This window comes from Sitophilus oryzae, unplaced genomic scaffold, assembly GCF_002938485.1.
Source record: "Sitophilus oryzae breed Bouriz unplaced genomic scaffold, Soryzae_2.0 scaffold_2014_pilon_pilon, whole genome shotgun sequence".
Classification (NCBI taxonomy): domain Eukaryota; kingdom Metazoa; phylum Arthropoda; class Insecta; order Coleoptera; family Curculionidae; genus Sitophilus; species Sitophilus oryzae.
The window spans coordinates 1,143,771-1,287,949 of record NW_022146741.1 but is presented as its reverse complement, the minus strand read 5'-3'; the positions used below and the strand labels follow the sequence as shown (position 1 = coordinate 1,287,949).

Below are 144,179 nucleotides of genomic sequence, written 5' to 3'. Positions count from 1 at the left end.
ATTCAATATGATTATATTATGATGTTCAAATACCATTTTGTTATTCATAAAACAGCCTTTTTATTACTTCTGTCATACTGATCCATCAATAAATATTTCTTACGTGTTGCAGCAGACCAAGCAAAATTTATTATGGTCCTTTATATTTACTCATCCCTGATTCCATCCACTATAATGCTGATGAAGCGGGAGGTAGACGTTCGCTTTCGGTCATAGGCGTACTGAAAACTAAAATTTCTTATCCTCGTATTCAGAATTATAAATAGCAATAAAAGGATAAAGATATAAAACTTTATATCGATAAGTTTGTTGCACCAATATTAAAAATTGGTAGTAGAAATATTATTTCATAATATTATGACACATATCAAAAGTTATAATGTAATACTATAAAGTAGCAAAAGATTTGGTTAACACTTTTTGCTGCCAGGGCTAATTTGGACGGGGCCTACTTTGTTTACGCGGAATCTGAACAGCGGTCTCGAAGTCAATGACCGAGCAAGTGTTCGACTCTACTCATGATATCTGATCTCATCCGGCCTTGAACCGGCGTGAATGAGCGGTGTGTGTGTCAAAAATATACACTTTTGCCTTTATTGGACAACAGCACGATACAGAGTTTCGAACTGGTCACCCGTCTATCCACTAGTATCGCCTACGTCGCTTAACTTCGGTGTTCTAATGGGAAACCGGTGTTTCGACGTAAAGGACCGTTATTGCCCGTAATACTATAGTTACAACCGTTATAACACTAGTTATACCACCCCGCATAACCAGTATTATTATAAATAAGTAATTTATTTCACACCCCTAAAGTGTAGCACAATTAGAATCATAAAAACGATGCCACTTAACAGTTACATGTGTTTATAATGTTAATTTTAAAGGTCGTTTTACATAAAAAATTGTTTATCTGTTTTTATTTATGATACAAAACCCGCTTGACCCTTAAGTGATAAGTGGGTAGCCCACCCCTACATTTTTTTTATTTTTGAAAAAAAATTATTTTAATTTTTTTATTTGGCATTAAAAATACAAACAACCCTAAATTTTCACTGTTCTACCATCATCCCCTATTTCTTAACAGGGGTTGTTTTTTAAGATTTTTTGTTACCATCTCCGAAACGGCTTAACCGATTTTAATAAAATTTTATTTGTATATTCAGTATGTCTAAGAATAGGTTGTTATCTATTCTTATACCCTTAAGTGATAAGGGTAACCGAGAGGGTAGCCCACCCTCATTTTTTTATTTTTGGAAAAAAAATTATTTTTTTATTTGGCCTTAAAAAATATAAACAACTCTAAATTTTCACCGTTCTACCATCATCCCCTATTTTCTAATAGGGGTTGTTTTTCTGATACCATCTCCGAAACGGCTTGGCCGATTTTGATGACATTTTATTATGTATATTGAGTAGGTCTGAAAATAGTTTGTTATCTATTTTTTAAGGAACAGATTTACGTTCCGCGCGTTATGCGCAGGACAGCCATCCTGCTGAAACCACACTTCCTCAAAATTGATTGGCAAATTTCGAACTGCTGGAACAATTTGGTTTTGTAGCATATCCAAATATTTGGCAGCTGTTAACATACCATCAATAAAAAAAGGCCCAATAATATGATTTTGCAGCATGCCAGCACAAACATTTAGTTTTTGTGGATATTGTGTCCGCGGTGCCATACTAAGGTGCTTATTTTCTCAAGACCAATAACGTACTATCGAAGGATTGTGGTAGCCATGTAAGGGAGATGGGCTTTCACCTGAGAATAATATATTTTCCAAAAATAAATTATTCCGATCGGCTCTTTCTCTTACAGCCTCGCAAAACTCCAGACGTCTTTTACAATCTGCGGGAAAAATTTCTTGCGTGGTACTGATTTTGTAGAACTTATATCCATGCCTTTTTAAAACTCTGCGCACCGTTCGAGCATTGCAACCAACTTGTTCGGCTATATTTCGGCTTGAACAAGGTTCGCTTGTTTCGACCGCGGCACAAATATTAATTTCCTTGTCGGGAATCACCTTCTCTGCGCCTTCCTTATTGTCACAATTTCTGCACACCGTAATGCAGCCTGTTTGCTCAAATTTATGGACAATGTTGCGTAAGTTGTGGCACAAGGCACAGCGCGATCTTTGAAAGGTGAACACAAACGCCCAATGACCTCTTCCACACTAGACGAAATGTAAACCATTTAACGATATGCACCTTCTCTTCGGTCGTATAAATACCATTTTTGAAACACTTAACGTACATACCGAAACAGCTAGGCGAAAAGAACATGCAAAATAGTTTGATCTCAGGACTATTTCCTTTCAATTTTTCATCTACATAAAGGTGCGTATTCACTATCCGAACGAACGAATGCTACTATCCAACGAGCGAACGTCCAGCGTTGTTCGCGCGGTTCTATAATTTTCATTCGTTTGCGAACGTCTCTGATATACCGACTGAAAACGATGATGGAGCGAACTGAATGGCGAACGGCCGCATGCATTCGGTTTGCTGTCCAAATATACCGAATTTCATTCCTTGTTCTTTTCGGATAGTGAACATGAACCTTTAACATAAAGCACCGCTCCCTCCTCAATGCATTCTCCCACCATGCTTATGCTTTACCTTGCCCACACCCGTAAAAAAACCGGCAACATTGTATCGGTCGCACCGGCTTCTCGCCGGCCCCTTTTGATGCTGTCTCTCTGTCTGTCAACCGGTCATTTATATTATTCTCTGTCTTACACGTTAAAATCCTATACACAGTAATCAAATGACCAGGTCGGTATGTATATTCAGTAGGTCTGAGAATAGGTAGTTATACGTATATTTTTTATACCCTTAAGTGATAAGGGTAGTCCACCCCAATTTTTTTATTTTGTGAAAAAAAAAATATTTTTTTTATTTGGCATTAAAAAAATACAAACAACCCTAAATTTTCACTGTTCTACCTTCATCATCCCCTATTTTTAATAGGGGTTGCTTTTTTAAGTTTTTGTTACCATCTCCGAAACGGCTTGACCTGATTTTGATGAAATTTTTATATGTATATTCAGTACGTCTAAGAATAGGTTGTTATGTATTTTTATACCCTTATGTGGTTAGTAGCCGAGAGGGTAGCCCACCCTCATTTTTTAGTTTTTGACAATGAAAAAATGTTTTTATTTTTAGTTGGCATTAAAAAATACAAATAACCCTAAATTTTCACCGTTCCATCATCATCCCTTATCTTTTAATAGGGGTTGCTTTTTTAATTTTTGTTACTATCTCCGAAACGGCTGTGACCGATTTTGATAAAATTTTTATATGTATATTCTAGTAGGTCTGAAAATAGGTTATTGTTATATATTTTTATACCCTTAAGTGATATGGGTAGCCTTAATTCCCCCATTTTTTTATTTTTGAAAAAATATTTTAATTTTTTTATTTGGCATTAAAAATACAAACAACCCTACCCTTTCACTGTTCTACCATCATCCCTATTTTTTAATAGGGGATGTTTTAATGTTTTGTTACCATGTCCGAAACGGCTTGATCGATTTTGGATGAAATTTTATATGTATATTCAGTAGGTCTGAGAATACGTTGTTATCTATTTTTATACCCTTAAGATAAGGGTAGCCCACCTCCATTTTTTTATTTTTGAAAAAATTATTTTAATTTTTATTTGGCATTAAAAATACAAACAACCCTAAATTTTCACTGTTTCATCATCCCCTCTATTTTTAATAGGGTTGCTTTTTTTAAGTTTTTTGTTACCATCTCCGAAACGGCTTTTCTAACTGATTTTAAAAAAATTTATATGTATATTCAGTACGTCTAAGAATAGGTTATTATATATTCTTATAACATGATAAGGGTAGCCGAGAGTGGTAAAGCCCACCCTCATTTTTTTTTGAAAATATTTTTTTTATTTGGCCTTAAAAATACAAACAACTCTAAATTCACCGTTCTACTCATCATCCCCCCTATTTAATAGGTTGTTTTTTGTTACCATCTCCGAAACGGCTTGGCCGGATTTGATGACAAATGTTTATTATGTATATTGAGTAGGTCTGAAAATAGTTTGTTATTCATTTTTATACCCCTCTTAAGTGATAAGGGTAGCCCACCTCCATTTTTTTTTATTTTTTGAAGAAAAAATATTTTTAATTTTTTTATTTAAGCATTAAAAAATACAAACAACCCTAAATTTTCACTGTTCTACTCATCATCCCCTATTTTTTAATAGGGTTGCTTTTTAAGTTTTTTGTTACTATCTCCGAAACGGCTTGGACTGATTTTGATGAAATTTTATATGTATATTCAGTACGTCTAAGAATAGGTTGTTATGTATTTTATACCTCGTGGTTAGTAGCCGAGAGGGTAGCCCACCCTCATTTTTATTTTTTGAAAAGAAAAAAATGTTTTTATTTTTTAGTTGGCATTAAAAAATACAAATAACCCGAAATTTTTACCGTTCCATCATCATCCCCTTTTTTTAATAGGGGTTGTTTTTTTTTAAATTTTTTGTTACCATCTCCGAAACGGCTAGACCGATTGTGATAAAATTTTATATGTATATTCAGTAGGTCTGGTTTGGTTTGGTTTGGTCACAACCTATTCCCAGGTTATCTATTTTTTAAGAGTGGTCCACCCCAACTTTTTTTAGACAAAATTTTTTTTTAATTGTTTTATAGGGAGTGCTTATTTTTTAGGGGGTGCATGTCCAAAATTTTCTTCTGGGTACTCACTTTCATCACCTAAGGGACCTCTGTACAAAATTGCATATTCCTAGTCCTAGAACGGATTTTACATAAAAATTATACAAATTTTTACCTTATCCCTTTAAGGAATGAATTCCAAAAATCGCTCTAATTATTCAATTACGCTACATAATAAACCCCTGTGCAAATTCTCATATTCCTTGAACAGAATTTATTGTTGCAGAACGTTCAACCCCTCATTTCACACCCTTAGAGGGCGAATTTCCAGAAATTGCTTCTTAGTGCTAAATTACGTTACATAAGGAACGTCTGCAAAATTCATACTTCTAAAACCCATTTTAAGAAATTTTTGTACAAATTTTCATCCCTTATTTTTTAGGGGATGCATGCCTAAAATTCGCTTCTAGGTACTCACTTTCATCATTTAAGGGACCTCTGAACAGAATTTCATACTCCTAGTCCTAGAACGGATATTACATAAAAAATTATACAAATTTTCACCCCTAGTTTTACCCCCTTAAGGAATGAATTCCAAAAATCACTCTAATTATTCATTACGCTACATAAGGAACCTCTGTGCAAATTTTCATATTCCTTCAAGAGAATTGTTTCAGAACGTTCACCCTTCATTTCACACCCTTAGAGGGCGAATTTCCAAAATTGCTTCTTAGTGCTAAATTACGTTACATAAGTGAACGTCTGCAAAATTCATACTTCTAAAACCGATTTTAACAAATTTTTGTACAAATTTTCATCCCTTATTTTTAGGGGGGATGCATGCCTAAAATTCGCTTCTAGGTACTCACTTTCCTCATTTTAGGGACCTCTGAACAGAATTTCATACTCCTAGTTCTAGAACGGATTTTACATAAAAATTATACAAATTTTCACCCCTAGTTTTACCCCCTTAAGGAATGAATTCCAAAATCACTCTAATTATTCAATTACGCTACATAAGGTGAACCTCTATGCAAATTTTCATATTCCTTCAACAGAATTGTTTCAGAACGTTCACCCTCATTTCACACCCTGAGAGGGCGAATTTCCAAAAGTGCTACTTAGTGCTAAATTACGTTACATAAGGAACGTCTGTGCAGAATTTCATACTTCTAAAAACCGATTGTAACAAACTTTTGTACAAATTTTCATCCCTTATTTCTCGGGGATGAATGTCAAAATTAGCTTCTGTATACTCACTTTGTCACTTAAGGGAAACTCTGTACAAAATTTCATACTCCTAGAACTAACATTTTTGTACAAAATTTCACCCCCAGTTTCACTACCCTTAGGCTATACATTTCCAAAAATCGCTTATCAATGTTCAAATGCGCCACATCTGTGCAAAAGTTCATACTCCTAGTAGGTACAGATTTTTTTGTGGCTAATTACACCCCTTTATCTAATTACACCCCCTTATGGGTCGAATTTTAAAAAATTACTTAGTAGTGCTCATCTTAGAGAACGAATTAATATTCTCCGTATTTACTCCAGTTTCCTAATACTAGCACAGATAACACATAATCATACTAGTTAATTTTAACATTGAAAATGTTTGTTATCCTATATAAGGGAGCCCAAATCGAATTAAAATGCTACATTTGCCACACCATGACGTCATATATACAAGGGTATATGAAATCTCGGCGCAGCGGCGGCAGTCGGTCAGCGCGCGCAAAAACCATTACATCGCTAATTGTTTATTGATATATCTTTATTAGTTTAAAAGCAAAAAATATGGGGTTTGCTTTGATACCTTGTCAAGACATGAGCGAAACTTTTAAATTGTTTCTTTTTTTCATTTAGGCCTTCGTTTTTCGTTAAATGAAAGTTATATTAAAAAAAAATCTCTATTTTTAAACCAAATTTTCGCATGATTGAAATGATTATTCATGTTTAAAGTTTTTTTTTGGTCATAAGCGCTAATGGAAATGTTTTTTTGTAAATAATTATAAAAAATTACTCCCTACGAAGACTTTATTCTGTACTGGATCAAAAAATAAGTATTTGTTTTCTCTATACGGTGGTATTAATATATCGATTTTTGATGATAGTGCCTTTTTACCCTGTTTAATTTTGTACTACTTTCGGAATAAGGGTCCCCATATCATGTACTGTGATGTACTGTACTTCCATCCCTGAAAAATTCAGCTTGTGACACCGAAGTGAGAGGTAACGTCAAAATAAGCTTTAATCTACCTACATCATCATAGGTAGGTGTAGGTACTCTAGGTAAATTCTACCTAGACAGTAGCTGAACTAGCTGACAGTAGTAATTAATTTGTTATCCGATAAGTAGTTGTCATTATATAAGTTTAATCGTCTTATACCTCCTATAACGGTAGGTTTTGGATTTTTCCTGATTGGTTTGTTAAACAAAAATATACTGGGCATATAAATGTCTGTTACAGGTTAATTCGTTAAAGAAATATGTTACACACATATTATTTTAATAATAATAGTATAATAGTAATGGCTATATTATGTTATAACACATTATTGAATTAACAATTGAAAACAGTATTGAATGTACTTATTTTAACCAATGCATTGTTTTGTTTTTTTAATCTCACAAATAAGAAATATTTTATAGTTTTTATTATAAAAAACAGTGATTATACAATTTATTTACACCCCTTACACTGTTTTCTGTAAGGGGTGTAACCAGGAGTATATTTCGTAACCTTTTACGATATAAGAGGGCACAAAGTGTTTTATTACTTAATGCTTAAAATTTAATAATATATTTGTACATAAAATAAAATAGACTAGAAAGTCAATTAATTAATATTGACGTAATTACTAAATAAGTACAAGATTTTTTTTCTAATTATTTTAGTGTATTTTTAGTCACCGAATTATAAAGGAGAGATATCCAACCATTGCATTATTTTACTCACAAATAAATGTTTTATGGTTTTTATTATAAAACAACGATTAATTTATTATACACCCCTTAACCCAAACACTCCAAGGAGGATATTTCGTGACCCCGTATTTAAAGTGGACAAGGTTTATTAGTCAATGTTTTAATTACCCAGCGTCTTTAATAAAAATCTAATGTAATTTTTCATAGAAATGATCTGACATGAAAAGCAAATTTTATCAAAAAACTTTTTGATTATCTACAAGGAGTAAACCGCTGACAAATGTCTGTATACTAATGCCAAAGTAATGCCAAAAATACAAATTAAATACCAAATTTCTCATATAATGCCCCACTAATGCCAAGCTGATTCCAATATAATACCACTAATACCACGAATAATATGTAACACATTTGTTTCACGAATTAACCTGTAACAATACTGGTAGGTACGTGCACAGATTTTTTCCTAGGTAACTTAAAAGTCGTTAAAAAGTCTAATTATATTTAAAGAAGATATAATTCCAACAAATTACATTATAAGGCCAATAATGCACAAGTAATACCATTAAAATTTTAGCGTTTTTAACTTGTGTAACATATTTCTTTAACGAATTAACCTGTAACAATAGTGGTAGGTACGCGCACAGATTTTTTCGCTAGGTAACTTATTAAGTCGTTAAACAGGCCTATAAAAGCTATAACAACATAGGTAACTAATATTTATAATTTAATTCGAGTTTTAATCTCAAATAATAAATGTTTTTACTGGTGTATTTCTGAAGTGTTCATTATTAAAAGTAGATATTCTTCAAGTTATGCGAAGTAATAAGTAATGTTTCCGGTGAGACCGCGTATATGTCACCGGATTCTGGTTAGTATAAAGACTTTTTCTATAGAAAGAGTTTTTTCTATATTTTCCTTTCAAAATAAGACTAATTTCTTCTTATTCTTTTAAATATTACAGTGTTTCTTTTTCCTAAAATGTTATACTTAATTTTCGCTTAAAATTAAAAAATCACAAATGGAGGAAAATATACGTTATTGAATAAAGTTTATACAAATCACTTTACCATAACAAAAAAGTAAAAACATGTCATGGCGGAAGATATTCAGGTGGCATTTCACACATTTATCTATTAAAATCGAGATTAAAATAATAAACTTGCGTAACATGTTATACACGAGATAGAAAGTTTCAGAATCGATTAATACGCAATACGCTACGCAGTCAACTTATTCCTATGCGCAGATGAGCGTCTTCAAGACTCTTCCTTCGGCCAGGGTCACGACGCCGCCGAAGAGGAATCGGCCTACGTTTGGCTAAACAAGCTGGATACGGTGGAGTATGATATTGGCGAGTCTGAATATTTATAAAAATTTGCAAAGTAAAATATGTTGGTAAATAACATTATAAACCAGACAGTATAAAATTTTTATACAATGGTTTATTTAGTGACATCATAACGAAATATATCTTCCTCAATTATCCTTCAAAGAATAAAAAATAACCTATAAAGAGAGTATTAGTGCTCTTAATAAATAAAAAAAAGATGAAAAATAAAAAACATCTATGCTCAGTAGCTCTCTATAAAGAAGTAAAAAATCATTTAAATCATTGCATGAACGATTCGAGGTGTAACGCGAACGTAGTCGCGGGAAAAAGCTAGTAATTTATTAAATTATTTTATTTAACTGATTAATTTTCATTGAAAAGGAATTTTTGTAATTCGCCACTATATTAGTTAAAAACTAAGAAACTCATATCAAATTTAAGTTTTGCGATTTTGACTTATACTTTTTACAAAATCTGAACACATTTTAAAAGAAAAAAGTTTTTGATAATATTTGTGTAGATTGACTACAAGTTGTATAACATAAATTTCTACGACCGGTCTACCTAGTGGTCTGCAGCATCGCCTTGTGGTGCAAACGTGGGCCTGTTAATCTGTGACGTGACGCACAACAGCTAAGAAAAAACAGAAGCGTGGCTAAGAATTTAGTAATTTAAAAAAAGTCTTTTTAGATATTAAAAGGTTTGTGTTTAAATGGGGTTTGCCTTTAACAGGTAAAGTTATATCGTAAAGTGTAACTTTCCGTAAGAATTTTATCTGTCATTGATCATGATCTGTCATCATGTTAACCTGATGTTTGTGTATGTTATTTTGTTTTTTTCTGAGGTTTTTTTGCTTTGCTTGTTTTACGGATAGGTGCGATCGCATAATTATTATTGATAATGTTATATTTAATGTTACCATTACTACTTTTTCAGTGAATCTTTAAATCTGTTGTTTTTTGTTAAGTTTGTTATTTTAAACATATGTATGTAAATACACTCATATTAACACTAATCATATTTTTACGTTTTTATTCATCATTTTCAATGCCCCCCGGTTGCATCTTTGTAAAGGACTGTGAATTTTTATTGAATAGAAGTATTTTTTATTAGAAGGTACAAAAAATTAAAAATCTAAAATTTTATTTTCATAGCTACGTTTTTATAGCCTTAGGATGCCCTCTTATGTACTAACGAATACGAAATATATAATCAATACATATTTCTTTAAATATCGAGAAATAAAATATGTTTTGGCAACACCGTACGAAATATCGCCGCGCGTAGTCCTCAAAATTTAAAATATTAGCATTTTCAGGCTTCGATTATGTTCAAAAGCGCCACCGTGTGACAAATCACTAAAGCTTCCACACGAGATTTCTTAAAACTATAATATTCTTTGGTGATATTTACCTCCAACCCCTATTTCTTATACTCCTCTATCAGCTTCCTTGCCATATATTCAAGGTCGTCGTGATCTTGGGCTAGGACTATCTGGTCGTCCGCAAAAAATAGGGTGTCCTCATTTATTAGGGGGATTCCCATTCCTCTACACTTAAGCATCCATTTTTTTAGTGCTTGTTGCAGGTATATTTTGAATAGTATAGGACATAGGCAACATCCCTGCTTGAGGCCTTTTGTAATTTTTATGCTTTCTGACAATGAGTCTCGGTATTTTTATTCTAGCTGTGGTGTTCTGGTATAAGTTCTTAACTGCTTTAAGTAGGTTGACATTTATATTAGTTATTTCCAACGTTTCCCACAATTTATTTAATGGTATGCTGTCGTAAGCCTTTTGGAGGTCTATATATAGTAAGTGTACCTTTTTTTTCTCTAAGACCTGTGTTCCACAGTAGACCTTCCCGCTCTAAAACCCGCCTGTTCTTCTATTTCTATCTCTTTATATTCGTTTTCTATTTTATTCTTTGGTATCTTTCCATATATTGTACTTAATGTACTTGTCACTGCCAAGCCTCTATAGTTTGCACAGTCTTCTCGATTTCCTTTTTTAAAAATCTTCGTGATATTGTGGTGATATATGAGATTTTAAGATCTTTTGGTACTTCTGCGCCATCTATACACATCTGGAAGAGTTTTGTTATATGTCGGTACAGATTTTCCGTCCCATATTTTATCAGTTCTCCTGGTATGTCTCCCGGGTCTGCGGATTTACCATTTTTTAAATTTTTACATGTCTCCCTTACTTCTTTAGTTGTTATTCTGAGGTTAGTCCCTTACTTCTTTAGTTGTTATTCTGAACAACAACACGTACAAATATTTAATAAAGAAAAAGACCTTGATAGTATCGTCGATATTTTTAACAACGCAAAGTCAACACCTGAAGAAATTGAAAAAGCTGGAGAGACGTTTATACTGAAACTATACAAACTTCAATCATCTCAAGGGAGCCTTAGTGAGCAAAGATACGCTTGTTGAAACTAAGATACGCTTGTTAAATAACTTATTGAAAGTTAGTTGGTCGAGCAAACAGCACGGTACTTTTATCAAAATTGCCTCCCACATCTACTGCAGCTAGGCAACATTCCCGGAGAACATATCTTCAAGTACAAATATGGCAAGAACAACCTATAAAACTCGACCAGTGGGGCTGGAAGAAAATCAACAACACACTGTCACCTTTATATACAACCGAATCGCCCGCCCCTGCTTCAGTTTTGTCATTAATAACGTCCAACTGCAAACAATATTGTGTAAAAAGATGCAGTTGCATTAAAGCCGGCATGAAATGTACAACTATGTGCGGAACCTGTCGTGGGCAAAGTTGTTCGAATACTGAGCACATTCTAGAAACTATAGACGATGACAATATGTAGATGAAAGTATGAATGTTAGTTTAGTGGAATAGGCAATGTTTTTGTTTATATTATACAGTATTATATCTGTTGCGTGTATATTTAGCACGTTAAAATATCTTGGGAGACTATAGTTACTTTAATGTTAGTATAATTTGAAAGGCGACCTGTATTTTTTTTGTACTCCACTTTTCAAACGGTTATTGCTCGAAATGCAATACCTCAGTAATCTAATAAGTGCGAAAGCTGATCACACTAAATCTTACTGTGATGCCCTTAAAGCTGACCTTGAGTCCAGGTCTGCTGAACTTTCTTCGGAGATCGACATCTTAAATGAAAAAATCATTGCTCAGGGGGTTTCAACACAGACTGTCGTTGTGAGATAATAAGTATAGATAATAGCGGTTTAATGCAGGAGATTTTCGAGCGTCAGAAGCGCATGAACAACGTCATGCTGTACAATATGGAGCTATTGCCTGATATTCCTGAAGCTACACAGGTATCCAATATTCTGCAAACGGTGACCGGTAAGCAGGTGCAAGTTAACGATGTTGTTAAATTAGGAAGGCCCAATCGTAATGGTCGCAAGTCCAGCAAGCTTGTTTTGTCAAATCACACTGATGTGGCAAATGTATTAAAACTCCGCTCTAAGTTTATTTCCTCCAAAAGAATTTACGTTGAAGCTGACCTGAGTTCCGGTCAGAGGGAAGACCTGCAGAGAGTGAAGGATGATCTGGAGCGTCGTCGATCCAATGGTGAGGCAAACCTAGTGATAAAGTTCGAACGTGGTAAACCTTTTATTGCCTCAAAAAACTAAAGGATGTCGCCTCTAGGCACCTATCCCTCTGCTGTCAGAATGTAAGAGACTTACGTACTAAAACTGATCGTTTTTTCTCTTCTGTCAGTGTGTGCGGCTTCGACATTATCACTATTACCGAAACGTGGCTCCAATCTGATATTTTCGATGCCGAATTATTTCCTGAATCATTTATTGTGTTCAGATCTGACAGACAGCTGGATAGAGTGGCTACAACCCGTCGTGGTGGAGTCCTGGTGGCAGTCCGCAGCAAGATGGAGCCGGAACGTATTAATCTAGTCGACATAACTGATACTACGCCTGTGATTGACCTAGTAGGCTGTAAGATAACTGTAAGCTATTTTGTTTTTTATTTAATTGTAATTTACGCCCCTCCTACCACCAGCGTTAATGACCTTGAAACTGTTTGTGAGGCAATTGCCTCAATTAATTTATTTATGTCAGGCCGACTCGTCGTTGTTGGCGATTTCAATGTCCCGTCCTACCACTCTCAGGTGTCCAATAACAAGAGTAGAATTCTTACCACTCTGTGAAACATTAGGCCTCACTCAGCGCAACAGTGTGACTAATCACAACGATCGTCTTCTGGATTTGGTATTTGCAAACTTCGATACTGATGTTGTCAGAAGCCATGTACCGCTTTTGCCTGAGGACCTGTATCATCCCGCCCTCGATATATCGATTCGTACCACTTTGCCTCACTTAACCGATTTGCCGGTTATCAGGAATAGTGTTCCCCACCTTAACTTCAGGAAAGCCAATTTTCCCCTGATGTATAATTCCTTGCTCGAGGCTGACTGGTCTTCTGTTCTGCAGTGCGCGGATGTCAATGCTAGTTGCGACGAACTCTATAGGATTCTAAACACTATACTTTCTGAGTCAACTCCATTCAAGCGTCCCAGGCGCCGCAGATTTCCGGTATGGTACTCTAAATTGTTAATTACCACCATTTTTAAGAAAGAAAAGGCATACCGTGACTTTAAACTCTATCGTACTAATTATCATTTCCGCAAGTACAGCTCTCTCCGCCAATTAGTAAAATCTCAAGCTCGAGAAGCCTATAAAGCTTATGTGACCCGTACAGAGGCCAACATCGCCACTGATCTCTCGTCCTTCTGGTCCTTTATTAAGGCTAAACGTGGTCAATCATTGCTGTCAGCCACTATGTACGGCCCCCTTGGTGCTTCATTTCGGGGCCCAGAGGTAATTGTATCAGCGTTTGCAAACCTTTTCCAGAGTGCGTATAGGAATACAGCTCAAGCAGACGATGTTTTTCCTTCGTTGTCCTCCTCTGATCTTGTTGATGTCTCCCCAACAATAACCGCCGACGAAGTTATCACAGCGAGTAGATCCGTTAGGAACAAAATGACTGCGGGCCCGGATGGCATTCCCAGCTTCATTGTAAAAGATTGCGCGTTTGTTCTATGCCTTCCACTATGCCACATCTTTAATTTAATTCTGAAGAATGGTTGTTTTCCGGTTGCCTGGAAATCAGCTGAAGTTCTACCGGTTCATAAAAAGGATGACCTCCAGAGAGTTGACAATTATCGGCCTATTTCCATACTCTGTAATTTTTCCAAGTTGTTTGAAATTATCGTTTATAAGTCCTTGTTCTCGCAGTGTAGATCCAGAATATCTAATGACCAACATTGTTTCTATTCTAAAAGATCATGTATTACTAATCTCTGTGCCTTGTCACACTTTGTTAGTTCAGTTCTTGATGAAAGGGGTCAGGTTGATGTGGTGTATACTGACTTCAGCAAAGCATTTGATCAAATCGATCATCGGATCTTGCTAATGATGTTAAGTAGTCAATTCAATTTTTCTGATAGACTGACAACACTCATGTCCTCATATCTCATTGATCGTCTTCAGTTTGTTGAGGTCGAGGGTTACAGCTCGGACTCATTTACTCCAACTTCCGGAGTTCCCCAGGGGTCCAATCTCGGCCCACTACTATTCAATTTATTCATAAATGACCTCTTAACAAGCATTTCCAGCTTAAAACTGGCTTATGCCGATGATCTGAAGATCTACTGGCAGATTGACGGGCATGAGGACTGTCTTTTCTTGCAAAGCAATATTGATAGAATTAACCAGTGGTGTACTCAGAATCGATTGAACCTCAGCGTCTCGAAATGCTGTGTCATGTCATATCATAGAACCCAGGTTCCCGTGCAGTTTGTTTACAGTATTGCCAACAATATACTGTCTAGAAGGACAACGTTTAGGGATCTGGGTGTCGTATTTGACGACCGACTAACCTTTATAAGTCATATTGATCAAATTGTTGCGAGTTCGTCAAGACTTCTTGGCTTTATTATTCGTAACTGTAAACTCTTCGTAGGTTCTGAACCTCTCAAGCTGCTCTATTTTTCGTTGGTCAGGTCAAGGCTGGAGTATGGATCTTTGGTATGGTGTCCAATCTATGAGTGTCATGTTGAATCCCTTGAATCAGTACAGAGGCGTTTCTTAAAGCAACTGGTGTTCAGGGAGGAGGGGGTTTACCCTGTTAGAGGTGTGGATCACATTGAGCTGTTGTCTCGGTTCGATGTGCAACCACTTTCCTTGAGAAGGATCATTCACTCAGTAACTTTCCTGTGGAAACTGCTGAATGGTCTTATAGATTCCCCAACTCTTTTGGAAACGATACCATTCCGGGTGCCACGACCTGCCTCCAGAGCGAATACCACTTTTGCGCTTCCTCGAGCCAGAACTAACGTTAGGTTTCAGGATCCGATTTTCACCATGTGTAGCAACCTTAACTCTGTCTCCGTTGACTGTGATGTGTTTGACTGCTCTGTGGGTCATTTGGTCTCACTGGTGGGTGGGGGGCATTAATGGTTAACTATTGTTTATAATAGTAATTTATAATTAATGATTTGTTATTGTTGTTATTATTATGATTGATTAATTTAGGTTTAGTTTTCTCTTATTGTAATTTTTTTTTCTTGGTTTTTGTAAATTTGATATTTAATGTTTACTAACAACCTGTTGTTAAGATTGTATTTCCTGTAAGTGGGCTCTAATTGCCTGTTGGAAATAAACGCTATTATTATTATTATTATTATTATTATTATTATTTTTTTTTTAAATTTCGCAGTTTACTGGTTATGATACAGCGCAGATCGGCCAGCATGGCAAGATGCTGCGCTATGAGCCTAATCCAGAAAGTGCCTGACAATGTTGGTGGCGCCCAGCACAACAGACTTCTGCATTTTATGGTAAGTGTTATACGGTATCGATATTATTTTTAAATTTTCTTTTAATGTTTTAGGTATCAGACCCATCGTGGATAAGATCACGGGTACGATGAAGACCGATTCCATCCGCCACATAGCTTTAACTTCTCTACGGAGCTCAGCATACTTGGTAAGTTTCTCAGTGTATTTCTGTTTTAGGTTGTGGTTGTTCGGTACTGATATATCTATCAAAAACGCTTTTTTCTCTTGCTTTAGAATAACTGTTATATCTGGTCTGTTATGCTCCATGCGTTTGTCCGTGATTATATCTTTGTCCCAATATATTTTTGCTATATCGTTCTCAACCACCGGCACGGGGACATATTTATAATAAGGGTTTTCGTTCACAGGCTTTAGATTATATAGTTTGAGCAATTCAAGGTATACAATAGTTGCCACCCTATTATGCCTTTCAAGGTACTTCGTATGAGCCAGTACAGAGCATCCCGACAATATGTGCTCTACAGTTTCAGTACATTCATTGCAGCGCCTGCAGAGGTCGTTGGACATTTGTTCTCTTAAAATGTTTTCCTGTGATTTTTCGTATTGGTAACATTGTCCTGGATACTTAACATGAAACCCTCTGTCTCTGGATATATTGTACCATTCTTAAGCCAATATAGTGAGTCTGCTCTATTAACTTCTTCTCGTTGGAGGTCATTGTAAAATCTCCCGTGCAATTCTTTCTGTGCCCAATTTTTCAACTCGTCTTTGACATTTTGATATTCTGGTTGTATCGTTGTTGACTTTAAGTTTAAGGGAGTGTAGTTATCGTCAGTGTTTACGATAGCACGGTGTAGGTTTTCAGTATGGTTATGAAAGTAGGTTCTAAGATTTTTTATCTCAGTGGCACATACATTATGTATATTTAAAATACCTCGGCCACCCAAATGCCTAGGAAGCATGAACCGATGTTTTGATGCACGTGGATGATGCATTCTATGTTTCGTTAATTGTACTCGAACATTCCTATTAAGCTCTTCGAGATCAGTTTTAGACCATGCGATAATGCCAAAAGAATATGCAAGTATAGGAATTACATACGAGTTTATAGCCTTCACTAAGTTTTTGGAGTTTAATTTAGTTCTTAAAACGGCCTTCAGTCTTGCATGAAATTGGTTCGTAAGAGTTTGCTTCATCTTTTTGTGTTCCATCTTATTTGTCTGTAGAAATCCCAGATATTTATATGGGTCCCCGTTGGTCCCCATTGCTGAAATAATCATGCCGTCGAGCTCTACTTCAGGTGCATTTACAACTTTGCCTTTATGAACATTCACTATTTGACATTTGGAAAGACCAAATGTCATACCAATATCTTGACTAATACTATGGACAACTTTCAATAGATCTTGTAGCTGAGTGTTGTTAGAGGCATATATTTTCAAGTCGTCCATGTAAAACAAATGGTTTACTGTTTCAGTTACAGTAGATGCTTTTAATTTGTATCCATGTCCTGTTTCTTTTATGGCATTAGATAGAGGATTCAATGCTATACAGAACCATAAGGCACTCAACGAATCGCCCTGGAATATTCCCCTACGTATTTTAATATCTTCTGTCTCGACGGTTCCAGCGGAGGAGCGAATAACTAGCTTGGTGTGCCATTGTGTCATTGCGTGCTTCAAGAAGGTTGAAATATTTTCATTGATTCCGTAAATTTTAAGCACGTGCATTAACCAGGTATGAGGGACAGAGTCGAATGCCTTTTGGTAATCGATGTATGCCATGTTAAGATTTCTGTTTTTCTTTCTGGAGTGTTCTAGTACTACTGCGTCTATGGCCGCCTGTTCCTTGCATCCCCTTGCTCGCTTTCTGCATCCTTTCTGCTCTGGAGTTAAGATGTTGTTCTACTCAAGGTAAGTAAATATCTTGTTTGAAATAATAGCTGAAAGTATTTTGTATAAGGTTGGTAAGCAAGTAATAGGACGGTATATTGAGGGATCATCATAGTTTTCATTCTTCGGGAGAAGGTAGGTATATCCTCTGGCCATAAATTTTGGCATTGTTTCTGGTTTTTGAAGGATGTTGTTGAAACACGTTGCCATATATTCGTGTAGCGATGAAAACTTTTTAAACCAGAAATTATGTACCCCATCCAGTCCTGGAGCTCTCCAGTTTGCAAGTGTGCTAACGGTATCTCGAATGTCCTTTTCTGAAAAAGTTACTGGATTCATTTTCTTGTCTTCGTACTTCCTCGTCTCCTCCGCAATCCATGTTTGATGTTCGTTATGTTTTGTATCCTCACCCCATATACCAGTCCAGAATTGTTGTATAGCTTCAGGGGCGGGAGCATTTCGAGGCTCGGGCTTTTTACTTTTATCAAGATCCCTATAGAACTGTCTCTCACTTTGTCTGATGCGTTTGTTGCCTATTTTGCGCTTGTGGCTTTCCGTGTATCGCTTTAATCGTTTGGTTAATGCAGCTAATCGCTGCTTAAGACTGTCAAGGTAATCGCGAATGACACTATCTTTTTGGGCAGGATTGGAGTGCGAAATCTGGTAATAGATTGCTGGTGGTAGGCTTTGAAGTATTCGCGGTTTATTATTTCCCATTGACAATTGTTGTGTTTTGCCTATTTGCTTTCTGAGGTTCTCAATCTTCCGTTTAAGACGAATCTGCCAAGGCGGTTCTCTAATATCTTGGGACTTTTCAGCCCGGGTGTTACTAGTATATATTTTCTGTCCATTACCCTCAATGACTGCTCTTGCACCGCAGTAAACAAGGAGGTGAATATCTTCGAGAGAAGGATCTTGTTCTAACAGTTTTACTAGTTCTTGATTTACAGCTGAGATAACGTGGTTAACGTTTGGCTTGTACAGTAACGCAGGTATGCGCGGTCTTTGTAGTGGATTTGAGCCGCGATATTGGATTATGTTCTTCTGGATTAGTGTTCTGTATTGGTTGGTGTTGGTGTCCATACTGCCATTAGTACGACCATGTGGTGGGCCATCAGGTTCATAGTTATTGTCTGCTTCTTCATTTACGGTGTTTATCTCGCCCTGCCCATCTATATCGAGGTTATCCCGGTCAAAGGCACCCAGGTTAGACGGACCACTCTGTAAAAGCTCTCTACGGATACTCTGATTAATTACCAACTGAGGAAGTAAGTTCCAAGCAACAATAGCCCGTCTTTGGTCTGCTATTCTTTGTTCTGATAAATGCTTGTAATGGGGAAGAGCTGCCGTAAAGTCTTTATGCATTCTTTGCCTGTACATTGTCAGATCAGTTTCAAGAGATGTTACTCTAAAATATGATCGCATGACTTGTTTATTGGTATTATTATCCCATTTCATGCGCTTTTTTTGTTGGTTCTCTGCACGTGTGGGTCCAGCATTTTGCTGCACAACACAATCGACAGTGGAGGATCCCTGGTGTATATCGGTGTCCTCTGAAAGTTCGGCTGTAGTGTTTTGGTTGACAGGGGTCCGCCTGCTCAACACCCTGCCGCCGATGTCCCGCATGCTGTCCCGTCCAGCACCGGCTCCAGACGAGCCCTGGCGATCCCCAGGCAGCGGCTCTAACAATACTATTAATTTTTTATTTGTCTCCATATTAATGGGTTTTTCTTTTTGTTTCAGGAGGTCCTGTCCGGTAGAAAAACCGGATACTGGTAGAATAGTTAGGTAAGTAAGGATACCATCTGTGATGGAGTTAGGAGGATCGGTATGGTAGGAAAGGATAGTGATGGGGACGGAAGGACAGGGTGTTTAGATCAGCAGGAGTGCTGGCGTCACTGGCTGTACCGTACCCGCATCCGGTAGCATTTAACACTGCTGGCAACAGTGCCCAAATGGCCAGACATTTGACTCGGGTACGTGGGGACGTCGCCTCCCAAACAGCTGAAAAAAGTCCAGCTGCCCCTGCGTTTATTATTATTATAATTATTATTATTATTATAAATGCATTGGATAAATATAAATAATGAGTAGAATCTTTTTTGTAGCAAATTTTATAAGGAATATTTTTGGTAAGTATAAAATTTTTTATGGGACCAACGGGTTCTGAGAAAAAAGCGAAAAACCATCGAAGGGCGTATTGGGGGTGGTTTTTTGGGGTGAAGCTCACACTTTAGAGTTAAGAACTCTTTTGATTTTGAAAAGTCTCCTTTTGGTGCGTCTAATCTCAACATCAAAACTTTATAAATTTTTTCTTCTATTCGGCTATTTTAGGTCTAATATAAATATACTATAAGTATGGTCCTAGACAAGTCAGGTAGTACTCTTAACCCAGTGGCGTGTCTAGATTACAAGAAATGGGGAGCTGTGTTTTTTAAACATTTCACAGATAAAAATTGTGTTAATACATTCTTTACAGTAAAGTATTTCCAATATCAGTAGTCGTCCATAGATCTTATAAAACTCTAAAAAAAAACAATTTTATTTCTCAAAGTAAAACCTCTGAAGGCGGTTAAGGGGACAAATAACTCACAATCTTTAAGATGTTTATTTAAATTTAAAAGCTTCAAAAAGAGCAGGGGGGCGACATGTTTCTATTATTCTGATTTTAATTGTTTTAGCTTTCTGGGCCTGATGATGGGAATTGTTTAAGTCCCGAAACAACGGTGGGTCAAATTCGACGCTTTTAAATTGAAACACCCTTTTCTATAGGAGATAGACGAAAACTAATATCGGTGTTTGGAGCTTAATTTTCATTAAAAACATGATGGTGAATCAATATGTGTTACCGTTTCGGAGTTACGGGGTGTTTTTCAAAAATGTGCATTTTTAACAAATCGCTGTAACTTTTTTACTATGGAAAATTTTGTATTTCTATGAAAACATTTCCAAAGCACCTATTTACGTAGAATTTAATGGTTTAAGTATAAGTTTTTTAAAATTAATAATTTAAGAGTTATCAACAGAAAAATTGATTTTTTAGTTGGGACACCCTCTATATTTTTAATTAACTGAAAAGAATTTAAAATTACCTTTCCAAAAATATAGCACACTTGATATTTTGTTATAATCCCCTTCGAAATACAGAATTTTTAAAAGTTCGCCACTTTTAACTAGTAGGCTTTGGACCCCTTTTTGATGAAATGCCCTTAATGGAACTCGAAAACATATTTTTCCAGCAAGACGACGCACCGCCTCTGAACGCCGAAGTTATCAACAAATTTTTGCAGCCAGTTTCAAGAATAATTGAATAGCTAACCAAGATCCCAGCCGTTGGCCGTCGAGGCCGCCTGACTTAGTGTGCCCATGGATCTAATCCTATGGATATATTTGCGGAAGAATAAAGGTTCCTTATTCTTCCGTATAATCTAGACAAGAATTATAAATATTTAGCAGTTATGAGAGGGTATCTTTCACCCCCACTGCAGTGGCGGACTAAGCCTGTCGGGGGCCCGGGGCGGCGAAGCTAAATGTGGCCCCCGGTCTGTTTAGATAATGATATACTTCTAATGCACATTTTCTAAAAATTGAATGACGTATGTATAATGGTTGACAAAATTCAAGTATTTAACATGGTGTCCCAAGATGAGCCTGCGTTAGAAGTTTCTAGAGAATTACAATATCTAGATACGAGATTTTGTGCATATCATTGTTTCACAATGAGGTCTATCGATTAAAAATATTTTCAATAAAGCGGCACTTTCGGAAGTACCGGAAGTTGACAGCAACTTTCTTATTTTAAATGGGTGGCACCATTTTTTAATACATACTTAAATTCTCTGTAAAATTTTATGAATTTTGATATTAAACACTCTATACCTAACGTTAACCATTTTTGAGGAAAAAAAATTTAATTTTTGGGGGGAAAAACTGTCTGTCAAAAATATGTATATTTATAGCCTAAACGTCAAATTTAGTGATTGCCACAGCCACTGTACCATAAAGAGAAGACATGTGGCTATCTATGTCAAAAATTAAATTGTCCGAATATCATATAATAATGGTGGCAGCTGTCATGGAATTGAGCGATTAAAAAATTATCATAAATCATTTTTTTTCAAATGAAAATTCACTTTTTTATTTCACTGGTGAAAAGGCTTTTGTTACTTTCATTTTTAAAATTTGTTACTTTTTGACTATATGTACAGCTGGTTCCAAAAAAAAATGAATACGACTCTACACATTTTTTTTCGAATATTTGAGCAGTGTATATTTATGTGTTAAGTATTTTGACATGTTAAGGTGATTGTGATATTGTGTAAAACAACTTTGCTTCTGACCTTTGAATAAGAAGACTAAGGAAGGAGCATATAAAAAATCTTAGGTACACCGCGATGGGCCTCAAATATGGCCGACTTTAATTCCGGTTTATCAGTGTCGTTCTAATTTTATTTAAAAAATGTAAAACTATGATGTAGGGTAGACGTGGGGTAGACTCAATAATTTGTTGTTTTATTTTACGTTGTGAATAAATGTTGGTAGTTATTAAAATTGTTATAAAAATATATAATTCTAATAAAAATAGATAAGTTATAATAAGTATTTATTAACACAAACATCCGATACGCTACTGAAGCAGGTAAGTCAAATTAACGTATCTAAATTCTTTGACATCTAATCTTTGACAAGTAATAAATAAAAGCTAAAATGCAAGAAAAATATATAATTTAGTTAATTTAAGTGAATTTCATAAATTATCGGTTTACTACACGTATGTATATTATATAGTCACTTACTAGCGAAAAGTTGTTCCATTATTTCACTCAATTTTTGCCGAGATCTACCGCACGCTACACAACCAATATTTTAGAGTCTTTTTCGATAAATCGCGATAGTGTCACTGTTAATTTAAGTTCTGCCACAATTTCCATCTAGATTTACTACCTTTATACAACTATCAGTAGTAGAATAAATAATAAATAACATAAAATAAGCTCCGTAAAGACTGGCAAATCCACAAAATTTCAAATCAAATTCAAATGTGTCAAATGAATCGTCAAACAGAACTGTCAAGGATCCCCACCCTAGAGAGCTTTTATGGTGGCTTTTCCGCCCACCATGCATGAATACATGGATAGCATTATGCTCCTTCCTTAGTCTTCTTATTCAAAGCTTCTGACAAAGTGGCAAATAAATTTTTCAGAACGTCAGAATCATAGAATATACTGCCCGAAATAATAAAAATGTGTAAAGAGTCGTATTCATTTTTTTTGGAACCAGCTGTACATGTTCCTGTACCTAAAATAAATCGTTTTTAAGTTATTTAAGATTTAGCTTTAAAGCGTATATTTTTCGTGATTTTAACCTGTATGTTACCATGACAGTATATTATCGATCATCATTTCCAAGGTAACTTTGCGCTGTTTTTTTTTCGATCGTACGGTATATTATTAAAATATCAACTATTAGATATCACTAAAGAACGAAAATAACGAGATATATTTATATAAATATACACTTATTAAACTTTTAAGCAGCAGTAGTTATAATATAGGAAATTCAAATAATTAATTTTCTGATAGATGGAAATAAATTGTCTGTCTGTTTGACACTTAATGTCAAAGGAAGCTAGATAAAATCTAGAAAAATATACGTTTTCAAACTAAATCTTAAATAACTTAAAAACGATTTATTTTTGGTATAGGAGTATGTCTAGTTAAAACGTAACGAATTGGAAAACCTTTTCACTAGTGAAATATAAAAAGTGGGTTTCCATTTGGAAAAAAAAAATTATGGTAATTTTTTAATCGCTCAATTCCACGATAGCTACGCCCATTATTATATGACATTTGAACAATTTAATTTTTGAAACAGATAGCCACATGTCTTTTCTTTATGTCACAGGGGCTGTGATAATCACTTAATTTGACTTATAGGCTGTACAAATTTTTTTGACAAGTAGTTTTTTTCGTCCAAAAATTTTAAATATTTTTTTCTTAAAAATGCTTCCAGGGAAATACCGCGACAAAATATAACTTTGTAAATCCTCCAAGATCCGAGGGGCCCCTTCGCTATCTCAGGCCCGTGGCCCCCTTTATACTAAAGACTTCACTGCTCATCATCAGTAATGAAGCTAGAATACAAGTTATGCTGTGCATTAGTTGTAATTTAAAATGTTTATTCAGTAAAAATAAATAATAAAACTATTGAAAAATAACTTAAAAGCTAAAATAAATAAATTCAGTCTCAAAATATATAAAAAATAATAATTATTCGATATTTTAAACAAAGAAAATACCCCTTGATTTAATTTCCTAAATAGAAAATGCCATTGACCATTACTGGGGCCTGATAATTTATAATTAAGTAAATATCTGCTTCCATTTATACTGTTTATAGTTGGCGTATACGTATGGTTTGCATACTCCACCTACAAACTGCTTTATAACTACTGAATAAAAAATTACTTATTAAGATTCGGAGGCCCCCTAAAAGACGGGGCCCGTGGCGGACCGCCCCTTCCGCTCCCCTAGTCCGCCACTACCCCACTGAGTTAATGAATTTCGCGAGAAATATTCAAAAACTGCCCCGTCTGTCCATAACAAAAGACGGTCGATATGTCGAACACCTGTAGTAAAATCTCATGTCTTGGTTGGCTATTTATTTTTATTGTTATTAGATATAGTTTAAATGTGTTGATGTTGGTTAAATATATTTTAAATTGTTATAAAATTCTGCATCTCTCATAGCAAATATTATTTTGGTTTTAATTGATGCTCACAGCTAGAATTTTTTTGCATTACAGCCGGTGCCGTTCAAAGCCTACTTATTTAAAGCATGCGAATTTTTATATACTGTATATCTCGAAGAAGAATCGAGCAAAATACCAAGTGTGTTATATTTTTGGAAAGGTAATCTTAAATTCCTTTCAATAAATTAAAAATATACAGGGTATCCCATATAAAAAATCAAATTTTCTTTACACAGATATTAGTTTTCGTCTATAGAAATCTCCTATAGAAAAGGGTGTTTTCATTTAAAAGCGTCGAATTTGACCCACCCTGTACTGGGTTAGAGAACGTTTAATTTTATTTCTGTTACGGCATGAATTTTTCTACTTATTTCTTTCTAGAGCAGCTAGAGCGACATATTTGAGCTTGTGTAAAACGATATTGAACCTGAATACCAACCTGATAGCGGATTTTTGATGCGTTGACAAAATTAATAAAAATATGAAGTATTAGTGTATTTTGATGAAGCTATTTCGTGTTTCAAAAATGTTTTAAAACACTACTTGGAAACAGCTTCAGTGAGTTAGCAACATTAAAATATGTTTAGCATTGAAAAGTGAAACTTTAACCTCAGTTTTTAAAGCGTTTATCGCTTTTTTGTCACGTGGTCATTAGCGTAACTAGCAATTCATCCTGGGGGGCCTGGGGCTGAGCCCAGGGGGGCCTAGGTCTTTTGTTTTGTTTTTTAAATGAAGAATAATTTAAAAAACACGGTTTTTGGATAAAACGTTTATATGAATTTGTCTATCAGTAAATTTCATAAACTTATGTTATCAAACTGTGTTCCCGTAGATTACTTAAATACCTACAGATTTTCTAAAAAAAATAAAAATTAACACATTTTTTGAACACAACAAAATCATATTAACTAAACAAAACTAGAAAACGTCATTTTTAGTACATCACATGCAAATAAAAATTAATACATAGCCAAGAGTCATAATTCAAGATTTCTCTGGGGGGTGCCCAGCAGTACCTAGGGGGGGGCATCCCTGTAGTTACCCCTATACACGTGGTAACATCCCAATGTATATATCCGATGTAGAAGAGAATGTAGAATGAGTGGGGGGGGGGTTAATCATTTGCGACTTTAACACAGATTCTTCACAGATCTATTGCGTCTCCCTTCCTTGAGTTATAACTCATCATACATCAGGATTTTCCTGTTGTAGGGGGACATGGTTTTTCCCATCCCCCTCTGATAACAGATGTTCTGCCTCCGGGTGTATGTATGTTCGATAAATAATGTACTATTTTTTTGTCCATATTAGTATGATTTCCGGGCTAAAAAATTTAAATTTATTTCGTAAAAATGGCATACATGTACTGGTTGGAACTAAAAATGGATGCCGTCTGTATCTCAGAAACAGCTTATCGTACAACGCGGGGAAAAAATTCTAAAAGTAAATCGGTCAAGAAAAAAAAGAAAATCGCTTGAAATTATTTTCAAGTTTGGAAATTGTCCACCAGGGATCGTATTTGGTAATGAGAAAAGGGAATTTTCTTAAAAATATGCATATACATATGTAATTTTATGGCATTGAGTATTTTGTTCTATTTCATAAAATAAAGTGGTGGAAGAAGCTTAAATAGGTTCTATATTAAGGATAACTATGGGACCGAATTTAGCAAGTTAGCACTGATTTAAAAGAGCTTTTCTTCCTTAATAATTTGAAATATGTATATGTTTTTTGCACTAGTACAAAAACCCTTGAAAAAACACACTCGTAAAAAATTTGACTTTTAATACAGCAGATAGTGTGAAAATAGCTACATTTTGCACGATCGTAGAAAAAAAAAATAGGCGTGGTCGCATAACGATTCGTTATCTAAGGTTGTGAACCACGTGCCGCTACAATAAGATAATTATTATAAGAAAATATATAATAGTTAATAACTTTTATTGATTCAAATAAACAATGTTCGTATTTTTAATTTTTTTTATCTCCTTAGTTAATTGATAGAACGGGATAGAACGCATCATTAATAATTGAAAGAGTGTCGCTATAGATTTCTTCAGTGCTGTTTCCATTTATAATATTGTTAATAATTTCTTCAGCAGCAGAACTGATTAGGCTACTTATGACATCTTCGTATGTATTTATGAAACTAGCTACATTGTCGTTTAGGGCCTCGGTAATCAGTGCACTTAGTTCATCGTTGTTTAGTACTCCAGTTACGCTAAACTAAAATAAAAAAAGTTTTAGGAAACTGTTTTAATAAAATATTTTTATTGTAAACTTACTTTGGCATCATCGACAGTAAAACCAATTGTAACGTTCGAGAAACTAAGACCATTACTTATGTTTGCTTTTCCAGCAAAACTCACATTGGTGTTGGCGATTGTAGTGCTGTAAGAAATATATAGCATTTAAAATGAAATTTACCCAATGAAAATTAAAACTAATTTTGTTACAATTTATGTAATAACCTTTTTTATTCGAAAATTCAATAGTTTTAGCATACGAGAGCCACAAAGTGTACAGGGTGGGCCATTTTGGTTATTTCTATAGGGTATCTAGGAAACCGTGAGAGGTTCTTTTGGGGCACTTTTCTGTGTAGAATGCAGTGGCGTAGTCAGACTTTTTTCGAAAAAAATATTTTTTTTAGATATTAACTATACGTCTGTTATTTTAAATAGAACCTCCTGCATATTTTTAAATTTCCTGATTCAGCTTGGCATTGGCTTCTCGAAAATATAGAACACTCTATATTTATTTTCACTATAAACCTCAACATTTCAAATTTTTCTTAAAATATCCAGTTAGTAGTAGGCCGTGCCGAGTAACAAAGTAAACCGTTGTCATGGTGATCGGGACATACCTTTGATGGATGCGTGACATTTCATTTCAACAGATTGAAGTGTGTGTATTTTAAATAATCAAAAAAATGAGTCAGTTTGAAAATTTTGAGAAATATAATATGTTAGAATGTTATATTGAGTCTAACAAACATAAGCAAATGGCAGCTGATTTATATTTTAAGCGGTATTTTGAACGCGAGCAACCAAACCCAGCCATTTTCAAAAGGTCAGAAAAAAGTTTAATTCTAGCCATCTAGGTCACCTGATATCACTCCCTTGGACTTCTTTCTCTGGGGCTTTCTAAAAAACGAAATTTATCGAAATGTAAATGGAACATTAGAAGAGTTACAAGATAGTTTTGTTGTGGCTTTGCAAAGTGTAATTAACATACGCATTCGAAATGCTGTTAGCGGCGGCGTGCAGAGATTCAACTCCATCTAGATAAGGTGCCAACTCCGTCTAGATAATAATGGGCAGCAGTTTGAACATTTAATGTATCGAAGTAACCTGTTGAGTTTGTATTAAAATATGTTCTTTTGTTTCTGTTACACTTATTTTTTATTTGCTTCGTATTGTTCGAATTTATTTAATTGCTTAATACTAATACATGGATTAATTTGAAAGTAGATATTCGCTTGTTTCCTTTAATACTCGGCATGACCTACCACGAGGAAAGTCGACATCTTTAAATAAATTGGAATGTTAAAGTTAATAGTGAAAATAAATATATAGTGTTATATATTTTAGGGAAGTCCATGCCAAACTGAATCAGGAAATTTAAAAATATACAGGGGGTTGTATTAAAAACACATAAGTGTAGTTAATATCTAAAAAAAATATTTTGTTCGAAAAAAGTCTGACACGCCACTGCATTCTACACAGAAAAGTGCCTTTAGAATATTTAATTCATTTTTGCGTAGTTGTTGAAATAAACAAACTATCGAACATCTTCAAAAAGTATAAAATTTGAGAATCCCCCTGTAGCTTCGAAACCGATCAAGATAGCCACGATCCGTTTGCCCCACTGTGATTTTTTCAAAAAAAGAATCCGAGACTGCTGTATCAAAATTTGAATATTTCTCACGGTTTCCTAGATACCCTATAGAAACAACCAAAATGGTCCACCCCTGTAGGGGAGAATGCCCAACAGCGAGACAGGTCCAACAGTCAGACATTTAATCCCCTTCATTTAAAACGCGTCGAATCCAATTCCCCTTTCGAGAGTAAAACAGTACCTATATACCAACTATTTTGTATCAAATATAGAACCTGCAGTATATATGTCAACTGCACCCAATACAATTTCTGAAGCGAAAAATAATTTTTAACACGTGCGTTTTCTTCAGTCTGTAAGGCCAACACTTAGTTATTTTAATAAATCCATTAGTGGAGAGGTAAGTTTAGAATGGTTTTTTAGAATATACCTCTAAGTTTTTTTGTTCAAGTAGTTTTAGAATAAAATAAATTACAAAATGGCCGACTGGTGTTAATGTCCAGCAGTGAGACAAAATATATTTCCCAACAGTGAGACTGTCCGACAGACAGTGCACCCGTTAAGACTGGGACATAGGTACCTTTTGGGCACTCCTTGGCATTGTTGAACATGTCTATCATGTTATTGATTGTTATATAACAGAGTTTTTCTTTAAGTCGAAGTTACATTAACAACAAAAATCTATGAAACTCTTTTTATTTCGTTAGTTGATTAAGTTAATTATATTTTTAGCACTTGTGTTTATATTTTAAGTTCTTTAAGACAGCTCTACTTTGTTTTATGCTAAACGCAAATACTCTTAACTATTTTTAAGTAATTAATAAATAGTTATTTGTTTAAAACTTCCTCTGTCTTACTGTTAGACCTTAGGGCCCAACAATGAGACAAATGCAATAATAACAATATTGTTAATTTTAAGACATGTTTTTGTCTCAATGAGAGTAGTTAATTAAACATGTTTAGGAGAGAGTTGTTGCCTTTAAAATATACTAAAATCGTTTATTTTGATGAAAAAATAAAATATTTTTTACGGTCTTAAAAAAATGTGTCTCACACTGTTGGGCATTCTCCCCTACTTCAAAACACGGTTTAACCAAAAAAAACATGATTGGACTACAGTTGCCAGACTGATTTCGACATTCGTCATAATCGTTATATGTAATTTAATTTAATATGGTCCAGTAACTCACAGAGATATGGACTAGGTAACTCATTACTATTATAGGAGCTCTAGTGGTATTCAGATTTTATATGATAACGACTTCGAGTAAAATTTCAATATTAATTCTTCAAAATAAAAAAAAACTTCAATTAATTATAGTTATATAGAAAATGTCACTTATTCACAAAAATATTCCATAATTAACAATTGTTTAGCTTGCACTTTCAAATAAGATGGGTTGTTCTTTTGATAGTGCCTATTAGAATAGTAACTGAAATTGTTTCTTAAAAACATCGAAAATAGTCAATTCCATATAGAAACTTGAAGTACCATAAGATCGAAATAAAGTCGAAGTGAGTCTGTTTTGGTGTATTGTGGTGATTTAGTGTTTTATTTTGCTGCGTAACACCAAAGGTTCCAACACCCAACTGTAATATTTAATGAATATATTTTAAGCGATGATGTAAATACTTTTTTGTTTTTTACCTGATTTTACCAGCTCCATAAAATGGCACCAAACTGGCTAGTAGTACATTAATGTCGTATTCCGCCTCAAGAGTTATTTCTGGATTTATGAGGGTCATAGAAGTTTGCAGATTAAATATGTCAGATTTGATATATGTTGCCACCAAGTCTTTAATGCCATATAAATTAAGTTTAGATATTGAGATATTTCCACTAAAAAGAAAAAAAGAACCATTTTTATACTAATTAAGCTCTGAAAGCTTAACGGAATCCATGCCAATTCATTATTTTTGAAAAGAAATGTCCCCTCCCTCGACTTGGACCTACAGGGTCCGGCAATAGTGCGTCGGGCATCTGTAGCTTCTAGAACAAAAAACTTGGGAATTTGGTTTAAGTGTAAACCTAAAGTTTGTCACATTGTAAAATACAGGGGTATCGCAATGGGTCCTAGGCCTCCGATAACAATTGGATCAAAGGAGGTTTGGGATAAGACATGATCCCAAACCCCAGCAGTTAGTTCTACAGGGTGGCTCAAAAAAGTGTGAGTGGATCGGGTTAATCTTTTTTAAATGGAACACCCTGTATATTATTGCATTTTTGGATTCCTTTCAGATCATTTTATATAATCCTAAGATGTCAGTAAATATGTTTCGATAGTTTCAGAGATATTAATAAACAAATAAAAAATATTCATTTTCAGCCTTCTTAATTTTCAGCCTTCTTAAAAAAATATTAAAAATACAGGAACTGTTCTGAAATCAAAACTGTATTAGGTATTTACTTTAGATGGTCTGTACTTACTTTGCTATGAATATCGTAATCTTAAATCACACAGGATGTCCAAAAGTCTACGCCAAACTTTCTAAAATATAAAATAATTTTTCTTCGTTTTTTAAATAGAACGCCCTGTATATTATTTTTTTAATAAATGGAGAATTAAAACACGACCATTAGAGTATTTCAACATTTTTAATGGTTTCGCAGATATTCGCGGTTTTATATTTCATATGGCATTTTCCCATTTCTCTGGTATTTTACCGTTGAAAGAGCCATATGAAATAATACCGCAAGTATCTGCGAAACCGTTTAAAATTTTGAAATACTCTAAATACAAAAAATGTTCATTTTTCAATTCTCCATCTAATAAAAAAGTAATATACAGGGTGTTCGATTTAAAAAAATTAAGAAAAATTATTTTATATTTTAGAAAGTTTGGCAGAGAATTTTGAACACCCTGTACGATTTAAGATTACGATATTTATAGCAAAGTACAGACCATCTAAAGTAAATACATAATATAGTTTCGATTTCAGGACAGTTTTTGTATTTTTAATAATTTTTAAGAAAGGCTGAAAAATGCATATTTTTTATTTATTTATTAATATCTCTGAAGCTATCGAAATATATTTACTCACATCTTAGGATTATATAAAGTGATATGAAAGGAAGCCAAAAATGCAATAATATACAGAGTGTTCCGTTTAAAAAAGATTAACCCGATCCACTCAGTTCTGTAGAAGTTAAAATATTTTCCTGAAATACATCTTAGTACATACTGTTTGTTGGTAGTTTTTGTTAATTAAAGATGTGGACTGTATATTTGGTTTACTATTTATTTTAATATAAATACAATAATAAATCTAGTAATTATATCGAAGAAAAACTTAATTAGTCTAATCTCTTCAGACGACAGAGCTCATATATTCGGTCGTCTTCCCGGTCTTCCTGTCCGCGTGCCATATGGGGTTTAAGGCGCGGTTGTCAGATTTTAAATTAATATAAAGAAAAAAGAAAACTTGGAATTTTAGTAAAAGTTAAATATAGCACTTAACATACACCCGCCTTGAAAGCTTCCTTTCAACAAAAATCAGAAGAATACAAACTAAGTATAAGTAAGTAATTAAGTAGTATAAGTTGTATAAGGGTAAGCTAAATAAAGGTAAATAACTATAACTATACTTAAAATAAAAGGTATAAATAAAAATTAAATGTCTTTAGGTTGAGTCTATTGGTAAAGCACACACTTTACGCACAGGGCGTTGAATTTCACCGGCACATGTCTGGACATCTACCACTCGAACAATTTCGTCACTGCCTGGGTACAATCTGGTAATTCTCCCCAACTTCCACAACAATGGGAGGACCTTCTCGTCGTGGATCAAAACTAAAGTTCCGACTTTCAGTACTTTTGTACCACTGTGCTTCCATTTGGTGTGGACTTGTAGTTCTGATAAGTACTCCTTTCTCCATCGTTGCCAAAAATTTTGGACGATACTTTGTAGCCGTTGGTATTTGTCCATTCGAGTTTCAGAGATATGAGAAACGTCTGGATATGGAAGTGACGTCAAAGCTTTGCCAATTAAAAAATGTCCAGGAGTGAGTGCATTTAAATCGGTAGGATCGTGGGAAAGCGGAGTTAAAGGGCGAGAATTTAGGATACTCTCGATCTGGATAATTATTGTATTGAATTCTTCAAAATTTAATGAAGCGTTCCCGACTATACGTTTAAAATGAAATTTTGCACTCTTGATACCCGCCTCCCAGATGCCGCCAAAGTTAGGTGATCGAGCAGGAATGAATTGCCATTTTATCATATCCGATGAACGAGCGTCCGCAATGATATCTTTATTGTTACCCAGAAATTCGTATAGGTCTCTGATTTCACGCTTAGCGCCTACAAAGTTTGTAGCGTTATCCGACCATATACTAGCAGGTTTGCCGCGTCTCCCGATAAACCTATTTACAGATGCCAAAAACGCCCCAGTGGTTAAATCAGTGACCATTTCGAGGTGGATGGCTTTGGTACAGAGACAAATAAACAAACATAAATAAAGCTTTATTTCTTTTGCGCCGCGAGTTAGCCTATCTTTTATTAGAAATGGTCCGGCATAGTCAACTCCCACATTTGTAAAAATCGATGTTTCATTAATCCTTACGTCAGGCAAAACCATTATGTTTGGTTTTAGATCTGCAATTATAAAATCGAAAAATATAGCTTAAAACTCGGATTATTTTAGTTAAAGATGAAAATCGATTTAATAAATTTTGAATAAAAATTAAACTTTCATTCTCGATGAGAACATGGGATAAAATTACTTTTTGTTCGGGTATTTCGGAATTAATACTGACTTCTTTTACATCCCATTTTGAATTGTGCCGTTTAAGCCAGTCTGGTCCGTGCCACCAAAGGTCGGAATTTTCGTGTGTCGGAATCGAATCATGTGTTCTAACATGGTGCCATTCATTTATTTCGGTTAGAGCTTGAATTTCACTGACCCTGTTGGCAACGAACGTTTTCCACTTACCTGGCTCACCCTGTATCCAATTTAAGGTGACCATTGAATCGGTCCAAAAATATTTATTATTAAAACTAATTTTAAGCGATTCTTGAATTTTCCTTGCTAAGTGCGCTAAAGTGACTGCACTACATAATTCCAGTCTAGGAAGAGTTATGGTTATAATTGGCGCTACGCAGGACTTTGCACACAACAAATGCGACATATACTCCCGTTCTGAGACTTAACAACGAATATAAAAACACCCGCCATAAGCTTTCTCACTGGAATCGCAAAACCCATGAAGTTCAAAACTTATGCATGTTGATATCACAGCTTGACGTGGTATTTTAAGATTATTAATTTCCGTTAATTCGTTTTGAAATCTGAGCCAATCTGTTTTAAAAGTTTGAGGCAGTTCTTCATCCCATTCAACTTTCATTTTCCATAGCTCTTGCATAAATAATTTGGCAACTATATTAATCGGTTGTAATAAGCCTAGGGGATCATAGATTTGACAAATTACTGATAAGACTAATCTTTTGGTTATTGGTTTTCGGGTACTGAACTTGGAACTTGGAACAAAATATTGAATTAGATCAAGATTTGAGTTCCAAATAATTCCTAATGTTTCATTTGATTCACCTTCGTTTATTTTTAAAACAGCGACAGCCAAATTATTATCTACATCAAAACTATTTAAAAGTTGGGAATCATTACATAACCATTTCCGCAATGGAAATCCTGAATCGCCTAGAATTTTGGAAACTTCAGTTTGAATTTTTAAAATTTCTTGTTTTGTATTAGCGCCTGTTAATAAATCGTCTACAAAAAAATCATTCTTTATTATATGGCTAGCCCCTGGAAATTTCTGCGCGTTTTCGTTTGCTAGTTGAATTAAACAACGTATAGCTAGAAATGGTGCCGCTGTGAACCCATAAACTACACGGTTAATTTTAAAACACTTGACTTTTTCAGACGCATCATTTCTCCAAAATATTTTTTGGTATTCGCAAACCGATTCTCTTACTTTAATTTGCCGATACATCTTTGAGATGTCCGCGGAAATGACATACCGATATTGCCGAAACCTTAATAATATTGAAAATACATATAGGTATCATTTTGAAGGACTGGCCCTGTAAATTGGACGTCGTTTAAACTTACTCCGGAATCTGTTTTTTGCGAAGCATTAAACACAACTCTACATTTTGTGATCAAACTATTGTCTTTTATAACGGCGTGGTGCGGTAAGTAGTAACTGTTAGAGGGTATTTTAGGTTCAACATCTTGAATCGCCGTCATATTTTCAAATTCGTTCATAAATTTTATATATTCATGTTTCAAGGCTACGTTTTTATCTAACCTACGTTCAAGAGAATAAAACCGGCTGAGAGCGATATCACGTGACTTTCCTAGGGTCTCTAGTGACTTTTTGAATGGTATGCTAACTACAAACCTGCCTTCGCTATCACGCGTAACAGTATTTTCAAAATAATTCTCACAGTATTGTTCTTCTCGAGAAAAAATATTTTTAGGATTTACCTCTTCGATTTCCCAGAATTTACTAATTTTTGTCTCTAATAAGCCTAATCCCACATTTAAGCACGATACGGACATAAAATTTTCATTTTTACCGTCCGGTGTATACGTCATGTTTCCGCCTAACATCCAACCTAAACGCGTGTTTTGTAGAATAGGCATATTTGAACCGAGTTGTTTTTGCTCTGGAAGAAGTATAGAATAAAATACCGGTATACCCAGTAATATGTCAATGTCGCTTGAAATGTTGAATTTTGGATCTGCGAGACATAAATTTTGATTTAGAGGTATAATGTTTTTATTAAATGATTTTAGTGGAAGCCTATCGGTTATGTTGTGTATCACTAGAAAATTTGAGTCTTGACTATAGTCATTTAGTCGCGACATAATCGTAATATTAACTTGCCCCTCAATTTTTGTCATAGCCTGACCTACGCCCTTGACAACGTGGTTAATTTTTGTGGGTTTCAAATGTAATTTTTGACATAAAGCATTAGACATAAAATTGCTCATAGAACCGCCGTCCAGAAGAGCGCGACATTGTTCAACCCTGTCACCAATTTTTATTTTTATGAGTGCCTAAAACTTGCAATAAATCTGTAAAGGCGCCTGCAACCGTTGCGTTCCCCGCTTGTGTCGTTTCAGTGTTGCGCACGGTACCTTCTTCCGCGTCCCTCGCGCGCGTCTCCTCCGCGGCGACAATGGCGGCAGTTTTATTTTCATTTTGATTCAGTTGCACCCCGTAATTATTTATATGCAATAATGTGTGGTCTGGCTTATGACAAGTTGCGCATTTCCTTTGTTTACATTGCCAAGTAAAGTGATTTTTTCGCAAGCAATTAAGACATAATTTAATTTTCTTTGCTTCAGCAACTCTTCGTTCCGCTGACAGTTGTTCAAAAGACTGACAGTTATAAATCGCGTGATTTTCATTACAATAATAACAATTTAATTTGGTAGCTAATGTAGAATTTTGATCGGTGCTAGAATAACTCCGGCTGTTGATCGACTTAAAACTTACTTTTTCGGATCTATCTTTACTCATTTGAATTTTTTCTAATAATTCACACCTAGCTTTTAAAAACGCATTCATATCATCCATACTAGGTTATTTTGACCCCCTTGCACCTGAGCTTTATGTGCTTTAAACATCTCCCACTCTTTCCGGGTACTCGCATCAAATTTATTTGACATTAAGTAAATAATCAATCTATCCCAGTGTTCGGTACATTCGCCTAAAATTTTTAGTGCTCTCAGGTGCTTGGTAAAACTGTCAAAAAGACCTCTCAAATCGGAATGATTTTCTTTTGTTATATTTGGATACTCAAATAGTGATTTTAGGTGATTATGAATCATTAAATTTTTATTTTCGAACCGGTCAACGAGTAATTGCCATGCATCGTGATAATTATCGGCCGAAATTTCCATTTGCTCTAAAAGCTGATAGGCATCTTTATTTAATGCATTTTTTAAATGTATAAATTTTTCAATATCGGATATTTGCGGGTTACCGTGTACCAACGCTTTAAACGCGTCCCGAAATTGAAACCATCCAGTGTAGCTCGCATCGAACGTAGGCACTCGTATCGGTGGCAAATTTACCTTATTTTGAAATCTGGAGCCAAACAGATGGCTCTCTCGATCACTTGAGAGTAGGCCTCGCTCGCTGCGAACCCCACCGGCAGTGTTGCCGCTGTGCATTGAACCACTATCCGCCTTCTTGGCATCTTCAAATAATTGTATTAATGATTTAATTAAAAAAAAAGTCGGTTTCTAGCTCGTCCCCACCTGGGGTCGTCTGGGCGAATTCTATATTAAAAATCTGACATTCAATGTCTCTATACTGTTCGTATAAGGGTTCTAATTTTTCTAAACGCGAACATAAATTATGATATATTTTTTCATCAATTAATTCTTGTGTATTAATTTTATCTATATAATTTTTGTATTTAGTAAGAGTGCCTTTATGCCCCGCCCGTTGGCGTTTTAAACTTGCTAAAAGGGCTTTGTCAGCATCTGATAATTCTGACGATATTTTAAATTATTGAAATAAAAGAATTATGTATTATAGATACGATTACTTCGAAACAAATTAATTAAATTATACGTAACCGATTAATACAATATTAATAATAATATGGATAGGACTCACAGAATTCACAGGAAGCAATTGTTGCACAACTGCGCTGCTATTTCTCTGGCGATGCAGTCTGGCAATGGCGGACGGCTCTCTTCTCTGTTTCTGTTTTTCGTCTGGTTCTGCTTTTCTTCGTTCAAATCGGGCTCGAAATGACCATTATGTTTGTTGGTAGTTTTTGTTAATTAAAGATGTGGACTGTATATTTGGTTTACTATTTATTTTAATATAAATACAATAATAAATCTAGTAGTTATATCGAAGAAAAACTTAATTAGTCTAATCTCATCAGACGACAGAGCTCATATCATAGGCTCATATTATATTCGGTCGTCTTCCCGGTCTTCCTGTCCGCGTGTCATATGGGGTTTAAGGCGCGGTTGTCAGATTTTAATATAATATTGTCAAGAAAAATGGCGCATCCGCCAGAAATTAAAAATGTATTACTGGTTGCCTGCACAACCGCAACGTTTCCGCCAGAAATTAAAAGACTTTTTCAGGCGCCATCTTTTAGTCAAGTCGAGAAGTAAGGGAATCAGACAATGGAATTGTCTGGTATGAAGAAGTACGCTTTCCGAGAATTGGGGAAATTTCGAGAAGCAGTCAATAGAGTATATAAGCCGGAGCCATCGACAACTGAGAAAGTTTTTGAAATTTGAATATACCGCGTGGAAATTGAAAATCGGACAATTTGGTGAAGGAATCTTATAAATAGTTAGTTTGTTGTGTGTTATAAGTTAGTAATTGTGTATAAAGTGAGAAAAATAAATTCGTTAAGTATTTTATTGTGAGTTTAAATTAGTGGACCCACGGAATCCGTAACAATTGGTGTCGGAAGTGCGATTCAAGAGGATTTTAAGAAGAAATTAAGTGGATTGGAAGATTTTTAGACCCAATTAGAGTATTTTTATGGTTGGTACAAGAGAACAAGCGAAGAAAATGGAAGAAGTAAGCAAATTATTGGGCGATTTTATGGAGAATATGAGAAGAGAGAAGGCAGAAGAACAAGAGAGGCTGAGAAAAGAAAAAGCAGAAGAGCAAGAAAGACTCCGTAAAGAACGAGAAGAAGAGCGAGCCCGACTAGAAAAAGAGAAAGAAGAGGAACAAGACCATCTACAGAAAATACTTATGGAAAATCAAGAGAAAATGTTAGAAGGTTTAGAAGCCCGTCAAAAGAAAGAGAAACAGGAAGAACAGGACCGGCTTGAAAAAATTTTCCAAGATTTGAAAATTCAACGACAACAAGACAAAGAAGAAGAACAGGACCGGCTTGAGAAAATTTTAGGCAATTTAGAAATTCGTCAGAAGAATGAATGGAGGGAAATTTTAGAAGATATAGAAACGCGCCGCCAGAAAGAAAGACAAGAAGATCAGGACCGTTTAAGAAAACTTTAGAAAATCAAGAAATTCGACTTCAGAAAAGCTTGGGGGAACAGCAACAAGCAATGTTGGAAGAACGTTGCCAGGAACAGCAGAACCACTTCCAAGAAGCCGTAGAAGATCTGGAGGAGCGCCTTCAGCAGAAGATAGAAAAGTTGGAGATGGACCTACAGAAGACCAAGGTACAAGTAAGGACACCTGGCGTTCCGGGAACTGCGAACCTTAAAGCCCCGACCTACGATGGACAAACGACATGGACGATGTACCACCGCCAGTTTGAAGCAGCGGCTGCTGCCAATGGATGGACTGACCAGGAGAAAGCAGCGGCACTTGTCATCGCGCTGCGTGGCCCTGCCCTGGAACTCCTGCAAACTATTCCTGCAGCCCAACAGCAGGAATACCAAACTTTGGTCGCTGCACTGGACAGAAGATATGGCGACCAACATCGACGCCAACTTTACCAGGCCCAGATCAAGTCACGCCTGCAGAGATCCGGAGAGAGTCTGCAGGAATTTGAAGCAGACTTACGTCGGCTGGTACACCTAGCGTATCCTGAAGCACCGGAAGGATTTAGGGAGGAACTCGCTGCTCAGTGCTTTATCAGCGGACTGAGGGACAACGAATTACAGAGGGCGCTGCAAATATCCCGATTTTCTACCAGCAGCGAAGCACTGGTCAGGGCGCTGGAAATCGAAGCTGCATTTAGCGCCATCCCTAGACCGAAGATAAGATCGGTAACGGTTGAGGAACAGCCCGGAAGTTCTCACATACGTTTGGAGGAGATGTTTAGTAAACTATGTGAGTTACTAGTGAACAAGAGTAGCAACAACACCCAGACAGAGAGCTATAGAAGATCACAGGACATAAGGTGCTTTAGATGTGGCAGGAATGGCCACATCAAACGGGATTGCCGCGTTCAAATGCGATCCCGTTCACCATCCAGAGAACGTAGGCACCAGGAAAACTAAAATCAGTCAATACTAAGGGGCGAGTATTGACTGGGGAGAACAGAGCCCCCAGGATTTTTTCCATTAGGAGTCTGGGAAGAACCGCTGACAGTTTAGTGATCGACGGGAAGGTCAATGGTAGGAGAATCCGAATGACAGTGGACACTGGCGCTATGGTATCGTTGGTGCGGGCTAACTCAGTGCAAGGATTGAAGCTGATGCCTCTGGGAAGAAGAGTGTGTTTACGTACAGTTACGGGGGAAATGGCCGTTGTACGGGGAGAGGCTATCGTCGAACTGAAGTTAGGAAATTTGAAGTTTCAGCATAGCGTCTTAGTGGCAGATATTGAAGATGACTTCATCTTGGGCATGGATGTGATTCGTCAACATGGATTTTCGTTCGATCACCAGAGAAATATCTTAAATATTGGAAATGAAGAGTTCATGTTATCTCCAGACGAGGGACCAGGCAGAATGGATGTAAGATCAGCGGAAACTGTGGTGATACCTGGTAATACCGAGAAAATCGTATTCGGTAAAGTGGAGAAAATCGCTGGGTGCTGTGTTGGACTGGTACAAAGTAGCGACAACAAAAGGATAGGTACTTAGTAGGAAAATCATTGGTGAACACCGACAAGAATATACCGATCAGAATTGCGAATGTTTTCCCGAATTGTGTCAAGATCCAAAAGGTGACAAGATAGCCATCTGCGAACCTGTAAGAAGTGTCACCCGATGTGATGAAGTGTCGTCAGCTGTTACACAAAAGGCATCCCAAGAAACACTAAAACATCTAGAGCAGCCATGGGATCACCTAACATCTGAGGAGAAACAGAAGGCTAAGGAGTTCCTGCTAGCAAAGCATGGCAGTATTTTTTGAGAAGAACAACAGTGGAAGAACGGATTTTGTGAAGCACCGGATTAATACTGGTCATGCTCAGCCGATTCGACAACGTCTTAGAAGGGCCCCTTCCAAACAACAAGAAATGGAGACAATGGTAGATAAGATGCTAGAAGATGGAGTTATCGAAGAATCATCGAGTCCATGGTCATCTCCTGTTGTTTTGGTGACGAAGAAAGATGGTAGTACACGATTCTGCGTGGATTATAGGAAGCTCAATGACGTCACTAAGAAAGATAGCTACCCACTGCCACGTATAGATGACACATTAACAACTCTCGCAGGTTCGTGCTGGTTCTCCACTCTCGACTTAAAGAGTGGATACTGGCAAGTTGGTCTGGACGAGGACGATAAAGAAAAAGACGGCTTTTTTCTACAGGAAACGGACTATACCAATTCAAGGTCATGCCGTTTGGATTATGCAATGCTCCAGCCACTTTCGAACGTCTCATGGAGGTGGTGTTAAGAGGATTAACTTGGAAAACGTGCTTGGTTTACCTCCACGATGTATTGGTTATGGGAAGAACTTTTGAGGAGCATTTGCGAAATTTAGAAGAAGTCTTCGGACGCATACGGAATGTTCACCTGTACTTGAACCCGAAGAAGTGTAGCTTATTCCAGCGACAAGTGGAATTCTTGGGTCATGTAGTCTCGGCAGACGGAATTTACACCGACCAGAAGAAAATCGCTGCGATCAAGGATTGGCCTAAACCTCGCGACAAACATGAACTTAGAAGTTTTCTGGGTTTATGCACCTATTACAGAAGATTTGTCAAGGGATTTGCCAATATAGCTGCACCCTTACATAGACTTACAGGTGATGAAGTCGGCTACGAATGGAACACCGATTGTGATGTAGCCTTTGGAAGACTTAAGGCGGCTTTATGTTCAAGTCCTATTCTAGCCTACCCGCAACAACAAGGGAGGTATATCCTGGATACCGACGCCAGCAATATCGGCATAGGTGCAGTGCTATCACAAGTGCAAGATGGCGAAGAACGAGTGATAGAATATTACAGTCGAGTTCTATCCAAACCAGAAAGGAATTACTGCGTTACCCGGAAGGAGCTGCTAGCAATTGTGAAGGCAGTTGATCATTTTCATAAATATCTGTACGGCCAAGAATTTTTAATTAGGACAGATCATGCGGCTCTCAAGTGGCTTATGGAGATGAAACAACCTGAAGGTCAAATAGCACGATGGCTCGAGAAGCTCCAACAGTATCACTTTACCATCCAACATCGTGCTGGAAAAATGCATGGTAACGCAGACGGTTTATCCAGAAGACCCTGTCAAACCGATTGTAAGCACTGCTGTAAAACGGAACAACGTGAAGGCACTGTCATGATAAGGAGTTTTAAACTTGGAACCGATGAACAGTGGACGACGACACAATTGAGGAAAGATCAAATGGAAGATCCAGACATCGGAGCAATACTACGGCTCAAGGAAGGTAACGGCGAGAGACCACCGTGGCAGGATATTGCGGACAGAGGGCTCGTTTTCAAAGCTCTCTGGGCTCAGTGGAATTCACTGGTTATTGAGAATGGATTGTTAAAGCGCACATGGGAAAGTGCGGATGGCAGCACAGTAACAACTCAGTTACTGGTACCAAGGAAGAAAGTTACCCAGGTATTGGAAGAAATTCACGGTGGTAAAACTGGAGCCCATCTTGGGGTAAACAAGACCTTGAGCAAGCTGAGAGATCGCTTTTACTGGGTGGATTATTGCGAAGATGTCAAGAAATGGTGTCGACAATGTAAAATTTGTGCAGCCAGCCAAGGACCAAGCACTCGATCTAGGGGAAAAATGAAACAATATAACGTTGGACTGCCATTCGAAAGAATCGCTGTTGACATTGCAGGCCCATTCCCTGAAACGCACAAGGGCAACAAGTACGTTTTAGTGGCGATGGATTATTTCAGTAAATGGCCAGAAGTTTTTGCCATTCCAAACCAAGAAGCATCGACTGTAGCTGAAGTATGGTCAATAATGTCTTCAGTAGATTTGGAATTCCCTTAGAGCTTCACACTGACCAAGGAAGGAACTTCGAGTCAAGACTGTTCCAGAAGATGTGTGATCTGCTTGGTATTCACAAGACTAGGACAACAGCTTTACATCCGCAGTCTGATGGGATGGTCGAAAGATTCAATAAGACCATTGAAGAACACCTCTCGAAAATGGTGGCCGAACATCAAAGAGATTGGGATCAACACATACCGCTGTTCCTAATGGCGTATAGAAGTGCAGTTCACAACACCACCGGACTTTCACCATCGAAGATTTTATTTGGTCGAGAATTACGGTTGCCTTGTGACTTGGTGTTCGGATCACCAGACGACGGCACCACAAATGTAGAGGACTACGCGGATGAACTGAAGGAAAGGTTAATGGAAATTCATAAGGCCGTAAGAAGTAAGATTACGCTAGCCAGTGACCGGATGAAAGCTCGTTACGACCTCAGAGCCAATTCTACGGGATTTCAACAGGACGATATGGTATGGTTATATAACCCACAGCGCAAGAAAGGGAGGTCCCCAAAGTTAACTCCAGCATGGGAAGGTCCTTATACAGTCATCAAGAGGATAAATGATGTTGTGTACCGGATTCAACGCAGCCCTAGAAGTAAGATGAAAGTAGTTCATCTGGATCGATTGAAGAGATACCAGACAGGAACCTTGATCGGGACGATCAAATTTGAGAAGGGGGCAATGTCAAGAAAAATGGCGCATCCGCCAGAAATTAAAAATGTATTACTGGTTGCCTGCACAACCGCAACGTTTCCGCCAGAAATTAAAAGACTTTTTCAGGCGCCATCTTTTAGTCAAGTCGAGAAGTAAGGGAATCAGACAATGGAATTGTCTGGTATGAAGAAGTACGCTTTCCGAGAATTGGGGAAATTTCGAGAAGCAGTCAATAGAGTATATAAGCCGGAGCCATCGACAACTGAGAGAGTTTTTGAAATTTGAATATACCGCGTGGAAATTGAAAATCGGACAATTTGGTGAAGGAATCTTATAAATAGTTAGTTTGTTGTGTGTTATAAGTTAGTAATTGTGTATAAAGTGAGAAAATAAATTCGTTAAGTATTTTATCGTGAGTTTAAATTAGTGGACCCACGGAATCCGTAACAATATAAAGAAAAAAAGAAAACTTGGAATTTTAGTAAAAGTTAAATATAGCACTTAACACATACTTTAGGTTTGCACTTAAACAGAATTCCCAAGATCTTTATTCTAGGAGCTACAGATGCCCGACGCACTATTGCCGGACCCTGTATACTAGATAATAATATTTTTTTATAAAACCTTGTCTTAAATTATTAATACTTACTTTAAGGCGTCGGCTGATAGATTGACATTCAAAGATTCTATGTATATCGGGTCGCTCACTCTACCAAGGATAGTATTTAGGGTAGCGTTAATAAGAGCTTCAATTACTCCACCTAATCTGTCGCTGTCTTCATATTGTTCTAAAAACCAAGAAATAGGTACAGTTTTATTTATTAATCTATTATTTAATACAAGATCTTTCTAATTTCAAATAAAGTTGATATACAGGGTCGCTTTGATCTTTGATGTATTGAAACGGTCGATTATTAGGTGAAATATACGAGGCACCGCAAAAAGTTAAATACAAAAGTTAGAAGATTTTAAATCTATTAGCGAGTAATAAATTGAAGTATACAGGGTCGTTCATGAAGTCGTGGCACATCAAAGTTTCATTTTTTTAAATACAGGGTGAGTTTTCTACGATGTTCTCTATGGGTCTATCGGAAACTACTGGAGATAGAGAGTCGGTTAAATGGGGAAAGAATTGCAACTTTGTGGGGTCATAAATATGTGCCTTTCAGATTTTTGATAATGTTCATGGCTTACTAGATATTTCGAAAAAAAAAAACAAATTTTGGCTATTTTAAAAAAGTCCCTAATTTCATTATAATCTATTTTAGACAAAAAGTTTTCAGATAAAAGTTGAATAATAATCACATCCTTAATGAGACTGTGTTTTCCGTTTTTTTTTTCTAAAGCCTGTCGTTTTTGACATATGACACAAACTTATGTTTTTTTTTAAATGGAAACCATAGTTGGCCATGACTTCACAAAAAGCACCATTTTTAACCTTTTCAGCGATATAAGCTATAGTATGTTTTTTTTTCGAAAAATTACTGAGTTATAGCCAATTCTTATCTTTCTTGACTAATTTCACTTAGTTGGTATGGTATTCTTATTCTGTTATTTATTAAAACAGTTAAACTGTTTTATTAAACGGTTCTTTACAATTCACACTACACAAACTAAAACTTAAAAAAATAATATCACTACATATATTTTAAGGTCAGGTGATCGAGGGGGCCCATGTAATTTGTATGAGTCCACCTCTTCTTATCCCTGAGTTTGAATAATTATGATATAAATAATTTTTAACATTTCTTTATTTATGGTTAATGTCATAATGAAAGTCATGTTGGAACCACTCTATTCATGCGCAAGTCTCTATATTTAACTTTTCTAATATGTCTTGAAAACCGTTCTCTAAAAAGCGTATGTAACATATCCTCGAAAATGTATGACCAAAAAAAGTTGAACCAATAATCCTACATGCTTTTCTTCATTTGAAAAATTCATATTTACAATTTTTGGTTATTTTAATTTACAAAGTTTGGATGTGACAGTTTGATATTTCTGAGAGCAAAGACAATTGAACTAGTTTCCATGGCTAACTAAGTGAAATTGTTTAAAAATGATAAGAATTCGCTATAACTCAGTAATTTTTGGAATAAAACATATTATTGCTTATATCGCTGAAAAGCTTAAAAAATGGCGTTTTTTATGAAGTCATGGCCAACTATGGTTTCCATATAAAAAACATAAAGTTTGTGTCATATGTCAAAAATCACAGGCTTTAGAAAAAAAACACAATTTTATTAAGGATGTGAGATGTGATTACCTATAACTTTTATCTGAACAGTTTTTGTCTAAAATGTATTATAATGGAATTAGGGACCATTTTTAAAATAGCCAAAATTTGTTTTTTTCGAAATATCTAGTAAACCATGAACTTTTTCAAAAATCTGAAAGGCGCATATTTATGACCCCACAATACTGCAATTCTTTCCCCATTTAACCGACTCTCTCCGACTTTATCTCCAGTACTTTCCGAGATACCCATAGAGATCGAACATCGTAGAAAACTCACCCTGTATATATAATGTATATTACTACATATTTCAATTTTTCCTTCAATAATTCTAAGCAAAAATCGAAATACAGACAATGTACTTTAAACCAACCGTTTCCGAGTTATTGACTTTTGAAAATATCACTTAAACAATTCGATTTAATTAATTTCGATGTGTTTGGTTTGATTTAATGGTGCCATTCTGCCGAAATTGTGATACTGTTGTAATGGGTTTTTAAATTCCTATTAGCTACTAGTAAATTTAAGTATACAGAATCTCGGTCATAAAGTCGTGTCACATTAAACTGTATTTTTTTAAATGAAACCCCCTGTATATTATTGCATATTTCAATTGTTCCTTCAATTTTAAGCAATAATCGTAATACACAATGTACAGGGTGGGTCAAATTCGACGCTTTTAAACGGAAACACCCTTTTCTATAGGAGATAGACGAAAACTAATATCGGTGTCTGGAGCTCAATTTTTGTCAAAACCATGATGGTGAAAACCGCATATCGATATCTGTTACCGTTTCGGAGTTACGGGGTGTTTTTCAAACATATGTACTTTTAACAAATCGCTGTTACTTTTTTGCTATGGAAAATTCTGTATTTTTATGAAAACATTTCCAAAGCACCTTTTTAAGTAGAATTTAATGGTTTAAGTATAATTTTTTTAAAATTAATAATTTAAGAGTTATTAACAGAAAATTTGATTTTTTATATGGGACCCCTGTATATTTTTAATATATTGAAAATAATTTAAAATTACCTTTCCAAAAATATAACACAGTTGATATTTTGCTCGATTCCTCTTCGAGATATATAGTATATAAAAATTCGCCCGCTTTAAATGAGTAGGTTTTGAAAGGCACCGGCTGTAATGCAAAAAAATCTAGCTTTGAGCATCAATTAAAACGAAAATAATATTTGCTATGAGAGATTCAGAATTTTATAACTATTTAAAATATATTTAACCAACATCAACACACATTTAAACTATATCTAATAACAATAAAACTAAATAGCAAACCAAGACATGAGATTTTGCACAGGTGTTCGACATATCGACCGTCTTCTGTTATGGACAGACGGGGCAGTTTTTGAACATTTCACGCGGAATTCATTAACTCAGTGGGGGTGAAAGATACCCTCTCATAACTGTTAAGTATTTCTAATTCTTATCTAGATTATAAGGAAGAATAAGGAACCTTTATTTTTCCGCAAATATATCCATAGGATAGATCCATGGGCACTAAGTCAGGCGGCCTCGACTGCCAACGGCTCGAATCTTGGTTAGCTATTCAATTATTGTTGAAATTGGATGCAAAAATTTGCTGATAACTTCAGCGCTCAGAAGCGGTGCGTCGTCTTGCTGGAAAAATATGTTTTCGAGTTGCATTAAGGGCATATCATCAATAAGGGGTCCAAAGCCTACTAGTTAAAAGTGGCGAACTATTAAAAATTTTATATTTCGAAGGGGATTATAACAAAATATCAAGTGTGCTATATTTTTGGAAAGGTAATTTTAAATTCTTTTCAGTTAATTCAAAATATAGAGGGTGTCCCAAATAAAAAATCAATTTTTCTGTTGATAACTCCTAAATTAATTTTAAAAAAATTATACTCAAACCTTTAAATTCTACGTAAAAAGGTGCTTTGGAAATGTTTTCATAGAAATACAAAATTTTCCATAGCAAAAAAGTTACAGCGATTTGTTAAAAATGCACATTTTTGAAAAACACCCCGTAACTCCGAAACGGTAACAGATATTGACGTGCGGTTTTCACCATCATGTTTTTGATGAAAATTGAGCTCCAGACACCGATATTAGTTTTCGTCTATCTCCTATAGAAAAGGGTGTTTCCATTTAAAAGCGTCGAATTTGACCCACCCTGTACATAAATTGAAGAATTGAAGTGTTAAAAGAAAATTTTGTAAATTCTAGACTTGATATACTCTCATTTTATACATGTATAAATGCCAACTTGAGAACTAATGTCAAATATTATTAAGTATCACAGTTTCGGCAGAATGGCATCGTTAAATGAAACTGAACATATCGAAATTAATTAAATGAAATTGTTTAAGTGATATTTTCTAAAGTCAATATGTAACTCGGAAACGGTTGGTTTGAGGTACATTGTGTTTATTTCGATTTTTGCTTAGAATTGAAGGAAGAACCGAAATATGCAATAATATACAGGGGGTTCCATTTAAAAAAATGAGACTTTGATGTGCCACGACTTTATGATCGAGTCTGTATACTTAAATTTATTACCCGTTAATAGATATTTCTAAACCCTATAACTTTTATATTTAACTTTTTGCGGTACCTCCTATATTTTACCTAATAATCGACACCGTTTCCATACATAACAGCGACCCTGTATTTGAATATGGATAAGAAATGTGCCTGGAAGAAATATAAACCTCGAATTTTCGAAACACGGCAATTGAACATATTTAATTTTTTTTGTACCGCTTTTAATTTTGAATTTCCGATAAAATTCACATTATCTTGATGCTTTAAAAAATGTCAGTAATGTATTGTCACGTGTTATTTTAAGTGTTGATATTTTTATCTTAGTAAAGAATTAAATTTAGACGTATGTCATTAAATGCCGATTCGCAAGAAAAAATAAAATAGCGTAAACTATTCATGAAAATGAATAACTTGTCTTTAAAACAATTATAGCTCTATTTTAAAAATCGCACAGGCTCAACTGAAATCAGTTTCGGAAGAAATATTTGTTTATTTAATATTTGGAAGCCTTTCCAAATAGAAAGTCAGGAAAATGTTTCTGCGGAAATGCATAATTTTCAGTTTTTCAACTTTACAATAGCTGAAACCAGTTACATTTTTCTAAACTAAATACGCAAATAACTTGTGTACCTATTTGATGTTTTGTTGTTTTTTTATAAGTGATTTCAGCTAAAAGAATCATTCACGAAAGAAAATATAAACCTCGAATTTTCAAATCACGCAATTGAACATACGATAATTAATTTTTTATACCGCTTTTAATTTTGAATTTCCGATAAAATTCACACTATCTTCAAAGCTATCTTGATGTTTTAAAAAATGTCAGTAATGTGTTGTCACGTGTTATTTTAAGTGTTGATATTTTTATCTTAGTAAAGAATTAAATTTAGACGTATATCATTAAATGCCGATTCGTAAAAAATTAAAATAGTAAATATTTGTTTACTTAGTATTTGGAAGCCTTTCCAAATAGAAAGCCAGGAAAATCTTTCTACGGAAATGCATAATTTTCAGTTTTTCAACTTTACAATAGCTGCAACCAGTTACACTTTTCTAAACATAAATACGCAAAAAACTTGTGTACCTACTGGATGCTTTGTTGTTTTTTTTTTATAAGTGATTTCAGCTAAAAGAATCATTGACATTATCTTTTATACTAAAAAAATATTACTGAAATTTATTATCTAGACCATACATCTTTTCCGTTATTATAACAGCACTTTCAGATGGAGTGGATGGTTTTTGTGCTGCTTGTTTTTTCAAGATAGCCGTCAGAGGAAATCATCCGGACGGAGCATACGCGCCCATGTGAAATTGTTCATTAAACTCATGAAACTCTGGCGGACGCTCCGCTCCATCTAAAAGCGCTGTAAATGCCTTTTTATATGTTGAAGTAGACAGATAAATAAAGTATTAAGAATAATAATGTTAATTGATTTTGTTGCTTTACTTACCAATATTTCTCGTGAAAATGGAGCCAAAAAGGAAGCAGCTAATTAAAAGTGCACTAAATAAACGAGCCATTTTTTAAAATTCAAGTTTAATCAGACTAAACTACAAAGGTACAAAAATCAAAGTAAAGTAAAACGTAGTTTTTATACAATTAAGCTTGACAAAATTATTTGATAAGATGAAATGTATCGAAAATAAACACTTGAGATTAACAGAATTTTTTTCTATTATTGAAACTAATTTCATAATTTGTTCGATCCACCTTTCGAAAAACGTTTCTGTAATTAATAATTAATGCTATTAACTGATAGTATTAAAAATTACCAGGTGTGGAAGCTAATGAAAACGATAGCGTTATTTGCAGTTCAAGACAAAGCCACAGGTGTTGATCAGTAATCACAAAATGTGACTTTTGAGGGTAAATTACGGCGTCGATGACACCAAAACTAGAAATATGAACACAATTGCTGGAAACATATACAGGGTGTCCCAGGCTGAGCGTGCATTAGAAGTTTCTAGAGAACTACAATATCTTGATCGGAGATTTTTTGCACATTACTGTTTCAGAATGAGATCTATCGATTAAAAATATTTTCAATATGGCGGCACTTCCGGAAATACCGGAATTTGACAGCAACTTTCTTATTTTAAATGGATACCCCGATTTTTTGTTACATACTTAAATTCTCTGTAAAATTTCATGAATTTTGATATCAAACACTTTATATCTAACATTAACCGTTTTTGAGAAAAAAACTACCTGTCAAAAAAATCGGTATAACCTAAACGACAAATTTATTGAATACCACAGCCACTGTGGTATAAAGAGAAGACATGTGGCTATCTACTTCAAAATTTAAATTATTCGTTTGTCGTATAGTACTGACCGTAGCTGTGATGGAATTTAGTGTTGGGAAAATTCGAATTAAATAATACGACTAATTCGATAGTAAATTAAAACTAACTAATTCGAATTATCTTTTTCGATATATCGAGATAAAAATTAGTAGTATTTTATATTATATCTGTGGTAACCGAATTACAAATGAACATAAAACATAACCTCTTATGGACAAATACGAATATTAGTAATTAGTATAGTACTATTAGTAGTATTCTTTCGTTCTGAACGAACTGAAAATTTTCACTTAAACTGATTTATAAAGGGAATCGACAAAGAAAGGAACGGTCCGATATAGAAAAATCCAGAAATCATTGTTATTTCCTATACCACGTAGGAATAAATCAGTTTAAGTGAAAATTTTCATTTCGTTCAGAACGAAAGAATACTAGTATTATTTGGTTCATTTCCATCTCACCCAAACTTCACCGAACACTAAAATTAATTTTCTTCTTTTATCTAAATAATTATTGATTGCAACTGATAAAATAAAAAGAAATACAAACCGCACGTAAACAAGGACATACTTATATCGTTTTAGAAGAAGCTTTTATTTTAGATGAGCTTTTCAATAGGAATTGAAACAATCATAAACACGGCACTTTTAAATTTAAAACTTTAAATTATGGTTTTATTTATTAAACGGCTTCGGCACAGTTAATAGAATACATTGAATAAAGAATTTATTTTTTTATTTTTTATTCAGTGATAGAATATAGGTATGGCAATGGTTCAGAATTTGTTTAAAATAGCCCCTAGACGAGCACTAGCTGGGACGAATTTATTTTTAGGTTAAATTTATAATACTACTAAATAATTCGAATTATTAATTCGATTGTGAAATATGAATTATTACTAATTATTCGATGGTGAAAATAATTCGATTATTCCCATCACTAATGGAATTGAGCAATAATTAAAAAATTATCATAAATAATTTTTTTCAAATGGAAACTCCCTTTTTTTATTTCACCAGTGAAAAGGTTTTTCAATTCGTTACTTTTTGATTATACATATTTCTATACCTAAAACAAATCGTTTTTAAGTTATATAAGATTTAGTTTTAAAGCGTATTTTTTCTTGATTTTATCTAGCTTCTTTTGACATTAAGTGTCAAACCATCAGACAATTTATTTCCTTCTGTCAAAAAAGTAATTATTTCAATTTCATATATTATAAATACTGCTGGTAAAACTGTATAAAGTGTATTTATAAAAATATATCTCGTATTTTAATGATAGCTAATGGCAATATGACATGGCCAGATATAGTTTTACATCGCGTGACGTTTAAAGTCATAAGCTACTGGTTAAAAAAACAAAAAAATATACCCCTCTAAAACTAAATCTTAAATAACTTAAAAACGAGTTATTTTAGGTATAGGAACATGTATCATCAAAAATTAACGAATTAAAAAACCTTTTCAGTAGTGAAATAAAAAAAGTGGATTTCCATTTGAAAAAAATGATTTATGATAATTTATTAATCGCTCAATTTCATGACAGCTCCGGCCAATATTATAGGATATTCGAACTATTTAGTTTTTGAAATAGATAGCCACATGTTTTCTCTTTATGCCACAGTGGCTGTGGTAATCACTATATAAATTTGTTGTTTAGGCTATAACCCCCCCCATTTTTTGACAGGCTGATTTTTTCTTCCAAAAATTTTAAATATGTTTTTTTTTCTCAAAAACAGTTAATGTTAGGTATAGAGTGTTTGACATCAAAATTCATAAAATTTTACCGAGAATTTAAATATGTAATAAAAAATGGGGGCACCCATTTAAAATAAGAAAGTGGCTGTCAACTTCCGGTATTTCCGGAAGTGCCGCCATATTGAAAATATTTTTAATCGACAGATCTCGTTGTGAAACAGTGATGTGCAAAAAATCTCTGATCTAGATATTGTAGTTTTCTAGAAACTTCTAATGCACGTTCAGCCTGGGACACCCTGTTTACCTGGGCATACGAGGCTTTGGGCGAAGCTGAACATCGATAAAACTAAAGTAATGTGCACTCCCCAGGAAAATCACAACAATGTTATAAAAATCGGAGCGGAATTCAATTACCTCAGCAGTTTGCTTTCGGAAAAGGCCGATATCGACTCTGAAATTGAGCACAGAATTAGCAGCGCCTCAAGAGCATTCTGAAAATTAAAAGACAGGGTTTTCTACAATCAATGACTTGAGCACAAAAACGAAACTTGCAGTGTACCGAGCAATTATTATAATCCCCACCATGTTATATGGAAGCGAAGCCTGGGTACCGTACCGCCGGCACATGAAAGCTACAGAGACGCCTTAGACTAAACTGTTAAGAATCAAATGGTTCCACTATGTCCAGTGGCCGATACAGGGGGTGCCCATTGCCCCCTCTCCCGTAATGGCCATAAATTGGGTTAAATATTAGGCTTTTGGGTTGAATGCTTGGTTGATATTCTACATTACTTTTATTTAGGCCTCCCTGAAATAAATTCCTGTATACGCCCCTTACTATGTGTCAAATGTATACTTCCTTGAAAAAGTTAGTTGCGAGTGCGCTGAAGTCATGCTTACTAAATCCCGCTTAAGATGGGCTGGTCACGTATGCAGGATGCAAGAAAACCGCCTACCAAATCTCTTCTTTACGGCGAGCTTGTATATGGTAAGAGGAAACCCAGTGGACAACTCAAAATATTTTCCACGAAAATTTAATGCTGATAAGTATGCAGAATCAGTGGAAGGATGCAGCGCACAATAGAACGCATTGAAGGAGAATTGTGAACTCAGACGACAACCAAGAAGTAAAGAGTTTGTTATTTTACAAATATTACTTTTAAGTTGTGAACTGTTATTATACTTCTAAAAATAATGTTTGATTACCACAGCCACTATCTATTTCAAAAATTAAATTGTTCGAATGTCATATAATAATGGCCGTAGCCGTAGCTGTCATAGAATTGAGCGATTTAAAAATGATCATAAATCATTTTGTTCAAATGGAAATACTTTTTTTATTTCATTAGTGAAAAGGCTTTTCAATTCGTTACTTTTTAACTATACATGTTCCTATACCTAAAATAAATATTTTTGAGTTATTTAAGATTTAGTTTTAAAGGGTATATTTTTCTTGATTTTAACCAGTAACCTATTACTTTAAACGTCAAATGATGTAAAACAATAGATCTGGCCATAAGGGCCATGTCATATTGTAACGCTTTGTTCAAAAAGCAGTATCATTTTCGAGCCAACTTTTTGGCGCCGTTTTTTTCGATCATACGGAATATTATTAATATCACAGATTAGGTATCCTATAAGTATACAGATAAAAATCTTGTCCCTAATTCGTGGTACGAAACTTGTTTTTTTATGACGATGAGCAAACGAGTAAATTTTCTTGTGCGCAAAAATAAACTCCCGTTTAAACAGCGTACTCACTGGGCCGGCCACAAGGCCGGTCAGGCGCTGTGCACAATTTTAGAGGCCATAAGTGGGCGTGCTTGTGCGCAAACTAGTAACCTAACTAGTGCGCGACTCCGAAAATTGGAACCACGAAAAACAATGCTTTTGACAATAAGTTTATAATCTGCCTGTATAATCTGTGACAATATTAACTATATCACAATATCACTAAAGAGCGAAAATACGAGATATATGTTTATAAATACACTTTTTAAACTCTTAAGGCGAGCAGGTACTATAGGAAATTCAAATAATTCATTTTCTGACAGATGGAAATAAATTGTCTGACCGTTTGACACTTAATGTCAAAGGAAGCTAGATAAAATCAAGAAAAATATACGTTTTCAAACTCAATCTTAAATAATTTAAAGTGATTTATTTTAGGTATAGGAACATGTATAGTTAAAAAGTAACGAATTGAAAAACCGTTTCATTAGTGAAATAAAAAAGTGCCCATTTAAAATAAGAAAGTTGCGGCCAACTTCCGGTATTTCCGAAAGTGCCGCCATCTTGAAAATATTTGTAATCGATAGATCTTGTTGTAAAACAATGATGTGCAAAAAGTCTCCGATCTAGATATTGTGGTTCTTTAGAAACTTCTAATGCACGCTCAACCTGGGATACCCTGTATGTATCAAGTTATTACATTAAATAATATTAGTACGTTATTTCATTAAATGTTTATATTTTTATAATCAAAAAATTAAATAGGCATATACCGTACGATCGAAAAAAACCGGCGGCGGCGACCAGTTGGCTGGGAAATGACGATCCCATATACATTTCCCATATAAATTTACATATAAAATGACAGCGATCTTTATTTCATAGCCATCGCTGACGCCTTTTTTTCAGCCATACGGTACGCATTCCGTACATGTATACGGCACCTAGCAATCCCATTGGTCAGATTTGAATTTTAAACCAATTAAACTCCGAGTGCTATACGCGAGTATGGAATGTAAGACAGTGCCATTATGCACTTAAGGAATGTACCTTAGACATTACTATTAACGCTTTATTATAGAGCATTCCAACCAAAACCAAACCAACCCCATCAAATAGCTAACCTAACCAACGCAATCAACCCCACCAAATAACCATCTTTTAAATTATATTATTATAACAAATTTTTCGTGTACTCGCTATTTAAACCCGTGTATGTATTTGTTTAGTTGGCTGTTCTCCGATGGTGGCAGCACTGGCGGAGAATGCACCAAGCCTATATGAGTTCATTAAAAAGTTGCATACTAAGTTTTACTCTGCAATCTAATAGGAAACTTTTACTCATTATGTTTAAAATTTACGTGGGATTTCCTTTGCTCAGGTAGGCGATATTGGCACTGTATAATTGGAGGAATAAGAAACAGTATAGATATTGAGCTGTAGGAAATGATAAAGGCTATACAGGGTTGTTCGCCACATACGACATGGAGTATTGTAGCTAAACGATTATATTTTTACAAATTTCAAGTTTTGGGTTCGATGAAGGACTATTACAGGTACAATTTAAAAATAATTTTACAAGATACAGAGTGGCCCAAATAAGTAAAAAATATCAAAGTTGTATTTTTTTAAATGGAACACCCTGTATATTATTACATTTTTAGTTTCTACGATTAAAATAAAGGTAAATTTGATTAAGGTTTATTATACTTAAACCTTGGCGTTTTTGAAATATTTTCAATTTTGTGAAATTGCAGTAAAAATTTTAAAGCTTTATTTCTCCAAGGGTATCAATGTTTTTAATACTAAATATTTAATGAAGTTTATTTATTGATCATTTATTGTGTTGCAATAATAAAAATAATACTACCTTATACAGAGTGTCTAAAAATTTATTTTAAATAATTATTAGATTCAAACGGCAATAACTCCTTTAATTTAAATAGAACGCCCTGTATATTTTAGGAGAATCAGATGCACAATTTAATTGTCTATCAAATTGTGTTATACCATTTTTTACCTATCCCTTCAAGTTTTCGTAGAAAATGCATTTTCTTATAATTTAGACCTCATTTATCAATATATCCATGGAATATTGACATTTTAGATTGTTTTTAAAGCAACAAATGTACAAAATGTACAGGCTAGTAATATTATCGTTTTTAGCAAAACGATAATATTACTAGCCCATTTGTATGCAAAAAGAAAACTATTTAAATATTTATAAAAGAGTATACCATTAATTACATATAACACCATTATTTCCGCACATATACTAATTAATTACATACTTAATTGTGTTCGTTAATAAATTATTATAAATAAATGTGGATTTGAGTCGAAATCAATATAATAATAAGTTATCAAAATTAAAGTCTCTGTTGTTATAAATAAGTATTTATTAAAAAATGAAATGTCATTTTTAAGGTGTTTCTTTTTATCAGACTGTCTAATACCCATACAAAATTCAGTTTTTTAGTATTTGGAGCAATTATTATTAATCAACGCAAACAGTCAGTTAATGTAGTTTGAATACTGGAATCATATTAATTGGTCCCCTTTAACAAATATTTAAACATTTTTTTTTTATTTTTTAATAAAATAAACAAATTATATCGACAATTTTAGTATCTGTACTCTTTAAAAATTTGGTACATCTTTAAAAATAATCTAAAATGTCAATATTCCATGGGTATATTGATAAATAAGTTCTAAATTACAAGAAAATGCATTTTCTATGGAAACTTAAAGAGATAGGTAAAAAATGGTATAATATAATTTGATAGACAATTAAATTGTGCATCTGATTCTCGTAAAATATACAAGGTGTTCCGTTTAAATTAAACAAGTTATTGCCGTTTGAAGCTAATAATTATTTAAAATTAATTTTTAGGCACTCTGTATAAGGTAGTATTATTTTTATTATTGCAACAAAATAACTGATCAATAAATAAACTTCAGTAAATATTTAGTATTAAAAACTTTGATACCCTTGGAGAAATGAAGCCTTAAAATTTTTACTGCAATTTCACAACATTGAAAATATTTCAAAAACGGTAAGGTTTAAGTATAATAAACCTTAATCAAATTTACCTTTATTTTAATCGTAGAAACTAAAAATGTAATAATATACAGGGTGTTCCATTTAAAAAAATACAACTTTGATATTTTTTACTTATTTGGAACACTCTGTATCTTGTAAAATTATTTTTAAATTGTACCTCTAATAGTCCTTCATCGAACCCAAAACTTACAATTTGTAAAAATCTCATCGTTTAGCTACAATACTCCGTGTCGTATGTGGTGAACAACCCTGTATAGGGACAATACTAAAGCTTGATTTCCGCACCACCATTCTGCATGTTGTCATTTTATAGAATACCTAGGTTTTATAAAGAATGCCTTAATTTTATACTTAGCCGGCATATACAGTGTGTCCACGGATTGACTCCCAAAGAGGGAATTTTTTTTATTCGTGGGTTTATGAAAAAAAGTTATTCTTCATAAAAACTCCTGCTTGAGCTTAAACGACCAACAGGAATATTATTTTTACAAATGTATATACCGAGTGTTAAAAAGTCTAAAAAATATGGAAAACGCTAAGAACAAAGTACTTGTATATGTAAAAATACGATGAAAAGTTATTAATAAAAGTTCTAGCGATTGAAAAACTACACCACGTTACCAAATTTTATCTCACTACCTAAAACGTACAGGGATTGGTAAAAGATTCCTCTCCATATAAAATACCATTTACTCTAAATTAACTTAATTTCTTTTTGAATAACTTTTAAATCCTTGTTTACCTTTACGCAATTTCATTACTTCCCTTTTTAAATTAACCAATGGAGGCTATAAAATAAAAATCGTACACGATTAATTATTAAACTTTTTTTTTAGAAAACGAATGAAAAATAAAAAATATTGTTGCAAACAAATAATACATAATAAAGGCAGGTTGTAGCAGGTGTTATTCCAAAAAAATTAATTTAGAGTAAATGGTATTTTATATGGAGAGGAATCTTTTACCAATCCCTGTACATTTAGGTAGTGAGATAAAATTTGGTAACGTGGTGTAGTTTTTCAATCCCTAGAGCTATTATTAATAACTTTTCCTCGTATTTTTACATATACAAGTACTTATTTGTTCTAAGCGTTTTCCATATTTTTTAAAATTTTTAACACTCGGTATATACATTTGTTAAAATAATATGCCTGTTGGTCGTTTAAGCTCAAGCAGGAGTTTTTATGAAGAATAACTTTTTTTCATAAACCCACGAATAAAAAAGTTTTCCCTCTTTGGGTGTCAATCCGTGGGCACACTGTATATAATAAAATATCTATTTTAACTTTTTTGTCATCGAGTGGTCTTTCAAAAAAATCGGAAATGATGATTGTTTAGATTAGTTTTTTATTACTTGAACTTCAGTGACGACGATGCTTATCGTGTAGACTGGTCGCATTTTAAATTGATAACTAGATTTTGTTTACTTTATATTAATATTAAACATACTTATAGGTAGATATAAAAAACTTATTAATCATACCAAAAATTTATTAATTTTATATAATATGTAATATAATGCAAATATGATTTAATCGAATTTTTCGAAAAGTGTCTGGTTTTAATTTAAATCATTACAAGGTAATTTAAAGACTTCTTATCTTTAAAATAAATTTCTTTTTCCCTTTCTGGGATAGATATTTTTAAATCTCGAACGCATCATATAAGGCTACAGAGTGAACTTAAAGATGTTAAAATTCCATCTGTATCTATGTTAAAACCCCGTAAATAGGGAAAATACTGTGTCCTAGTCTATTACATTTATCACTTGCTAAATCGGTAGTTCATTACCTACATGGACGATGGTTCGAAATTTATTTACATTCAAGTACAGGGCGACCCAGGGTTCCGAAAAAGTTCTATATGGTATTTGATTTGTGATTACAGGGGGTTGGAACCTCTGGTGTTGTTACAACAGAAAAATAAAACACTAAATCAGACACTAAAGACTTTTATTTTTGCACTGGACGCGTGTTTCGCTAACCATGTTAGCATCATCAGCAGATGATTAAACACTTTGATCTTTTGAGCGAGCAAAAAAAATCACACGATCGCGCGAACACCAAATAACATTTGATTTAAAGCTAAGAAAATTATAATAAACTTGATACTGTACCTGATCTGTACCAATATCCTCTGGCTGTGTACTAAGAAGTAAATTTTCATGCATATTTTCATCGAAAGTTTTGCACCTTCTGAATAACGTTCTAGGTAAAGCATCTAGTTCAGAATTAGAATTATTAGAGTTAAGCAACTCGCATTTTCATTGGAGAACATTGTCATATTTATTTCAAATCAATAAGCAACGGGAATATTCGTATTATTTAACAAAATTACTGTAAATTACTATAAATACGAATTTTTGGTTAGGTTCAAAAAATGTTCTCTTCTTAAATAAATTTAAGCATTGACATTATTAGGCAGTTGCTATGGGCATTTGCATAAAAGTGAGTAATTTGGGTGGTATTCCACAACATTTGCAGGCTATTGAGGAAACAGAAAATGTATGTACAGATTACAGAAATAAATTGAAAATAATATTTATATTAAAACAAAGATTAAAACACTATTATATGTCACTTTTTCAAACATATCCTTCAAATCCTTCAATTTAATAGCTGTCGTTTAAAAAACGACGACAAAAAGAATATAAACAGAGTTTTAAAGCCTTTTAATCATCTGCTGATGATGCCAACACTAGCAAAACGCGCGTCCAGTGCAAAAATAAAGTGTTTTGATGTATTGTGGTGAATTAATGTTTTATTTTGATATCTATATTAGTTAACCCAAGCGAGAGGAACTTTTTTTGGGCTAGTCGGAATGGTTTCTTTTAAATTGATTTTCTGAGGTTCATTAGATGATTCTTTTTTGGTAGCTTTTTTTGATTTCTTCAATTTCGGAAATACTCCTTTTATCATCTTCACACCTATAATATAAAAAGAAACTTTAAAGAAAATATACATATTATGTAAAGATTTAATAGTTACTCTCTTGGTGATATTATGTTATTATTATGATATTATTGTTATAACTGAGAAAATAACAAATAAAAATTTTATTTTGTTTAATTTATGATTTTGGAATATACAAGTCTCAATATTCCATGGACATATATCAGAACTACTCCTTATTTTACAATCAATATAAGATAATTGAACTCTATAGGTATAAAAGTGCTTCGTTTCACCGTCAGAGGGCACAATCAAAAATGAATCCAGAAATTAAGTTTTACGTTTTACGCTTAATGTTTTTAAGTACCTTTATTATGTAGTTCATCAAATCTACTAACGTATATTCAAGAATAGGGGAATACACTTTTAACAGGGTGTTAATCAAAAAGTGACCGCAAATAGGAGTTGCCACGGTTCAAAGTCGTTCCTCCTTCGTGCTACATAGTGTATACAGGTCCAGCAACAGTGCGTCGAACATCAAACCAAACCAAACGTATAGTAGTATTCTAGGAAAATACTTGGAAATTATTTTACTTCCTACAGGGTAACTCAAAAAAGTATTAGTGGAACGGGATGATTTTTTTAAATGGAAGTATATTATTGCATTTTTGGCTTCCTTTTTGATCACTTTATATAGTCCTAAGATATAATTAAATATGTTTTGAGAGTTTCAGAAATATTAATAAATAATTAAAAAAAGGATGTACTTAAACAGCCGTTAAACGGTAGCCTACTAAAATGCCGTTAATAGATATTGTGACGTCATTCATGTCGGCGGAAAGTAATGCCTGGGCAATAAGCATTTTGCAAGAGCGCCTGTGGCTCGGTGGCTGAGGCTATCGCTTCGTGAGCGGTCCGTGGTTCAAATCTCACGCTGACCAAGACTTTTTTATATTTTTTTTTGCTTATAGCGTGATCTTATTGCATTGGTTTCACTCTTTTTGGACGGATTGGTTTAGTTATTTGGCGGGTTGGTTAGCGTGGTTATTTGGAGGGTGTTAATTCATTGGTTAGTTGGTTATTTATACTAATTTATTGGGGTTGGTTGGTTTATACTAATTTATATTTGTTTTTTATATTTTTTTTATCAGTGTCGACGTTAGTTGCGTTGGTTAAGTTGGTTATTTGGTGGGGTGGATAGCGTTGGTTAGTCCTTATAAAATTCCTATATTTCATAAAGCCGTCAAGTGCGTCACATCAACGACGTCATATCTATTAAGGGCATTTTAGTAAGCTACCGTTTAAAGGCAGTTTAAGTACAGCCTTAAAAAAATATACATTTTCAGCCCTTTTTTTAAATATTTAAAATACTAGAAATGTCCCGAAATCAAAATTATACTAGGTATTTACTAAAGTTGGTCTGTACTTACTTTGCTAAATATATCGCAATTTTAAACCATACAGGGTGTTCAAAATTCAATGCCAAACTTTCTAAAATATAATATGGTTTTCTTTCGTTTTTTTTTAAATGGATCGCATGTTACCGGACCCTTATAAAGTAGTAGGAAAGACTTTGAACCGTGAAACCCCTATTTGCGGATACTTTTTGATTGGCACCCTGTTAAAAACGTATTCCCCATTCATAAATATATGTAAAAATTAGATTTTGTTTAACTACATCATATACGTACTAATCCTAAAGGCGGATCTTAAATTAATGCGGCATCAGACAATTCTAAGAAGCACAAAGGTCTATGGAGGTGTGTATGTTTGGAGTAAGAAACCACCAGAATAAAGCAGATTAGAAAGAAGGCTCAAGTACCAGACATGATTGACATCAAAAGAATAATATGCAAGGAAGATAACCGTGATTAAAACATGTAAAACTGATGATGTGATGATGATATTGATGTTTATTCTGAATAATATTTTTAATCACAAAATGATAAATACCTAAATTTTGATTATGCGTTATCATTCGAAAAATCTTGGATCTTCTGTATTTTCTTTTAGCTGCCAACATTTTAACAAGATCTAAATGCTTGTCGTGGCCCGGATTCATTCCAACCATATTTAAATTTTCCGCTTTTCGTGTATCTATTACAGCTCGAAAAGCAGATAAGGCTCTTGATACGCCAACCTTATTAGAAAACAATTACTACTTATGGCTTTTTATAATTATCTACTTCCCACAAAAAATCTTTATGTTTCAAAAATATTGTTAAGTTTTGTTTGTATCTAAATATATTAAAAATAATAGAAAATATATGCATATATTTCATATCAATTATATTCAACTTTTAGTTACGTAAACGAGAGCGCGATTTTTAAATTCATTGTTGCCAACTAACTGGAATTTAAATTTCACGCGTCGGATTCAGGTGCTAGCTCTGCGGTAAAAAATGTCAAGTTGCCGCATTTATTTATTTATTTCCTGACATTGTCATTCGTTTCGACACTTTAGTTTTGTATTATGAGTTTTTGGTTTAAATAAATAGTATTGTGATACTTTAAGCTTAAAAATGTTTACTAGCAGAGCCTGTAATCGAACATTATTCTTTTTAGAACCTATTTTAGTGCGAAGTGTACAAGATAGCTTAACAGCCGTAAAAAACTTATCGCAACTTTATTAGAAAATTTTGAACTGGAAAGGGGTAGTAATGGCCCTTTATGTCTCTTAAGTGCTGTTAAAAAGGTGGGTTTTGTTGATGTAAATAATAACTGTTTATATATAAACTCACCGGCAAAACAAACCGGCCACTAAAAACTAGACCCAATTTCAAAGTTGAATATCTCGCGAACCACTCATTAGATTATGATGATTTTTCTTTTAAATTGTAAATTAATTCCTTTTTAACGGATGCTACGTCAGAAATGTTTACTCTGAATTTATTTTGAGCATATACAGGGCACAACAATAAGACGAAGTTTTTTGCCCGAACTTTGTAACACCCTGTAGGGTGCAGCAGCGGTAGTAGCTATTGCTAAATTAAATCACATTGTAACCTCATCTTTTGTGAGCATTTTGTTTTTTTAATCACCACATTATCTCTTTTTGTATTGGATATATGCTGTTTTAAAACGAACGTCTCGGAAAAATTCAGAATTCATCTCGGAAAAGGCAGAAAGTTTTATGTGTAACTAATCAAGGCGACATAGGCGAAAACGGATTTATGAGTATTTGGAATATGAGAAAAACGGTTGTCAATTTAAAAAATGCCATTATCTGTAACAAATGTTGCTCGTATTGTGGCTTTAATTGAGGATGGCCGAAGTCAACGTTATGTCTCCGATACCCTGGGTATATTTCGAACAACAGTCCAGGATGCCTGGAATCGGTATATGGAAACGGTAAATTTCACCAGAGTAGATACTAGATATTAGTCCCTTTAAATTTCTTTACCTTTTTTTTAATTTTCATATTTTAGGTAGTTTACGTCTACGTTCTGATGTTTGATTTGATTTTAAAGCTTTTTTCGAGGCGTTTGTTTTAAACCAGCGTATCTCCAATACAAACAGAGATAATGTCGTGATTAAAAAAATAAAATGCTCACAAAAGATGACGCTACAATGTGATTTGATTTAGCAATAGCTACTACAGCTGCTGCACCCTACAGGGTGTTACAAAATTTGGACAAAAAACTTCGTCTTATTGTTGTGCCCTGTATATGCTCAAAATAAATTTGGAATAAAAATTGCTGACGTAGCATCCGTTAAGAAGGAATTAATCTACAATTTAAAAAAGAATCATCAAAATCTAATGAGTGGTTCGCGAGAAATCCAACTTTGAAATTGGGACTAGTTTTTAGTGGCCGGTTTTTTTTTGCCGGTGAGTGTATATATTTATATAATTAATTTATTTTTGTTTCCTAAAATATTTTTCTTAAAAAAAATATATAAAAGTGTACAACGAGGTGCCGATGCCGGTCAAGCTTAATCACGTGACTAAAAGTTTATTTGGCATGAACTGTATAATAAATACCTATAAATGTTTAACAAACAATTTGATTTTTTTATCCGATATTTTCTCCTTGCTTTCTCCTAAATAGAACACTTAACATGAAACAAAATCAACTTCATTGTGGGTAATCCCATTTAGAATTTAACATTAAATTTGTGGGGTAGTAACAACATCAAGATAATACATACATAGCCTACTTAAATAAGTAAAATCAAATAAAAACCATTTTACCAATACAGAGTGTGTCTTAAATAAGTGCGAATATTTTTAGGGGTAGTATATTTCGAACCTAGAAATACGCCTATAAGTTTTTTTGCGAAAACAATTCTTTGATTTTTTACTTCTAATTTTTAGTTAAACTTTTTAAAAAAACTCAGGAAAGATCCAGTGGTTCTCAAAATTTAAGCAACTTGAATAAAGAGAAGATATGCTTCTTTTATCGAGATCTACCAGCCCTGAAAATATTTGCACTTATTTAAGACTCACCCTGTATAATATATATCTTACAATATATGTATCCTATTAGGATACTTACTAGTATTATTACTATTCTTCCAGAAAAATAGTATTTTTCTCATACCGTGCTGACAAGTGTTACTCTTGGGCTTGGGTCGGTGGAAGTATAGGGAACTTATTAAGTCGGAGTGAGAGAAATGCGACCGTGTGCTGTTGCGACGTTGCCGGTATGCCTTTCCCAATCAGGTAAAATCACGATCGCAAACCGCTTATTTTTAAACAACTTTTTTTTCGAGAAGATAACTAGATAAAATCTGGGCATCTAAAATGGGATTATAAGGATATCGTTAGGGTGTCCATTTTTTTATAATGATAAAACGTCAGTAATCCCGATAATTTAAAAACTCAACTTTTTAACACATAACACGCTATAACTTAAAAACCACTTTAGATATTGAAACTTTTTTTATTTTGAAGATCGGATCTTTTACAATATGTTTAAATAAGAAAAAATCGATAAGGTTGTTTTTTTCCATTCAAAAATTTTAAACAACTCATCCATTTACTGTTAGTGCATATAAAGATTTTCACATACTGTCTGCGAAGAAAATATAGCAGAAATGTTATGAAAGTTTTTGAAAAAACTACAATCAATTATTTTTAATTAGTGATGGGTTGTTATTTAACTATCTGTTATTTTATAACAATTATTTATAAATAACATAACGCAACCGTTACTACTTTTAAAAAATAACAGATATAAAATAACGACACGTAGAGATCGGCCGCTCGTGAAAGGAAAAACGAAGTCGGCGCTCTGCATCACCACGAAATTCTATGCTGTGCTATAGGAAAAATTACAACGACTCGTTAGTAAATCAACAAATTAAGTATCGCGAGACGTAATTAAATCGTGAAGCTGAACGCATGATGTACGATGTACACCTTTCCCTAAAACTTTAAGTACTGACAGAGGTACTGATTGGGTCGACCGGTGGACTGCGACAAATCTGCTATATCCCCTCTCACGTCTCTTAGCAATATGCGCAGTTTCTCGGTTTAGTTCGTACGTTTGGCAACGTGTTTACTGTTCTCTCTTTGTTCAGTATATTATAAACGCATTGTACTCTTGTTACATAGGGAAATCCCGACCCAAGACTAACCTTTGCCAGCCCTTAGTATCCTGCTTGTACTTACTTGGGAATGTCTGACAAGATGCTCAGTGATATCAGCTCCTAATAATTCTACATGAACATCCATACGGATTGGGATAATTTTATCTATAAACCAGAGCAGAACTATCGTCGATACCACTCCCCAGACGACAATGCATACTACAGTTAGGGCTTGAACGCCTAAAAGGTACCATCCTCCACCTAAATATTTTTTATAAATTACTATTGACAGGCATTCATCATGCGTTGTCCGTCGATGATTTTATGTAATTTTATTGGTTTCTTACAAAAATGGCATTTCATACTTTATGATTGTAGTGACGGAACGATGGAGGACGCATGACGGATGCATCATAGTATGTTTTTAAAATGTTACAGTGGGATAATATCAGTGGCGGCTTAATTATAAGGTCAAATGGTCAATGCCCCCCCAAAAAAATCAGAACAAAATTAGGAAAACCTATTTAAATTATACTTTTTGTAAATAACTTTTTTTCATTCTAAGATATTCTAAACTATTCCCAAAAACCACCAATTTGTCCAATTTTCGATTCAAAACGTTTTACTCATTTTCTCTACTGCTGGTCAAAATTTTATTTTGTCCTTCGTTCCCGCTATGCTTTCGCGCTATGCTATCTGCTATACGCCGCGGCTCGTAACGCCAACAAGGTAAGGTATACTACGTATAGAAAATATAACGGGTTAAGGTGCGATAGATATATTGGCCACTGACCGCGTCATTCATAAAAGGATTTCAGTTGTTGGAAAAATTTCGCCGTTTGGGCAGTTTGGGTGTTTATAAAACCTCATATTATAAAACAACAAACAACCTAGGTTTTTGTATCGTTTATCGCGTATAATGTTTGGTTTAGTCAATATAAAGCAATATTTAAATTTTTAATATCGAAAGAAATCCCATCTAGTTTGAGGTGTAGCGCGAAATTTGTGTAGGTAATAATTCATAATTTTCTGGTTATGGATAAATGATGAACTGTGGTTGACTGATTCTGGAATAGTTTATTTTAAAATAGACAACATGGTGTTTAGTTTGTGAAACCGTGCGGTTAAAATTCTTAAATTTCGAAAAACGTTTAGAGAAAGAACGCCGCATTGACTTAACATATAAAAAAAATGTGAAATAAAACTTTTAGAATTGTGTATGTGTATATATGCATTTATATTTTTGTGACATTATTATTTATGTGTATTTTAAATCCTACCCTTGAAAATTTGTGTAAAGAACATTGAGTGGATTTTTAGTGAAATGGCACTAGACCACCTGTTTAAAAACGTAAGGGAATGTAAGGGTAGGTTTCATTTTAACAGAATTTATATTTATTTTTAGATTTATTTTCCTTTAACTAAACGTACAAGTACCTTGTAGGAAACCAATTAAATTTGGGCGCGTCTTAAAAAAAATCGACGCAATATTTTTCGCAATATTTTCGCAATACGACGCAATTGCAGGTTACAGTCGCAGCGATTTAAAAATCGCAATAGCAGTTTCAATTGCTATTGGAGAATTGCAGTTTTGCTCATCTCTGTACAAATCGCAACAGAAAATGATGAAAACGCTCGATGTATTCGTCTCGGAGATTTAATGCGTAAAGAAAATACATGTAGCAGAAAATCTGGAACGGATAATAATATCAATGGTCAATCCTATGGCAGATAGACTAAATAAATTCGAAACGACTACTAAGAGAGCAGATAAAAAGACAAATGAAGCCGAGGTTGTCTGCGCCATCTAGATGTACCCTGTCTATGCAAGGAGAAACGTCTCTTAAAGGATTTTATTTGAAAAAGTGGTTACGAAATGGGAAAAATAGGGGTTTACTAAATAACCACAATGGCGCTAACAAATTATAAAGGATCGAACTCAACTTAGCGGTTATAAAGTGAAGTTAGTTAAAAAGAGAGGCAACACGCGCCTTCAGAAATCGCGTATTTTATCGTCTCTTTTCTCTTTCTATTTATTTCCTATTATAAACAATTTTGGCGCTTCTTTCTAATGTAGAACTTTTGTTACAGAAGCGCCATCTTAAGTGTTCCTTCTTTGATGACCACTTTTCAATACACAACGAAAATTATTATTCTTCTTACTTCTGCCCTCTATAAACCTGTCTCTTCCTTTTTTACATCAACTGAATATTAATCACTGAGAACAGAGAAGAATGGAAATGTCTTGGTGAAGGTCTATGTCTAGAATTCCGAATCTGTGGTGTATAGTGTATAATAACGATTATGAATCTTAAATTAATTAGTCGAATATTAATCTCAATTACCTTTTGTTAATCCATTTCTGCGAGCTGTAGTACCCAACGGATATGGGTCCTGAGCAAAAATTCCCACTGCAATTACTCCTAAAATTTGTAATGCTCCATTTTGACTGTATTTTGGAACTCTATAACTTACCCCAGATTCCCCCAACACCATGTACGGCACTAGCACCAACAGGATCGTCAATATGCATCTAAAGTAAATTTAATCATTGTTAATATTAACATGGTCGAGAGAATATTTAATTAAGAAATGTTTTTCATACTATGTTCCATAGTCTTTCTCGGCCAGCTTACATTGCTGGGACAGCTAGGATTCCAAGGAACGAGACAATTTGTATTAAAAATAATTTTTTGTAATACATTTTAAAATTATTTGGAGTTCTTCAGTGTGTCACAGAAAAATAAAATACCATCAAAAACATATGATATGATTTTAAACGAACTTTTTTACTTATGTTTATCTGGAGAATATGTTTGCGAAGTTTCCCGGTTACAATTCGGATCACCCTGTATATCTCGAAAACTTAATAAGTGATTTAAAAGTAGAAAATAGTTTTGAACATACAGGGTTGTTCACCACTTACGACACGGAGTATTGTAGCTAAACGATTAGATTTTTACAAATTGTAAGTTTTTGGTTCGTTGAAGGACTATCAGAGCTACAATTTAAAAATATTTTTACAAGATATAGGGTGTCCCAAATAAATAAAAAAATATCAAAGGTTTAATTTTTTTAAATGGAACGCCCTGTATATTATTACATTTTTATTTTCTACGATTAAAATAAAGATAAATTTGATTTAGGTTTATCATACTTAAACCTTACCGTTTTTGAAATATTTTCAATTTTGTGAAATTGCAATAAAAAAATAAAGGCATTTCTCCAAGGGTATCAAAGTTTTTAATACAAAATATTTACTGAAGTTTATTTATTGATCAGTTATTGTGTTGCAATAATAAAAATTATACTACCTTATACAGAGTGTCTAAAAAATTATTTTAAATAATTTCTAGCTTTAAACGGCAATAACTTATTTAGTTGAAATGGTATATTTTAGGAGAATCAGATGCACAATTTAATTGTCTATCAAAATGTATTATACTGTTGCGGACCCGTGTGGACTCGACCTAACCTAACTATATGCCCCGTCCTCAGATAACCTTAACATCGCATTAAAGAATAGACACCGTAATGATTCATTCGTTCCAGAAAAATCGAGTCACACTGGAATGGAGTAGTACACGAGAATATTCGAAACCTTCTCTATGCACCTAACGATCTATGGACTATTCTAGAGATCTTTAGCTGTCGGTATAAAAGCCGGCGGCTGGGGCCTAGAGAGGGCAGTTATATAAATAGACGAGTACAGTTGACGCGCTAAAATTCAAAAATAAATTCTTAGTTAATCGTTTGTAAATAGTTCTTTAAGTCTTTTATTGTTATTGTTTTTGTTAATTAGTGTTAAATAAATAGTGTTTAAATAAATTGTGACTTTCTATCCACACGGAACCGACGAAAAACGTAACAATACCATTTTTTTACCTATCCTTTCAAGTTTTCGTAGAAAATGCATTTTCTTATAATTTAACCTCATTTATCAATATACCCAACATACCCATAGAATATTGACATTTTAGATTGTTTTTAAAGCAACAAATGTACAAAATGTACAGGTGCTAAAAACAATAATATTACTAGCCCATTTGTATACAAAAAGAAAACTATTTAAATATTTATAAAAGAGTATACCATTAATTACATATAACACCATTATTTCCGCCCATATACTAATTAATTACATACTTAATTGTGTTCGTTAATAAATTATTATGATATTAATTTAAATCTTTATAAAACAGTATACCATTAATTAAATATACCGCCAGTATTTCCGCCCAAATATTAATTATTTACATAGGTACCTTATTGTGTTAGTTAATAAATTATTCTAAATAAATGTGAATTTGAATCAGAAATCAATATAATAATAAGTTATGAAAACGAACGTCTCTTTTGTTATAAATAAGGATTCGTCAAAAATGAAGTAAAATTTTTGTGGTGTTACATTTTACCACACATTAGACAGTGTGGTAAAAAGTAACACCACAAAAATTTTACTTCATTTTTACATATACAAAATTCAGTTTTTTAGTATTTGGAGCAATTATTATTAATCAACGCAAACAGTCAATTAATGTAGTTTGAATACTGGGATCATATTAATTGGTCCTCTTTAACAAATATTTAAACAGTTTTTTTAATGAAATAAACGAACTATATCGTTAATATGTTACGTCTTTAAAAATAATCTAATATGTCAATATTCCATGGGTATATTGATAAATGAGGTCTAAATTATAAGAAAATGCATTTTCTACAAACACTTGAAGAGATAGGTAAAAAATGGTAAAATACAATTTGATAGACAATTAAATTGTGCATCTGATTTTTATAAAATATAAAGAGTGTTTTATTTAAATTAAACAAGTTATTGCCGTTTAAACCTAGTAATTATTTAAAATAAATTTTAGACACGCTCGCGACACATATTTAAGGTAAAAAGTCGATCTTATATACAGAAAAGTTGGCCACCCTGCTATACAGGATAGGGCAACTGCCCAGCTATGTCAAAACATTGGTTCCAGATAGATCACCGAAATTAAACGACGCGACGTTAGAAGATGAGAGGGGATGGAAAGGCGAACATCCAGAAAATTTGTCGTTCTGTTTTTCCGTGGGAAGAGTGTAAAATCTATTGATACATCACTGCTCATTAACGCCTGTTCGAGGCTGGATAAAATCGGATATCTACTGAGTAAAAGTCGATTTAGACACTCGCCAAGTCGGTAGGTCATTGATAAGGATGTGGCCGCTGACCGCGGTTCGGATTTCGCGTAAACAAAGTGGGCCCCGACCAATTAGCCTTAGCAGCAAAAGGGAAAAGTTAACTTAAAATACTTTTTTTTTCATACAGAATAAATTTTAATTTAAGTAGCTTTTATTAAAATTTGCTCTTTATTTCTAGAATTTGTCAAATATATTAAATTAAACACAAATATATAATACATAAAACCTTATATTTGCCTGATACATTTATTAACTAAAACAGATCTTATTTTTGTTTCTAGAATAGAAAAAAAATAATATATAAGGCGTTAAAAAAACTAGACTCTGCTATATCTTAAGTATTTTTTTGAAACACTCTGTACAGCTCCAAATTAAAAAAAAAACATTGCACGTAAACTTACAATATGCTATTTTATTCCAATACAAATTGTCACTTTTTTGGCGAGTCCGGGTCTTCTGAGAAACTATGTCATTGTATATTCACCATGTCCCCCCCTTTAAGTAAAAGTAAAAACAACTTCAACCGCTAGACAGATAGCCCACAAGCTGACCCAGAGATAAACCACATATCAGAAAATAACCTTTAGTAAAATTCTTTTCATGTCAGTACTAAAGTCTTTGGATTTAATCTTAAAGGTATTTTTAATATTAAATCATATAGAATTTGACGATATTTTAGGCGTATTCTATTGAAATTATTATATTTACTGTCGAACTATAAAAATGTCATCAATTCAATCATCAAGTAATAGTAAACCTACTTAATAAGATCATAAAAAACACCGAATTCGCCTTTATTAACTATCAATATTCTAGAGGTATTTTTTGTATTTACCATATCAAACACTGGCATTGATCCACATACTAAAAATGCTCCTATAATTCCGATTAACAATGCTTCCCAACCTGAAAAGCGTTAAATTAAAAATAAAATATAAGGCCAGTATATGTTATTTAAATTTATATTATAAAAAATAAACAAAAGATGTTATCGTGGGGACTATAATAAAAAAGAAGAATGAAATTATTGGGCAGACCTACAGTAAGATTAGCCATGAAACATGGCTAAAATACGACTACCCGTAGACACTTAGTGTTTCTGCCTTCCGGCTTCATCAATACGGGAGGAATCAGCAACGATGAACTAGCGATCCTGAAAAAATCCTTTGCTTCCCTTTGCTTTGCTCCTTTGCTTCCCTTTTTCTTTTTTCAGGATCGCTAGTTCATCAAGTAATCTTACTGTAGGTCTGCCCAATAATTTCATTCTTCTTTTATAAAAAATATATATTCATGATGGATAGGGATTTTAAGTTTGAGCCGACTTATATTTCAATATAATAACATCTAAAAAAGTTAATAAAAAATATTTTGATTACAGGGTGATTGTTTTTTTTACTTAACAATTTCATTCAAACACAATAAACCAGATATAAATTTATAATAAAAAATATTTTAAAAATAAGAAATTATTTCCAATTTTATTTTTCTAAAATTATTGTTATTATTAGTTTATCCAATTTAATCAACAACTAATAACTTCAAAATATAATAATGTCCTTTTTAATATTTTTAGTATAAAATGCGAATCATAAAGTCATTGATTATGAAATATTGCATGATTAAAATTATACAGGGTGAGTCTTAAATAAGGGCAAATATTTTTAGGGATAGTATAATTCGACCCCAGAAACACACGTCTATGAGTTTTTATTCGCAAAAAAAAATGGAAATTTGGTATCTACTAATAACTTCAAAATAATATAATTATGTCCTTTTTAATATTTTACTATAAAATGTGAATCATAAATTCATTATTTATGAAATATTGCATGATTAAAGTTATACAGGGTGACTCTTAAATAAGGGCAAATATTTTTAGGGGCAGTATAATTCGACCCAAGAAACACGTCTATGAGTTTTTATTCGCAAAAAAATTAGAAAATTAGAATCAACTAATAATTTTAAAATAATAAAATAATGTATTTTAATATGTTTAGTATAAAATGTGAATTATAAATGAATTAATTATGAAATATCGCATGATTAAAATTATACAGAGTGAATCTTATATAAGGGCAAATATTTTTAGGGGTAATATAATTCGACCACAGAAACACGTTAAAGTTTTTATTCGCAAAATAAATTGGAAATTTGGAATCAACTAATAACTTCAAAATAATATAATAATTGTAGGCGTTTCCGGGTCAAAATAAAAAAATAAAATTAAGATTTAGGATGGCTTATATTGAAGAAAAATATTGCAGACAAAATAATTACAAAAAATTATTAAAAAAATTACTAAAGTGATTACGCCAAAAAAACGGTACCAAACGGTTCAAGACAATTTCTCAAACTGAACTTATAGGTATTTTGTTTAAAACATAAACAGTCTTGGGACCGCTGCCGCTGCTTATTCAACAATCTGGGCTCTTTGATACTTTTCTCCCAATGTAGATTGTGACAATTATTATCGCTTACCCGTTTAGACAATACATTTATTTTTTCTTGATGAAAAATACCAAATTGCCTACATAATGTCCTTTTTAATATTTTACTATAAAATGTGAAGCATAAATTCATTAATTATGAAATATCGCATGATTAAAATTATACAGGGTGAGTCTTAAATAAGGGCAAATATTTTTAGGGATAGTATAATTCGACCCCAGAAACACACGTCTATGAGTTTTTATTCGCAAAAAAATTGGAAATTTGGTATCAACTAATAACTTCAAAATAATACAATAATGTCCTTTTTAATATTTTACTATAAAATGTGAATCATAAATTCATTAATTATGAAATATCGCATGATTAAAATTATACAGGGTGACTCTTCAATAAGGGCAAATATTTTTAGGGGCAGTATAATTCAACCCCAGAAACACGTCTGAGTTTTTATTCGCAAAAAATAGAAAATTAGAATCAACTAATAACTTTAAAATAATAAAATGTATTTAAATATGTTTATTAGAAAATGCAAATCATAAATTAATTTTTTATGAAATATCGCATGATTAAAATTATACCGGGTGAGTTTTAAATAAGGGCAAATATTTTTCGGGGTAGTATAATTCGACCCCAGAAACACGGCTATGAGTTTTTATTTGCAAAAAAATTGGAAATTTGGAATCAACTAATAACTTCAAAATAATATAATAATGCCCTTTTTAATATTTTACTATAAAATGTGAATCATAAATTCATTAATTATGAAATATCGCATGATTGTTGAATGTAGAATGAGTAAGAGGGGGGGTTAATCACTGCGACCTTAAATATCTATTGTGTGCCCCCCTTCCTTGAGTCATCACACAGTCTATAACCCATCATACCCCTGTTGTAGAGGAGACAGGGTATTTCCCATCCTCCTCTGACAACAGTTCTTCCTCCGAGGGTACACACCCTTCTACGGTTGGAGTTTGGCCCTCCGTGCAGCCTTTCACAGTCGAGGAGCTTGCCTCCGGCTGAGGAACTCGTGAGATGGAGGCTGGAGAATCTGTCTCCATTTTCTCCACTTCTTTAACTTGGTTTATCCTTAGACCTGATACTGGTGTTGTCCCGTATCTATAATAGAGGATATGTCCCTCTTTCTCTGTTGTCTCCTGGGATTTGAGGTCGATTCCTATTGTGAGGACCTGACCATGACCCTCCTCCCTCGAGTTGATGACTCGCCAACTCGATGTCTTTACATCGCATGATTAAAATTTCAGCATTTGAGGGATTTAGAAGTTTGGATCCTCAGGTGCATAATCAAGTGTTGTCAAGAATTGTAGTGAAGTGAAGTGTGGTTAAGCGTAATGTTAAGGTGCAGTTTTAAGACTGGTAAAAGGAAAAAAGAAAGCTTTGCAATTATATTGATCTGCTATCGGGATATCCTATTTTAATGTATGGTAAGTTTTGTTTTATTTATTTTGTAGAATGTGAGAAGTAGGGCCACTGGCAATCATATCCACTTAGTGGTGTGGAATTTGGCAAGTAGTTTTTAAGTCTTTCTAGTCGATATGGCAACAGCGGCCGGGGGAAATTGTCGATTTCCCCCGGCGGCTCTCAAAATGTCACAATTTTTTTTAACTTTCAAAGTTAAATAACTCGGTTATTTTAAAAAAGGTAAAGAGAAAATGTGTTTCTTTTGGGCCAGATCTAGCACGCCTTAAAATATCTGTACTTATTTCTGGGATACCCTGTATATATAAAATTTATTTCGTTATATCTATTCAAATAAAGTCATAAAAAAATAAAAATGAAATCGCTAATATTCGTGTTTTTTTAAATATTCGGTAGTATTCGGAATTTTTAAACTTTTAATTTTGATCAACATCCAGTTACACAACTTTGCCTCCATTTAACCGATCTTGTATCTTTAGTTTAGTCTCCGAGATCGCAATGATGAGGTCGAATTTGGAACACCCTGTACATGGGACTTTTATGGCCGAATCTGAATTATTTTGTGTATTATTATATCGGTAGTAAACCATATTATACAACCTATGGCTTTAGTGCTTATTTTACCAACCTTTATACAAAAAACAGCCAGCTGTAATCGCTACTAATGATCCCAAAATGCCATTGATAATGTCCATCGCATCAATTCGACCTCCTAGTCTGATCATCGAATACAGTATACTTGCCGTACCACCGCCGAATGATGACATCATGGTCATTACAGCTGCTTGGGCGGCGTATTGCCATTTTGCCCCGCTGAGTCCATAGGTACTCCCGGAATTAAATGCCAACCAGCCCCACCAAAGAACAAATAAACCCATAACCGCATTTACAGGATTTCCTAGAAGACACACCTAATTTATAAAATCAACTTGGTATACGGGGTATCCTTGGCTAAACTTGCATTAGATGTATCTAGAGGGCCATAATCTTTAGATTAATTATTTTAAGCACAAGGTGTTCTGGTTAATATAATACAAATTATTTCTGTTTAACGGTAATCAATTATTTAGAATTAATTTTAGACACGTTGTTTAAGAAGCATAACAGTTAATAGCTTTAATAATAATGAATCAGGGTATCTCAGTGTATATTTGATTTTAAATACAATCTGTTAAATTCAAGTTAAATTAATATTTATTATTAAAATTTTAAATAATAAATATTAAAATTTATTACTTAAAATTTTAATAAGCAATAAGGAATTTCAAAAAGTGAAGTAAAACTTTAATCAAACATTTTTTTTAAATTTTAGTCGTGGAAACTAAAAATGCAATACAGTCAAAAGCAATATTTTGACAGACGACATCAAACAAATGACAGAAAATAGATACATTTTTTGCTTATGAATTAAAATGATGATACAACTGTCACCGTCGGGGTTCCTGTCGCTGGACTATCTGTACTATGTATATAGCTACTAGGGTATATACCTACTAGGGTATATAGGCGTCGTATATACAGGGTGTTTCTCAAAAGTGGCTCACTCCTATAACTTTTTTAGTTTTTCAGAGAAAAAAAAAGAGATTTGGTACGTTAGTATATTACATAAATTAGGATTGATTGATGTATTCAATTGTTTTCGATCACTTCCTGTTTCACCTGAAATGGCTACATCTCACCTGAAATGGCTGTACTTTTGATTTTTAAATAGCATCCTCTGTATTTTTTATTTTATTCAATAGAAAATGACACTGAATAGAATGACATATCATTCAACTTTTGACATTTTCGCATATGGTTTATTTGAAATTGGAACATGCGGTTCATAATGAAAATTTGAGTCGAAAAGTACGAAATGTGTATCAAATTTTTCGTAAAAAAATGCTTTTTCCAAATATGCTAATAATGAGTCACCCTCGTTCCATTTGAAAAAATTGAGATATGATCACATGATTAAAAAATACGATTTGAGCATCTTTTAACTGGTCAGGAAAATTTACGAAAAACATTAAACTTGATTAAAAATTAGTGTTTTTAACACACCCATGGCACCCTAGATATAAATTTAGTATACGATCTTTTTAAACAAAAATGTCAAAAGTTATCTATTCAGAGTGTCATTTTCTATCGAATAAAGTAAAAAATACCAAGGGTGCCATTTAAAAATTAAAAGTTCTAGTCATTTATATTAGACATCCGGTATAGGTGTCGAATACCCTAATGGTTTAGAATACCGAGAATACGATATGAGCTTTCAGTGTTGACATATATAACAGTTGACAAAATTGACAATTGATTAAACTAAAGTCGCTTAAAAGCGAGCCAGCATATTATATTCATATTAATTATTCTTTGAAAAATTAAGATTTTAATATAAAGACATTCTTTTCTGATCTAAAGAGGGGTACAGAGAATAATTTTTAACATTAAAGTTATTATAACGTTAAAGTATTCCTATGTAGATACAATTTTATATGACTGTATCATTTATATTATTTTACAATAATATAATAAATATACCTAGAGGTAATGGACCTCTTCCATTATCATATCGACCAAGCCGTGGACCCAACATCATTGCACTAGCTAAAGCAGCACTGCCTCCAAGTAGATGGACAGCACCCGAACCAGCAATGTCCACGGCTCCCATTTGTTTTAGAAATCCGTGTTCACCCCATAACCAACCGGCAGGAATGCAATAAATTGCCGTATTAAGAAAACTGCAAAATATAATATACGAGAATTTAATAATAAAACTCATATTTCGGGCTTGCATTGTTTTTATTGAATTTCTGTAGAGCAATGAAAGTCTGTCCAACGAGTCAGGAAAGATTTCCAACATAAACTAAAATTTGCCTGTGAATTAAAGTAACAGAGAGAACTCTTACTGCCAGGAATCCTCTCGTTGGACAGACTATAGCTATTACTGATCGATGTCATGCTGAAATTAACATTATGTGTGTAGTTAGTTAGTTACTAGGGGAGTATAAGGTGTATAATATACAGGGTGTCCCAGAAATACGTGCAAGTATTTTAAGGGGTGGTAGATCTCGATAAAAGAAACATATTTTCTCTTTATCGTTTTCAAATAAGTCCAAAATAACGGAGTTATTTTACTTTGAAAATTTCCAAAAAAAAATGATTTTTTGCTAAAATTTTGAGAACCACTGCATCTTTTCTGGATTTTCTTTTTTGTAAATTTAATCTAATACATATGTTGCCGTATTATCAAGTAATTATGTTTTTAAGCTAAAAACTAAAAAAAATCAAAAACTTTTTTCAACATTTTTTTTTCGCAATAAGACCTCATAGGCGTGTTTCTGGGGTTGAACTATGCTACAAGTTAAAATACTTGCACTTATTTCTGGGACACCCTGTATATACATATCGTCGGCTTTATGACGAAAAGGCGTATCTCGATTTTTGCTACTTTTCAGGAGAGCAATTTAAAGAAAAGCACTTACCTTATTTTGCCAATAAATGTAAAGTCTTTAATTTTTTCATAGTGTTTTTGTATTAACACTTAAACAGAGACATTGAGGAAACGTTCTGAAGATAAATTGAGCGTAAATTCTAATAAATAATTTATTTTTAGTTGTTTAATTAAGATAGGCCTTTTTGTTATAATAATAATCAATTTATTTCCAAACGAATAGTATACATACGCCCATGTAAAATAAATTTAAAAATGATGGTAAGTGTTCTTAATAAGGAAAAAATAATACAGTATTCACATTATGGAATACATACAAGAAAATACAATACATGCATACAAGAAAAAATCTGAAAATCACCAAAAAATCAGAAACAAATATTTTTAAATACTTTTATTCGCGTTGGATTAGATCAACTGAAAACAAAGACAATTTTCATTCCAGAAGCAAAAACAGTAATCAATTAAAATACTCTTATCTAGCTTATTTTAATAATATTGTTTTTTATACAAAAATACATTTTTTAACTAATACATTTTTAGTTAATTGAGGGCATTAATACAGTGCATTTAAACACACGGTCCATTTAATAAAAACGAAACTAAACAAAAACAAAACATGTTTCTTCATTCGTGCCTTTTTGATAGAAATAACTGTGGAGTAACAGTTTCTGTTTTCCCTGTTCAATGATAACAAATTCGATTTCCATTCTACGTGTTTATGCTGGATGATGGTAGGCACAATAAATAAAATTTTCCAAAAATTCCCAAAGGCCTGACAATGATAATGAGATAAAAATTATTGTATTTTTCAGGCAAGTTTTTGGTTCGCTAAAATGTTCTTAGGGAAATTATGATTTCGGGAAATTTTCCATTAGTTCAATTTTCGTTTCGTTGTTTTACTTTCGATCAATTTTCCTTCGACCATTTATTCTCGGACAATATTTTACATACCCGATACAGCTATGTGCAGAGACTAGCTCATTCTAACAATGGTTTTTGGCAAAAAACAGACTCAAAATCACACTGTAAAAGAGAGCTGCTGCCACGATAGAAGTTTTATTTTGTCCCAAGCAATTACGTAGAATGGTGTGATTTTCTCTCCATGCATTTTGATAACTCAAAACAAAAGGACCTATCTGAAATTCCATCTGTCTTGTAGTATAATAATTGGTATAACAATTGATATAACAAAGAGCCCTATCTCAACATACGTCTCTTCGTCATAAAGAAGAATTGTAGAATTTGAGATGGGGCAAATTTATAAACGAATATAAAATGAAAAAGGAGACAGTGTATTGAGATGCGCAAATTCGCTATATTAAAATATGACCCATTGGGCATGTCATGACACGTTGATATCTCAAAATCGCCAAAAATCGAGATACGCCTTTTCGTCATAAAGCCGACGATATGTTACGGTTAAAGTTCGATGTCCGGTTAATATCGACATTAACAGGTTAATGTTTGGGTTTGGTTTTGTTTTTGGTTGTTTTGTTGCGTGTTATTCTCGAAATTAACCGGGTAATGTGGATATTAACCGAATATCGGACCTTAACCGTAACATATATGTTCCTCGGAGGTGGACTTTTTTAGTGGGTAACATTCGACACCTATACTGTCTGGAGTTCGCCTCTATCATAATTAAGGTCCGACCGAGATCTCGATCTCGTTCTCGACATAAAAAGGCCGAGATTATTGGCCACGGCCGAGACTGCTGACGATCGTCAAATTAGCTTATTTTTTAGCGTATTGCTCCGCCTATCGCTGCGTGGATGAATGAAATACTCGTCCGAAGTCGAAAAAAAAAAAAAAAAAAAGAATGGATCATATTTGATCCATATATGATCTGATCAAATCACGAAGAGGATTTCTCGGACGGCTGAAGAACCGCCTTCATTTTTCTATGCGTAAACAATGAACGAAATGTTAAGATGCGTCCAGACTTGAGCATTTTAGCTCGAACGAACAGAACGAACCAAACGCGTAGAGCCGAATTCGCTAAGTCTGGACCTGTCCCCGAGCCGAATTCGGCGTCCAGACTTAGCGAATTCTGCTCTGCGCGTTCGGTTCGTTCTGTTCGTTCGGGCTAAAATGCTTAAGCCTAGACGCACCTTTAGACGTTAATATCTTATTAATGTAAGTTTTATAAATTTAACAGAATTGTGCTTTTATATGAATTACTCGTATATCCTACTAATAAGTAAAATTTGTGTGTCTAATTATTCACCTACATACAGAAGACTGAAACCAGCAGCTTATATCGTATGATCGAATCTTTGAATACGATCGAATAAAATCGGCGTCAGCGATGGCTATGAAATGACAATCGATGACATTTCCCATATAATTTTACATATAAAGTGACAGCGATCTTCATTTCATAGCCATCGCTTACGCCGTTTTTTTTTCTATCGTATTGTATTGTTTGGCCAGGATCTTTTGTTTCTTTATTATATTCCACCAAAGGTGGTATATCTATACACACATATAGAAGCTTTGTCTTGGTACATTTCTAGTCTGTACCACCAACAAGCGTCTCTAGCAAACAACTATTTAGAAAGAATATGATGAAACACTGCATAATTTGAAAGGATGCAATGAGGAAAAAAATACTTTTTTAGCCTATAACAAAGAGTAAAAAAGTAATTTTATTAGTATTAGAAATTTTATAGTATTAAATCCCATTAAAATCGTTTCTACAAGAAACGTTTTTATTACATTATTATCAGATGTTTTTTTCATATAATAAACTATTGAATAAATATTGCATCGTGTCTCGGTCTCAGTCTGGTTTTCGGCTGAGAATTTCTTATTCTCTCGATCTCGACCGAGACTAAAAATCCAGGTTCGGTTGGTCCTTAATGATAATCTCCTTCGAGATGGTGATGGGAACGAGCACCATTCGCCTATAAAAGGTTTTTTACCACCCACTCACAAAAAACAGCGTAGTTAATCTCGTAGCCTGGCATTCTGTGAGTCTTATAGTTAGTAGGTGACTGAGTCTTTTAGAAACCAAACCAAACCAAATCAATTGACAATTAGTCAGTTGATTAGACTGATGATCGTAATTTCATATATGTAAGTCTATGCATATATGTCTTATCTTCAGTATACAGGGTGTTCAATTTTATTTTTTCCTGTCGTTACTCTTTAGAAAATCGAAAAACTAATTGCGCATTCTCATAGCTATTTTATCATCAGGGTTACCTGTTTTTTATACACGGACATACATTTTTATTTCAGGTTTTGAAAAAATTCACTCTCCTGAGTACAATAATATGCAACATTTATTTTTTTTTGTTTTGTGCACTTTAACAACACAATTTTGTTAAACTAATATCAAGTCCGCTCATGGGGTTTTACATTATTTAATCTCATTACATTTATCGTAACAATATTGATGATTAAGTTAATTAATATTGAATAAGGAAAATCGAGCAACATGATAGATTTAAATAAGTAATATCCAGGTCAGCATTTTAAAAAGTTTAATAATTGAGTTTCAATTATCTGCTGATGATGCTGGCATGGTTAGCGAAATGCGCGTCCGTGCAAAAGTCTTTTATTGTACTGTCCCCATTATAACGTATGTTATAAGGACATTTTTCACGAAAACTTAAAGGGGATTAACATGCAGAATGAGTGGGAAGAAGCAGCTCACAATAGAACTCAATGGAGAAGAATTGTAAACTCAGTTAACAGCGACAACCAAAAAGTAAAGAGGCAACAAAGCAATGAGATTTTTGAATGTCAGGAGTGCGGTAGGCAGATAACATCACGTATCGGCTTTTCAGTTACAGAAAAGCTCATGAAAGAAAACGCCTTGCGTGACTATTTTCTAGTAATGGCAGAGTAATGGCAGTAGTAGTAGTAGTATTGTACTGTGGTGAATTAGTGTTTTATTTTGCTCTTGTAACAACTAAGATTCCAACCCCTAAGTGTAATTTTAAAAATAGTACTTTTTGTATTATGAATTTGAAGTGATCAGCGCAGGGGATTGTCTCGTTACTTCAGTCATTGAATCTTCGAGTTGAAGATTGTAGATCTTATAGCAACCGAAACGTTGGACTAATCTACTAAAACTAAACCAGTCGAGTTCCAAAATTAATTTAATATGTAATATTTAACTCCCAGTTTCAAGAAAACTGGGTAATGTTGTTACTGTGTCGGAACATAATAAATATATACCTAACTAACCTGAACAAGCAGTACGCTTTGAAACTGCAGCGTTCAGCCATTGCTCCGCTCACTATTGTAGTAGCCGTCGTCGCAAAAGATAACTGGAAAATAAATGCCGCATATATTGGTCCTTTTAAAGGGTCATTTACGCTTGGATCGATGAAGAAATCTCCCAAGGCAATAAATTTGTTGTTTAAAGGACTCCGTCCAAACGACATTGCAAATCCGAAGATCCAATACGTTAAACCTACGATTAAAATGAGCTGATAACGGGGTGTCAGTAAATAAGTGTGAATAATTCGGGAGATAATTGAGGGGTTTTTGAAAAATAAAGGGTGTTTTTTGTATACTTTTTTTCGATATTTCCTTACAATGTTATTTGCTTATACAGAGCGAATCTGAATTTGCACACACATATTCACCAGGAAAATCGTGTAATATCATGTATCATTGTTGTTAAAAATGTTAACAAGTACATAATAATAATGATTTTTCCTTGCTAAGTGCTCTATGTATTTGACATTTAGTATACTATTCAAAACTCTTCAAATTTAATATTACGAAATTGAAGTTACCTCCTAGTACAATATCCACCACATTTTTCATCATAATATTTACTTCGTTTTTGATTGAAACACATCCTGATTCCAACATACCAAAACCTGAAAAAAAGTTTTTTATTGACCATACTGTTTTTAATTATTTTTTTTTTATAAAATCAATCAAGTGTTTCAAGTCTACACTGCACTCATAAATGTTCGCTGCAAATTGCTGGAGAGACTTCTCTATAATTGACTAGCACCAACTATTTTAGAACAGATTCTTATTAGACAGGCCGGTTTCAGATCAAATCGAAGTGCTAGCGCTAACAACTCATGGAGAGGAGCTTTCAAGATAAGAAGTCCATCGCTGTGTTCATCGATCTAACATCAGCGTACTATACGGTATGGCGAAAGGAAATGATCTTAAAGTCATAAGGGTGATACCATGTAAGTTAAGTTAATTGCAAAACTACTAAATAGCACGCTGTCTAGCCAGATGTTCCAATAAGTTCACTTAAATAGAAATGTAAACAAACTATATAATTTAAATAACGAATTACCACAAGAATCGGTACTGGTCCCGCTCCTTTTCAATTTATACATTGCTGATCTACGGGAAACGAGAGCACGAAAGTCTATTTACGCTGATAACATAGTCCTAGTGACCCAATCGAATGATTTTAACAGCTCGCAAGCAGTGCTCACTCGTGATTTGCAAATGCTAGAAACGTTTCTACATACATGGAGGCTCAAGAGGAGGCTGCAATACAACCATCTCCCAAAATATCTTGGCGTGACACTGGATCGCTCCCTAACATATAAACAACATCTAACTAAAATTGCCTCCAAGTTGAAAACTAGAAACAACGTGCTTCACAAACTATCTGGAACAAGTTGCGGAGCAAACGCACCTTTGCTGAAAACTACTGCGCTTTCACTCGTATACTCGGTCGCAGAGTACTGCTGGCCTGTGTGGGCCAATAGTGCTCACATAAATGTTATTGATAGCCAGCTGAACGAAACTATGAGGCCTATATCAGGCACAGTGAAGTCCACACCGATACAATGGCTGCCTATCCTGTCAAATATGGAGCCCCCGGAAATACGTCGCCAAGCAGCACTAAAAAAAGAATGGTGAAAATGTTCTGCAGACCCTCACCATTACACAAAAATTGCCTAAATAACCAATAGAGGAGTGCTTCAAGCCCTTATGGGATACAAACCTCGGAATTCATTTACTGTGAACGAATTTTTATAAAACTTTTTGCATTGTATTTTTAATAAGACATATTACAAAGTTTACCCATTTAAATTCGTTGCTTTCACTTTAGTATTTAAATAAACACGCATATACAAATACATACATACAAGATGGCTCCGTGTTCCGAAAAAGTTCTGTATCAGTTAAGGTTGATTCTCACTATACCTTCCATATCAGCTCCCTTCCGTTTCCCTTCCGTTCACATAAAATATTATATCATGTAAATGAATAGGACAATGCACACTATCCGTTCCGTTTCCCTTCCGTTTCATATCCTTTCCTTCCATACACTTTTTTTTGGCGGACGGACTGAAGCGTATCAGAAACAGCATTGTCAACTTGTAACATTTGTACCAGCTCTGTTAAAATTTTGCTGATATTTATTTATTCTTTCACCCCTTAATTAAATCTATTACTTTTTTCAAAAGATAGAAATTTTTAAAATAAAACTTTCGTAATGATAAATTGTACAATAAAAAGTATGGAACTGATACGGAACGGAAGCTTACGTAGCGTCAATACGGATATGGAATGGATATGGAATGGAAACGGAAGGTATAGTGAGAACCAACCTTTAGTAGTATATCCGTTCCGTATTTTTTACTGTATTGACGAATTACTGAACCTTCAGTTCCGTATCAATTCCATACTTTTTATTTTACAATTTATATCATTACGAAAGTTTTATTTTAAAAATGTGTATATTTTGAAAAAAGGCAATAGATTTAATTAAGAGGTGAAAGAATAAGTAAAATATTAACAGAGCTGGTACAAATGTAAGAACTTGACCACGCTGTTTCCGATACGCTTCACTCCGTCCGACAAAAATATTTATGGGAAGAAAAAATATGGAACGGAAAGGAAACGGAACGGAAAGTGTGCATACTCCTATTTATTTACATGATATAATATTTTACGTAAACGGAAGGGAAACTGAAGGGAGCTGATACGGAAGGTATAGTAAGAATCAACCTTTAAATCGGCGAGACCAAGACTCGAACGAGTCGAGGAAAAATGTATCAATCGGCAACACAAATTCCAAACCGTACCGCAGAACATATCTGGAGAAACGCACAACTAATACCAGAGCTGCAAGCTCATAAAAAAATTTAGTCTTTTTTTGATTAAAATCATTTTAATTACTTAATTCACTAAGTCATTTGATTTTAAGTCATTTTTTAAAAGCTGACTTAAGACTTAAAATTTAGGTATTTTTCAAAATGATTTGTGATTTAAATCTTTATTCCGAAATAGAAAAAGATTTAAGCTATTTTTTGAAAAGATTTAAGCCATTGAAAAAAATTAAGTTTTTTTATAAAAGACTTAAGTCAGATTTAAGTCTTTTTATAAAAAGCTTAAGTCAGCTTTTTATATATTTTTATGGTAAATTTTTAACAGCAGCATTCCTTTTTAAACTGTTAGGCGCCAGCCAAGCAGCAGAATAAAAAAAACAATGTTCAATACCACTAGCAAATAAAACGTTAGTTTTTCGAAACCGGTTTTGATTATTTGTCGTATTATACGTGCGTAGTGAGTCTGTTATCTATCAAGTGAATCCCCGACTCCGTTATGTAGCCCGAAAGACGAACAAAATCAATTTATCTCGAATATATTGAAGAGTACTTAAAATCCTCCACCCCTTAGTTTGTGCCATCAATATATTACATAGTGATCAAAATACCCCTTTTTAATAGACATGTCAGTGGCGGCTCGAGATCCGTGGGACTGGGTAGGCGACAAGTTTTAGTTGCATCTGTTTGCCTCCTCTCCCCCCCCCCCTCTAAATTTACATAATACCGTAAACCGTAACCCAGTTTGTAAATATACGTTATCTCTGGGTTAAAAACATAGCACAAGAATATTTAGGACAAAACTATAGCAAAACTAGCAGCATTCAACGTAACGACATAATGATTGACATAATGTACAAGCAGGTATAATTTTTTTTATATCCTCAGATACTAATTTTTGTAAGTACTTTGATAAATAAGATAGATAATAGTATCATGGAGTACATCATAGGATTTTATTTTATTTTATTTATTTACGCAAACTTAAAAATTCGTAAGTATGTAGACAATTAAATTTACAAAGAAAAACAGATTCTCTTATTCATATACATATTTCGAGACTAATAAAAAAGGAAAGAATAATTATGTTTTACATATTAAATTGATGAGTGGACCTCTTAATAAAGAAAAGTTATTTATTATTATATCAGTAAAATCACTAGATTGTTGAAGGACTGTGAAAATATCTATTTAGAATGAAAGTAAGGCAAGTGGCGATAGACGTTTATGTTTCATAAAATTTCTACTGTAAATTTGAATGCATTTCAAACATGAAAAATGTCTCTCAACCCAAGTACTTGTAAATGGTCTAGTAACAATCAAAACAAACCATTTTCGACTCTCTGGAAATATATTTCCAGAATCATTCTTCTTAAATTATTTTATAATCGAAAATTTTCATATCTATTATTAATACCTGCAATTTATTCATTAATTTATGTTGGTCAATAACATTGCGGTAAAAGTTAAATCAGATATTATAAATGCTTTAGAAATTTGTTATGGTATTCTTTAAATTTCTGTGAATCAGCAATAGATAAATAAAAATAATTAAGACATTATCTGCAAACTTTATTTCTAAATGTATAACAATGTTATCTAATATTTCGTAAAATAAAATAAAATTCGCAAAGAAGTTTTTTGACTTCCCCGTTTTATTAATATATCGAATTGAAATAGCACACTTTTCTGTATGGTCTGCTTGGGCGGAATAAAACAACGAGCTTTTTATTTCGGATTCTATTAGTTCTGTGGCGTGTTTTGAAATACAACCGGTTATATCATTTTGAATAGTCTTGAACAAACCCGAAAAATGTTTCTAATCTGCTGTAAATGTTTTTTGAATCTCCATATAAAAGTTTTAAATACTATGTATAATAAATCATATAAAATATCGGGACGAAATATCCTTCTAACTTCTAAGCCTACCGAGCTCCCGCGACTTCATGCAAAGTGCAAAGGCGATCGGAGATTTCGCCTAAGCTCCACCCTAATACGATACAACTCAGACTTACGTCACGTCGGGTCGCTACCGCACGATAAGTTACAGGGCAGAATCATACAGAAGACTGCCGTACGTCGTGCATCGACACTGATAACAGGCAATATAGAGAAATCGCCGAACAAGGGCGTGGGCAATATGCACACGGTCAAAATTATTTTGTTTTCGTACGCCAACGGTAGTGATTATTTTAATATAGAAGACCACAAATATCAAATTCATATTGATTATTACAAAACACTAACGTGTATTAACAGTATTTTTGTGTATTGGCAAAATTAATAGTAAATCTCGTAGTAAATAATGGAATGTAATAAACCGCTTAAATTCTGACAAAATTGTAGGATAGGCGCCGCCTACCTTGCCTACCCTGACGAGCCGCCACTGAGACATGTATTCGATGACATCTAAACAACTGCAAGGGATACATATATATAATATAAAGTATTACAAAATTGGTTAAATTTTATTAAAAAAAACATATTTTTGTGTTAGTCTGAAAATTAATCGTTTTATTTTATGTAATATTAGTCTCATCTGTACCTACAATAAATTAATATTATGATACTTAGTAAGAAAATCACTAATCACTAAGCCAAACCAAACCAAACTTGAAGGTAATTATATTGATTTAGGTAATTTTACTAACATAACTTGCAGATCATCATGATTTAAGTTAAAAATATAGACTTAAGTCATAAAAACGACTTAAATAACGTTATATTGATTTAAGTCTTTACAAAAATGACTTGACTTGAAATAAAATGATTTAAGTCAAAGACTTAGCCTAAGAGCTGACGACATATTTAGAGAACATATTTTAGGCAAGCTAGAATAATTAAAAATGTATAGTTTATTAACTGGTGAACCCAGAATCTTAAGTCTGGCTGGGGGGTTGGGGGCCCCACCATAACATTTGCAAAAAAATAAATCCAAAAAACATTCTTTAGGCAACTTGAAATTTGTTTATTCTTAAATTTTAGCATCTATTTAACCTAGAAATAAGTATACCAGACTTTTTTTTCGGGTTTAAAGTGTAACCAGACCATTCCAAATGTTTAATTATTATACCTGGAAAACATACTTTAGGCACTCTAAAATTTTTACAGCGTGTTTATTAGATGATATTAAAAAATATGTGTTAATTGCCAGACGAATTCAATGGGATTTAATACTTGCCAGACGCGAATAAAGATTTTAAATGAGCGCGATAAGAAAGTCTTATGAGTATCTATAAGCGCGAGAAAGATAGTTTATTGAGACCCGGTCGGCAGCCGATGCGGCTGACGTAACAGCATTTTGGAGTCGTAAAAACTTAAAAAAACTAACTAATATTGAATAAATAAAAAGAAACATTTTTTAATAAAAATGTATGATTGAAATCCTTTCAATAAGAAGACTTTTTAATTTAAGTATTTTGTATCTGAAAGAATAAAAAGACGAATAATTATTTAAAAATTAGCATAATATAAAATATATTTTTTTTCAAACGTCACAAAAGTATAATTATTATTATACTTTTGTGACATATTATATTATTATTAATTTTTGCGACCTGATTGACAATATAAAAAAGTCATTTTAACACCTAAGCATAAAAGTAAAGCACTTTAACTTACTTTTTAGAAAGATTAACAATGGTAGGTACTTTAATAAAATTCCAGAATACTTATTTTTTTTAGCACTGTACAGGGTGGGTCAAATTCGACGCTTTTAAATGGAAACACCCTTTTCTATACGAGATAGACAAAAACTAATATCGGTGTCTGGGGCTCAATTTTTGTCAAAAACATGATGGTGAAAACCGCATATCGATATCTGTTACCGTTTCGGAGTTACGGGGAGTTTTTCAAAAATATGCATTTTTAACAAATAGCTGTAACTTTTTTGCTATCGAAAATTTTGTATTTTTATGAAAACATTTCCAAAGCACCTTTTTACGTAGAATCTAATGGTTTAAGTATAATTTTTTTAAAAATAATAATTTAAGAATTGTCAACAGAAAGTTTTGTATATTTTTTTGTATATTTTTAATTTATTGAAAAGAATTTAAAATTACCTTTCCAAAAATAGATAACTCTTAAATTATTAATTTTAAAAAAATTATACTTAAATTCTACGTAAAAAGGTGCTTTGGAAATGTTTTCATAGAAATACAAAATTTTCCATAGCAAAAAAGTTACAGCGATTTGTTAAAAATGCACATTTTTAAAAAACACCCCGTAACTCTGAAACGGTAACAGATATTGATGTACGGTTTTCACCATAATGTTTTTGATGAAACTTGAGCTCCAGACACCGATATTAGTTTTCGTCATCTCCCATAGAAAAGGGTGTTTCCATTTAAAAGCATCGAATTTGGCCCACCCTGTACATGGTACCCTTTTGTCGGGACTACGTTTTCTGGTAAAACCACTTCTTTAAATTTTAAACCATGTTGTTGGCGCACTTTAAAATGTTTTTTGCATTTTTGTAGTCTGCCTTCATCAAAAACAATAACTTTGTCACTAGTAACTTTTTTAGAAACTACACAACTTAAATGTTTAGTAGTTAGTAGCAAAATTAGTAGTTACTAAAATATTTATTTGCAGTAATTATTCTAAACTATTTACACTATGCCCGTCAATATTTAATTTATAAATACATATTTGTACATGGTAACTTAATTCCAACAAAATAATCTCTGAATTAAAAGCCTGCAAATAATTGAAATGAAACCGAAAAAAAATTGTTTTTATGAAAATTTGAAGTACCTACATACTCCAAAATACTGTTACGTCAGCCGCATCGGCTGCCGACGGGTCTCAATAAACTATCTTTCTGGCGCTTATAGATACTCATAAGACTTTTTTGTCGCGCTCATTTAAAATCTTTATTCGCATCTGGCAAGTATTAAATCCCATTGAATTCGTCTGACAATTAACACATATTTTTTAATATCATCTAATAAACACGCAGTAAAAATTTTAGAATGCCTAAAGTATGTTTTCCAGGTATAATAATTAAACATATTTGAAATGGTCTGGTTACACTTTAAACCCGAAAAAAAAGTCTGGCACACTTATTTCTAGGTTAAATAGATGCTAAAATTTAAGAATAAACAAATTTCAAGTTGCCTAAAGAATGTTTTTTGGATTTATTTTTTTGCAAATGTTATGGGTTGCGCAGTAGCGAAATACCCCCAACCCCCCAGCCAGACTTAGGATTCTGGGTTCACAAGTTATTAAACTTTATTTTTTTTGTTGTTCTAACTTGCCTAAAATATGTTCTCTAAATATGTCGCCAGCTCTCCGGCTAACTTATTAAGACTTAAATCATTTGCATTCTGATTTTAGAAATTGCTTAAGACTTCTTAACGTGTCTTTTTAAAACTGACTTGTTGCAGCTCTGACTACTGCCAACACTGGTGATGAGCAAATCCAAGACCAAGATTCGCATTAATAAATTAGACCTACATTAAATAATTGTTATCAGCTTATCTAAAATATTAGTACCCACCAGTTTGCATTGTAAATATCATAAATGCGCTCGTAATGATCCAATTACTATCTTCACCAGTAATATCAAACAAAGATGGCACTGAGTAATTATTTACAGTTAAGTTTTCCATTTTCTAAATTCTTTCTGGTTCTGGACAACTTTTAGATATAGACCGCAAGCTGAAGTAGGAGCGTGCACAAACTGATCAACAACATTTTAATATTTTATGAGGGTAATTTGTTTCCGAGTAAACTGATATGTTTTCAGTCTTTTTACTGAAGATAGGTTGTTAAACAGAATTAGCTTTATATATTTTTAATTAAAGCCGTATCTCAAATATAGCGAATGAAATCTGACGAATTTTGTTTATTATTGAGAATAATTTATGTATATTCTATTGTCGGTCATTCTGTACACTGGTCGAGTGGCTTAATCATTTGATATTACTGAAATGCATGCGATGCATTTACGAACAAATCGCATAATATGAATATGAGGAAAATTAATTATACAAAAGCTACCTTCTAGTTTCATATTTACTCCAGCACTTAATATAAACGATAGCAGAGCCTTTAAACGTGCAGTTTGTGATGGTCGTATATTTAACCCAGCTTATTAGTACAGTCAATCTAGCACTTTAACTGCCATCAATTTACCCCCGCTCTCTTACTTTGCCAGTCATAAGTGGTCCACTCGAAAAGCTTAAATTCGAAAATTCGTATCTCCCCACCCCACCGTTTTTGAGAAACTTAAAAAAATTTTGGATTCGATTTTCTGGCTGAACCGTATATAGGTCCTATAGAACATTTTATGGAACAAAAAATGAATAGAATTAAATTCTCTACATTATCATCTCTAAGTAACAAACCCCTAAAACTTACGAGAACAAAGTTAGAGGGCGCCAAAATCACCCAAACGCAGTTTTTTGCATGTTTCCGGGTGAAACAATTTTTTTTACTGTCGCAAAGTTTTTAAAATTAAAGAGCATAAAAAACCTACCATCAATTTGGTAGGTTTTTTATGTAACTTTTTTTTACGTTTCACTGTTTACGAGATATATGATGTCGAAGGGCGCAGCTGCCGCTCTGCTTATTGTCGTGCCCCTCCCGCTGGTCCGCATTCCAGCACTAACTAGTTGATCAGCTGATGTCTTTCGGCATTGTAGATGCGAGGGTTTTGACGTAGTACGAAATAGAATCCAAAAAATCGCAACCAAAAAATTTAAGCAGCGCACCTAAAAAACCTCAAAACAGAGAATGTTATAACGATCTTCAGTTCGAGTGAACATGATCATCCGCGAAGGTAACTTGCAGTACCCTATCGACCATCATTGATTTCATGAAAGGTGCATACACATTGTGGAAATGAATACAATATTAGTAACAACAAAAACAGTAAAACGTATATCCGGCACATCCGGAAATACCGAAGTTGACAGCAACTTTCTTATTTTAAATGGGAATCCCCATTTTTTAATACATACATAAATTCTATATAAAATATTATGAATTTTGATATGAAACACTCTATTAACTGTTTTTGAGAAAAACAATATTTAAATTTTTTGGAGGAAAAAAACTGCCTGTCAAAAAATTCGATATAGCCTAAACGACAAATTTAGTGATTACCACAGCCACTGTGGCATAAAGAGAAGACATGTGGCTATCTATTTCAAAAATTAAATTGTTCATATGTCATAATATTGGCCGTAGCTGTCATGGAATTGAGCGATTAAAAACTCATCATAAATCATTTTTTTCAAATGGAAACCCACTTTTTTTATTTCACTAGTGAAAAGGTTTTCTAATTCGCTACTTTTTGATTATACATGTTCCTATACCTAAAATAAATTATTTTTAAGTTATTTAAGATTTAGTTTTAAAGGGTATATTTTTTTGTTTTTTAACCAATAACTTATGACTTTAAACGTCACGCAATGTAAAACTATATCTGGCCATGTCATATCGCCATTAGATATCACTAAAATACGAGATATGTTTTTATAAATAATACACTTTATAAAAGTTTTACCAGCAGTATCTATAATATACAGAATTCAAATAATTAGTTTTTTGACAGAAGAAAATAAATTGTGTGATGGTTTGACACTAATGTCAAAGGAAGCTAGATAAAATCAAGAAAAAATGACACTTTAAAGCTAAATCTTAAATAACTTAAAAACGATTTATTTTAGGTATAGGAACATGTACACTCAAAAAGTAACGAATTGGAAAACCTTTTTACTACAGAAATAAAAAAGGTGGGTTTCCATTTGAAGAAATGATTTATGATGATTTTTTAATCTCTCAATTCCATGATAGCTTCGGCCAATATTCTGACATTCGAACAATTTAATTTTTGAAATAGATATCCATATGTCTTCTCTTTATGCCACTGTGGCTGTGGTAATCACTAAATTTGTCGTTTAGGCTATATTTTTTTTCTCAAAAACGGTTAATGTTAGGTATAGAGTGTTTGATATCAAAATTCATAACATTTTAGGAATAATTTTGTAATAAAAAATGGGGGTGTGATTGCCATATGAAATAAGAAAGTTGCTGTCAACTTCCGGTATTTCCGGAAGAGCCGCCATATTGAAAATATTTTTAATCGACAGATCTCGTTGTGAAACAGTAATGTGCAAAAAATCTCCGATCTAGATATTGTAGTTCTCTAGAAACTTCTAATGCACGCTCAGCCTGGAACACCCTGTATACCAACGTCCCTTTAGAGGAATCGTAAAGCTGCGTATAAATATGTCGAGACGAGTGCGAGAGACACCCGAGACGAGTCAACCTCAAGCGGATTTGAGGTTGACTCGTCATATTGGGACGGGGTCTGAGCTTCGAGCCGAGCCTATGCCCAGCCGGACGGCGTTGTCTCCGTTTTCTCCGGAGCCTTTGGCGAACCATCAAAAGGATTGGAGCGTCTATTTAACCAGTGGCGTATACACCGCGGCTCCGCGGAACAATTGCCTCGAATCTCAAGGGGCTCGGATTCCACATCCCATTTTTATATAAAAATAAATATTCTTTCCTTTATTTGTAATAATGTTAATAATGCATCCTAACTAGAAAGATGCAATTTTGTCTTCTCTAAAATAGTATAGGTAAGTTAGCCAAAGTAGGTAAATCTCATATACAAAGATTTACTAGTGATTTCTTTTATAAAAACATGAAAATTGAATAAACGTAATGAACTTTTCGTCGAGTTATTAACGGCTCAAACGTAAATTATGGGCTATTTCTGCTGAACGGAATTAAAGATGTAAAACAAGCTTCTTTACATATAGGATACATAGAAGATAAGAGAGGCAAATCGAGTGTGTTGAAAAAGGTGGCCATGCTCTCAGAAGTTCCTTACGGTACTCTCATAAATAAAGGGAATCGACAAAGAAAGGAACGATTCGATATAGAAAAATTCAGAAATTTGAACTATCCAGACTACTAAGAAACTTAATTTAAGGCAAATATGAAAATAATAAAGTTCCCGCCATAGAAATAATTAAAAAATACTCTCCGAGCTTTAAAAAAACCCTGTTCAGAAAGCACATTACGGCGAAGGTTTAAAAAACTGGGAATTAGATTTAAAATTATATACATAATAATATTTTAAAAATTATTAATAAGCGTGCTGCAATGATGGAAAGCCATAGAATAATAATGTAGCGAATTGAATACCTTGAAAAAATATACAACTTTAGAAATGAAGAAATGCAGATATATTATTTACAATATATGTTAGTTATTGGCATTTAAATGTAGATTTAAATTAATAATTTAAATCTTAATTACTTAAATTTCTAATTTTTTAAATAAATAAAGTCGAATTAGGTCTTATCTTACAGCGCTTTCAAATGGAACGGAGCGTCCGCGACTTCGAGCAAGTACCATGAGCTTATATGAACAATTTCACCTGGGTCGCGTATGCTCCGTCCGGAGAGCTATCTTGAAAAACATCCGTGCGGACGCTCTGCGCGTACGGTCCGCTCCATCTGAAAGCACTGTTACTCTATTTAAAATTTTTATAGATATACAAACCACATACAAAATATATTATTGAATAAAATAATTAAAGACTCAAAAAAACGGCACTGACAGAAGGCTCCGCCGCCGCCGCTGCCGTGCCGTTATCTCCAGGTATCTCAGTCGGCGTTCTCCAGTTTTTTTTAATGTAAACAGTCCAAATATAATTTAAATTTATCATGAATTCCTTTAATTTATCTAGCTTGTTTTTTACCTATTTTGAAATTAAACAAACATATACAGGGTGTTTCAAAAAACATGTTCCATCTCTCGTGGGGAAGTTCCTCACGTAAAAATAAGATTTATTTTTTATATCAACCAATCCAATTCTGCTTTGATTCGTAGCTACAGGGGGTTAAAATAGGGTTCCCAACCGTCCTCTATTCCAGAAACAGTCCTCTTTTTGATCTGATTGTCCTCTTTTCTCTCACGTATTGAAAACTTTGTTACATACTAACTTCAAAATCTAAAAAATATTCGTTTATCGCCACAATGCTTTAAAGAATTGTTAATCTGTGTCTTTTATGTAATTTTATGTTTACTTACTGTTAGTTTATGTCTTGAAAAAAAGTTTGTTGACAATGGTTTGCTTTATTTTAATAAGTTTTGAGTATAAATATTTTTGTGTATTTTAAATATTTATCGCATACCGTTTATATAACTTTTTGGTAAATTCTCGACATTTGAGCGACGTTTCAAAAATGTTTCGCCTGTGCCTTTTTTTATCCTCTCGCCCCTATTTTTTATTTTCAAAGTTGCCAACCCTAGGTTAAGTGTTTTATCATTTTCTTCCAAGTGCTTTTAGTAATTTGAGATCGTTTGATGACTGATTTAGTTCTGATCCGGGTAGTTTTTTGTATAAAACAGTGCCACCATCGTCGATTTTTTTCGTTAAATGCGAATAAGAAAATATCCTGATTATATTCTGGCCCTATCCCTTATTATTTTTATTTACAAGCGATCTTAAGTTTATAACATATACATATATTTTATTTAATTGTTAACATTAGGGTAGTTTTACCAATTGTGTATGTGTGGAATTCCACTGATATGTGTTTTAAGTTGTTTGTTAAATTTTTAAAATTTTTTGATTGTATTTTGCTCTCTTAACTTTGTAGTGTCCTGAAGATGCAAATAAATTTTGCGAAACGTCGACAAATTTAAAACAAAGGACTTCTGTTGATTTTTTTCGATCCTAATCCAATTAAAAAACACATTATACTTAAATTTATTAATTAATTTTTTAAAATATTGAATGGTATCGAATAATACTTTAATATATTTATCAATATTTTAAAGTATCGATACTTTATATTCAATACAACCGATACCAAAATATCGATACTGCCTCAGTATCGCACAGCCCTATGAAGAATTTTGTGGGTTCGCCAAAGGCTCCACTGAAAATGGATAGCCGCGAGACACGCCGTTCGACTGGGCAGGGACTCTGCTCGAGGCTAAATCGCTCGGCTCGAGGCTATAATATGACGAATTCCGCTTGAGGTTGACTCGCCTCGTCCTCGTCTCGGCATATTAGTACGCCTTTTGGAAAGAATTTGCTATAGCCTCGTTTCATACTCGTTTCGGGTTTGTCTCGTACTTGCCTCGGCATATTTATACGCGGCTTTAGACATCGTCGAGGCTAGATTGAGGGATGACGTAACGTTTTCCTAAAGGACTTCGCTGCCGCTTATTAGGGGAGTGATGGAGCTCTTGAGGTGGTCTGCATAATTCTTATTTTCAAGTTAAAGAAAAGTTTTATGCTCAAAATTATGGTTTACCTATGGGTTCCTCGCTCTCTTCAGTTATAGCGAATATTATATACAGGGTGGTGCACCTCATTCGCCTCCATTACTATTCATTCCTCCCATTCGTTGATTATACGAAAACGAAAAAATGTAGAAACAAAATATTTTATGGGTATATGTAGGACGACAATCTGCATAATTTAAAATTATTTTGAAATGTACAGGGTGTGTCAGAACTAAGATCCATACCAAAGTTATATGTTTTCTTATGGAACACACACCAGGTATTTTATTTCATTTTTGGATTCTTGAACATAAAATAAGACATTTATTATAAGGGTTTAATATGTTTATAAGCTTTGGTTTTTGAGATATTTAAATATGCATGCTATAATAAAAAGGACAACGGCCCAGCAACGTCGAAACACCGGTTCCCATTAGAACACCGAAGTTAAGCGACAGAAGGTGATACTAGTGGATGGACGGGTGACTGGTTCGAAACTCTGTATCGTGCTGTTGTCCAAAAAAAAGGCAAAAGTGTAAAATCTTTTGACACACACTGCTCATTCACGCCGGTTCGAGGCCGGATGAGATCGGACATCTCGTGAGTAATAGTCGATTTAGACACTCGCCAAGTCGGTAGGCCATTGACTATGATATGGCCGAGGACCGCGGTTCGGATTCCGCGTAAATAAAGTAGGCCCCGTCCAGATGAGCCCTGGCATCAAAAAGGAGACGTTACCTGAAATCTTTACTTTTTTCTTTATAATAAAAAAGTCTGTCAGCACCTTGTACATTACTTTTCAGAATTAATTCTTGTGCTAACTTTCAAGCCAGAGAAATAAACTTTACTAAAAAAATTGATTGCTTTTTTAAATGTATACAGGGGTATCAAAAATTGCTGGTCTATTTTAAATATTTATTTTACATAAAAACTTCGTTATTTCAAATACAACACTATGTATTTTTTAAAATAAGTCGAAGCAGATTTAAATGCTTTTTCAAACAATATTAGGGTTTGCTATACCTATATGGTTCAGATTTTGAATAAAAAACGATTTTTCAATAAAATTCTAATCAGGATGGCTGGTGTCACCATGGCAATTTTCTAGTGACACTTAGTAGCTATTTTCAAAATCGACATTAGTTTATGGACTTTATTTAAATTTATACCAGGTTATTGTTGTTTAATTTACCTCCAATAAGTTCAATAAGCAAGTATTTATTATTTTATCAAGAAATATAAAGCAGTATCTGTGCTAGCGGAAGGAACAGATATGTTAGTAGTGATTTTATTTTGTGAGGACAATTGCTTGTTGGCATGAAGGGTTTATGCTCAAAGATATCAACATAGGAATTTTCTTGACAAGCGTTCCTTTAAAAAGCTACTTTTCCTATTTCGCAGAGCTGATAGTGTGGCATATATCGTCGGTGAAACGTGATAAACTGCTAACTCCATTATTCCTAATTTTACAGGAGAGCAAAAAAACGGTACAAAAAATATGTACACATGTAGAAAGTATTTTGATGCGTTAATATGATAAAGAGATAAGAATTTAATTTGCTGGGGAACAATAAAACTCAATATTTCGTGTTACGTCATTTTTTTCAGACACAATAGGAGATAGCAGATATTCGTCTTGCAGATATAAGAAATAAAAATATACTTCTGGAGATAGCAACCTTTATGGTTTGAAATTTTGAAAATGGAAATGAATATTACCCAAACAGATTTAGAAATTATCAATTAAATTTAAAAAATATGATATTCATAACCATATATTTATAATATCGTCGGTCTAGAAGCAAAACATACAAGCCCAAAAACGAATAAATTTTTAATAAAAATTTTAAAATTTTTTACATTTTTAAAGAACTGAAGTAGCAGAATTTTGGACTTAATGAATATGAAAATAATTTAAAAATTAAACTTATAATTCTTAGAAGATATGGTAGAATCCTTCCATGCTTATTCTAATTTTTATACAACGGTTGTAGACCGAGCTTGGAAGACAGTGCGTGATTTTATTAAATTTTTATTACTTTTCTCCTTATTTTTTTAATTTTTATAAAAATTATGTATATTTACATGAAAAAACGCTGAAAAAAATAAAACTGATTAGGTATTATGGAAATTATTGTACAAGTAAGTAATGCTATTTAAACTATTTATAGTACGCCGATGAATTGCTCGTATATAGAGAATTTCGTTTTTCCCCTTACCCTTTACGGATACCCCGTATTTACAGAACGGATCGACGCAGGGTCGGACTGGCCATATTATATAAATAACTATTAGGGGGGGCCCGGCCTTCGCGGGTCCCTTTCATAGTTCATTATTTATTCTTAACAATATTTGCTTTTGCATTGCATTATGGAATTTGCATTGCATTGGTTTACCTTGCATTAGGTAGTTCCCTGATTTCTATACAGGGTGAGTCTTAAATAAGTGCAATTTTCTCTTTGCCGTTTTTTCAAATAAATCCAAAACAACCGAGTTATTTCACTTTTTGCTATAATTTTGAGAACCGTTGGATTTTCTTTCTTGTAAATTTAATCTACTACCTATGTTGCCATATTACAAAGTATGCTTTTAAACTAAAAATTAAAAAAAAATCCAATTTTTTTTAAAAAAATTCCAAGTTTAAAAAAAAAATTCGCACAAAAAACCTCATAATCGTGTTTCTTGGGTCGAAATATACTACCCTAAAAATATTTGCACTTATTTAAGACTCACCCTGTATATAATAGGGAAAAATTGACCAAAACGTAAGGCGAAAAAATACGCAAAAAAACACACACAGGCCCGCCCCTCCTTACATTGCCACCCGGGCCCCTTTGGCCTAGTGCGACCCTGGATCGACGTACTGTACTAAAAAAACATACGACTAAGAATCTGTGTGTTTGCCTTAGCGTGATCGTAACAGAAATTATGGAGATAGCAGCATTTCGGTGGGTATTTCAGATCACTAGGAGTTAGCAGATATTATTGAGTTAAAATAAAAAATTTTCTTTAATGGGAAAAAATGTGTTTGCTTTCTCTACTTATAGAGTATTTTTTTCTCTTACTAATGGTATAAAAAAGCTTATTAACGTAAAAAATGGAGTTAGCAGGTTATCACGTTTCACTGACGATATGAAAAACCTATTAGGCAGAAACCTATCATTGGAAGTAAAGAAAATGAATTTGCCATAATTGGTTGTTTTATAGAAAATCCAATATACTGAAATCCAATATAGAACTAATTCTTTATTTTTCTTGATAAAGTAATACTTACTTATTAAACTATTGTAGGTAAATTAAATAAAAACAAACTGTTATAAATTTAAATAAAGTCCATAAACTAATGTCGATTTTGAAAATAGCTACTAACTGTCACTAGCAAATTGCCATATAGCGACATCAACTATCTTGATAGCCATTTTATTGAAAAATCGCTTTTTATTCAAAATCTGAGCCAGATAGGTATAGGAAACGCTAATATAGTTTGAAAGAGCATTTAAATCTGCTTCGACTTATTTTAAAAAATTCATAGTGTGTTTTTGTTTTTATGTAAAATAAATATTTAAAATAGACCAGCAATTTTTGATACCCCTGTATACATTTGAAGCAAAAACTTTTTTTAGTAAAGTTTATTTCTCTGGCTTCAAAGCCAGTACAAGAATTAACTCTGAAAAGTAATGTACAGGGTTAACAATTTTTTTATTATAGCATGCATATTTAAATATCTTTAAATATCTCAAAAACCAAAGCATTTAAACATATTAAACCCTTATAATAAATGCCTTATTTTATGCCCAAAAATACAAAAATGAAATAAAATACCGGGTGTGTGTGTGTTCCATTAGAAAAAAATATAACTTTGGTATGGATCTTAGTTCTGACACACCCTGTACATTTGAAAATAATTTTAAATTATGCACATTGCCTCTCTACTCATAAAGATGTTTGTTTCTACATCTTTAGATGGGATTTTTCCTGCCCTTCTAAATAAGGGTCAGGAAGTAGCTACACTCCATCTATTAAACATTACAAGAAGCAGCTTAGCGATGGGATATATACCAAAGAATATCTTAATACCCTAGAACAAAGAATATCTTAATACCCTAGAAGTCTCGTCTCGCATCAAAATCTGACCTGTCGATGGGGCCTCGCTTTGGCGAGCGAGGCCCCAACTTCGTGGGGCCTCGCTATTTTGCTCGGAATTGAACGAACAGACGCGCGGCGTTGCCTTGTTTTGTATGTACTTTCTTGAATAGTTTTAAATTACTGCACGATAGTCAGCATGCATATAGAGCGGGCAGATCCACATAAACTGCTCTTGTACCAGTTAACTGAGCTAATACAGGCAAGCCTGGATAGCAAAGAAACAGCACTTTGTGCCTTCTTGGACATTGCAGGGGCGTTTGACAATATACCTCACAAGGTGGTCAAGAGATCTCATGAAACGAGAGGGGTGAACAGTACGATAATTCGCTGGTTTTGGAAATGCTCTCAACACGAACAGCAGAGGCTGAGATAGGTACCAAAACTGTAGTTGTTAAAACAACGCAAGGAACTCCACAAGGTGGAGTGACCTCCCCCCTACTGTGGAGCTTGGTAGTGGATGAACTACTGGAAGAATTAACTCTAGCGGGAATACACTGCATAGGGTACGCAGATGACATAGTCATCATTGCACAGGGGAAACATGAAGGCACCCTGTGTGATATTATCCAAAGAGGATTCCGCATCGCTGAGAGATGGTGCAGGACTGTCGGGCTGAGTATTAACTCAGATAAAACCGCAGTAGTGCCATTCACCAGAAAGCGAAGTTTGAAAAACTTGAAAAGAATCCATCTAGATGGAAAGGAAATACTGCCATCACAGGAAGTGAAATATCTGGGAATAACCCTGGATAGTAAACTTCTCTGGAACAGGCATATTAAGAACATTACCAGCAAAGCCACAAAGGCTCTCATGATATGCAGAAGACTGGCGGGAAATAGGTGGGGCTGCGCCCCTAACATTTTGCGCTGGATGTATACCATGATAGTAAGACCCATGATTACTTATGGAGCAGTTGCTTGGTATACAAAACTAGAGCAACGTACAGCAAGGCAAACCCTGTGCAAAGTACAGAGACTGGCATGTATCTGCATCACAGGTGCCATGAGAACATGTCCAACAGCAGCAATGGAGGTCATTCTAGACCTAACACCACTGCATATTGTCGTCGGTAGTTATGCCAATGCGACAATGATTAGAATGGTCATTGACGGAAACAGTACTGGGAGAATTTTCAGGTCAGGGGCTTGGAACACCCTCAAAAAGAAAATTCCACTTCTCCAACTCCCAGTGGATGACATACCAAGAATTTACAACTTTGAGAAACACCTCACTGTAGTATTGAGTAATAAAAAGGATTGGAAGAAAGAAACGCTTACTCAGCATATAAAAGACCATACCATCACGTGGTATACTGATGCTTCCAAAACCAAAGCAGGGACAGGGATAGGAGTATTTGGGCCGAAAACTGAATACTCCGAACCAATGGGCACCTACCCCAGTATCCTTCAGGCAGAAATTTGCGCTATCGAAAGATGCGTACAATTTATCTTGGATAGGAACTATCGAAAACAGGAAATTGCCATCCTATCCGATAGTCAAGCAGCACTTAACGCGATCAACTCAGTAACCATCAATTCGAAGTTGGTCAAAGAATGCCTAGAGAAGCTCAACAAATTAGGCAAAGAAAATAAAGTCCTCCTACTCTGGGTGCCTGCTCACCAAGGGATAGAAGGCAATGAAAAAGCAAATGATCTAGCTAGAAAAGGAGCGAACACTCCACTAACTGGACCAGAACCGTTCTGTTTTCCAAACGGGAACCAACTGAAAGCGGAACTGAAGAATCTGGAAGACTCCATCCGTAACTTGGAATGGGTGTCCTCAACGGTCTAAGACACTCGAAAAAGTTCCCTTAGAACTTATGACCGAGAAAAATCAAAGGTTTTCCTTGATTTAAGTAAAAACAATCTTCGGATTGTCACGGAGTTTCTAACAGGACACTGTCTCCTCAACGAACACCTCAGTAGGCTGAAACTGAGAAACAACGGCGAATGCAGATTTTGTGTGGAAAATGGGGAAACACCAGAACACCTTATCACTGAGTGCACCGAGACGACGACCATTCGTGCCATGAACCTTGGTACGTCTGATGTCGAGGATGGAGAGCTGGCCTCTGTGGAGCCGTCTCAGATACTGGCTTTTCTTAAAGCCCTGAGACTGTATGATGAGTTATAACTCGTTATAACTCAAGAAAGGGGAACACAATAGATCTATAAGGTCGCGGTGATTAACTCCCCTCCTAAACATTCTACATTCTCTTCTACATCTTTCCGTTTTCGTATAATCAACCGAGGCGAATGAGGTGCGCCACCCTGTATATATGGAATGGTTCCAATACCAGACCAATGCCATTAATACTGCAGTCGTCAAACCCAAAATCTGACTTCGATATGTTGACGATACCTTTATAATCTGGAATGGAACCGATAGACCTGTTGGATACCTTTCTCAATCATCTTAATTTACGAAGTAACTCAATCAGATTCACGATTAAGAAAGTCAAAAACTTCTGTCTACCGTTTCTGGATGTTCTTGTCAGTTGAAGCGATAGATCCATTAGAACTGCTGTATGTTAAATACCGGGTGCGTCTCAAAAGTTGCTCACCCCTATAATTTTTTTTTTCAGATAAAAAAAACAAATTTGGTATGGTAGTATATGACATTTACTTTATTCAATAGAAAATGACACTCTGAATAGAATGACATATCATATGTCAACTTTTTGACATTTTAAAAAATAATTTTTTTTTTCGTTTTCGAAAGAGAGAATTTTAAGAAAGTTTGCTACGGAGCTTACAGAATCCCACCGTTGGTTCTTTAATACATCTTTTGCTATGCTCTCCTGAACACAGTGCGGACCGTCTGGCTGCCGGTAAACGTTACGTTCACTACTGCGCATCATATCTGTATTCAACATTTGTTCACTACTGCACATCACAAATTCGCCCTGTATTCCAGGAACTAAAGAGGCTAGGACAAATCTATGTGTAGCAGTTTCATAAAAAAGTAGCAATGTGAAAATCGCATCATTGTATCTCTACTCATAAACGAGAAATCGCATAAAACACACGAAAATGGGATGCCCTGTACAGATGTGATGCGCAGTAGTGAATCGCAGTAATCTACCGGCAGCCACATAGCCCGCACTTTGGTCAGGGGAGCATAGCGAAAGATATATTAAAGAACCAGCTTTCTTAAATTGTCGTTTTCCCGACGGTGCTAGCTCTTGTACTACTATATTTTTATTAACGTTAGATTAAATTTGTCAAAAAAGTTGCAAAACGTCCGTTATCGTACGACCTTTCCCCGTTGACGGGCTGGAGTAAAAAAACTTACGAATGAAAAGTGGCGCGAAAACGCTATGACCAATCAGAGCGCCGCCGCCGTCGGATATCAACGGATAACGGACGCATGAAAATCAACCTTTACACGCTAAAACGCTTTAAGCTTGATTTTCATGCATCTGTTATCCGACGATACAATATTAATTTTATTGGTTGAATTTAAATACTTCGATTGGTTAGAAACGGTTAACCAATCGAAGCCTTTAAATTCAACCAATAAAATTAATATTTATCATCGTATCGTCGGACAACGGATGAATGAAAATCAAGCTTTACTCCCTTTCTGTGATATAGGCTTAAAATGAAATAAGTATATTGTCAATAGGAAATAGACATATTGATGTAAATTAAAACAGATTAACTTGGAACAGATTACTTTTGGACCTTTATTGCTTTTATTCTTAATAGCAAAAAACATTTTAATTGTTGTAAAATCTACATTTAATTGTGATCAAATACACAAAGCCCGAAATTAATATTTTATTCATTTTGCCTTATACTTTCAAACTAAAGTCAAATAAAGTTTGAAACCATTTTTTTATGACACATCATATACACAGGGTGTTCTTCATTGAGAGGTTAATATTTAAAGGCCCGATTATTGAGACAATTTTATAAAAAAATCTTCATATTCTTGTGAAGAATGAAATACTATCATGGGTATTATAAAAAATATAATTTCTCTGAAAATGTTAAAACCCTGTATCTCACAAGATAAGACATTTAGAACATGAACATGATATGAAGTTTGTTTTATAAAAAAATAAAAAATTATCTACATATATATTAGCATATCATTAAGGAATATCCTGTATATATTTTAAATGGTTTGTGGCACCTTCGTATCTTTCTTTTACTAAACATTCCAAAATAGCTTTTAAGGTCGAAACCTCTTTACTTAATGATTTTATTTTCTTATTGGCATAATTAACTTTTTTCCTATAAAATAGTACCTTTTTTTTCAGTTCGGTGTTCTTGTTTTTTATAGTTGCAGGAGAAGTACTAAAAATTTTGATGTGTAGAATTTGGTAAAATTCAATAATACTCAAATTATATTTGTTAAAGCCTTCTTACCTATAACTATGCATAGATTTAATTAATCTCTTTACACCTTGATCACTACCATGGCTTGTGTTTAAAATATTTTGGCTAAAATTATAATAAATTTTACAGTAAAAAATGTTTAATGCTGAATAATCAATACAAAAAATGAAAAAATACCTTATCTCCTGATTTCTATTCCTCCCGGTTGTTGTCTCTTTGTTGTCAAGTATAGATAAATCTGTTTCACCTAGTGGTGTTTCTGATATGCTTGCACTGGTCCTATTGAGGACCCTAGATGTATCTACTTTTACCTCTGATAATTTAAGAGAAGGTACAATATTACATTTCAAACGCCTTCTTCCTCCCAAAAAAGTAAAATCATCATCTTTAAAATGGTCAGAGCAGACTCCTTTATTTTTTGACCACTGCCAATTTCCAGTAATTCCAAGTGCATCAAGCCAACATTTTTGCAATTCACCTCTGGGAAAACTAAAATAAAAATTAATTTCATAGACTATAATGCACTTAAATGCGTAGACAGATCAATATTTATGAACTTACACATGAAAACTAATAACTTTCTCTAGGGATGGAAATTTTCGATTATTATGACAATGTTTCACAGAACAGTTCATTTTGGGGCACACTTTAAAGCCTTTTTTACTAAATATCAATCAGAAAAAAGAATACCAGTATCTTATAAAATTTACGCTAATACTAAAAGCTAAATATCATAGAATAACCAGAGAGAATAACTAAAGTGAATAAATGGTGAATAATAAATATATACTGTTTTTTTTCGGTAAGAAAGGTTTCGACTTGATTTCGACCACAGATTTCGTCAGAAGACGACAGAAAAAAGCAGTGACACCCGGATGATGCTGCGCCACTCTGCGCCCATCTCACTCGCCAAGTCGGTAGGCCCTTGACCATGATATGGCCAAAATGTGGCCAAATATGGCCGAAGACCGCAGTTCGGATTCTGCTTAAACAAAGTAGGCACCGTCCAGATCAGCCCTGGCAGCGAGAAGGAGAATTTACTTACTTTTTTACTAAACCGCAGAATACTGAAGAAGAAGAACCACAGAATACTGGTGCTTCATGCTAACGACAACTGGAAACTTCATAATAGTCAATTTTAGACTGGCCAATCAGAAAGAGTTATTTTAAATATCCTAAATCGTAACTGACAAAAGTCAGTTATAGAACATTTGCTTGGTGTGGCAAACCACATTAAAGAACTATTTTTCTTAAAAATCATAACAGAAATAATATTAGCTGTAGTTAAATATGTCTAAAGAAGAGAATATTCAAATTCCTGATGTCATTTATGATCCTTTTGCTAAAATACATTATAAAAAAGGACGATTTTTTGGCAAGGTAATTTTTTCCAAATAGTTTTTTGTTCTGTTCTAAATAGCCAATACATTAATGAAGTTTAGTTATTAACGCTGGGATTCTTTAATAGGGTAACGGTTAGTGGCTTATGTTTCTAAATAGAAAGTATAATTTTTTGTAGTTCTATAATTCATGTAGGACTTATTATTCTGAATGATACCTATAATATAGATGTATTTCTATTAACAGTATAGTAACACTATTCTATGATATATTATATATTATATATACATATTTTAGGGTGCTTTTGCAAAGTGTTACGAAATCATTAATGCACAAAATAATGAAGTTTATGCAGGGAAAATTGTTTCGAAAAAACTTTTGGTCAAACAAAATCAAAAGGAAAAAATGACTCAGGAGATTCAGATACATTCCGCATTGAATCACCAAAATATTGTTGCATTTCACAGTTTTTTCGAAGATAGTTTTAATATATATATTGTATTAGAACTATGTAAAAAGAGATCCATGATGGAATTACATCGAAGAAGGAGAGTTTTAACTGAACCAGAAACTCGCTATTATATGAAACAAATTCTGAGTGGGGTGCATTATCTTCATTCTAATAAAATTATTCACCGTGATTTAAAGCTGGGAAATTTGCTCTTAAACGATAAGTTACAAATAAAAATTGGTGATTTTGGGCTTGCTGCAAAAATTGTGTATGATGGGGAGAGAAAGAAGACTTTATGTGGTACTCCAAATTATATTGCTCCAGAAATATTAAATAAGATGGGTCATTCATATGAAGTTGATATTTGGTCAGTAGGATGTATTATGTACACATTGCTTGTTGGAAGGCCACCTTTTGAAACAAAAAGTTTAAAAGAAACATATGAAAGAATTAGAAAATGTGAATATAAGTAAGTTAATTTAATTTAAACTCTTTGATTTCTTTTAAAACTTTTGAATTATTTACAATTAATCAATATTTTTCAATTTTTCCAGCTTTCCTATTTGGTATTTTTACTCCAAGCTTTTTATAAAATAATACGGGATATACAGGGTGGCGCACCTCATTCGCCTCGGTTGATTATACGAAAACGGAAAGATGTAGAAACAAAATATTTTATGGGCATATGTGGGGAGGTAATGTGTACAATTTGAAATTATTTTGAAATGTACAGGGTGTTTCAGAACTAAGATCCATACCAAAGTTATATTTTTTCTTATGGGACACCCGGTATTTTATTTCATTTTTGGATTCTTGGGCCCAAAAAAAGGTATTTATTATAAGGGTTAAATATGTTTAAAATCTTTGGTTTTTGAGATATTGAAAGATATTTAAATTTGCATGCTACAATAGAATAGATTATTAACACCCTGTACATTATTTTTCAGAATTAGTTCTTGAGCTGAGTTTAAAGGTAGAGAAATAAGCTTTACAGAAAAATGGTATTCCTTCCTTAAATGTATACAGGGGTATCAGAAATTGCTGTTCTATTTTAAATATTTATTTTACATAAAAACTTCGTTATTTCAAATGCAACACTACCTATGTATTTTTTTAAATAAGTCGAAGCAGATTGAAATGCTCTTTCAAACTATATTAGGGTTTCCTATACCTATCTGGCTCAGATTTTGAATAAAAAGCGATTTTTCAATAAAATTGTAATCAAGATGGCTAATGTTGTCATGGCAAGTTTCTAGTGACAGTTAGTAGCTATTTTCAAAATCGAAATTAGTTTATGGACTTATTTAAATTTATACCAGTTTACTTTTATTTAATTTACCTACAATAATAGTTTAATAAATAATCTTTATGAAATATGTGTTTATTATTCTATCAAGAAAAACGAAGAAGTAGTTTTTGAATTATTTTACGATGACTTGTAGATACATGAATTTTCTATAAAAGAGCCAATTACGGCAAATTCATTTTCTTCACTTCCAATGACAGGTTTCTGCCTAATAGGGTTTTTATAAACCACACTAGGTACCAGGCGAAATAGGACAAGAAGTTTTTCAAAGAAACTCTCATCAGGAAGATTCCTATTTGGATATCTTTGAGCATAAGCCTTTGAGGCCAAGAAGCAATTTTCCTCACAAAATAATATCACTGGTAACATATCTATTCGTTCCGCTAGCAGATACTGCTTTATTTTTCTTGATAAAGTAATGAATACTTACTAATTAAACTATTGTAGGTAAATTTAAGCGAACTGTTATAAATTATAAATAATAATGTCCATAAACTAATGTCGACTTTGAAAATAGTTACTAACTGTCACTAGAAAATTGCCATGGCGACACCAGCCATCTTGATTACAATTTTATTTAAAAATCGCTTTTTATTCAAAATCTGAGCTAGATAGGTATAGGAAACCCTAATATAGTTTGAAAGAGCATTTGAATCTGCTTCGATTTATTTAAAAAAATACAGGGTGTTACATTTGAAATAACAAAGTTTTTATATCAAATATATCCTTAAAATAGATCAGCAACTTTTGATAGTATAAATTTAAGGAACCAATACCATTTTTCAGTAAAGTTTATTTCTCTACCTTTAAACTCAGCATAACAATTAATTCTGAAAAGTAATGTACAGGGTGTTAATAATCTATTCTATTGTAGCATACAAATTTAAATATCTCAAAAACTAAAGATTTTAAACATATTTAACCCTTACAATAAATGCTTTTTTTGGGCCCAAGAATCCAAAAATGAAATAAAATACCGAGTGTTCCATAAGAAAAAATATAACTTTGGTATGGATCTTAGTTCTGAAACATCCTGTATATTTCAAAATAATTTTAAATTGTGCACATTGTCTCCCCACATATACTCCTAAAATATTTTGTTTCTACATTTTTCCGTTCTCGTATAATCAACCGAGGCGAATGAGGTGCGCCACCCTGTAATAGGACACACTTTAAATATATTTCAAGTTTTGTCATATAAGATGTGATTTAAATATGGTTTTTATACTACTATGCTGTTAGTATACTAACATTATGATAATTGATAATATTCTACTAATAGTATTATAACTAAACTACTAATAACAGACAAGATATTCCACTATTAAACTTCTTTTAGAAAATAATTAACACATTTAAAACGTTCCTTTTTAATAACATCATCTGAAGCCATTTATATACAGGGTGTCCCAATATTCCGTGGAACTACTACTTGTTTTTGGAATCAAAATAAGTTCATTGGACACAATTTATCTCTATACAAAAGTGCTTCATTTGTCCGTTAGAGGGCATCAAATTTTAAAAAAATTAAATACACATTATTTCAGATATTTTAAGAACAGTTATTCCAATTTGAATGAGATTTTGAGTATCTACGTTTTGCTAAGTGTTTTAACATTTGACTTTCACGAAAATCAAGAAAAAGTACGGGAAGGGTGAAAACTATCCCCAACCTTTTTTTTGCAACCATCACTTTTTTTTGTAAAATGGTCCTTCTAGTATTTACTACATTTTTTGTTTCTTGTATAAAAACGCCACTGCTCATACTTTTTGAGGAAAAAAATCATTTTTTCAAAGCTGACTTCCAAAAAATGTTTTTGTCACATCAAGCTATTTATTATTATTTTATTATTTATTTATTTACATTGATACATTTATGTTCAATTTTACTTAACAATAATCTTAACCTATTGCAATAAATTCAACAACAAACTTCTAAATCCACCTGTATCTGTATAATAATAATTCCCCCCCACTTTTTATAAATTAATGTAAAATAACAATATATAATAAACTGCCGTCCATGCCATATACAAATCTATAATAAATAAATCCACAATCTACAATAATTCCAATAACAATCTAAAAGTTATACAAACAATACCCGGATAAACAAACAACCAATTCAATTAAAAGATATCGTGAAATTAAAAGACAATGTGAAATTTAAAGATATCGTGGAATTAAGAGACATCGTGAAATTAAAAGGTATCGTGAAATATCCTGGGGTTTACAAAAATATATTGTTTAAATTCAGTGTTAAATTTGTATTTAGTTTTTAGTTTTTTATTTCTAAAGGAATGCAGTTGAAGAGTTTAGGTCCAATGTATGTAACAAAACGATGTAAAAGATGTTTTTACAATAGATTTTTTTTCAATGCGCTCTAGGGGCGCATATATCTATTATGCTCTAATCTAATTGGCAAAAATATTGAATTATTTGTATGACAGATTGATTATATTTGACAATAAACTTCAAAAAACGCTTAAAAAATGCCCTCTAACGGACAACGAAGCACTTTTGTATAAAGGTAAATTATGTGCAATTAACTTATTTTGATTCAAAATATACATAGTTATTCTATATCCACGGAATATTGGAAAACCCTCAGGTATTCCCTGTATATTTTCGCTAATAAATTCGCTAAAAAACTCTCAAAAACTATGCGATGTGGCGTTTTTTTACAAGAGACACAAACTTGAGTAAATACTATAGGGACTATTTTATGTAAAGCTGTCGTCGGTGGAGTTGGAAAATATTTATAATAAAATTTATGTAGGGGTGGGGGTAGTTTCACCCTTCCCGTGCTTTTTCTTGATTCTTAAGTCGAGGTGAAAGTCAAATATTAAAGCACTTAGCAAAACATAAACACCCCAAATCTCATTCAACTCGGAATAACAGTTCTTAAAATATCTGAAAAAATGTGTTTATTTTATAAATGTTTGATGTCCTCTAGCTGACAAACGAAGCACTTTTGTATAGAGGTAAACTGTGTTCAATGAACTTATTTTGATTCCAAAAATACGTAGTAGTTTTATGTCTGCGGAATATTGGGACACCTTGTATTTATATACAGGGTTGTCCGAACTGTATTCCGAAAACGTCGGCACAGATAAAAATAAGTAAAAAAGTTCGTATAAATGTATGTCCTAAAATGCTTAGTTTCGGAGATACAGGGTGTAGAAGTTTCATTTTTATTTTGATTTTTTTCAAATAATTTCTGAAGTAACGTCAATATTTCGATGAAAATTGGTGTCTCGGAGTTTTATGATACGAAAAATTTAATTTTGATGTCAATATGACTCCTACTTGTAGAGGGCGCTACCTACAAATTTTTTAACAGTTTTGAAGAGTAATAACTTTTCGTCCGTTCCTGTATAAAACTATTGAGCGAAAAAATATACATTTCCGTGATTTTTTACGTAAAAAATGTCTCTTGGTAAAAATCGCTACGAGCAACCATTCTCAAGATATTTAGAATGGAAATAGTCAATACGTATCATTATTAACAAAAAATAAACATGTTGAGTAGATAGTTATTTGACTGAAATGATAAATTTGGGAACTTTTTATTTTTTGAAATTAAATCATAAATTTTCCTTTGGAAAAATGATGATAAACAGTTTCTGTTGAACTTTTGACACAAAAACATTTCAAATTTACGATTTTAGTCTAATAACTATTTAGTAAACATCTTCAATTTATGTCAATTATCCCAAGAATTGGTAATTTAGATTTCAAATATCTTGAGTGATAAGATATCTTGACTTGAAGTGATTTTAACCAAGACACCTTTTTCCCGTAGAAAACGCCGTACATGTAATTTTTTTTACTCAGTAGTTTTATACAGGTACGGATGAAAAGTTATCACTCTTCAAACCAGTTAAAAAATATATAGGTGGCGCCCCCTACATGTAGGACTCATATTGACATCAAAATCACATTTCTCATGTCAAAAAACTCCCAGACACCAATTTTCATCCAAATATTGACGTTACTGCAGAAATTATTTGGAAAAAATTGAAATTAAAAGGAAACTTTCTACACCCTGTATCTCCGATACTAAGCATTTTAGAACATACATTTATACGGACTTTTTTTACTTATTTTTATCTGCAGAATGTGCTGCCGAAGTTTCCGGAATACATTTCGGACTACCCTGTATATGTTTTTAACAATAAATTAATAATTTGCATTCACATCTGCGAATGTTTTAAAATTGGCATTTATTACATCACTAGCTTGTGCTGCCGAAGTTTCCGGAATACAGTTCGGACCACCCTGTATATGTTTTTAACAATCTACATAATAGGTATATAAAATGCTAATGTTTATCTGTGTCGTCTCTACTGAAGTAACGACTTGCTCTAGAAAGTTGCTTTTTTTTTACTAAAAGATAGCTAATTGGCTCTTCTAAAAACTGTCGTCGCCGGATTTTTTGTTTTTCATTTAATTAAAAAAAAATAAAAAGTATTTTTGTGATGTCGTGGCGGATGCGCCAGGCTTCAACTAGTAAATTAATAATTTGCATTCACATCTGCAAATGCTTTAAAATTGGCATTTACTACATCACTAGCTTGTGCTGCCGAAGTTTCCGGAATACAGTTCGGACCACCCTGTATATGTTTTTAACAATCTACATATATAAAAATGCTAATGTTTATCTGTGTCGTCTCTACTGAAGTAACGACTTGCTCTAGAAAGTTGCTTTTTTTACTAAAAGATAGCTAATTGGCTCTTCTAAAAACTGTTGTCGCTGGATTTTTTGTTTTTCATTTAATTAAAAAAAAAATAAAAAGTATTTTTGTGATGTCGTGGCGGATGCGCCAGGCTTCAACTAGTAAATGAATAATTTGCATTCACATCTGCGAATGTTTTAAAATTGGCATTTATTACATCACTAGCGCCTAATATTGCGTACATTTTACAAAAAGTAAGATAGAAGCGAAAATCTTAAACTGAAAACCCAATATCCAGCCTACATATTTTTTTAATACATATGTTTATCATAAAAACTGATCAATCACCTTGTAAAAGATAATTCATTTATTATAGAATATGTGCTACTCTGTCAAGTCATGCTAAACACATGATTATGATTATGCTACAATCGGACCCAAGCAGAAGACCAAAAATTGAACAGTTACGAAAACATGATTTTATTACTAATGGTTATTGTCCATCGTCATTACCAATAAGTTGCTTAACTATGGCGCCTCGTTTTGATAATGTGCATGATATTACAAATCATAAAACAGTGCTGATGGAAATTCATAGTAAGTTATTTTTTAATTATTCTAACTCGATATTAAACATCTCTCTTAATAGATAACACAAATGGCATCTCCCCACGCAAACATGATTCAATTGCTGCTGGATTGACTGGTGTTAAGACGCTAAGAAATTCATTTGATGCAAAAGAAAATTTGCAAGCTTTAAAAAATTTGCTTATAAAGGTAAGATATTTTTTTTTAACAGTTTATATTATTTTTTTTTTCTTTACCCTGATCTAAGTATTAAAATTAAGTATTTGATGTTCTATTTACTTTAACTTAAATATGGGAGATATACAGATGAATTAAAACAACATTAAAAAATAGATTTACTTTAATAACTTAATATTAATATTACAGCGGTAAATTATACAAAAATGTTGGTTTAATATTTTACAAGTACACCTTTAATAATTTAATTAACTTATTATAATTACTTTGCTTACAGTGTATGCCAAGAGATTCGAAAATAATAGGAAAACTATTACCATTTTAAGAATATATACAGGGTTTTTGATCAATATTTTCGATATTTTTCATTAAAAGTATCTAAAAAATGTCTATACCTCTGTGGCGGATTCATCTCTTCAAAAAAATCCTATGGATATTTCGCCACTTGCGCTGTAAGAAAACCTACAAAATAAATTAGTTTTTGTTAACACTGCTGCGTTAATCTAACGGAGACCAACTTGTCAGCATCGATTTACTAATAAACAAATTTGCCTAACGGACAATAAAAAACGACGACCACGGGAAGAGATATACTTCCCGAAAGCATTTAAGCAAAATGTACCATTATATAGTCAATTATGCGATTATCCTTGTTTTCATTGGTCGAGACTAAACTTTACTAAAATGTGGTACATTATGCCTGATGCCGAGCGGCATTAACCTTTTCACTCGCTCTGATAAAGATTGTTTAGAAATTAATTATCGTTATACAATAATATAGCTGTTATGCTGTAAAATTTGCTGCTTTTGGATTTTTTAAGAATAAAGGCAAAATTATACTAAGTAAATCGGAGTTGGCGGATTGATATGACAACTTCGTCAAAAACACTCCGCCATTATAATACGCCTCTCTCACTTAGTTTTCATTAGACAGACTACGTCGTTTTTGTGTGTTTGAATAACTTTCGCATTTTTAATTGATTTCTACCATGACATTTGAAGGTTTGACGTATATTTTACCGGATCAATTTCGATACAGTGTAAAAGAAGTTTTGGATAAAGGAAGCATTATTTATGCTGAACTAAAAAGGAAGAAGATTGCGACGCATGGATTTCAGAATTTTCGCGACTAAATTCAACTGCCTGGATTGTACGGCGAACTAAACCAGCATCCATTCGCATTTTATGCAGGTTGCTAGATATAATATAGGTATAATTATTTATATTTATTTTATACTAGCCATAGTCCCCTGTCTGCTTATACAGCGTGATCAGCTAAAGATGGCACTCGGCTATATCTCGAAAAGTAGTAATCATAGCTGGAGCAGCTATACGCGTTCAACCAACGGCGTTAGCAAGAAGAAAAGCCGATGTGGCCAAGGGGAGCAAAAGGTTACCATCTGGCCGACCTCCATCTTGTGAGACGCGAAGCACTTTAAAAAGAAAGCGAAGTTTGGCTTCCAATGTTAGGAAAAATGTGCCTAATGCCAAATCGCACTTAATCGCACGATTAATAGATACGTTTATCTGGGTTGTTTAAATGATGCTTGTATTCCAACCTCATGCATACTTGCATTTTAATATATCTATATTCTTTAAAATAGGCGTTTTCTTAACTTTTTGCGATGATCTTAAAAAGGCGATCAAATATTAAATAGGATAATTCTGGGGGCAGTCCTAAAAATCAAAGATTACGCAAACGCTTATTAGTAAAGATACATAAATTTCGGAATACAATATGATTGTAATGTTTTTATATTAAGTTTATAATACTCGTAATAGCATAATGACACTTATAATATTTTAGTCTAATCTATATTGTAAAACATCCTTATATTGTAAGAACATCCTTAAAACATTTGCAGTGTATAGTATTTTCATCAGGGCGCGTGACAGACTTTTTACTACATTCAGTCTATGGCAGAACGTACCACGTTTTAGTCACGTTTGGCAAAACGCACCAGCGTTTAGTCTCGACCAATCAGAGCAGGGATAATCGCATAATTGACAGTATAATGGTACATTTTGCTTAAATGCTTCCCGAAACGTTAAGCATTTTTTTTTTGTTGAGACGGTCTATTTTGAAAAAACTAAAGTGTTCTCGAATAGTTGCATTGAGATATTTTAAATAGTTTTTATATATGTTGACGCATATATACGCATTGAGATATTTTAAATAGTATTATATATATTTTATAGAAAGAGATATACTTTCCAAAACGTTAAGCTTTTTTTGTCCGTTAGGCAAATTTGTTTATTAGTAAACCACTGCTGACAAGTTGATCGCCGTTGGATTAACGCAGCATTGTTTACAAAAAAATAACTATTTTATTTTGTAGATTTTCTTACAGTGGCGAAATACCCATAGGTCTTTTTTGAACACTATCTAAATTAGATCCTGCAAAAACTTTTAATGAACCAGTCGAACGAAAAACCCAATAATATTGCTTTTTCAAAATAAAAATTATGAATCAGATTCAATTTAACATTTTCAACTCCAAACACAATTTTTGGGTTGTTATGTGCTAACTGTTATAACAACAGTTTACAAAAATAACTTTTAAATATATTAAAAGTGGTGCTAGATGTTAAAACATCCAAAAGTGTTTCGCATCTGAAGTTAACTCATAGATATATTGGGATTCAAATATGTGCTGGATATGACAATAATAATTATTTAAATAATACTTAAAAAATAGATATTTTAGTTTTTAGAAAACATAGATACATATATTGAAATTCCCATTTGTTGCGATCTTTTTGTCACCATGCTGTTAAAAAAAATATATTTATCATTTTAAAAACACAATGTATAAAACAAACTTATTAGTTTAGGTATGACAACGCTGAAGTTTTCACTTGACAACTATTTTCAAAATCTTTTAAATCTTACAGATTAAAAAAACGCGTAGAAATTTTCGCTTGACAAATATTTTAATTTTTTTTTAAATCATACAGATTAAAACGACGCGTTTTCAATTCACATACGATATGTGACTGCATTAAGCTTGATTTTCATGCATCCGTTATACGTTGATACGTTGGTCCGACGGTTCTCTGATTGGTCATAGCGTTTTCGCGCCACTTTTCATCCGTAAATATTTTACTTCAGCCCGTCAACGGACCCGTTCATACGATAACGGACGTTTTGACACTTTTTTGACAAATTTAATCTAACCTTCATAAAAATATAAGTAAAATAGCAAAATCGTTATGGAAACGAAAATATAAAATGACACCAACGCATATCCGATAAACGGAGGCATGAAAATGCTATAAATTTAAAAACTGCGTTATTTTCTAACCAATCAAAGTCTTTAAATTCTACCAATAAAATTAATATTGTATCAACGTATCGTCGGACAACGGATGCATGAAAATCAAGCTTTATGCGTAATTACTTATACCTGTGATTTTACTGATAAAATATACATACTGATTTGATAAACAGCTTGAAGTAATGAATATTTCATAGCAAACACTTGCATTTAACAACTTATTCATTTATTGACTAATAAATATATGTTTCATTATATAATTTATTATTAAACACTACTTATAAAGGTAGTGTTTCTATTATTTAGTACAATTTTTATATTACCTTCTGTTGCAAAGTAGACTTGTTAAAACATTTCTATTAATCATTAATAACAAACTTAACGCTCTCTGAATGTCGTAGATAATTTAGAACTAGAAAAACTATATTTTCGAACTTGTTATGTACTATCTTTGTTTTGAAAAAATTAACCTGACATTTCAGAGGTACAGGGTGGGTCAAATTGGACGCTTTTAAAGGGAAACGCCCTTTTCTATAGGAGATGTGTCTGGAGCTCAATCAAAAACATGATGGTGAAAACCGCACATCAATATCTTGTTACCGTTTCCGAGTTACGGGATGTTTTTCAAAAATGTGCATATTTAACAAATCGTTGTAACTTTTTTACTATGGAAAATTTTGTATTTTTATGAAAACATTTCCAAAGCACCTTTTTACGTAAAATTTAATGGTTTAAGTATATTTTTTTTTAATTAATAATTTAAGATTTATCAACAAAAATATTGATTTTTTATTTTGGACACTCTTTATTTTTTTAATTAACTGAAACTCTCATATTTTTAATTAACTGAAAAGAACTTAAAATTACCTTTCCAAAAATATAGCACACTTGATATTTCATTATAGTCCTCTTCGAAATACAGAATTTTTAAAAGTTCATTCACTTTTAACTAGTAGGCTTTGGACCCCTTGTTGATGATCTGTCCCATAGACAAACTAACAAAAGCAAGACGCGTCAACGCTGTACTTCAAAACGGTAACAAGTTTGATAAGAGTTTATTACCGCGCTTGCGTCAACTGGCCTTTTAGACGAGGACGGTTTACTTATGGATTGTGTATTTTGTAGTAGCCTTTTAGACAAGGATGTTTAATTAAAAAGCGTTTATTAAAATCAAATAAATTTATTTCCATCGGTAAAATAAACAATAATTTCTGGACATAACAGATATAAAAACAAAAGTTAAATAAACGAAAACGTATTCCTCTTATTAAAATAACAAAAAGATGATAAAAAACAACAGTTATTGTAAACGAAATAAAAGCATTATTCTTCAAAAGGTACAAAAAATAATTATGTATATTATAATATTAATAATAGGAACAACAAGAAACATCTTAAAAATATACAACTTTTTCAAATATAAAACAAAAACATAAACTTCACATTTTCACAAGAATTTGCAAAAATATTAACATTTCGAGTCTATTATAAAATATAAAGCACGAAAATTCAAATCATAAAAAGATTAAAAAGATAAAGATTCTTATAACTTACAGTCAATTCGTAGAACCTTCGTTTTGTCTATGTTAGCGATGTAATCACAATAATATGTATAATCACAGTAATTATTATGTTCTTCATAAATGTAAAATGTATTAAATTATTTGTTTTCGTTTTGTACGCTAATAAAATAATAGTAATAACCAAACAAAACGCAAAATCAGGAATTCAACAGTTCGTTCAAGGATGGTTCAAGGCAAAAACGTTTTTCGTTTTATTTAGGTTAGGTTTGACGAGTGCGACTGCGCGATGGTTTCTGACTCAACTGGCCAGCGCAAAAACAATAATTCGACTTCCTCAATCCTTTGAAAAGTCTTGCTTTTGTTAGTTTGTCTATGATCTGTCCCTAATGGAAATCGAAAACATATTTTTCCAGCAAGACGAGGCACCGCCTCAGAACGCTGAAGTTATTAGCAGATTTTTGTAGTCAATTTCGAGAATAAATGAGTAGTTAACCAAGATCCCAGCCATTGATTTTTATCTTTGCGGAAGAATAAAGGTTCTTATTTTTAAATATATGTGGCAAAAATCATTTGTTTGCCGTAAATTGCACAAAGTGCTTAAATTCTTCATAGGAAAAAATATATCATCTCCTTTATATACAGGGTGTCTCAGATTTTAATCGGGAAAATTTAATGGACGATAGAACTTGCAAAAATAAAACAAAAAGTTCATATCAACTTGTGAGATTTAAAGCTTCCTTTTTGAGATACAGGGTGTTAAAGTTACTTAAAAAAAAAACATAAGATATTTGAGAAACTATTTAATCGATTTTGATATAACTTGATCCGTTTATAATACTTACTATGGGACTTAATTTGATGTAATTAGATTTAAGTTTAATGGCCAGGGGCGGCGGTGGGGCATCACTGTTAAATTATTTTAAAGGAAAAAATAGGCACGCCACTGCTTTTTTAGAAGTTTAATATTATTTTTAGATTTAGTATTTAGTAATTAAAAATATAATTTTTTTGTCTCCTGACTTTTTTGTCTATCTTGCTTACTTGCGAAAAAAATTTAATTCATTTATTCACTCCACCCTGGACAATACATTTAATAATAATGGTTAGGTTATAGACAAAAAAGTCAGGAGACAAAAAAATAATATTTTTAATTACTAAATCCAAAAATAATAGTAAACTTCTATAAAAGCAGTGGCGTGCCTATTTTTTCATTTAAAATAATTTAACAGTGATGCCCCACCGCCGCCCCTGGCCATTAAACTTAAATCTAATTATATCAAATTAAGTCCCATAGTAAGTATTATAAACGGGTCAAGTTATATCAAAATCAATTAAATAGTTTTTCAAATATCTTAATTTTTTTTTCTTTTTTAAGTAACTTTAACACCCTGTATCTCGAAAAGGAAGCTTTAAATCTTACAAGTTGATATGAACTTTTTGTTTTATTTTTGCAAGTTCTATGGTCTATTAAATTTTCCCGATTAAAATCTGAGACACCCTGTATATTATTATAATATATATTATATTTTCAAAAGCGATATTAACTAGATATTTCGTGGTATTTTAATAATTTCAGAAAGAGCGTCAATTTGTTAAAAATGGTTGATAAAAATATTCTTCATACAAAATAATGTCTCACATCTTAATCTCATTGATCTTTAATTTTTGTATAATGATTACTAGGTAACTAATACCTTATGATCGAGAAAAAAAACGCCGTCCAGTTGGCTTGGAAACGGAGATCGGTGACATTTCCCATATAACTTTACATATAAATAGATTATATAATTCTTGCCTTGAATGAAAAGCTATGAAAAATTCTAAGTCCACGTTGTGTTTGTCATTGCGGGAAAATCAACCAACCTCTCACAACCGGTTTCTCGGCCTTTACCCTTCATCAGGTGAGCACTGGTCGATTTCCTACAATGACAAATAAATCGCGGAGTATTTCAAATAGGTACTGTCGGAACTTAGCGGTTAGATATTAAATCGCCAGTACAAACTGTATAGTATAGTAGAAATAAATATGAAGAATTTGGGGGTCACTAGATTTATCTAAACAACAGATTAATCATGTTATTATGAATCTAAGTATTAAAAAATGTTAGAAATTGTCATAAAGTGGCTCTGTTCAAGCTTTTAGTGATATATTAATATTAAGGTTAATACTATTAGAATATATAATTTAGTAATTTCTAGCTCATAGCTGATTAAAATATTAAATTAAAAATAAATAATGAAGAACGTGCAACTAAAAATTTGTACTATTATTTAAAACTCTAAAGTACAAAAAACTACTTAATCTAATTCGAGTTATTAAATGGGTAATTTTATAAATCAAAATATATATCTTTTATAGTCTAGAAAAAAGGGATCGTTGAATTGAGTATTTTTAACGTTAATCTTACATGCAAATTTTACTAGTGATATATTGTTGTGATAATTACCACTTTACCTGAGATGCCCATATATGAATTGTACAGAGGAACCCACTACATAATGAAAGAGTATTTAAATACATTTTCTGGCATACTGTTATCATATTCTTTTTTCCTGGTAAAGTATATTTTCTACTAAAATTTCTCTTTTTGCGAGTACCAGTTATTGATCTATTTTTTATAGGAAATTCTTCGACTGTATTCATTATGAACTGTTTTCTTTCTTGCCAGTTCATTGAATGCCAAAATTTGTCATGAAGGCTTTTTCTTTGAATTTCATTTAATTTCTTGCTACACTGGGTCCGACAAGAGGGTAGACATGGAGGTCCCATTTTTCGACTTCGCTTTTCTCTTCTCACTCTTTTCACTTTTAATTTTTCAGAGTGCAAAGTATCTTCTTTTATGTGACTTTCTACAAGATCTGCGCAATTTATGAAACTTTGATCATCTTCTGAAGAAATTTCTACTTCGTTATATTTGTTGGGAAGGCATTTTGCTAATGTAAGCACTGAACCATACTCCAATGTTCCATTTGTGTTGTAATGATCATCGTCATCTACAATACTTCCATCTTGATTAATACCATTAACTGTTCTTTTCAGAAAAATTTCATCAATTGAAAGTGTTTGCAAATACATTTCCCTACATACTATAATGTTATCATAGTACAAAGGCAACATAAAATACTTTATTTCTTTTCTTTTTTCTTTGGTAAGGTTGTCTCTAAACACTTGAGTACTAATAGTTGATAATATAAAATGCTTTTTATCAACCTGCGCAGGCAAGTTCCAAAACTCTCTATGAATTTGTTGACGAATATATTCTGTTAGTTTGAAATTGCATTGCATTTTGCATGAACATGGCGGTTGTAGAGGTCTAATAGTTAACGTAGTCCTTTTGAATGGAAGTGTATAATCTTTGGCAGTTTCTTTGGAGGACGTATTGGGTAAAACTATATTTTCAAACGTTAGTTCATTGAAGTCTGAATAATCTTCATTCTTTCTTGTTTTATACTCACTTATTTGTTTGCTGTCTGTTGTTCGACTAATGCAATTTGATACTGCAATCTGTATAGCTTTTTCTGTTAAGCCCAAAGTGTTTAAGTACATTTCCTAAAACATAATAATTGTCTTATATTTTATAGTTATGAGTATTGGTGCTGATAGAGAAAATAAATTAAAATTTTAACAGTAGATCTGTGTCAGTTTAAATAAGAAGTAGATTTTGAACATTAAAGCAGTATGTCTGAAACAGTATGTCCACAACTACTTTATAATGTTTGTAGATGTTCTAAGATCCAACAACACAAAAGGGTAGTAAAAATAGTGACATTTTCAGTTGTAAATAGTGTGTGTTTATATCTATTTATATTAGTACAAGTGCAGTTTTACATACCTGACAGACTGTTACTTGACCATTTTTTATTGGAAGTACAAAAGTTCTTATTGAAGTGTTCCTATCTTTTTGTATGGTATTTATTAGGAAGAGTTTACGATCTCTTGGTGACATTAATTTTAACCAAAAATGTTCATAAATTTTAAGACATACATCTTTGGAAATTTTTAAGTTACATTTTTCTGGGCATGAACAAATTGTTTTAATATCTTTTTTATTTTGTATATTTACAAATTGATCATCTTTTGAAAGATTATATGTAGAAACCTTTGCTTCAGTCACTCCATAGTCATTATTGTCACAGACAATATTTCTTGGCATTTCAGAAGTAAAGCAGTTAGGTTTTCTCGATATCATATTTTTGCTTTTATCGAGAACTTTTATTTTGGTTTCGTCTAGTGTATTTTCTGGGTATTTGAGCAATGTTGTTTCAATGAATTTGATGCTTATGGCGAATGTATTAAAAAACATAGTTTTACAGACTACTGTTAAATCATCTTCAAGTTCTAAATAATATTTTCGCAAAAATTTTTTTCGCGACTGATTATCTGAGTTAGGAATTCGCAATACTTGACATAAACGTCTGATGTGGATTCGTCGTTCTTCCCATGTCTTTAATTTTCCCCAAAACTTGTAATAATTGTCTTGACGAAATCGCTCTGCTATTCGCAAATCACACTTTAATCTACAATCAGTGCAAGTTGGTCCAATTATTCTTTGTTTAACTGTTTTTCCATTTAAGTATTCTCCATCTAACTTATTTGTTTTTTTCTGTAGTTTACTGTTAATTGAAATAATACTTTCTCTAGTAGTAACATGTTCTTTTTTGTTCATTGTTCCCATTGAACTAACCCTATTTTCTTGTGATGTCTTAATTTATACTATATAGAATAATTTGATCTAATAAATCAGTACTATTCATTTGTATTGATGGGTTAAAATTTCTATTTTTTTGTTCTTTGCAGTCACAGCTGGCAATTGACACTAAAAAATGGTACCGACTTTAAATTAAGACAGGAAATTAAAAAAAATGGTTTTATACAGTGCGGACACAGTGCGGATGCGTACGTCCACAGCGTACGTCATTTGCTGTCCTCCATTCGCGAACTTCGAGTTCCGGGCTTTACGCCCTGGTGCTACTCCACTGCTACTCGAGAACGGTTCTGAAGCCCCGTTCTCAGAACTGCGACTGTTGCCAGCGACACGTCAAGAGAACCAATCAGATTTGTACAAAATTCAAACAGCTGTCAATTTTAAATTTAGTACAGCTCCCATTGGTTGTTTGAAATGTCAAACTGTGTCGCCCGCGACACGACGTTGTTCTGAGAACGGGGCTTGAAAGGAGCGGTGCGCGATAGCCTGGTGCCTCCATATGGCGCGGAACAGTTCTGGAGCTTTATGACTATTGAATGGAGTGAGAGTATCGCGTTCTTGAACAGTTCAGAGCTGCTCAGCTGCGTGAAAGGAGGACAGCAATTGGATCCTATCGTCCTATTGCTGCCAAAAGTCACTAACATTTTTCCGAACAACCAAATTCAATCACTAACTATGTTTTGAAGCGGAGAATCGATTGCAAAAGTCATTAACTACGATTTCCGGCTATTTATGTTTTATTTTAATACCGAATAGTTACTAACTATAACATCTTTGCAGCAATGCAATTCATCTTTAGACGCATTTTTCTCGGAAGTAATAAAAAGTAAGTTAGTGACTTTTGGCAGCAATGGGACGATATAAATTTTTATAAATTAAAAAAGTACAATATTATGATCAAGCGTACTTTATATGACGAATATGCATACTATAGAAAATTACAACTGTTATAATCATAATTTAATCATAACGTGCCTTATTTTGTTAATTTTCAACGAAGTATGGCAAGCGAAATTTTACCTATTTTAAAGTTGAAAAATTTATGGACTATCTGAATATTGGTCGTTTTCAGATATCGACTAGACTTACTTAATGCTACATTTTACAATTTATAGGAACTATTATTTATTTATAGGAAATATTTGCATCCGTGAAAGAAATCCGTTTCTACTAATATAAATTACAAATTCCAACTTTTAAACTCCAAGACTTAATTTTCTTCTAGGAAATTTGCGACATTTGTAGACATTCAGAACTAGGCTCAAATTGAATTTTCTGAACTGATGCGATAGCATGACACCTACATAGGATAATATACTATGAGAGGAAGGGATAATCTTGTATATCAAGATGCAGATATAGTTAATTAAAAAAACTTGTTTATTTACAGAATTATTCTACTTTTACATATTTATCAGTTAATTAGTTGGTTTTAGCTACGGTCCCTTTTAAATTGTTAAGTTTAATCCATTGAATTTATTTTGATTAGCCATCTCACTAAATACTGGATTACATATCCTTAAAGTATTACTTCGTCATGTACAATGTAATTTGCCCTTTTCTTATAAGGGAATCTTTTTCATTGCTATGATCATTCATCAATTTATTTGCTTAGAATATTTTGCAGTCACCATAGGTAATAGTTGTTATATGTTCACTATTATTCAAACTATGCTTGTAATAGAGTATTTAAGCAGTTATAAAGTTTACAATTTTGATGGATTTAATTGAATAACACCTTCTTTCTGCAGATGATCAATATATTCATTGTCAAATTTTAATTCCTTAAGAATTTCATATGTATGTTCCCCTATTTTGGGTCTTTTTAATGGCGCTGTGGAAACTGCGGGCGTTCTACTTAAAATTGGAGCTGGATTTGGAGAGTATTCTTCATTTTTTGAGGTAAAACTATTTTGTAAATTGTTGTGAACATGGTTGGGTGCCTCGTTTAATTCCAAAACAGGTGTAACACATGCATCTAATTTTTCAAATATTTGACACCATTCATCTCTGGTTTTCTCTGCAATTCTGTTGGTGAAGGCTTTTCTTGACTTTTCAAAATCAAACTGTGGTGCATCATCCCCTGTTAGACATAAGCCTTCAAGTAATTGGTTATAGAATTGAGGTTCTATGGCTCCGATAGATATGTATTTTGCATCTTTTGTTTTGTATGTATCGTAAAAGGGAGCACCGGAATCAAGGATATTTTCACCACGTTTATTACCCCATATTGGTAATTTTTGTGACCTATACAAAAAACTTCCTAAATAAGCTGTACCATTTACCATGTTCACATCAATTACTTGACCTAATCCTGAACTTTGTCTCTCAAAAAGTGCCATAATTATACCTAATGCGCATATAAGTCCTCCACCTCCAAAATCAGCTGCTAAATTAACTGGAAAAATTGGATTCTCATTTTTTCTTCCAAATAAAGATAACAATCCAGACATCGCTAAATAGTTTATATCGTGACCAGCCTTGGTACAATAAGGACCAGATTGACCATATCCAGTTAATCTAGCATATATTAGTTTTGGGTTTTCCTGCATCAGTACGTTGGGTCCAAGGCCTAATTTTTCCATAATACCAGGTCTAAAGGGCTCAATTGACACGTCTGAGGTTTTCACTAATTTCTTAATTATTTTTGTAGCTTCTTTGTTTTTTAAATCCATAGCTATAGATCTTTTACCATTTCCTAAGCAGTCTATATCACTCGAAGAATTGATCTGGAAAATTTTCATGTTTATTTAATTAACTTAATATTTATCTTTAAATATAGCAACAAACCCTGTCAATGCGTATCACAGTGGCCCCAAAATCGGCTAGTATCATACCACAAAATGGTACTGGGGCTAGTCCGGCGAATTCTATTACTTTAATTCCTATTAACGCCATTTCGTGTAATGAATAAACTTTTTATTGTACTTATTTCATATTGTTCATAGAGGTAATAGGCGTAGATTTCCATCAATAACACATATTTATTTTATCGTTTCTGTTTATAAGCTCAAAGTTCATTATTTGAGGTTATGTTCACAGGTTATGTTTTATATTCCGTTATTCCTTTGCTTAGTTTCTTTGAATAAAAAAATGGAAAGAGCATAATGCTTATCCATGTATTCATGTATGCTAGATGGAATCGACATACATCTTGACAGTTCTGTTCACGTTCTGTTTAACGGTTAAATTGAAACATCTGAATTTGATTGGAAATCTTGTATATTTGTTTGTCTTTACTGAACTTATTTTATGTTATTTATTATTTATTAATAGTAATAAATAGTCTTTATTGTAATCCATATATAAAATAGAAATTACCATAAAAAATTTCCCTTAAAGAAATACCAACCAAAAAAGCAATAAAAATATAAAGATGTAATACAATAGGTCGAAAAAAAGACGGGGTGCGATGGCTATGAAATGAAGATCACTCTCATTTTATATGTAAAATTATATGGGGAATGCCATCGATGTTAATTTCTAAGCCAACTGAATGCCGTTTTTTTTCGATCATACAGTATAACATACATATTAAGAATTATATACACTATGCCCCCGGATTGTCATTACAAGAGGAAAAACTTTTTTATTATTGACATAGCTATTTTGAGAAAGTTGACTAGGGACTAGGGGTGATGTCCTATATTTAAGTTTGAGATACAGGGTTGTAATATTTTCTAAAAAAATATCACTCTGATCTTATTGCAGATGAAATTTGATAAAAATTAATTTTCCGATGTGTAAAAAAATTGTATCTGTTAAGTTCCATCCAGCCAATGCAAAACGACTTCCACACAAGTCACCACATCAGATTTTGTTTTAATTGTTAAAAATATATATTAGCGTTTTATGTGTGTGTTATTTGAGTGCATGTAATTCGTATAATTTTTAAATTTATTTATCTTAAAGGTTATCAAGAGTAACCCAACACTTCATAAAAAAGTATCGGATGAGATGACTGATCCAGTTGCCCAGCCTACTGTGTGGATTTCCAAATGGGTGGACTATTCAGATAAATATGGTTTTGGCTACCAGCTTTCTGATGAAAGTGTTGGAGTAATGTTTAATGATACTACAAGATTAGTTATGCTTTCAAATGCTATGTAAGTATTTTTTCAAGTTTTAAGTGAATTGTTAAAAAACATAGGCAGTATACATACACATTTTTATTAACCTTTGAGGAAAAATGCGTTATGTATATTTAAAAAGTATCTGAAACTTTTTTGAAAAGTAGTTCAATTTCAAATAAACGAATTCGTTTATATTTTTAGCAATGTACAGTATGTCGATAAAAACGGCGATGAGTCTTATATGACCATTGACACTTATCCAAAGGAATATGAGAAAAAAATGAAGCTACTATCGTACTTCAGTAGATATATGAGGGAGCATCTTATTAAGACCGGAGCTGGCGTTGTTAAGGAACTCGATACTATGTCTAGAACACCCCATTTACATCAGTGGTGTCGATCAACTTCTGGTGTACTCATGCAACTGAACAGTGGAACTTTACAGGTAATTTTGTACTAACATTTCTTAACAACAGTTTTCTGAAAACTCTACTCAAATTAAAGGTCTCTGCACATTATTATACACCTATCGTTTCCGGGATGTAAGGCTACTTACGCTGCGCGTCGTAGAGTCGTACAACAAAATTGAACAATTTCGCAGAAGATTGACAAGGTTCTCTCACGATATAGCATGTAGAATAAGTAAGAGGGGGGGGGGGTTAATGACCGCGACCATTAAAGATCAATTGTGTCCCCCTTTCTTGAGTTATGTTTCTATAACTTATCATACATCCTGTTGTAGGGGTGACGGGGTATTTCCCATCCTCCTCTGACAACAGATGTTCATCCTCTGAGAAGTGGGTATGTACCTCCTACGAGGGTATACACCCTTCCACGGTTGGGGTTTAATCCTCCTGGCCCTTCACAGTCGGGGAGCTTGTCTCCGGCTAAGGTACCCGTGAGGTGGAGGCTGAAGGATCTGTCTCATGACAATTCTACCAGATTGCTTTTTCTCTTTTGTAAGAAGTTCTATAGTTTTCTTCTTAATAAATTCCTCTGTTGGCATTGGGCTCCACTAGTTTGAATTTTGTAACTAGAGTACTCATTGCCTGTTTTCTTGCTACACGATCGTGGTAATTTATCGAGAAGTAAAACTTCGGTAGAGATTTCACAAAACCTTGTTAAAATTGCTGCAAATATTTAGACATTTTTACTACAACTTTTTGAACTGCGGTCCAATACAATTCAACTCGGTCTGTTGTGCACACATGCGATACAATATTGTCAAATGTTCGATTTCGTTGTATCCAATATAATCGTAGTGCGGCGTTGGATCGTGGTTTTAATAATAATTCATGCACAATACCCGGCATGTATTGCATCATACAGGGTGTTTCAAAAAACATGTACCATCTCTCGCGTGGAGATTGCTCACATCATATTTTTTTTCTGCTTCGTTTCGTATCTACAAGGAGTTAGTCATCATTTTTTTTTCAATTTATTATAATTTTCTTCCAAGTGCTTTTAGTGATTCAAATGAAATTTTGAGGGTAAAAGTTACTATAAGTGCTACATATTTTAATGCTAAGAGAAAGCTTTTAGTCAGCAAATAACGGCTTACACTATCAGGGGCGGATACAAGAATTTATTTTAGGGAGGGCCCAAATAAAAAGTAATGTAGAATATGCTATTTAGGGCGTTATAGTTACTTTTACCCTGAAAATTTCATTTGAATCACTAAAAGTACTTGAAAGGAAATTATATTAAATCGAAAAAATATTAAGACTAACCGCCTGTAGCTACGAAACAATGCAGAATCGGACCTAAGTTAATATAAAAAATAAATTCTATTTTTACGTGAGGCATCTCCTCGCGAGAGATGGCACATGTTTTTTGAAACACCCTGTATACGCAACGTCCAAACCATCAATTTTTGATACCCCTGTATACATTAAAAGAAGCAATCAAAATTTTCATTAAAGTTTATTTCTTTGGCTTAAAAGTCAGCTCAAGAATTAATTCTGAAAAGCAATGTTCAGGGTGTTGACCATCTTTTTTATTATAGCATGCATATTTAAATATCTTTAAATATCTCAAAAATCAAAGCTTGTAAACATATTTAAAGGTACATTCAGGCTGAGAGCGTCGAGCGTCGCGTTGCGTTTGCATCGCGTCCGCGTGTCGAAATGGAATCAATTCACTTAACTTAATTACTTACTTAATTTTATACTTATACATTTAGTTATGCAAAATATTTTTTTAGATGAACTTTAGCGATCATACAAAGATAATAATGTGCCCTTTAATGGCAGCCATTACATACATCGACGAAGACAAATCGTTTATGACTTTTAGATTTAGTACAATTGAAAAATATGGATGTTCAAAAGGCTTGTTGGAGAAAATGAAATATGCTTATGATAAAATATCTATACTTTTAGAAAGTGAGTGTTTTAAATAGTAATGTGTTCAATAAAATAATTATATGTTGTGTTTCTATAATTAAATGGCCATTCAAACATTCTTTTTACAACAGTTATGTTATTTCATGTTACTGAAAAACTTAACTAGTATTATTATTAAGTTACTAAAGGTAAAATATTAAATTCCTTTTTTATTCATTACATGAATTAAGCTTAGTGAAATATAAGAAGTATATTAATTTGTGTATTAAAGCAATTTTCAAAGTTGTAGCGATTTAGTTGTTTTAAATTTGAATTATGTATTTCTATTTTCTAATATTTTACTTGTGGCCAATTAATGCTTTTATTGGAAAATATATCAATATTTACCAATCAAAAAATATCTATATATAAACAATAATGAAACCTGAGTTCCATAAAAATTCGCATATCTACAGATCGGTGAAATTCCATGTATCCTCATTTACCTATCACACTGTAGATAATGATAATAACTGATATACTGAGTCTCGTAGACACAACTTTATCTAAATCATTTTTACACTCAGTAAAGTTTAAGTTTTAATTTTTTATGCAAATATCATTACTTTTATATTGTTATTTATGTCAATAAAAATAATACTTTTTATTTGTATCTTTTTATTAACCTGGTATATAAATAACCTTCTATTGATTAAAGCTTGATTTTCATGCATCCGTTGTCCGACGATATGTTGATACGATATTAATTTTATTGGTAGAATTTAAAGACTTTGATTGGTTAGAAAATAACGCAGTTTTTAAATTTATTGCATTTACATGCCTCCGTTTAACGGATATACGTTGGTGTCATTTTAAATTTTCGTTTCCATAACGATTTTGCTATTTTACTTATATTTTTATGCAGGTTAGATTAAATTTGTCCAAAAAGTGTCAAAACGTCCGTTATCGTATGAACGGGTCCGTTGACGGGCCGAAGTAAAATATTTACAGATGAAAAGTGGCGCGAAAACACTATGATCAATCTTGGTTTTTGTAGTTTAGTAGTACAATGGAAGTCCGAAATTCTTTTAGTTTTAATACTCAATCATTGCCTACGGCATTCAAAGTAATTTTTATTATTAGGTATCCTGCAAAATGACAAACAAGATTCATTTCTAAATTACTGTTTTTCTGATTATCCGTATCTATTTTTAATTTTTATGGATAGCTCATGACAATTCAGAGAGAAAAGAACAGAGGTCTCGTTTTTTATAATAATGTTACGGATTCCGACGTAAACAATAAAGTCTGCCGTTTTTAATAAGATGTTTGCCAGATCATTTTGGCAATTTTCAGTACCCGTGTGTAATATTCGGACACAAAGTTTTTTAAATGTTCTTCTAAACTGGATGAATTTATCCTGGATGGGAATATTGATAGGTTTACAAGATATTGGAATTACAAGAATTACAGGAATTTCAAGATAAAGTTGTCGACCAGATTTTTATTAGTGCAACTGTACACTCAAATCTCGCGACAAGCTTATTATATAATATAAAATTCTGTAATGACGCTATAAGTCCATAATAAAAGTTTATTTTTTTCTTTTTAATGTATTTAAATAAAAGCTTGTTTTTAAAATTTTTTTTTTCTTAAATTTATTTTTTACTTTTTAGTTATGCTGGTTTCTCAGTGCCACACACTTAAACTCAATTCTTTTTCTTAAATAACTTCCTATGGGCATCCTAATAATATGTAAATCGATTTTAATTAAAAAAGGAGAACTTAAAAAAACGACAGCTGTCAAATTTGACAGTTCAAATGTGAGACAAATAAAATGAAAACCGACTATGGGGTAGGGAGCATCCAATATATCGATTTTTATGAAAATCTTTGAGATTTTTTTGACAGCTGTCAAATTTGACAGCTCATTTTTTTTTTCATTTTAACCCATGGCCATCCTATATATAGATTTTTATCAAAATCGGACAATTTTGAAATTTTTTTGACAGCTGTCAAATTTGACAGCTTATTTTTTTTCTTTCATTTTAGCCCATGGCCATCCTACATATCGATTTTTATCAAAATCGGACAACTTTGAAATTTTTTTGACAGCTGTCAAAAATTTGGGTCATGCTTTGCAAGAAAATGTATTGTCATCGGGACTGAACCTACATGCCAAATTTCAATTTCCTACAATGAAAGGAAGTGCTTCTAAAGATTTGCCCCGAACAAACATACATAAAGTAAACGCCACGAATGTTTGGGAGTGATTCATCGGTCGCTACCATGTGAATTAATCTGTTCAAGGTCACATAAAACTTAATTCCAGTGCCGTGGTCTTTCAAATCATATAATAATCAATATATAATCTGTTGTAATTTGTTGTTTTAACTGTCAAAGTCTTGTCAAAACATATATTTGGTTATAAATATAAAATGGAATGTCCCATTGGTCGCACTGCAAGCACACCAATGGATTGACGCACAAAAACGAACCAATCAAAGAAACGCGATATAGTATCGTCTTTGTCAATCACGCTAACATTTTAGAATAAGTAGGAGGAGCGCAGACAGATGATTAGACCGGGCCTTTAAAAACCTACGTCTGCGGTAAAAATTTACATTTTTAATGTAAAAATGATAGCGCGCGTGTCGATTCTAACTTCATCAAGCGATGAATCACTCCCAAACATTCGTGGCATGAAGTGATCTTCATTCCATAGCCATCGCTGACGCCGTTTTTTCTCGATCATACGGTATTTTATTGGGTATTTCTTTAATTCTTGTTTGTAACTCCTGGCATGTTTTTTAATTTTAATTGTCTATTCTCTACAGTTAAATGTTTAATTGATTTTTTCATTGTTACTTTTCGAGGAGTATATGCGCGGTTAACGATTCATTTGTTTAGATAAAAGTATTGTGTAAATAAAATTCAGTTTCAGTCAATTACAGTATTTTTTTTAATACGACCCTGTCTATCAATAGTTTATTTTCTTCAAAATCAAGCTTAAGTCAGATAATACCGTTTCTATGATATCGAAGGGGAATACATATGACGTATTTTTTGAACAGCCCCGACCTACCCCTTAAGCGGCACCCCTACTCACTCGAAAATCTTAAATGGCAACACCCCACTTGTGACGCCTTTTTGGAAAGCCCATGAAAAATGCTAAACGATGATCATAACGTTTTTAGGGTGAAATTGAAAAAGTTGGCGACGACGATCCAGATAGAAGGATTCAGTTCTGTGAACTAATGACGGAGGAAATTCGAAGGGAACCTTCACTCACTAAAAATATTTGTTTTAGTGATGAGTGCTCATTTTTCTTAAACGGAATTGTGAATAAGCAGAACTGCAGATACTGGAGCGATGAGAATCCGCATATTGTTGTTGAAGGACACACTCCAACATCCCCAAAAGCTCAATGTTTGGTGCGGAATACTAGGCGATAAAATTATAGGTGCATTTTTCATCGACGGAAATGTGACTAGTGATGCCTATGTGGAAATGCTGAACAATTTGATAGGGCCAGACATTGTAAATGAGGTTGAAAATCAAAGAGATTTGGAAGGAAATTTAATTCTTAATGAAGACCTCATACACTTTCAGCAAGATGGAGCCCCTCCGCATTATTCTATTGTCACAAGGCGGTGGTTGGATAGATATTATCCACGGCAATGGATTGGCAGAAGGGGTCCAATCGAGTGGCCGCCAAGGTTACCTGATCTCACTCCTTTATACTTTTTCTTGTGGGGTTACACTAAATCCATAGTCTACAAGACAAAACCAGGTTCGTTGCCAGAATTGCGGCAGAAGATAACTGAAGCATGTCGAAATATTCCGAGAGAGACTTTCCAAAAAGTGAGAGAAGAATTTGAAAATCGTTTGTATTTTTGTATGGAACAAAACGGCTGTCATTTTGAGCAATTGTTAAAATAAATTATCATTTTAAATTTCTTTCAAATTGTCACATCTACATTTCTCATCATTCACTACTTACCAGTAATTGTTGAAAGAAGACAGAAGTTGAAATCTGTATGACCATCGTTTAGTAATTTCAATTAGCTTTCCAAAGAAGTGTCACAAGTGGGGTATCGCCAAAGATATTTAAACTCAAGAGATACAATTGTTTACCTTTCTCCTTCATCAGCTATTATTCTATCCTTATTTTCCCATCTCTCTTACACCGAAAACATTTGCCAGAATTACCTGTAGAATGTAGAATGTTTAGGAGGGGAGTTAATCACCGCGACCTTATAGATCTATTGTGTGTTCCCCTTTCTTGAGTTATAACGAGTTATAACTCATCATACAGTCTCAGGGCTTTAAGAAAAGCCAGTATCTGAGACGGCTCCACAGAGGCCAGCTCTCCATCCTCGACATCAGACGTACCAAGGTTCATGGCACGAATGGTCGTCGTCTCGGCGCACCCAGTGATAAGGTGTTCTGGTGTTTCCCCATTTTCCCCACAAAATCTGCATTCGCCGTTGTTTCTCAGTTTCAGCCTACTGAGGTGTTCGTTGAGGAGACAGTGTCCTGTTAGAAACCCCGTGACAATCCGAAGATTGTTTTTACTTAAATCAAGGAAAACCTTTGATTTTTCTCGGTCATAAGTTCTAAGGAACTTTTTCGAGTGTCTTAGACCGTTGGAGGACACCCATTCCAAGTTACGAATGGAGTCTTCCAGATTCTTCAGTTCCGCTTTCAGTTGGTTCCCGTTTGGAAAACAGAACGGTTCTGGTCCAGTTAGTGGAGTGTTCGCTCCTTTTCTAGCTAGATCATTTGCTTTTCATTGCCTTCTATCCCTTGGTGAGCAGGCACCCAGAGTAGGAGGACTTTATTTTCTTTGCCTAATTTGTTGAGCTTCTCTAGGCATTCTTTGACCAACTTCGAATTGATGGTTACTGAGTTGATCGCGTTAAGTGCTGCTTGACTATCGGATAGGATGGCAATTTCCTGTTTTCGATAGTTCCTATCCAAGATAAATTGTACGCATCTTTCGATAGCGCAAATTTCTGCCTGAAGGATACTGGGGTAGGTGCCCATTGGTTCGGAGTATTCAGTTTTCGGCCCAAATACTCCTATCCCTGTCCCTGCTTTGGTTTTGGAAGCATCAGTATACCACGTGATGGTATGGTCTTTTATATGCTGAGTAAGCGTTTCTTTCTTCCAATCCTTTTTATTACTCAATACTACAGTGAGGTGTTTCTCAAAGTTGTAAATTCTTGGTATGTCATCCACTGGGAGTTGGAGAAGTGGAATTTTCTTTTTGAGGGTGTTCCAAGCCCCTGACCTGAAAATTCTCCCAGTACTGTTTCCGTCAATGACCATTCTAATCATTGTCGCATTGGCATAACTACCGACGACAATATGCAGTGGTGTTAGGTCTAGAATGACCTCCATTGCTGCTGTTGGACATGTTCTCATGGCACCTGTGATGCAGATACATGCCAGTCTCTGTACTTTGCACAGGGTTTGCCTTGCTGTACGTTGCTCTAGTTTTGTATACCAAGCAACTGCTCCATAAGTAATCATGGGTCTTACTATCATGGTATACATCCAGCGCAAAATGTTAGGGGCGCAGCCCCACCTATTTCCCGCCAGTCTTCTGCATATCATGAGAGCCTTTGTGGCTTTGCTGGTAATGTTCTTAATATGCCTGTTCCAGAGAAGTTTACTATCCAGGGTTATTCCCAGATATTTCACTTCCTGTGATGGCAGTATTTCCTTTCCATCTAGATGGATTCTTTTCAAGTTTTTCAAACTTCGCTTTCTGGTGAATGGCACTACTGCGGTTTTATCTGAGTTAATACTCAGCCCGACAGTCCTGCACCATCTCTCAGCGATGCGGAATCCTCTTTGGATAATATCACACAGGGTGCCTTCATGTTTCCCCTGTGCAATGATGACTATGTCATCTGCGTACCCTATGCAGTGTATTCCCGCTAGAGTTAATTCTTCCAGTAGTTCATCCACTACCAAGCTCCACAGTAGGGGGGAGGTCACTCCACCTTGTGGAGTTCCTTGCGTTGTTTTAACAACTACAGTTTTGGTACCTATCTCAGCCTCTGCTGTTCGTGTTGAGAGCATTTCCCAAAACCAGCGAATTATCGTACTGTTCACCCCTCTTGTTTCAAGAGATCGCTTGACCACCTTGTGAGGTATATTGTCAAACGCCCCTGCAATGTCCAAGAAGGCACAAAGTGCTCTTTCTTTGCTATCCAGGCTTGCCTGTATTAGCTCAGTTAACTGGTACAGAGCAGTTTCTGTGGATCTGCCTGTTCTATATGCATGCTGACTATCGTGCAGTGGTTTAACCTGTAGATGATTTACTCTAATATGGTTGTCAACTACTTTCTCCATCGTTTTTAATACGAACGATGTGAGACTAATAGGCCTAAATGATTTGGGGTTAGCCCAGTCAGTTTTGCCTATTTTGGGTATGAAGATGACTTTAGCTCTTCTCCAGATGGTTGGTATGTATCCCATCGCTAAGCTGCTTCTTGTCCTGTATTTAGCTATTTCTTGACCCTTCTTTAGAAGGGCAGGAAAAATCCCATCTATTCCTGCTGTTTTATAAGGCTGAAAGGTGTCAATAGCCCATTTCAGTTTTTGTTCTGTTATTACTAGCTTGGCCGTCTCCCAGTTTTCCCTGCGAGGATTGTGGGGTTCGGTCGGAGCTACTTGCGTATCAATAGATATGCTACCTGGAAAGTGTGTATGAAGTAGGAGGTTAGTTCTCTCTTCATCTCCTTTCGTGTAGCTTCCGTCAGGTTTCTTAAGTGCCTTGTTGGGAATGGGCCCACTCTTGGCCATAGCTTTGTGTAGCCTAGCTGCATAAGTAGTTGAAGTGATGTTTTCGAAAAAGCATCTGAAGTCAGACCGCTTTGCCCTTCTAATCTCCTTATTATACTCAGTTAATTTCTCGGCGTAGAGCTGCCATTCGCCGCTGGGTTTGGCTCTGTTGAAGAGTCGTCGGACCTCCGATCTAAGATTGGCCAGCTTTTTGTTCCACCAGGGCTTGTTGTTACTTTTTTGTATGCCCTTACTTGTGGGGCAACTAGATTCATATGCATCCAATATTGCACCACTGACTTCCTTTGCGTACCATTCTAGATACAGATGGTTCCTAGCCCTACCTGCATCTATTTGGTCCAGGTTGTTTACGAGATTGGTGTGGTATAGTTCCCAATCGGCTTTTCTTGGATTCCTTCGAATTTCAGTTTGGAGTATGATTCCTCCTAATTTGAACTCGATGATTCTGTGATCTGATAGGGAAGGTTCCGTTGAGACCCTCCAATCTTTCACGTAACTAGTTACACTAGCACTCCCGATTGTTAAATCTAATACTTCCGCCCGCGTTTTTGTCACAAACGTGAGGGTGTTCCCTATATTGAGAACTTCAAGATTGTATGCTAAGAGGAATTCTAGTAAACACTCACCTCTAGTGTTAGTATTAGTGCTTCCCCATACCTCATTGTGCGTATTGGAGTCACATCCCAATAGCAGAGGTAGTCGCCGTTGGCTGCAGAATCGCACGAGCTCCTCTACTTCCGGAGGCGGTGTCTGCCCATCACCCGGAAAGTATGCAGAGGCAATCACGATATTTTTGCTAGAATCCTCGATATTAAGTTGAACCATGATTGGAACAAGATCTCGGGTTGTAAATTCTGAAACACATGTGTAGTTAATGTTGTTTCTTATAAGAATACAGGCTCGGGGAAATTCCTGCCTGTTATCATATACACTGGAATGTTACACTGGAATTTTTTCCAGACAACCCTTTAATTTGTCCCTGGTTCCTGGGCTAGTACCATTACATATTGGTTTTTCTCAGTCTTGTGATTGTGGTGGAAGACCCTTTTGCATGGTGCAGGTTTATTTGGGATATCCCATGCATCAGGTTTCTGGGGTAGGTAAGGATCCCCCTGTTGTAGGGAGGACAGGGTATTTCCCATCCCCCCCTGGCAACAGATGTTCCTCCTCCGAGGAGTGGTCATCAACCTCCTCCGAGGATATTCCCTTTCACGGTTAGAGTTACGCCATCCGTGTCCTTCACAGTCGAGGAGCTTGTCTCCGGCTGAGGTACTTGTGAGTTGGAGGCTGGAGTATTTGTCTCCATTTTCTCCCCCTCTTTAGCTTGTTCTTTTCTTAGACCTAATACCGGTACCGTCCCGAATCTATAATAGAGGTTATATCCCTCTTTCCCTATTGCCTCCTTGGATTTGAGGTCAATTCCTATTGTGAGGACCTGACCATGGCCCTCCTCCTTCGAGTTGAGGACTCGCCAGCTCGATGTACTCACATTCTCGTTCTGAGCTTGAATAAGGTCTAGCAGGTAGGTGGTGTCTTTCCCCTTGCTTCTTGGCAGAAAGACCGTGATGGTTGTCCCTTTAGGGATGTTTTCTCCCCTTCATTGCAACCAGTCCCGGCCCCTGCCAATTTTTAAGCTTACGTACCGTTTCCACCAACCAATCCGCCGATTTTTCAGATGCACAATCTATTAGGATCATGCCCACCCTAATGTGTATCCCCGCAAAGCGCAGCTGACCCACACTTTGTGGATCGTTGCGTCGCAATCCGCTCGCTACTACTTCGTCCAGTATCGCCTCTTCTAGAGCCGTTTGCTGGTCGGTAGTCAGTATAACCTCCGGATATTCCTTTGGCAGCACCGCAATTTTCACTTGTCCAGCAATAGCGGCATAGCTAGTGATACGTCCCTGCTTGCCTCTCGATGTGGGACAGCTTTCCATCCTGGCTTTTTTCTCTCCTTGTCGGAGCAAAGGGGAGAGGCTTTCGCTCCCTCTCTTGCCCTTTGGTGGAGATGCGCCAGGTTGTTTCTTGGTTCCTTTTTCAAGGAGAGTTTTGGCCTTTGCTTCCTCTGGAGCAAGTCCTTCGTGGAGCAGTTGGAGGTATCTCCGTGCTTGTGCTCCGCTAAGACCCACTCTCAGCGGATCGTCTAACCCGCCTGGTTGACCCAAGCCGGGTAGACGGAACGGTAGCTGGTGTCGCTTGTTAGGTCTAGAGTTGGACTCCCGACCCTTACTAGAAGAGGTGGTAGCTTGTGTACCACTTGTGGAGGCTGGCCTCGCACAAGTGTCAGCCGCCTCTCCTGTAGTTCCCTTTGGGATTGGTCCCTTGGAACTTTCGTTCATAATGTTCCCAGTGTTACTAGGGGGTTTCCCCACAGCTTCACCGGTGGTGTTTTTATGATTGTTTGATCTCATAGTGTTCCCACGAGTAGCTAGGGTTAGTCAGTCCACTTCTACAGAGCCCCGCATGTAGAAGTAAGAGGTAAATACAATGGGGTGCCCCCTGGTGCCCCAAGGTTGAGACCAGTAGAGGCTAGTCTCTATCTAGCCATGCATCCCTTTGACCTGGTCCCACCATCGTAGGATTTAGGTTTTTTGGTGAGGTTGTCTCCTCTTGGTCCGGGCGGTTAAGCCAAGACCCCCCACACCCTCTACCCGCGAGACTTGACCGCAGACAGTAGAAGGTGCCTCGTTAAATGTCTTGGTGCAATTCCCTGGCCACGACACTACAGCCAGAGACAAGACAATGAGTGAGATGCTTCTTAGACCAAGCCAAAGTGCTAGAGGTGATTCCCCTCAGCACCTGACCAGGAGCTTCCCCACCAACGACAAGGTCTTGCATCTCCTAGGGGAAGAGAATTACCTGTATATTGGTATTAGTATTCGATTAAATACCACAACCAATTATTAAGTAATAAATAATTTCGTTATATTTTTGTAATATATCAACTACAATAATTTGCTAACGTCAATTTTTTCATTTAATGTTTAACTGCTTTACTATTTTAAATTTTATAATGGAATAAAAATATCATGATCGTGTTTCTTTTAATAATAAAAAGCAGTTTGGCAACGTCAGTTTTAGAAATATGCCGGCGTACAAATACGTTTAAATAAAATTTTATTTTAAACGTATTTGCCGGCGTAGTACAACGTATTTCGAGGTTGAATGGAAAATCCTAGATTCTCCTTTTGCGATGTTGCTATGCCGCCGATCAAGCTCCATATTCTTTATTTGCAGTATTACAGTATTTTTGCGTTATTTTGTGGGCTTCTGTGGACATTAATTTGAAAATATGGTGCATTCATGTATTGTGTACAAGAGAGTGTCATTTAAATACAAATTTAACCGTTATTTAAATCCAAATTCAACTTTTCACCGGTAAATACAAATAAGTAGGGTTAGGTATATTACTATATCCTATTCTCTGTAGATCAGAGGCGTACCTAGACATAATAGCAATCTCTAAATTATATTTTTAGGTTTTTTAAATCATATATTTATTATGTTTTTTAAATTATATATTTATTAATTAAATTATTTGTAGGAAAAAGATACATGGTACATACTAATTACCAATAAGTTAATAACAATTTCTGTTTCCCTTTTAAGAAAGGGTATTGAATGTTAAAAATTAAATTTAAGTTCTATAAACCGCCTGTAATTTATAAACAACATCTATTTTCGAAAAACCGTACTTTCTTATAAGCATAAATCTAATCCAGGTACCTATTTGGGTTTGACAAACCATTACCTCCCTTTTGTGAAAATTTTATTGGGGTGTACCAAAGATGGAATTTTGCAGCCTTACTTTTTTTGTTGCCGTTACAATTTTATACGGCTTTTGTTTTAAATTTTGGTTGCTATAATGTAAATGGACATCTTTTGACATACATATAATTAATGTTCTTATTACATGAATTTTATGACTTTCTTACATTTTATTATATTGAAATTCTTTGCACATGCACTTTTTATTATTTATAAACAATATGAATTTTCCTTTGCAAACAAGAGAAAAAAAAACTAAATATTTTTTTAAACTAAGAACCGTTTACTAAACAATCACCATTTTATTTTATTTATGATTTTGTAAAATTATCGCTAGACTTTTCTGATGACTGGTATATTATAATATCAAATAATTTTGTTTAGATATACACATACCGTATGATCAAATAAAAACGGCGTCCAGTTGGCTTGGAAATGACGATCGATGGCATTTCCTATATAAATTTACATATAAAATGATAGCGATCTTCATTTTATAGCCATCGCTGACGCCGTTTTTATTCGATCATACGGTATAATATACATCTTATATTTTCAGTTCTGGTTTACTGTGTTTGAAACATCCCTAAAATGAAAGTTAAGGTAAATAAATGTTGAATTTTCTTACTTCTTATTCCCTCATTAATGAGCAATTGTGAACTAATAAAAATTATGAAGCACATTTTAAATTTTATTCACTGTTTTTTATTGTAGTTGTAAAATTCATATAGGTATATAATAATAAAGTTTGTATTATTTTATATATAAAATATTGTGTTATTAGGTTAAAATAACTATTTTATTTTGTTATGGAATCTCATTCGCCGGAGACGAACAAGGTTTGGAACAAGATATTGAAACTGCATTTACTAATACACCTAAAATTTGATATTTTATTTAATAAAATAAAGTAAAAAACGCTTATTAATTTTTTAATTGTTATTCTTATGTGAAAAGCCATCTTATAATAAAAAATTATGCCGGTTTTTATTTTATTTCGCTATCCTCCCTCAACTTATTTTTTTTACAATGCGACAAATATGTAAGATGTAAGTTTTATTATTATTTTATTTTAATTTATTAAACAATTATTTTAATTTCCTTAAAATACTGTTGGTCGATCGGCACGCCACTGGAAATTGACCTCAAACGTCTAATCTGTACACAACTACATTGTTGCCATCGAGCAGATACCCCTATTTCCTTCTCTATCCATTCTCTCTTGCACTCGTTGATTTTCGCAAACCAATGTGTGATGAAGCTTTAGAGCGTTTTATGAATGGATCGTTGTATCTCCCGAGTTTAAATATTGTGACGACTTTTTCTGTCATCACTCAAACAGAAAGAAAAAGGTATCCGTTGCTCAGGGTTAGAGGAGAGCTGGGTTCGTAGGTAAGGCTTGTGACCTGTGGTGACTTAATAATGTTGTTAAATAATAAAATAAAAGTAATAATGTATAGGCTGCAAAGATTCTAAAATTGATGTTAAGTATTCAAATAGTAATGGTCAAAGACAGTAAAAAGGGCGCCACTTACTTTGAGTATGAAAAGGTAAAGTAAGAAACCAGTAAGAAAATTTGATCATGAAATAGCTAAAATAAAATAATCAACAGCAATAAGGGTCTATTATGTTCATCAAGAATAAAAGTCAGATATAACTATCCTACGTTGAACATTTATTTAAAGACGAACACAATTATCAATCAGTTTAAACCCAGTTTTAATTATCCCAATGAAATCGTTAGTTACTTTAAGTAAACTCAAATTTAGTTAAAGTTCTCTCCAGTATACTATACTACGTAATATATAAACAGGTGAAATTTATGTAAGTACCAATACGATGATGTTTCGAAACAAGTCGTGTACAATACCCTTCAAAAATGAATCCGTGTTAGCGATTCTCACATAAAAGATCATACTGAAGTAAAACGTACCGTTAAGGACAAAGCATGACTTATAATGTTAACTAAAAGGTAAATTTTGACTATAATATATGGAATAAATGACAACAATTCACAGAGATATTCAAAATATTATCTCAAAGTAAAAAAAATTTAGGGAATACCTTGTGTGTTGAACTTAGAACTTATCTGTATTTTTTTTTTAATTTATGACGTAGTGAACAGATAGGCAGGCAGTCTCCAGACTAACGGAAGTGGATGTAGACTCTTCGATAGTAGCAGGAGTCTTCGATATCAGTAGAATAAATGTAGAGTCATAAATACTGTCTCAAAAGTGGTTACTCATATGCCAATTACTTATACGTCAATTTCTTATACGCCAGTTACTCTATATAAAAAACTCTCAGAACAGTCACCGAATACCAAAAATAACTTACGGTCTGAAAATCAGCTGTACACATTCCAAAATATAGCCAAACTATATGCTGATCCAAACCAGTAATGCACAATCAAACATTATCAAAATAAATAAAAACGGAATAACTGAAATAAAATTTAGTTAGACATGGCGATACAAAATGGTAGATACACTTACTGTGATCTTATTCCAGGAAAAGGGCCAAAAAACACGAACTAGGCTCTGAACAGTATATTCTACGGATTTCAAATCTCCACTTTTGGATACCCGTGCCTTTACTGTTAGGAAAAGTGTTTCAGAAAGCCCTTTTTCTCTGAGATTCGTCGGACGCTGAACCACGCGTCTTTTTCTGATCTCCTTCTCTCGGAAAAAACCTCCTTCCTCCTTTTCGCAAAACGGAAGTCTTCCAATTGACAGGTCATATGACCAAAGGCAATTAAGTGAACTCTATCGTCTATACTGAATGAAATTTGTTTTATGGAAAGGAACCGCTACCTGTACTGAATGAAGTTTAACATCTAGCGAATAGATGGCGCCAGCAATATTAAAATTTGGAATTTTATAAAAAGAAAAATAAAACGCTACAATATCTTTGGGTATCGCTATCTTGAGATTAGAAGTGAGTGGGTGGCACCTAGGGGTGGGTCGGGGTGGTTTGAAAAATACCTCATTTGCCTCATTAAGCTGGGTCCCAATTTGTAACTTATACTGAAAAATCACTTTTTTCATTAATGTCCACCTAATTTTTCGTGTAAGGGGTAGTTTTTCAATTTCACCCTAAAAACTTTTACTTTCCATAAAATCAATAAAATGAAGAATATACGAAATAATGTACATGTTCTGATTTCTTTCGAAAATCGACATCTATGAAACTATGAACCCTTCCTGGTCACAAACGGTACATTGTGAGACAGGAAATTGTAGAGAGAAACAAGCCCTATAATATAGGATACAACATTTTAATGAACAGTACTTTCCATAAAATCAATAAAATGAAGAATATACGAAATAATGTACATGTTCTGATTTCTTTCGAAAATCGACATCTATGAAATTATGAACCCTTCCTGGTCACAAACGGTACATTGTGAGACAGGAAATTGTAGAGAGAAACAAGCCCTATAACATAGGATACAACATTTTAATGAACAGTGCTTTCCATAAAATCAATAAAATGAAGAATATACGAAATAATGTACATGTTCTGATTTCTTTCGAAAATCGACATCTATGAAACTATGAACCCTTCCTGGTCACAAACGGTACATTGTGAGACAGGAAATTGTAGAGAGAAACAAGCCCTATAATATAGGATACAACATTTTAATGAACAGTACTTTCCATAAAATCAATAAAATGAAGAATATACGAAATAATGTACATGTTCTGATTTCTTTCGAAAATCGATATCTATGAAACTATGAACCCTTCCTGGTCACAAGCGGTACATTGTGAGACAGGAAATTGTAGAGAGAAACAAGCCCTATAACATAGGATACAACATTTTAATGAACAGTACTTTCCATAAAATCAATAAAATGAAGAATATACGAAATAATGTACATGTTCTGATTTCTTTCGAAAATTCGTTTTTGGAAAAACGGTGTTTTTTATTTTTTTGATATTTTTTTTGGTTTAAGAATTATAGCCATTGTAAGTTTTCATTGGCCCACCCTGTACAGCAATCGCATAGTTAAATGTAGTAGATGATATTTTTGGATTTTTCCAGAAAACTTTGTTCATTTTTATCAAGAGTTAGACGTAATGGAACAATCCAAGTAAGTTGTTAATATACATGTATCATCAAAAACTTCAAACTCAAAATGTTGCTTAAAATAGTTTTTACCACCACTACCATCAGCACCCCATTTATCATACAGGTTAAGTTTCATAGGAGAATCAAAAGAAGATATTATAATAGGTACCTCTTTTTGAGATTATCAATCTTCTTGAGGTATGGCTTAGTAATGATTGAAGATTAATCGCTGAAACCTCCTCCAAAATTGTCATGCCATTTGGATAGCAATATGTCTTGGTTTGGCAATATATCTTGGCTCCATTTTACAGATTTTTTTTCTTTGCCAAAATATGCTTGTAACTGGGAAACACATCTTTAAGACTTTTTAATTTTAATGCATTCCTAAGAAGTTGGTCTTGAGCTTGTGTTAATTTCAAATCCGTAAATACAGCCAGAGCTTCATCAGGAGAAAAATTTCCGAATTGAATATTGGTGTCACTCATTGATTTTTTGAACTCAGTGCATTTCGATAGAGTTTCATTTAAGGTTTCAAGGATTACAAGAGCATTCTTACTTCCACTAGCCCTAAAACTCATAGTAGTTGCAAAACCCAATTCTTTTGCATGCTCTTCTATTAAACCCTTAACGAGTCTTTGTTTCGTTTTTATTCTAGACGATTGAAAGGGCAACAACGGCTCAGCTACGTCAAAATACCGGTTCCCATTAGAACACCAAAGTTGAGCGACGTAAGGCGATACTAGTGGATGGACGGGTGACCGGTTCGAAACTCTGTATCGTGCTGTTGTCCAAAAAAGGCAAAAGTGTAAAATCTATTGACACACATTGCTCATTCACGCCGGTTCGAGGCCGGATGAGATCAGATATCTCGTGAGTAAGAGTCGATTTAGACACTTGCCAAGTCGGTAGGCCATTGACCATGGTTCGGATTTCGCGTAAACAAAGTACTTTACTTTTACTTTACTTTAGACGATTGAAATGTAACTTTTGGGGTTTAAATAAAATAACTTGAAATCTCCCTATGACCAATAAAATGCCTTCTAGCTATGATTTATTATATTTACGAAATTTGTTTAAG

General features: G+C 33.6%; 6 protein-coding genes and 1 long non-coding RNA gene across 8 annotated transcripts; 2 read left to right on the top strand and 5 right to left on the bottom strand.

Annotated features, from left to right (window-relative positions):
* Window positions 1-10,307: 10,307 nt before the first annotated feature.
* LOC115884095 lies at window positions 10,308-16,278 on the top strand. Its single transcript, XR_004050498.1, has 3 exons — window positions 10,308-12,861; window positions 15,633-15,753; window positions 15,807-16,278. It is a non-coding gene; the product is annotated as an uncharacterized LOC115884095 (long non-coding RNA).
* Window positions 16,279-26,281: 10,003 nt separating this feature from the next.
* LOC115884081 lies at window positions 26,282-49,059 on the bottom strand. The gene is made up of 5 exons (XM_030902562.1): window positions 48,904-49,059; window positions 43,336-43,474; window positions 29,843-30,034; window positions 26,643-26,748; window positions 26,282-26,583 (listed from the first exon to the last, which is right to left on the bottom strand). Exons 1-5 carry the CDS (start codon window positions 48,971-48,973, stop codon window positions 26,347-26,349), a joined length of 744 nt encoding a protein of 247 aa, XP_030758422.1. The 5' UTR covers window positions 48,974-49,059; the 3' UTR covers window positions 26,282-26,346.
* A 9,912-nt stretch (window positions 49,060-58,971) lies between these two features.
* LOC115884104 (putative ammonium transporter 2) lies at window positions 58,972-89,855 on the bottom strand. Its single transcript, XM_030902593.1, has 11 exons — window positions 89,744-89,855; window positions 81,946-82,032; window positions 81,389-81,617; window positions 76,276-76,475; window positions 74,384-74,653; window positions 70,703-70,773; window positions 67,153-67,210; window positions 67,023-67,100; window positions 64,760-64,938; window positions 61,099-61,285; window positions 58,972-59,180 (listed from the first exon to the last, which is right to left on the bottom strand). The coding sequence occupies exons 1-11, from the start codon at window positions 89,853-89,855 to the stop codon at window positions 59,032-59,034; spliced, it is 1,620 nt and encodes a 539-aa protein (XP_030758453.1). The 3' UTR covers window positions 58,972-59,031.
* Window positions 89,856-103,307: 13,452 nt separating this feature from the next.
* On the bottom strand, window positions 103,308-104,913 carry LOC115884113 (THAP domain-containing protein 1-like). Its single transcript, XM_030902602.1, has 4 exons — window positions 104,556-104,913; window positions 104,172-104,483; window positions 104,025-104,099; window positions 103,308-103,952 (listed from the first exon to the last, which is right to left on the bottom strand). The coding sequence occupies exons 1-4, from the start codon at window positions 104,627-104,629 to the stop codon at window positions 103,748-103,750; spliced, it is 666 nt and encodes a 221-aa protein (XP_030758462.1). The 5' UTR covers window positions 104,630-104,913; the 3' UTR covers window positions 103,308-103,747.
* A 234-nt stretch (window positions 104,914-105,147) lies between these two features.
* Window positions 105,148-128,546, top strand: LOC115884116 (serine/threonine-protein kinase polo). Its single transcript, XM_030902607.1, has 7 exons — window positions 105,148-105,374; window positions 105,633-106,255; window positions 112,148-112,368; window positions 112,421-112,548; window positions 125,956-126,149; window positions 126,318-126,561; window positions 128,320-128,546. Exons 1-7 carry the CDS (start codon window positions 105,285-105,287, stop codon window positions 128,515-128,517), a joined length of 1,698 nt encoding a protein of 565 aa, XP_030758467.1. The 5' UTR covers window positions 105,148-105,284; the 3' UTR covers window positions 128,518-128,546.
* LOC115884115 lies at window positions 118,819-122,224 on the bottom strand. Of its 2 annotated transcripts, XM_030902606.1 has the most exons (3): window positions 121,171-122,224; window positions 120,794-120,887; window positions 118,819-120,727 (listed from the first exon to the last, which is right to left on the bottom strand). In XM_030902606.1, the coding sequence occupies exons 1-3, from the start codon at window positions 122,011-122,013 to the stop codon at window positions 119,781-119,783; spliced, it is 1,884 nt and encodes a 627-aa protein (XP_030758466.1). In that variant the 5' UTR covers window positions 122,014-122,224; the 3' UTR covers window positions 118,819-119,780. The 2 variants fall into 2 exon arrangements, with proteins under 2 accessions (XP_030758466.1, XP_030758464.1); XM_030902604.1 differs by having other exon boundaries at window positions 118,819-120,887.
* LOC115884117 (alpha-methylacyl-CoA racemase) lies at window positions 123,403-125,412 on the bottom strand. The gene is made up of 2 exons (XM_030902608.1): window positions 124,834-125,412; window positions 123,403-124,772 (listed from the first exon to the last, which is right to left on the bottom strand). The coding sequence occupies exons 1-2, from the start codon at window positions 124,939-124,941 to the stop codon at window positions 123,750-123,752; spliced, it is 1,131 nt and encodes a 376-aa protein (XP_030758468.1). The 5' UTR covers window positions 124,942-125,412; the 3' UTR covers window positions 123,403-123,749.
* Window positions 128,547-144,179: the final 15,633 nt, after the last annotated feature.

Excerpts from the sequence above, each read along its gene's own strand:
- LOC115884081 (XM_030902562.1), bottom strand. The coding sequence starts at position 48,973 with ATGGCTCGTTTATTTAGTGCACTTTTAATTAGCTGCTTCCTTTTTGGC. Across the intron at positions 26,749-29,842 it reads TATGGAGCTGGTAAAATCAG|CACTACAATCGCCAACACCA; the intron begins GTAAAAAACAAA and ends TATTTCTTACAG. Across the intron at positions 26,584-26,642 it reads TTACTGTCGATGATGCCAAA|TTTAGCGTAACTGGAGTACT; the intron begins GTAAGTTTACAA and ends TTTTTATTTTAG.
- LOC115884104 (XM_030902593.1), bottom strand. The coding sequence starts at position 89,855 with ATGGAAAACTTAACTGTAAATAATTACTCAGTGCCATCTTTGTTTGAT. Across the intron at positions 81,618-81,945 it reads GGTGGATATTGTACTAGGAG|GTTTAACGTATTGGATCTTC; the intron begins GTAACTTCAATT and ends TTTTAATCGTAG. Across the intron at positions 67,211-70,702 it reads CAATGCCAGTGTTTGATATG|ATGCATATTGACGATCCTGT; the intron begins GTAAATACAAAA and ends AATTTACTTTAG.
- LOC115884113 (XM_030902602.1), bottom strand. The coding sequence starts at position 104,629 with ATGAACTGTTCTGTGAAACATTGTCATAATAATCGAAAATTTCCATCC. Across the intron at positions 104,484-104,555 it reads AAAGTTATTAGTTTTCATGT|TTTTCCCAGAGGTGAATTGC; the intron begins GTAAGTTCATAA and ends TTTTTATTTTAG. Across the intron at positions 104,100-104,171 it reads AATAGAAATCAGGAGATAAG|CCAAAATATTTTAAACACAA; the intron begins GTATTTTTTCAT and ends TTATAATTTTAG.
- LOC115884116 (XM_030902607.1), top strand. The coding sequence starts at position 105,285 with ATGTCTAAAGAAGAGAATATTCAAATTCCTGATGTCATTTATGATCCT. Across the intron at positions 105,375-105,632 it reads AAGGACGATTTTTTGGCAAG|GGTGCTTTTGCAAAGTGTTA; the intron begins GTAATTTTTTCC and ends TACATATTTTAG. Across the intron at positions 126,150-126,317 it reads GTTATGCTTTCAAATGCTAT|CAATGTACAGTATGTCGATA; the intron begins GTAAGTATTTTT and ends TTATATTTTTAG.
- LOC115884115 (XM_030902604.1), bottom strand. The coding sequence starts at position 122,013 with ATGGGAACAATGAACAAAAAAGAACATGTTACTACTAGAGAAAGTATT. Across the intron at positions 120,888-121,170 it reads GTCAAGTAACAGTCTGTCAG|GAAATGTACTTAAACACTTT; the intron begins GTATGTAAAACT and ends ATTATGTTTTAG.
- LOC115884117 (XM_030902608.1), bottom strand. The coding sequence starts at position 124,941 with ATGGCGTTAATAGGAATTAAAGTAATAGAATTCGCCGGACTAGCCCCA. Across the intron at positions 124,773-124,833 it reads CTGTGATACGCATTGACAGG|ATCAATTCTTCGAGTGATAT; the intron begins GTTTGTTGCTAT and ends AAAATTTTCCAG.